Source organism: Cervus canadensis, chromosome 21, assembly GCF_019320065.1.
Source record: "Cervus canadensis isolate Bull #8, Minnesota chromosome 21, ASM1932006v1, whole genome shotgun sequence".
Taxonomy (NCBI): Eukaryota; Metazoa; Chordata; class Mammalia; order Artiodactyla; family Cervidae; genus Cervus; species Cervus canadensis.
In genome coordinates, this window is record NC_057406.1 from 3,439,955 (window position 1) to 3,544,140 (window position 104,186).

The 104,186-nt window shown below is 49.9% G+C and overlaps 2 protein-coding genes across 8 annotated transcripts; one reads left to right on the top strand and one right to left on the bottom strand.

Annotated features, from left to right (window-relative positions):
* Positions 1-3,472: 3,472 nt before the first annotated feature.
* On the top strand, positions 3,473-13,161 carry CDPF1 (cysteine rich DPF motif domain containing 1). Of its 5 annotated transcripts, none has more exons than XM_043441223.1 (5): positions 3,486-3,983; positions 9,550-9,662; positions 10,541-10,656; positions 12,270-12,385; positions 12,582-12,792. In XM_043441223.1, exons 1-4 carry the CDS (start codon positions 3,981-3,983, stop codon positions 12,362-12,364), a joined length of 327 nt encoding a protein of 108 aa, XP_043297158.1. In that variant the 5' UTR covers positions 3,486-3,980; the 3' UTR covers positions 12,365-12,385; positions 12,582-12,792. The 5 variants fall into 5 exon arrangements, with proteins under 5 accessions (XP_043297156.1, XP_043297158.1, XP_043297157.1 ...); XM_043441222.1 differs by having other exon boundaries at positions 10,541-10,652; XM_043441221.1 differs by lacking the exon at positions 12,270-12,385 and having other exon boundaries at positions 3,473-3,549; positions 10,541-10,652; positions 12,582-13,161.
* A 173-nt stretch (positions 13,162-13,334) lies between these two features.
* Positions 13,335-84,953, bottom strand: PPARA (peroxisome proliferator activated receptor alpha). 3 transcript variants are annotated; one of them, XM_043440151.1, is made up of 8 exons: positions 84,730-84,953; positions 83,547-83,672; positions 41,874-42,123; positions 34,770-34,930; positions 33,231-33,369; positions 32,121-32,323; positions 25,350-25,797; positions 13,335-20,596 (listed from the first exon to the last, which is right to left on the bottom strand). In XM_043440151.1, exons 3-8 carry the CDS (start codon positions 42,085-42,087, stop codon positions 20,349-20,351), a joined length of 1,413 nt encoding a protein of 470 aa, XP_043296086.1. In that variant the 5' UTR covers positions 42,088-42,123; positions 83,547-83,672; positions 84,730-84,953; the 3' UTR covers positions 13,335-20,348. The 3 variants fall into 3 exon arrangements, with proteins under 3 accessions (XP_043296086.1, XP_043296087.1, XP_043296088.1); XM_043440152.1 differs by lacking the exon at positions 84,730-84,953 and adding an exon at positions 84,235-84,700; XM_043440153.1 differs by lacking the exon at positions 84,730-84,953 and adding an exon at positions 83,920-84,210.
* Positions 84,954-104,186: the final 19,233 nt, after the last annotated feature.

Here is a 104,186-nt window from a genome sequence, read left to right on the forward strand (position 1 = left end):
AGTGTTCCAGATTTTGGCCACTCTCATAGCTGTGCAGTGATATCTTATTATTGTTTTAATTTGCATTTCAATGATGATACAGGATGTGGAACATCTTTTCATATGCTTACTTGCCATTGTGTACCTTCTTTGGTGAGGCATCTATTTAAAGTCTTTGGCCCATCCTTCACTGGGTTGTTTTTATTACTGTTGTTGAGCTTTAAGAGTTCTTTGTATATTTCAGATAACAGTCCTTTATCATATATGTCTTTTGCAAATACTTTCTCCCATTCTATGGGTTGCCTTTATTATTTTTTAATTGGAGGCTAACTGCTTTACAATGTCGTATTGGTTTCTGCCATACAACGTGAATCAGCTGTAAGTACACACATGTCCCCTCCCTACTGAACCCCCTCCCACGTTCCACCCCACCCCACCCCTCTAGGTTGTCAGCCAGCACTGGGCTGAGCTCCCTGTCCTATACGGGAACTCCCCACTCGCCATTTTACGTACGGTCATGTACATTTTTCAGTGCTACTTTCTCAGTTCCTCCCACCCTCTCCTTCCCTTGCTGTGCCCACAAGACTGTTCTCTACGTCTGTGTCTCTATTCTTGCCTTGCAAATAGGTTCCTCAGTACCATTTTTCTAGATTTTGTGTATATACATTAATATACAACATTTTTTATCTTTCTGACTTACTTCACTCTATGTAACAGGTTCTAAGTTCACCCACCTCACTAAAACTGAGTCAAATTCATTCCTTTTTATACCTGAGTAATATTCCATTGTGTATATGTACCACAACTTCTTTATCCATTCCTCTGTTGATGGACATCTAGGTTGCTTCCATGTCCTAGCTGTTGTAAATGGTGCTGCAATGAATGTTAGGGCACACGTGTCCTTTTGAAATATGGTTTTCTCAGGGTACATACATGGCTTGTCTTTTCATTCTCTTGATTTAATGCCTATTTCACATGCAGTTTCTTTTGGGAAACAATTTTTTTCTAAAGCTTTATTAGATATTTTAAATCCTTTTGGATTTTTTGTAAACTTTTCCTTTTATCAGTAACTGTTGTTGTTCAGTCTGACACTTTGCGACCCCGTGGACTGCAGCACACCAGGCCTCCCTGTCCTTCACTATCTTCTGGAGATTGCTCAAACTCACGACCATCGAGTCAATGATGCCACCCAATCATCTAATTCTCTGTTGCCCTCTTCTCCTCCTGCCCTCAGTCTTTCCCAGCATCAGGGTTTTTGCCAATGAGTTGGCTGTTCACATTAGGTGACCTAAGTACTGGCGTTTTAGCTTCAGCATCAGTCCTTCCAATGAATATTCAGGGTTGATTTCTTTAGGATGGACTGGTTTGATGTCTCTGCTGTCCAAGGGACTCTCAGTAGTCTTCTCCAGCACCACAGTTTGAATGCATCAATTCTTTGGTGCTCAGCCTCCAGCTCTCACATCCATACATGACATGGAAAAACCATAGCTTTGACTATACAGACCTTTGTTAGCAAACTGATGTCTCTGCTTTTTAATACACTAAGTTTGTCATAACTTTTCTTCCAAGGAGCAAGCATCTTTTAATTTCATGGCTGTAGTCACCATCTGCAGTGATTTTGGAGCCCAAGAAATTAAAGTTTGTCACTGTTTCCATTGTTTCCCCATCTATTTGCCATGAAGTGATGGGACCGGATGCCATGATCTTAGTTTCTTGAATGTTGCGTTTTAAGCCAGGTTTTTACCCTCCTTTCATTTTCCTCAAGTGGCTCTTTTAGTTCCTCTTCACTTTCTGCCATAAGGATGGTGTCATCTGCATATCTGAGGTTATTAATATTTCTCCCAGCAATCTTGATTCCAGCTTGTGCTTCATCCAGCCTGACATTTCACATGATGTACTCTGCATGTAAGTTAAATAGGCAGGGTGACAATATACAGCCTTGATGTACTCTTTTCCTAATTTGGAACCAGTCCATTGTCCCATCTGATGCTTCTTGACTGGCATACAGGTTTCTCAGGAGGCAGATAAGGTAGTCTGGTATTCCCATCTCTTGAAGAATTTTCCACAGTTTGTTGTGGTTCACACAGTCAAAGGCTTTAACATAGTCAATGAAGCAGAAGTAGCTGTTTATCTGGAATTCCCTTCCTTTTTCTATGATCCAACAGATGTTGGCAATTTGATCTCTGGTTCTTCTGCCTTTTCTAAATCCAGCCTGAACATGTGGACGTTCTCAGTTCATGTACTGTTGGAGCCTAGCTTGAAGGATTTTGAGCATTACTTGCTAGCATGTGAAATGAGTGCAATCAATAACTGTGGACAGCTCAAATCAAAATTAACATTATTTTCTGCCTAAGACCACATGATTTGCTCTTTGAATATTATTTCACTTAGCTCTTTCAGTGCAGCTAGGAACTTGTCCAAACTAATGGCTTTGACAGCATTCATGGGATAAGCTGTCATATATCTGAGAGTGGATTTAGGTCAAATTGGAAATGCTTCATCAAGATGGTCCATCTATGGCCAGACTCAGAAATAAAAACCAACAGTATATAATCGTTGAATTGACCCCAAAAATGCCATTGCTGTAAGCACACGTCGAGGTCATGTTCTAGTAGTATAATAAAAGTGATTGCTAACTCCTGAGACTCAGGACAGGCGCATTTTTTTGGGTCAATTCAAACATTATATAGTATTGGTTTTTATTTTTGAATCTGTCCAGATGACGAAGGGCATTGCAGGCCACTTAGATCACTTCAAGTCTTTGGAGGAGCACAGCGACAAGCCCCAGGTGCACACAGTTTTTAAGGATAGCAGGAAGGGACAGGACCGATTTTGAACCCATTTTATCTGTTGTCTCAGGGGACACAGTAACCACTGCCTGTAGCGCTCGCCACAGAACCTGGGCTTCCGTCCTAGTGAGGGGACAGGTAACATGAGAACTAAGACCAGAGCATTTCTCTCAGAAGCACAGGGTGAGCGAAACCGCCTGGGGCTACAAACCCCAGGGCGTGGGCGGTCTGTGGGGCTGCACACAGGCAGCACCGACTCTGCGGAGCTCGACGGAAACCGAGAAGGAAGCTGAGAGCCTCCGAGCAGCCAGGACGGCAGGCCAAGTCGGCGTGAACTAGTCAAGGCGCGCCAAGGGCTGCCCAGCCCCTGCCAGACGGCAGATTTTGGGTGTGGGATGCCGCCGCCAAGGCGGAAGCGAAAATGAAAGGCATTCAGTCGTGTCTGACTCTTTGCGACCCCAAGGACTGTAGCCCCACCAGGCTCCTCTGTCCATGGGGATTCTCCAGGCAAGAATACCGGAGTGGGTTACTATGCCCTCCTCCAGGGGAATCTTCCCAACCCAGGATCGACCGCGGGTGTCCCGCATCGCAGGCGCAGTCTTCACCTTCTGAGCCAACGCGGAAGCCAAGCGGAAGGCGAAGAGGAAGTCCGCCACGAAGCCCCGCCCCCGCCGCGCAGCCCCGCCTCCGTCGCGCAGGCGCCCAGGGCAGGCGGGCGGCCGTGGGGGCAGGTCCGCGCACGCGCCCAGGGTCGGGCCTCGCCGCCTCAGAGGCAGCGGAGGTGAGTGGCGCGGCCTGTCGGCCTGGAGGGACTGGGAGGGGACGTGTGCGGCCGTGCGCCGGTCACCTCATCGGCGTCCCGCTCCTGGCCGGGCCTGGGTTCCTCCGCGGAGGACTCGGGGATTCTGAGAGGAGAGGCAGGCGCCTTGGGGCCAGGCCGCGGAACTTGCACCCGGCTTGTTCCCGCGCTGCGCGGCGCTGCGGGCCCGGGAGCCGTCCGAGGGCCGGTTGGCTGACTGGACAGAACCGAGGGAAAAAGTCAGTGAACTTGACGGCAGGGCGGTAAACACGACGCGAACTGAAACTCAAAGAGAGTGACAACATAGGTTCCGAGAACCGCGGGGACACTGCCTGAGCTCAACGTACTTGCGGTTGAGATGTCCGTGGAAGACGAGAGAGAAGGGGGCTGAAGAAGAAATCTATGAAGTGATAATGGTTAAGGATTTTCCTAAACTACAGATATTAAGCCACAGATCAAACTGCTTAGTGCAGCACAAGCAGGATAAGTAGGTTTAAAGGGTGGGGTGGGGGGGGGTGGCGGGAAAGTAGATATATATTCAAACAGCTGAAAGCAGGGAAGCCACAGGGAAGTCCCCTAGGTGGAGACACGAAGGAGACCCTCCAGGCGGCGAGCAGGCCAGGAACGAGGCCGGGAGGTGGGAGAGCGCAGGGAACGCGTGAAGGATGCCGAACCTTCACCGCAGCTCAGCCTGCTGTATGGACAGTGGAGGGTGGAGTCTTTGGGAAAAGATAATTCCTGAGTTAAAGAGGCCTCACATGCCCAGGAAGGTTTGAAACACCACTCAGAGCCTTGAATTTTGTAAAATACTGCTGAATTCTCTCATGCTTATAATTTATGCATCTCCTGAAATGATGGTGCCCTGTTTGTTCCTGTATTGTTACTCTCCTGAGTTGCATTCCCTGGTTTTCGAATGTTGAACCAGGTTTGCGTTCCTGGGTGGAATCCAGTCTGCCCTGATGCTCTAGGCCTCTTATGTATTACTGGATTCAGTTTGCTAATATTTTGCTGAAGAATTTTGTTTGTGAAGGATATTGCTCTGTTGTGTTGTTCAGTCGCTCAGTCGTGTCCATCTCTTTGTGACCCCATGGACTGCAGCACGCCAGGCTTCCCTGACCTTCATTATCTCTGGGAGTTTGCTCAAACTCATGTCCATTGAGTTGGTGGTGCCATCCAACCATTTCATCTTCTGTCACCCCCTTCTCCTGCCCTCAATCTTTCCCAGCATCAGGGTCTTTTCCAGGGAGTTGGCTCTTCACATCAGGCTAAAGTATTGGATCTTCAGCTTCAGCATCAGTCCTTCCAATGAACATTCAGGGTTGCTTTCCTTTTGGATTGACTGGTTTGATCTCCTTGCAGTCCAAGGGACTCTCAAGAGTCTTCTCCAGCACCACAGTTTGAGCGCATCAATTCTTTGGCGCTTAGCCTTCTTTATGGTCCAACTCTCACATCCCTACATGACTACTGGAAAGACCATAGCTTTGACTATACAGAGCTTTGTCGGCAAAGTGACGTCTCTGCTTTTTTAATACACTGTCTAGGTTTGTCATAGCTTTGTAGTTTTCTTTTTTTTTTTAATTAATTAATTAATTTATTTTTTCAGTGGGTTTTGTCATACATTGACACGAACCAGCAATAGATTTACACGTATTCCCCATCCCGATCCCTCCTCCCACCTCCCTTCCACCTGATTCCTCTGGGTCTTCCCAGTGCACCAGGCTCGAGCACTTGTCTCATGCATCCCACCTGGGCTGGTGACCTGTTTCACCATAGATAATATACATGCTGTTCTTTCGCAACATCCCACCCTCACCTTCTCCCACGGAGTTCAAAAGTCTGTTCTGTACTTCTGTGTCTCTTTTTCTGTTTTGCATATAGGGTTATCGTTACCATCTTTCTAAATTCCATATATATGTGTTAGTATGCTGTAATGTTCTTTATCTTTCTGGCTTACTTCACTCTATAATGGGCTCCAGTTTCATCCATCTCATTAGGACTGATTCAAATGCATTCTTTTTAACGGCTGAGTAATATTCCATGGTGTATATGTACCACAGCTTCCTTATCCATTCATCTGCTGATGGGCATCTAGGTTGCTTCCATGTCCTGGCTATTATAAACAGTGCTGCGATGAACATTGGGGTGCACGTGTCTCTTTCAGATCTGGTTTCCTCAGTGTGTATGCCCAGAAGTGGTATTGCTGGGTCATATGGCAGTTCTATTTCCAGTTTTTTTAAGAAATCTCCACACTGTTTTCCATAGTGGCTGTACTAGCTTGCATTCCCACCAACAGTGTAAGAGGGTTCCCTTTTCTCCACACCCTCTCCAGCATTTATTGCTTGTAGACTTTTGGATAGCAGCCATCCTGACTGGCGTGTAATGGTACCTCATTGTGGTTTTGATTTGCATTTCTCTGATAATGAGTGATGTTGAGCATCTTTTCATGTGTTTGTTAGCCATCTGTATGTCTTCTTTGGAGAAATGTCTGTTTAGTTCTTTGGCCCATTTTTTGACTGGGTCATTTATTTTTCTGGAATTGAGCTTCAAGGGTTGCTTGTATATTTTTGAGATTAATTCTTTGTCTGTTTCTTCATTTGCTATTATTTTCTCCCAATCTGAGGGCTGTCTTTTCACCTTACTTATAGTTTCCTTTGTTGTGCAAAAGCTTTTAAGTTTCATTAGGTCCCATTTGTTTAGTTTTGCTTTTATTTCCAATAATATATAATAATATATAATAATATAATCAGTTCAGTTCAGTCTCTGAGTTGTGTACAACTCTTTGCAACCCTGTGGACTGCCGCATGCCAGGCTTCCCAGTCCATCACCAACTCCTGGAACTTGCTCAAGCTCATGTCCATCGAGTTGGTGATGCCGTCCAACCATCTCATCCTTTGTTGTCCCCTTCTTCTCCTGCCTTCAATCTTTCCGAGCATCAGGGTCTTTTCCAAGGAGTCAGTTCTTCGCATCAGGTGGCCGAAATATTGGCATTTTAGCCTCAGCATCAGTCCTTCCAATGAATATTCAGGACTGATTTCCTTTAGGATGGACTGGTTGGATCCCCTTGCAGTCCCAGGGACTCTCAAGAGTCCTCCAACACCATAGTTCAAAAGCATCAGCATTCTTTATAGTTCAAAAGCACTCAGCATTCTTTATAGTCTAACTCTCACATGCATACATGACCACTGGAAAAACCATAGCTTTGACTAGATGGACCTTTGTCAGCAAAGTAATGTCTCTGCTTTTTAATATGCTGTCTAGGTTGGTCATAACTTTTTTTCCAAGGAGCAAGCGTCTTTTAATTTCATGGCTGCAGTCACCTTCTGCAGTGATTCTGGAGCCCAAGAAAATAAAGGCTGTCACTGTTTGCATTGTTTCCCCATCTATTTGCCATGAAGTGATGGGACTGGATGCCATGACCTTAATTTTTTGAATGTTGAGTTTTAAGCCAGCTTTTTCACTCTCCTCTTTCACTTTCATCAAGAGGCTCTTTAGTTCTTCTTCGCTGTCTGCCATAAGGGTGGTGTCATCTGTGTATCTGAGGTTATTGATATTTCTTGATTCCACAATCTTGATTCCACCTGTGCTTCATCCAGCCCACGTTTCACCTGATATACTCTGCATATAAGTTAAATATATGCAACATACAGCCTTGACACACTCCTTTCCCAATTTGGAACCAGTCCATTGTTCCCTGTCTGGTTCTAACTGTTGGCTTCTTGACCTACATATAGATTTCTCAGGAAGCAGGTGAGATAGTGTGGTATTCCCATCTCTTGAAGAATTTTCTACAGTTTGTTGTGATCCACACAGTGAAAGGCTTTGGCATAATCAATAAAGCAGAAGTAGATATTTTTGGGGGGAACTCTCTTGCTTTTTCTGTGATCCAACAGGTGTTGGCCATTTGATCTCTGGTTCTTCTGCCTTTTCTAAATCCAGCGTGAATATCTGGAAGTTCACACTTTACGTACTGTTGAAGTCTGGTTTGGAGAATTTTGAGCATGACTTTGCTAGTGTGTGAGATGAGTGCAGTTGTGCGGTAGTTTGAATATTCTTTGGCATCACCCATCTTTGGAATTGGAGTGAGAACCAACCTTTTCCAATCCTGTGACCAGTGCTGAGTTTTCCAAATTTCCTGGCATGTTGAGTGCAGCACTTTCACAGCATCATCTTTTAGGATTTGAAATAGCTCAGCTGGAATTATGTCACCTCCACTAGCTTTGTTCGTAGTGATGCTTCCTTCCTAAGGCCCACTTGACTTTGCATGCCAGAATGTCTGACTCTAGGTAAGTGATCACACCATCATGGTTATCTGGGTCATGAAGATCTTTTTTGTATAGTTTTTCTGTGTAATCTTGCCACCTCTTCTTAATATCTTCTGCTGCTGTTAGGTCCATACCATTTTTGTCCTTTATTGTGCCCATCTTTGCATGAAACGTTTCCTTGGTATCTAATTCTTTGAAGAGATCTCTGGTCTTTCCAGTTAATGCTGTCAGGAATCAGTTAATCAGGTATAAGGTTTCAGCTGATAGTCTAGTCCAGTTAATGGTATAAAGGTAGTACTGGCAGTTTGGTTGTTCATGTGATAGGCTCAGAATTTCTTTGAAAGTTTTGTTTCTCTGTATTTTCTTGTTTCCTGTGATTTGTTTATTTGCTTCTGGTTGCCCCGGGTCTGTGCTGCGAGCAGGCCTTCTCTGGTTGCGGGGATCAGGGGCTGTCCTCTGGTTGTGGTGTGCGGGCTTCTCACTGCGGTGGTTTTCTTGCTACAGAGCACAGGCTCTGTGGTGCGTGTGCATCGACAGTTGCGGCTCCCGTGCTCTGGTGCATGGGCTTAGTTGCTCCTCCACATGGGGGCTCTTCCTGGTATCAGGGATCCATCCTTTGTATCCTGCACTGGTGGGTGGATTCCTTACCACTGAGCCACCAGGAAAGCCCCCCTGCTCTGTATTCGGATTGTTTCTGTAGGTTGGTGTTACTTCTGTTAATGCTTGACAATTTACAGCCATCTGGGCATGAAGTTTTGCTGGTGCTCTATTTCATTTTAAAGCAAAGTTTAAAATTACAGATTCACTTTTCTTAATAAATATAGGTCTTTTCAGGTTTTCCATTTTGAGTCATTTTTGATAATTGGTGTTTTTTTCAAGAAATGTGTTTGTTTCATCTAAACTGCCAAGTTCATTTAGTAAAAAAGGTCATTGCATTCCCTTATCCTTTTAATGTCTGTAGTCTCAGTGATGTCCCCTATTTTGTTCCTCATTGTGGTAATTTGTATCATTTTTCTATTTTTCTTGATCAGTCTAACTAGAGGTTATCAACTTTATTGATGTTTTGAAGTAACCACCTTTGGTTTTATTGATTTTTTCCCTATTTGTCCATTTTCTATTTCTTTGATTTCTGTTCTTTATTATTTCCTTTTTTCTGTGTATTTTGGGTTTAATTTGCCTTTTTCTAGCTTCTTAAGGTAGAAAGATGACTTAACTTTAAACCTTCATTTCCAGTTTAGGCATTTAAAGCTGTGAATTTCTCTAAAATCAGCTTAAACTGCATTGTGTATATTTTGATATTTTAGTTTTCATTTAGTTCAAGCTATTTTCTAATTTCTCTTGGGATTTCTTTTGTGAATCATGATTTATACAGAAATATATCACTTAATTTCCAAATATTTGGGGATTTTCCATGTATCTCTTTGTTACTGATTTTAATTGAATTATTTCAGGGTTTAGAGAATGTACTTTATGATTTCAGGCTTTTAAAGTTTGAGGCTCATTTTTTGGCCCAGCATGTAGTCTTGTCTTGGTGATTACCTCATGTACACTTGACAAGAACGTGTGACCTTGAGCAGGTCTCGTAGTTGCCCTGAACTGGGGATCCCTTGTCTGTAAGGGTCCCGTCTTCTCTGTGGGTAAGAAGCAGGCAGTGGGGAGCTTTGAGATGTGGGTGGTTCTTGGTTCTGCAGGTGACATGCCCCATCTCTTGACCTTGCAGATGGCGTGTGAGACAGAGCGAAACCCCCTGGGTGTGTTCAAGTGCCAGCTCTGTGCCTTAACAGCTCCATACAGCTACAAGGGGCAGCAGCCCCCTGACAGCCAGTCTGTCGTGTGAGTACCAGTGTCCCAGCCCAGGAGCACCCCCAGAGCTCGCCAGCCTGAATCTGACACAGAGCTTGGGTGTTGTGTCTGGGCCCACCCTGCCCGGGCTCTGGGTGCTTCAGGTGTGACCCACACCTGAAGGGTTCAAGGGCCATCTGGCTCTGTTGGAACCTCCCAGTCCCTCCCTCCATGTTAGGCCCAGGGGCCAGCCTCGGGTGGACTTGCCTGCCCATGGCTCCTGTTCTGGTGGGAGTGAGCCCTGAGGGCCAGCATCTGCCCAGGGAAGGCCTGCAATAGAGCCAGTGGGTCCCAGGCCTTGATTCTTGACCTTCAGCTCGTCCTTCATTAGGCGCCACCTTGTGAGGATCTGACCAGTCCATTACACGGGACAGGTGGTTGGGGCCAGGCCTCTTCCCTCCAGCCGCGGGGATCCTGGGGGTGTCGCCTCAGGACTCTCTTGGTCTCCTTTCTGAGGTGCATGGAGGCCAGCAGGGCACCCACCGGCAGGCTTCACGTGCTCCCTGCATGGAAGCAGGCCGTTTGGGAGTGGGCGTCTTCCTGGGGGCAAGGAGAGGCATCATGCCTGCCCCCAGCCCCGTCCTGTTGAGTCAGATGGGGTCTGGGGTGGAGTTGCCACAGCTCTTCTCTGGGCTGAGGCGGAGCGGCTCTCTGTCTCGGCGGCGGCTGTTGCGGAGCCTGGAGCAGGTCTCATTTCAGTCCCAGCCTGGCCCCTTCACTCCTCTCTGCTCCTGCTTGGCGACACGGGGGGCCCGGCCCCTCCCCGTGATGAGCACCCACAGTGGGCGGCCCCCAGGGAGGTCTGTGCAGCTGCTGAGTCCCTGTCAGCAGAGGTCCGGGCCTTCCCGCCCCCACTTCCTGTCCTGCAGCCTCCTGGAGGAGAGCTACGTGCTGAGGGACCCCTTCACCCCCGACAAGGGCAGGTTCCTGGTCGTCGGCTCGAGGTGCAGCATGTGCAGCAGGCTGGTGTGTGTGGGCCCGGTGGGTAAGCCGCGTGCGCCTGGGGACGCCTTCCCTCTCTCCCCCGTGGCCGGGACCTCACACGCATGGTCTCGGGAGAGGTGACCTTCGTGCCGTTCCCGGGGGCAGTGTGAGCGGCACCCTTTCCTGGCCTTGGTGTTCCTGGGCCCCCTCACGGTCCCTTGGGGGGCAGCTGCTCTGCCTCATCATGGGTGGGTCCCTGCAGTCAACAGAGGGCTTGGGGACAGGGAGGCTGGGGTCAGTGTGAGGGTCTCTGGGGGTTGAGGAGAGAGATTCTTGGAGGCTCCGCACCACCACCCCCACGCCCCTTAGCCCTTAGTTGCCTCCCCTCCCCCACCAGGTGCAGCTGGCGTTGTGCTCTTCCCTCCGTGGGGTCATGGCCTTTCCAGTCGTCCTCCAGGGCCCTCCCAGAGGAAGGGGCGCGCTTTCTGGAGCGTTTGTTGTGTGCTTGGGACGTGTGTTGCCAGCAACGCCTTCTTCAATCCTGTCCCCGCCTGGTTAGGCAGAGCAGTGCTGCACCCATTCTATAGGTGAGGAAACTGAGATTTGGAGAGGTGGAGTTGGCCCAGTTCACTGGGCTAGCTGAGCCTGTTGTTTGAAAGCCCGAGGATGGATGGAAGTGCAGCTGTGTAGACCCTTACCCTGACTCTGCAGTGCAAGCATCCCCTGCCTGCGGGCCAAGGGCCAGCAATGGAGGGGCGGGGGGCTGTGTCACAGAGCAGATTGGGACAGCCAGTCTCCATCCATCAGAAGTCAAGGTGATGAGACTGGCAGGTGGGAGGAAGCCTCAGCTCAGGCAAAGGCCCGGAGGGAGCCACACCACCGTGGGGGTGTGAGGAGATGGGCAGCTGGTGCGGCTGAGGCCCTGTGTGGACGGGAAGCAGCTGGAGTCAGGGGAGTGGGGCCAGGTGGGGGACAGCCAGGACTGCCACCCCGGGAGTTCGGGCCGCACTTGGTGACAGGGGACGGGGCCCCGTGTGGCATCAGATCTCCACGGTTGTCTTGGTTGAGGCACAGCCTAAGCTCCTGGAAGGAAAGGACAGATGAGACGAACAGAGCCTGGCCCAGGTGGTGCTGGCGGGTCACAGCTGTGGTCCTCAGCACGGGACCTGTCAGGGCCCCTGGGGACGTCGCCGCTCCACCGTCATGTCTGCATCCCCGTTGATGGGAAGGGACCGGAGCACACACGCCTGTTCCTTCAGAGGGCATGACCAGGAGGTGGCACACAGCTGTGGTGACGCCGCTGAGCAGACTCAGCCACGTGGCCACACCTGGCTGCAGGGTGGCTGGGAGGCAGGTCTGGGCCCTGCGCCAGATGGAAATCAGTGCAGTGTTAGGGATGCCACGATCGCCACTGTACGTGGTGGAGCAGTTCTGACCTCCTGCCCGGACCAGCCACTCGGCCGTGGCCTCCGGCTCTGTGGGCTGTCCCTCCCGTCCCCGGCTGCTCCCAGCGCCGGTGTCACCGAGCCCCTGTCCCACCGCTGTGATAGCCGGGAGAGGGAGGGACCTCGGGTTTCCAGCCCGTTGGGCCTGGCCTGTGCTCATCCTCTGCCCACGGTGGAGCCCCGCCCTGCAGAAGCCAGGCTGCACCGTCTCTCCTGGCCACCTTTGCAGGTCTCACCCAACCAGTCCCATGGCCTGCGGGCTCTGGCCCTGGCTCATTTGCCCCCACTGCCCTCCTGGAGGCCCACTGGCTCTTCTTCTCTTAGATGAGGACCACCCTCCTGGAGGTGGGCAGCCAGGCCCCTGCGCCCCCCTCTCCCTCTTGCTGTCTGGCTCTGGCCACACCCCCCAGCTCCTCTCTGCTGCTGTGTATCTGGGGGCCTCGCCTTACCCCCCTGCCCTGCCTGCAGTGAAGGGCTGCCCTCTGGGAGATGCTGCACTGGGTTTCTTGTGGCACTCAGCACTCCCTCCTGCTTCTTTTAGGAATGCAGTTTATTCTACTCCAAGAGATTTTGCCTCCCCTGTGTCCAGGACAACATGGATGCTTTCCCTCAGGAAATCCAGCAAGACTTGGAGAAAAGGAAAGTCCCCTCCACGAGGCCTGCCAGCCAGCGCAGTTCTCGACCATGAGTGCAGTCGGGTACCAGGTCCGCAGCGATGCCCACCTGGGGCTCGTGCCCACGCGGGCTTCCATGGCCCATGTCAGAGACGGGGCCGAGATGGAGCCGCTGTGCCGGCCTTCTTCCTGGGCCACTGGGAGCCGTGTCTGCAGCCCGGAGGGGCTGGCGTCTGCCTGCAGCAGCACCAGGGTCAGGAGCTGGCAGAGACGGCACCCATAGCCAGACCCCAGATGCCAGCGCTCAGGGACCGCAGCCGCCCACCCTCATAGCCCCCAGCTTAGCAGCTGGTGAGACGCTGACCATGGGCTCGCCCTGTGCCCCCAGTCCTTAGAGGGCAGAGCTGCTCCTGTCCGAGTCTGTAAGTTCTGCAGGGCCAGCGCACACTGCCTGGGGGTGATAGAGACATGTCTGATGAGGGGACGAATAAAGAGCTTTTACTGACCGATCTTGGTGCTGAGTTTTGTCTTCTGGGGCCACACTGTCCCAGGCCCACTCTGTTACTGAACCCTGACAGGTGGAGACAACCTCAGGCTTGGGTTCAGGGCAGACCCTATAGTTGGGACTTGTTTTTCCACACAAGCAGTTCATCTCACAGCATCACTCAAAACTCCCCAAATAATTTTTAAAAATAGTTTATTTTTTAAAACCATTAAGGCAATACTGTACCCTGAAATTAACTCTTTACATTCATCAGTCTTACAGTAGGACATTCCAAACATATAAGTTCCCATCAATTTAGGATAGAAATTAATATATATGATCAGTTCAATCTCCTAAAGGGAAATGAATAAGATCCTTTTTTTTTAAATTTAAATTAACGTTATTTTATAGCCATTTTCTAATTGCCTGGCACTACCACCAGGAAAGTGACCAAGGAGATCCCACTCGCTGTCCTTTGCATACCCTGGCTTCCCTGACCCCAGGTGCCCCACCGATCACACCCAGGGGGCTGAGCCTCAGAGGTCATTTGGAGCCTACCCAGAAAAGCTCTGCTTTGGAATTGCTTCTGTTTAGTATGAAATACAAGGGGTCTGTCAGCCCCTAAATGCTTTGAGAGCATTAAGGCACCAAGAACAGTAATGGACCAACACACACCAAGGAATCACGCTCAGTCCTGGCTTTGGAAACTGCATGGCTCTGCCGGACGTCTGGCAAAGGCTGCTTCTGTGCTCCATGTGCCCCAGGCACAGACACGTGTCAGGAAGAAGCCCACCCAGGTTTGGAACAGGTCGCCTGGGAGATGCACAGGGTCTGTGGCTTCCACTGGAAGCTGCCAGAGCAGCTGACGAGAGTCCCTGTCTTAGCATCTCTCAGATTGCAGAGCTCTTTGGTCACAACCCCAGGTAGTAATTACCTGAAGAGCGGACAGCTGCTTACTACACAGAAGTTCCTGGTCTCCAGCAGGACCATGGGTCTGCCTTGCTGACAGACAGGCTTGCCTGTGCTGCTCACATGCGAAATGACAAAGAGAACAGATTTACAGGGAAATAAATTCCAGGTGGCTCAGAAAAGAAGGAAAGCTCAGACGTGTGTACGTGTGTGTGTGTGTGTGTGTGTGTGTGTGTGTGCATGTGGGGCGGGGGGAGGGAGGTGTCCGGGAAGGGGCGGGCCTGTGTGCGCACGCAGTTGTATTTCTGTTGTGACGTTTCAGGTTTTTTTGTGTTTCCAACAGGTCCAAGAGCCAGGCTACTAAACAGTATACATCAGTTCACACTGATTTCAGAAAAATCCCAATGTTTGTTGTTAGATGCATGATTGTAGGTTAGTAAAATATTAGGATTTAAAAAAACCCCTCAAATCACAGTATTTAAGATACAGCTATTAACATAATTCCTTTTACCATACAGTGTAGGAAAAAAGAAAAGTGATACTCGAACACAAATACTGTAACTATAGGGCACTGAGTGGTATCCATCTCGTGTGAGGTACGTTGTTTTTTAGGCCTGAAAAAAGGACCAGACCATCTGTGCCTTTAAAAAGAAACTTCCCCAAAGCGAATGATTTTTCCTGGAAAAGAGCAGCTACTCGTCTTCAGGGCCTCTCACCCCGTGGCCCCCACCTTCTGTCCCAGGAGGCAGGGCTAGTGGTGGGGTCTTGTCTGCGCTCCGGCGGGCACGATGCTGCACTGGTCACCACGCCGCTGGGGGCCGGGGCGGGGAAGGCAAGGGAAGAGGAGGCTGCTGCGTTACCTTCTCTGGGGGAAACGGGGACGCTGTTCACATTCGACCCAAACTAGCAAACACATTTTTAAATGAAAAAAACGGACCCAGGTCTCAGTTTGCTGTTTTGCGATGTAAAAAATTGGTATTCGATTTTTTTTTCCCTCAAATAATGCTTTTAACAGCCACGGGGGCCCTGAGGTCCTCGATGTTATGAGTTGCTCAGTCAAGATGTGACCTTGGTGTGGATGCAGTGTGGTCTGTTCTGTGCAGAGGGTTCCAGCTGAACCACATCACGTGGCCCCCTCTTCCTCAGGGGGTTTATACTTCTCCCGCCTCAAACTGAAATTCTGAGAAGCAGACTAGATCTGAGGAGTCTGGGCGCCTCAAGCCAGGAAAAGGCGTGTGGAAGTCAGCCTCGGGCAGCAGCCTCTCTGTTCTAATGAGTGGGCCACGCCCATAGCAGCCCACTCTATGGGAATAAAGTAGGAACCTGCCGCACCCCACAGAAACAGCATCGTGGAAAGCGTTATGTAACTCTTCGAGTGACTTTGAAGACGTGTGGTCTTTTTTTTTTCCATAGAGCACTTCCAGTACCAGTTTAGTTTGTCCGGCAGTTCCCAGAGAAGGAGGGCCTCCTGTGTCCCCAGTCAGACCGAGCTGCTGCCCTTGCTTTCAGTCTGGTGTGTCTCTGGCTGAGGGTTGATAGCCATTTTCCTAATTGTGCTAAAAAATGGTGCCTAAAAATAGATGTAAATCTCAGCCAACACTCAGACTTCAACCTTTGGAGCCTAATCTTGGATCTTCCTGGAGAGAAGTTCCCCAGAGGAAAGCATGCCCCCGGAAAAGTCCTAGCCCTGGGAAGGGGGAACATGCGCAGGTAGAGGGGCACAATTGGCAGCATTCAGGCCGGCTGGTCAGCACTCGCCGCCACGGCCCTCCGTCTGCTCCTCCCCGCGGGGCTGTCCACGGGGCCTCCCTGCTGCAGGCGGGCCATGCCGTCTGGAGAGCCAAGGCAGGAGTCCCCTTAGCTGATCACTCCAGGCAGAGATTTCGTTGCCGAGAATCTGTCACCCCAGGGGACCAGGCAGACCTTCCGAGCCGGGAGCACCTGCGTGTCTTCCTCGCAGGATCCGCGTGGGATCTTGGTCCGCTTGGACCAAGACTTAAGATCAAATACAGATATAGTTCAGTGCCTGCAGCCACAGCACCACGAAAACCCTCCCTGGACACGTCTTGATAGTGAAGCCCTCTGGGTGGCACTGGTCTTAGTTTGTGACATCTAGGGACAGTACAATTTCCTTGCCTCTCTTAAATCGACACCGCTGTTGTGAACTTAGAGAGCAAGCGACCCCCCCAGGAACACGTGCGGCCAGGGGACCAGACTCAACCACAGGGATCACTTTGAAGCACCCTCACCCGCCTTAAATGCAGGGGTGGGAGCGGGGAAGCAAGCCACCCCCGGGTCCAACCCGCACGACCAGGCAGACCTTCCGAGCCCAGTGTTTTCACCTGAAGGTGGGATGACACAGACTGACCCCCTCGAGGGTCTGAGGCCTGGAGGTGACACCAGAGCCTGCGCTGACGATGCAGGTGGGGAGCTGGGAGCACCTGCGTGTCTTCCTCGCAGGATCCGCATTTTGAAAGGCCGTGCAGGTTGAAGAGGCACTTTCAGGTCACTGGTTTTCCAGGGTCCCCGGAAGCCCCTACTGAAGGCCAGGCCAGTGGCCAAGTTGGTCTTAGCTGGAAGCACCTGACTCCCTGGTTGAAACAGTGGACTTATATTTAAACAGGACTTTTAAAGACATTCCAGAGACGAGTGTGGTCATTGGGTCAAGACAAAAGAAGCTCTCTGTCATGCATCCGGCCGCGAGCCGTCAAAACATGTCTGGTGTCACAGTGGCTTGAAAAGGAGTCAGGCAGAGAGGGGCTCAGGTGTGACTTGGGGGCGGAGGCGTGGGGAGCTGCGGCTGCCAAAGGCTTGCATAGAGACATCTCTCTCCGCCCTCGCCTGCCAGCATCTCCCTGTGAACAGGCTCCCCCTCGGCCAGCAGGCGAAGCTTCAGAGGAGGCAGGCCCTGGGTGGGCCAGTCACCCAGGCCCTTGGCAGCGAAGGCACGGAGTCCTAACCCCTGGACCAGTGGGGAATTTCCAAGGCTCCCTTTAAATGATAAAATTTCCTTTAAAAATCCACGTAGGCTTCCATGTCTCGGTGTACACAGCAGAGGTAAGCACACAGTCTCTGAGCCCTGATCACAGACGGTCTGACTAGGGATGCACCGAAGGCCCCAGTGTTCCATGGACCTTAGATTTAACAGAGGCTCGTGACAGCCCTATTGACGTGGCTGTCCAGCTGCAGATTTGGGGAAATAGTAGCTGCTCAATTAATAGCTTTCTCATCATCAATCATCCAAACAAGGGCCCTACCTGTGCCTGGAGCTTCTGGTCAGATCGTAGGCTGCCGCGTTCTGTGCTCTTAAATCGGAAGGAAGGGCTTAACAGGGCCGGCTCTCGGGCATTCTGGAATTCTTTCCCTTCGATTCACAGTCACCGTTGACACCTGTGCGTGAACCCTCTTTGGGAAGATGCTTTGAGCCCCTCTCCCCAGAAAGCTGTGTAGAGGTCACAGGGCTCCCGGAGGCCAGGCGGGCAGCGGGCAGGGCTGCCGTCAAACTGCTCCTCTGACACTGGACGTCAGGGAGGCGGCGTCCTGCGCATGCAGCAGCCCTCAGGCTTCTCGCCGTGTGGCGGGGGCAGAAGTGAGCCTGTGGGACCCCCCATCGGAAATGCCCAGGAGGCAGAGAGGAGGGCCACTGCGGGCAGCAGGGCGGCCCGGAGGCCCCATGGTCCACCTGTCCAGGCAAAGGCCGCCGGAAGTCTGTGGCCTCTGGGGAGTTTGGCACTTGGTGTTAAGTGACGAAACGAAGAACCAGGTTTAAACAGTGGTTTAAGAGCAGATCAAGGTGGTGAAAGGGGGGTCCCACCATGACCTGCATCCAGCACCGCGGGCGGCTGGCTCTACACTGGTCGTCTGAAGTTTCTGGAACCTGCTTCCACTGGACCTTATGCTGATGTCTGCTAAAACCTCACAAGCAAGAAGCGTGCTCCTTCGATAGCTCCTGTTTGAAACACTACCATATACTAAGCTGGTGAATAATTCATCCATAATTTGACTATCAATGCTCGGAGAAATCTCTGATTGTGTGACCCCAGATATTCTGAGTGGCAATGAGTGGCTCTGTTATTTCGTGAATTTCTTCCTATTAACAAGTGAACAATGTCAGGTTGCTTTCAGGCCAAGGTCCTCTGTGGCTTCACCACGGGCTTCCCTGGTGGTCTGGCCGGACCCCAAGAGGACCAAATGCTTGCTGACACCATGGATGCAGAGGTTGGGCCGGCAGTCAGCTTGTTCAGTGGCAAGTGTGAGTTGGGAGCGGTTTCAGATAGGTCCTACGAAAAGCTAAACAGAACCAACAAGTCTTCTGAAAGCCTGAGTCTTGAGCCTCACTTTCCAAAGCCGTGTCTCTGTGCGTAGACCTGTCCCGAAACACCAGAGCGAGAGGCGGTACACACATAGGATCCAGCCCGCGACCCTAAGACTCGCACGAGCCACAGGCCTCCAGGCTGTGGGAGTCAGCCCAGGGAGTTCCCATCTCAGGGAAGAACAGGGACACGGGTGCACCTGTGACTCAAAGCTCACCTCCTTCCTGACTTAGGGTGACCCCTGACTGGCGTCATTCTAAAGAGGAAATGCTTTCATTTGTTTCCAGCAGGTCCTTTGATTGCATCTTAAAAAAAATAAAAGATAAAAGCATCACCGAATGTATAACGTGTACAGAGATGTCCTAATTGTAAGGCTTGCTCTTTTTTAAGCTAAAGTCTTAGTTTTTTTGTACGATAATGCTGACCTTGGGGACTTTTTCAAATTCAATCCTAGCCGTTCTTTAACAGCAGATAATAATGACCTTCTAGAACCAAATGTCCTAAAGACAGAGGGGGAGGGGCATCAAGGGTCAAAAGTGCTGCTGGCCCAGGAGGCGTCCAGGGGCTGAACCGGCCGGGGGGTGGGGGGGGGCGGGGGAGGCACTCTGGCAGCTCTCTGACGGGACAGTTAATCCAAGTGGTGGACAGGACCATGTGCTCTAGACAAAAACCATAATCCACACTGCCTCCAAAGTGGACTGAGGTTGAAAACTTGACCTTTAAGGCTGAATCAGACATTTTAGATTTTGGTAAAACCACCTTATATATGTAGCTGGAAAAGGAGACAACACTTGAAATCCTTGCAAAGACCACCGGCCTGTCGTGAATCCTGAGACCAAATAAACCATTTCATTTCCACCCCCCAACCCTGCCCCCCACCCTGGCCCATTCTCCAGATAAGACCCCTGTCCCCACCCCCGTGCCCCACCCCCACGCTATAAAGTCACAGATGCCTTGTCCTCTCCACCCCAGGGAGCAACTACCACCAACAGGGGTTAGAAAGAAAGAAAGCTGCATATTTAGCAAAGCAACGTAGAAAAAGACCAAGGAGCTGCCTTGACAGAGGGGGGCCTGGAGCAAGATTTACAAATAACTTGTCAGTTTGCCCCTGGAGACACGACCCTGGCCCCCAAACAGCTCGGCTAGGTGGATTCAGATTTGAAAGGGAATCGAGCCGAGAGGAATGGGAAGCGGACTACACTTCAGAGTCCCTCTTGTTCCTGTTGACCACAGGTGCTAGCTTAAAACAGGGAGGGGATCGAGTCCAGAGGGGCCTTGAGACATGGCTTTCTGGAATCTTCTACACACGCCTGGGAACAGGCTTTTCCACATACTACTTACAACCACAAAAACAGCAAACTGAAACGAAACAACTGATGCATTTCGATAAGCTTATTGAAATCATTCTTCGACATTCTAAATCCTGTGATTCAAAAATAGCACGTTGTCTTTCTTCGAATTCAGGAAACAGAACCGAAGTCTTCCAAATAAATATTTCACTGCTTTTAAAATACTTAACCTTTGGAGACGTCTATGTTTACAGGATTATAAAAATTTTAAAGTGCTGATTAGTTTTCAAAATTATAAAAGAGCACAACAGTCAAAAAGCGGTAAAAAGGGAAGACAGACCACGTATTTTGAGGTTAATTCACTGATAAATTCCTAACACGATATAAAGAAATCTGCATTGATTCAAATCAGGCACATTAAAAATCAGACCACTGAACACCATTCCCCATCATTTCCCAAGTCCTGACTAGTAGCTGCTTCTCACCAGCATCTCAAAACTGCACTGCTCTCAGAAGAAGTGGTTACAAAAAAGAAACGCGGAATAGCGTTCCGGTTACCTAGCGAGTATACTTCCGGTGGTTCCAAGGTTTCCATGGTGGACATTTGTGCAAAGCTGCGTTGCTCCCATCTCTCCTCTGTAGTGCCGTCGCCTCTGAAAACCCGCGAGAAGCCCCTTTTCCGCGGGCGCGGCCGGGACGTCAGTACATGTCCCTGTAGATCTCCTGCAGCAGCGGGTGCAGGGCGGCGTCCGACTCCGTCTTCTTGATCACCTGCACCAGCTGCGCGTGCTCCGTGACCAGCTGCCGCAGGTCTGCCATCTTTTGCAGGAGTTTTGGGAAGAGGAAGACGTCGTCAGGATGGTTGTTCTGTAGGTGGAGTTTGAGCACGTGCACAATGCCCTCCTGCATTTTTTCAATGTGTCCTACGTTTAGGAGGCCCGGCCGATCTACCCTCAGGAGAGAGGAGAGAGGTTTGAGTGGCGTAACCAGCACGTTAATGCCTAGTAACAGGCTTCCAGTCTGAGAAACCAAACATCCTGACCGGACTCTGCGTTTCTTACCCAAAGCTCAGCCACCTTTACACACAGTCCACTTGCCTAGAAGACAGAACTGCATTTTCCCCAAATCGCTGGGCCTGGGATAAACAGGAGGAATACTCGTTCCTAAATATTTCTTTTCTTTTTTAAAAAAATGTATTTTATTTATTTGGTTGCAACAGGTCATGGCTGCAACTCATGGGATCTTCTATCTTCACTGGGGCATGTGGGATCTAGTTCCCTGATCAGGGATCGAACCTGGGCCCTCTCCACTGGCCTCGAGGAGCCTTAGCTGCTGGACCACAAGGGAAGTCCCTCTCAGTATTTCTATGACCTTAAAACCACTAGCTAGCTTACAGGGTAACTGCTTCCTTTAGAGTTTATCTGATGCCCACCTGTCAGGGGAAAACCCCCCAAACATTAGGAGTAGCAGCTATACATACAACCTACTTGTGCCTAATATGGAAAATGACATCCTTCTTCCTGCATCTTCTTAGGTACTCCACTTCAACGATGTGTGAGGAGTGTGATTATGTGCAACGTAGGTTTTGTGGTATAAAGCGCCGTCCCAGGCGCCTTCTGATGTGTGTGAATATGTGTGCTCCGTCGCTTCAGTTGTGTCCGACTCTCTGCGACCCCCCAGGCTCCTCCGTCCATGGGATTTCCCAGGCAAGAATACTGGAGTGGGTTGCCATTTCCTTCTCCAGGGAATCTTCCTGACCCAGGGGTTGAACTCATGTCTCTTATGTTTCTTGCATTGGCAGGAAAATTCTTTACTGCTGTGCCATCTGGGAAGCCCACCTTCTAATAAAAATCAGCCAGAAAGTAGGTGGAGCCAGAAAGGAATGAGGGGATGGATACAGGCTGGAGAGGGGGCTGAGGACACCTGGAGAGGGGACATGTGAGGCTTGGAGCAGGAAAAGCGAGGTGGACACCAGGTGACCTCCCCAGGGTGGCTCAGACACGGGCACCCGGCACCTGGGACAGCTCAGACTGCGCATCCTGAAAGATCCAGAAAGATCAGCCCCCGCCATCCATATTCAACAGGCAGCGCTCTCTTTGGAATGCCACACATCACTAGGGTTTTCAAAAGTGTTGTGCAAAATACGGGCTTGTCATTTTTGGCGGGGGTTGTAAAATAAATATTAGGTTTTTAAAGAGAGAAGTTTTAAAAAAATAATAAGTGAATCCCACTTCATAATTGTAGCCCCATCATACAGATTTCATGTATGTCTCACCAGATATTTTTCTGATCTGATTATAATTTCTTTTATAAAACTGTGGTCACACTACTTATATAAAGTCATGCATCACTTTCCCCACCACACCGCATCTTGAGCATGCAAAGGACAGTGACAGATTATGTACGACTGCCTTGCCACTCTGCTTTTTACCTCCACCTGACTGTGCCCAGCTGGAGGCCAGAGGGACAGACCTCGCGGAGCTGGGCCACCCTCACCCAGCTCTGTGTCCCGAGTTGGGGCCACTGCGGCCGGCCTCAATTCCGCGAGTGAGGGATTCACAGGGGGCGCTACAGCTTCAGGCAGCATGGCCCCGTGGGTCTCCCTCGTGGCTGGGTTGGGTCAGCCGAGTTTACAGTAGAGGGATGACCTTCTTAGACCCAGGACAGGGCTATTTAAAGGAACGGGAGGCTGAGCCAAAACTCTGCAGAGCTAGCTCCCCGCACAGAGGCCCAGGTTTTCCTCCACTGGAATCCATTTCCTCTGGCAAAGCATACTGTGCAGTCATACCTGTTAGCTGACTACTGATGTTTTCATTTTGAAATTGCATAAGTACACCAGTACAGACAGCAACTGGGCTAACATCCGTGTGGCACGTTATAGAATACTGTCTGCAACATGGACACAAGACTATAGTAACAGTTATAACACGGTCGTCCCATGGTATCTGTGGGGATTGTTCCAGGACCCCTTGAGAGTCCCTTGGACTGCTGGGAGATCCAACCAGTCCATCCTAAAGGAGATCAGCCCTGGGTGTTCATTGGTAGGACTGACACTGAAGCTGAAACTCCAGTACTTTGGCCACCTGAGGCGAAGAGCTGACTCATTGGAAAAGACCCTGATGCTGGGAAAGATTGAGGGCAGGAGGAGAAGGGGACGACAGAGGATGAGATGGTTGGATGGCATCACCGACTCAATGGACATGGGTTTGGGTAGACTCTGGGAGTTGGTGATGGACAGGGAGGCCTAGGCGTGCTGCGGTTCATGGGGTTGCAAAGAGTCGGACACGACTGAGTGACTGAACTGAACTGAACTGAAACACCTAAATCCATGAAAGCTCAAGCCCCTTACATAAAACGGCCCATAACCCGTGCACATCCTCTCAAACATATTACATCACTTCTCAACCACCTGTAATGCCTCAGTCAGTGTGAACAGTATGTGAACAGTTGCCAGTGTGTGGCAAATTGAAGTTCTGTTTTTTGGAAGCTTCTGGAATTTTTTTTTCTGCATGTTTTCCATCCACAGTTGACTCTTCAGCTGCAGAACCAACAAGTATGGAGGCTGACTGAATATGATAGTGTTATCATAACACATATACATTGTAATATTACTACAATTATAGCTGATATATAATAGTGGGTATGATAGTAATGAAAGTGAAAGTCGCTCAGTTGTGTCTGACTCTGCGACCCCAGGGGCCATACGGTCCGTGGGACTCTCCAGGCCAGAATCCTGGAGTGGGCAGCCTTTCCCTTCTCCAGGGGATCTTCTCACTCAGTCGTGTCTGACTCTGCGACCCCAGGGGCCATACGGTCCATGGAATTCTCCAGGCCAGAATCCTGGAGTGGGCAGCCTTTCCCTTCTCCAGGGGATCTTCTCACTCAGTCGTGTCTGACTCTGCGACCCCAGGGGCCATACGGTCCATGGGACTCTCCAGGCCAGAATCCTGGAGTGGGCAGCCTTTCCCTTCTCCAGGGGATCTTCTCGCTCAGTCGTGTCTGACTCCTTGCGACCCCAGGGGCCATACGGTCCATGGGACTCTCCAGGCCAGAATCCTGGAGTGGGCAGCCTTTCCCTTCTCCAGGGGATCTTCTCACTCAGTCGTGTCTGACTCTGCGACCCCAGGGGCCATACGGTCCATGGGACTCTCCAGGCCAGAATCCTGGAGTGGACAGCCTTTCCCTTCTCCAGGGGATCTTCTCACTCAGTCGTGTCTGACTCCTTGCGACCCCAGGGGCCATACGGTCCGTGGAATTCTCCAGGCCAGAATCCTGGAGTGGGCAGCCTTTCCCTTCTCCAGGGGATCTTCTCACTCAGTCGTGTCTGACTCTGCGACCCCAGGGGCCATACAGTCCATGGGACTCTCCAGGCCAGAATCCTGGAGTGGGCAGCCTTTCCCTTCTCCAGGGGATCTTCTCGTTCAGTCGTGTCTGACTCCTTGCGACCCCAGGGGCCATACGGTCCATGGGACTCTCCAGGCCAGAATCCTGGAGTGGGCAGCCTTTCCCTTCTCCAGGGGATCTTCTCAACCCAGGGATAAAACCTAGGTGTCCCGCATTGCAGGTGGATTCTTTACCAGCTGAGCCACAAGGGAAGCCCATGATAATAATAGATATCAGTAAATTTTAATTATTAATGATACTTAATATATTTTGTTGTCATTTAATCCTTCAGTCATGCCCAACTCTCTGCAACCCCATGGACTGTAGCCCGCCAGGCTCCTCTGTCCTTGGGATTTCCCAGGCAAGAATACTGGAGTGGGTTACCATTTCCTTCTCAAGGGGATCTTCCCAACTGAGGGATCAAACCTGCATCTCCTGCATTGACAAATGGATTCTTTACTGCTGAGCCACCAGGAAAATGCCACCTAATATATTTTATTACTGGAGTGGGTTGCCGTTCCCTTCTCCAGGGGATCTTCCTGACCCAGGGATCGAACCCAGGTCTCCTGCATTACAGGCAGATTCTTGACTGTCTGAGCCACCGAGAAAGCCCTGATATAGTACATCCTGTTACAAATAAAATATGTATTTGTGTGGATCCACGGGGGCACATTCCTGCTTCACAAATGCGTTGCTGTCTTGTCACTCAGTCACGCAGCCGTGCCGACTCTTCTGCGACCCCGTGAGCTGCAGCCCAGGAGGCTCCTCTGGGTTGCCATTTCCTTCTCTGTGGAGCCTTCCTGACCCAGGGACTGAACCCACATATCCTGTTCGGTAGGCGGATAATGTGTTTTATATAAAGTAACACGAAGTTTGGGATTGACATAGACACACTGCCGTACATAAAATAATCAGCAGAGACCTACTGTGTGCCACAGGGACCTACTGCGCTGTAACAACCTAAATGGGAAAATAATCTGAAAAAGAAGAGACGTCCGTGTATGTGGATCTGATTCACTTCGCCGTACACCTGAAACTAACAACACTGTAAACCAACTATACTCCAGTATGAAATAAGAATGGTTAAAAATAAAAAGTGAACGCTCTGAAACAGGAAAAGTTACCTTTGCTACAATATGATCCGACACGGATCTCCTTCTCACTGAATCCCGGTTAGTGTAACTGTGGGAGCTCGGACGCCCTCCTCACCTCCCCCCAGTGGTGGCTCCATCCCACTCACATCGGATTTAGCGCTGCCAGGCCCTGGAGACAGGAGGCCGGAAGCACCGTGGCCCCGACGGGAGATCAGCAACCTACCTCCACAGCAAATGATAGCAGCCACAAACAGGGAGATATCACTGTCGTCCAGCTCCAGTGCATTGAACTTCATCGCGAAGTCGAACTTGGGCTCCATGATATCACAGAAGGGTTTTCTTAGGCTTTTAAGGAATTCACGGGTTATGAAGCCATTCCCATAGGCTACCAACATCCCGTCTTTATTCATCACAGAAGACAGCATGGCAAATATGGCTTCGTAAACACCATACTTCAGCAGAGTGACCTGGTCATTCAAGTCCAAGTTTGCAAATCCCGGGATGGACTTGGCGAACTCCGTGAGCTCAGTGACGGTCTCCACGGACGTGCACTGGCAGCAATGGAAAATGCGGACTTCCGCCTCCTTGTTCTGGATGCCGTTGGCCACCAGCTTGGCCACCAGGGTCTTCTCGGCCATACACAGTGTCTCCATGTCATGGATGACGAAAGGCTGGAAATAAAGACACTGGAATCAGTTGGCTGATTGGCGACAAGCTGTCTTCTTAGTTATCATGAAACTGATGAGTAGTCACTGTATTTCAGCCACCTGAGAATCAAAGTATGTACAAAACACAGTCCTCATTCTTAAACAACCTCAAAATTAGTTGCGGACAAAAAGACTTTTAATAGAGGACAACACACATCAAAAAAGATAGTCATCATCATCGCCTGAAACTGGGTGGGAATTTCATTGCTAAGGAAGTGAAGGACTTCCCTGGCAGTCCAGTCGTTAGGATTCCGTGATTCCACTGCTTTGGGCCTGGGTTCAATCCCTGGTCAGGGAACTAAGATCCCGCATGCCTTGCAGCACGGCCAACAGCAACAAAGTGAAGTACTGATTTTGGCAATAAAGCTCACAAGAAAGAGAATATTAGCTAACCACTCTAAATATTTGATAATTTTCTCTGGATTCCCAAATGCTACTGCAATAGTCAGTCATTACAATAAGTCTTTTTTTCTGTAAACAATGGTGGTGGTGGTTTGGTGGTTTAGTGGTTTAGTTGCTAAGTTGTGCCCGACTCTTGTGACCCCATGGACTGTAGCCTGCCAGGCTCCTGTGTCCATGGGATCCTCCAGGCAAGAATACTGGAGTGGGTAGTCATTTCCTTCTCCAGGGGATCTTCCCACCCAGGAATCGAACCCGCGTCTCCTGCATTGTGGCAGATTCTTTACCGACTTAGCTAAAAGGGAAGCCCTGAGCTACAAGGGCTTCAAGCCTTGAGCTATAAACAATAATGGTTCATTTATTCCAGAGACTCTAAAAAACCAAATCCTAGTGTTTATTTTGGCAAAGTCATATTTAAATCCATGAAAAGTGATAAAACAAATGAAATGATCATAGTCACTGATCACTGGGGAATATGTGCTATTTTAACTATGAACTTTTGGTAAGTTGGGATTTCCTGGTGGTTCAGACAGTAAAGAATCTGCTTGCAATGCAGGAAACCCAGGTTTGATCCCTGGGTCAGGAAGAGCCCCTGGAGAAGGAAATGGCAACCCACTCCAGTATTCGTGCCTGTAAAATCCCATGGATGGAGGAACCTGGCGGGCCACAGTCCATAGGGTTGCAAAGAGTTGAACACGACTGAGCAACTTCACTTTCACTTGGTAAATTGTTCATACGTGCATGCATGTTAAGTCGCTTCAGTCGTATCAGACTCTTTGCGACCCCATGGACCATATCCCTGCCAGGCTCCTCTTGTCCATGGGATTCTCCAGGCAAGAATACTGGAGTGGGTTGCCATGCCCTCCTCCAGGAAAATTATTCATACCAGTAATTTTTAGTTTTTCCATTTTATGAACGTTAGAGATAACTTACCCAACACTGACTATTGAATGAATAAATTTCACATGTAAATAAATGTAACTCAGAAAGTTGGCATCTATGTAGAACTAAACAAACACGCACTGTTAAACTCTTGCTCTCTGGGGATAAACCGGAAAGCCTTGCAGGACCCCCTTTCCTGATGCAGGAGACTGAAATCTCCCCACCACTGCTCCACATTCTGAGACAGTCTCCACAGTCTCCAAATGCTTGTGGCAGCTCCCGAAACATGGCCTTACCATGTACATCTAAACCCACCAGTCCTATCATTTTATAAAGATCTAATGGGCTGCCCCAGTAGCTCAGGTGGGAAAGAATCTGCCTTGAATGCGGGACACCTGGGTTCGATCCCTGGGCCGGGAAGATCCCCTGGAAAAGGGATGGCAACCCACTCCAGTAGTCTTCCCTGGAGAATCCCACGGACAGAGGCTGACGGGCTACAGTCCATGGGGTTGCAAAGAGCCGGACAAGACTGAGCGACTAACGCAGTGGAGGACAGATAAGACGGCGGGCCATGGATTTGGAGCCAGTGTGCTCAGGAGAGACGGTGTGTCTGGTGGGGCTTGGGAAAACGGGCACAGATAAACACTGCAGCCAAGATGCAGCCAGGGCTTAAGCGGAGCAGAAGAAGCGGCCGTCTCCGAGGGAGCACTCTGACTCTTCTACAGGCCGGTGAGGATGCGGGCTGAGGCATTATGTTCAGCCCCCGCTGGACAAACACTGAGTGGACGGGCAGGCCAGTGATTTTAAGAACCACTCTGCAAGTGGGCAGATCACATCACTGACAGTGCCTCCGGGCCCCACGGCATGACGTGTGCCCTTTCTGGGCTCATGAGCATCGGGATGAGCCACCTGCAGGGCACCTGTGGGTACCTGGCACAGAGGCGGAGGTGCTGGGATAATCTGACGCACTGTCTTTGAAATGTCTAAACAGAATTAGAATTCGCAAGATAGTCTTGAACCAAAAAAAAAAAGGATCTGATTTCGCATCTGAGGCAAGGGAGTATTTTTTAAATTATCTGTGAAGGACTGCAAACATCCTGAATACAAAAGTTAAAGCCAAATTTCAAACAATCTCAGGTTTGATGGAGAAAGACTAAAACTATCTTTTTCCAAAGACTTTAAAAGCAGGACAGGTTGACCTTTTGGGGGGAAAGTTTGGGGGCAGTTTCTATGAAATTGGAGCTTAGATTTAAGGTGGACTAGAAAAATGTTTTTAAAGAATAGATGGCAGTATTCCCTCAATTGCAGAAAATACAATATAAGGCCACCTTGACTTTATACAGATCACTGAGTTTTTAAAAGCACATTCAGCAGAAATGAAAATGTTCCATGAATTTTTTAAAAAATGAATTTTGCTGTTAAAAAAAAAAAAAAAACACTGGAAAAATACTGAGCTAAACGAAGTTATGGCCTGCCAGCGTCTTTAACATAATGAGTGTACATCGTCGATCTTTAAGAATGGAGTTAGGGACTTCCCTGGTGGTCCAATGGTTAAGGCCTTGCAATGCAGGGGATGCCAGTTCAATCCCTGGTCGGAAACTAAGATCCCACATCGCATGCTGCTGAGCCCAAACTAGAGAGTCTGTGCGCCACAATGAAAGATCTCACGCCTCAACTAAGACCTGATGCAACCAAATAAATATTTTTTAAAAAAGAAATCACCTGCTAAAAAAATTTATTAAAAAAATAGAACTGGGTTAGCATAAGCAGTGGTTTCCAGTGTTTGACTGCAGAATGCCTATTTATTATTATTATTATTATTGGTAGGACATTTCATAAGACTAGCACAGACTGGCTACATAATTTTCAGGGCCTAGTGCAACATGCCAGTCACTTACTCAGAAGCGATTAAGACTTTCAAGACAGTGACAGAGAGCATGAAACCCCAGTGCAGGGCCCGCTACGCGGGGGGGCGGTGTGAGACAGCACACACGCCCAGGATGCCGGCCCTGGACTAGTTTTACGTGAAACATTCTCTCATAAATGAAGACTTCGATCATAACGAGTATTTCAGTTTTATAAAATTATCAGTTGGGTTTTAGAAGGCAGGCCTCATTAACAGGCAAAATTAGAAACCATTTGGATTCAAAACAAGTGTGAACATTTAAAATCATGTTTGTTACAGCCAAAGAGAAATTGTAGAGTAAGACCCTTGAAAGTTTGCCAAGCTTTTTTGAGAAATATTATCCATTAGACTATTTTAGAAGTCCTGGAAGCTTTCATTTAACTTTGGAATGAGCCTTTTCTACTCAAGCTTGAATATGAATACATCTGATGTTACAGGTGGTCATTTCAAATCAGTGAAGCACATCATAAAAAGTTTAAACAGTACAAGGCAGAAAGCTGTCCACTTTCCCCTCAGAATTGTGCGTGCACGCATGCTAAGTCCCTTTAGTCACCCTCTTTGTGATCCTATGGACTGTAGCCCTCCAGGCTCCTCTGTTCAAGGAACTCCTCAGGCAAGAACCCTGGAGTGGGTTGACATGCCCTCCTCCGGGAGACCTTCCTGACCCAGGGACCTCACCCTCACCTCTTCAGGTCTCCGGCATGGGCAGGTGGCTTCTTTACCACCAGCGCCACCTGGGGAGCACCCACCCCAAATCACTCCAGGCCGAGTCCAGAAGGCTCCCCTCACTGATGACATTTTTTTTGGCTCACACCTGAAGTGTTCTATGTGTATTAACGGTGTTCCCTATAAGAGTTCATTTCCGAAACACATTCAAAGAGCATTTTCTGTGAAAACTTAGGCAGCGCCATCTTTTAGGGGAAATTTAATTGTGAGTTATTTGGTAGAATTGCTTTGGATGACATTATCTAACAAGCTCTTGATGAGGTTTTACTACACATTTCTCGACACAGTATAAAACAGCATGCTTTTCAGCCTACTGACAACTGAAGTTATAGGTGTGATACCCCGGGGCGTGGTGGGAAGGGGTGCTAGTCCAAGACCCACCGTGCGCGGGCAGGTCTGCCTCTGTCTGAGCACAGAGGGAGCAGCCGAGTCTGTGGCCCCAAGTTGGATGCTCCAAGCTCTGGCGTGCCCTGGGCAGGCCAGATAGACAGGAGAAGGGCCACATCTCCATGTATGCAGGGCATGGGGTGGGAAGTGAGCCCACCTGGGAGCAAACAGGGTCATCAAAGGCAGTGACTGTCCCCTGGACACCCCCTTTCCAACTGGTACCCGTGATGCGGTGGTTTGGAGGTGGGGGCAGAAGCTAGAGACAGACACTTAGCGGTACCCTGAACTCCACTTTTGCTATCCAGTGAAGCCCAGTCCTAGACTGCTTGTCTATTATTTATTTCCTTAAGGCCAAAACACAGATTCCTCTCCCCAAGTCACTGTGTGATAGTCCTCAACTGTCCAGGTTTCCACTCTGGCCTTGGGTGACGGGCTCCTCCTTGGAGTACGTGGACCTCAGTGATGTATGGGAAAGATACTGTACGGAAATCAAGTTAATATTAAACAAAAGTGTTTGGCTCAGAGTAAAGATGACTTTTAAGTTTGCTTTACATTCTGAAAACCCAAGGGAGAAGTAGAAGATCTCAGCAACATCTCAAAAGATTCAAAGAGATAAAAAATTTGGACTACAAGATCAAACCAGTCAATCCTAAAGGAAATCAACCCTGACTGTTCATTGGAAGGACTGATGCTGAGGCTGAAGTTAAAATACTCTGGCCACCCGATGGGAAGAGCTGACTCACTGGAAAAGATCCTGATGCTGGGAAAGATTGAAGGTGGGAGGAGAAGGGGACGACAGAGGATGAGATGGTTGGATGGCATCACCGACTCAATGCACATGAGTGAGCAAACTCTGGGAGACGGTGAAGGACAGGGAAGCCTGGCGTGCTGCAGTCCCTGGGGTCGCGAAGAGTCAGACATGATTTAGCAACTGAACAACAGCAACGACTTGGGGCTATACCAGTCATTTCCAGGAAAGAAATTCAAAGGTGAAAGGTTACTTTGCTTTCACCCCTGTGATGTGGAAAGGACTGAGTCTGTGCTGGCCCAGCGTGGGTGCAGCTTTACCAATTTAACGAGAGTTTGCTCAAACCCTTCTAAAGTACCTCAGCCTATTTCATTGGAGAAATCACCGAAGAATGAAAAGACTCAGTAAAAAAGAGGCTGGGTGTGTTCATGAAAGTAAGCAGCTTGTGAAATGCTTTACTTTCCTGTGACTAAAAGTTCCAGCTTGTAATTCCCAACAGGGATGGCTTCAAGCTACTCATTAGTACAAATTAAACCTGTTGCACCACGCTCATAGGGAAGAGGCAGAACGTCTTGATTTGCCAACCTCGGGCCATGCCCTGCTTTGAAGGCCACTCTGAGATCAGTCCTGTAACGGAGACAGAGGCTTGGCTCACTGTGGGGTGGGGGCCAGGTACACCAGGGACATTCTTAGTTGCTCCCAAGAAGGTCCAGAACCGTCCAAAAGACAGGAAAAATAAAGTTAATGAAAACAAGAGGACCTCTTCTAAGCCTGGAGCTGTCATTTGCTTCTCCCTGGAGAAAAAGCAGATGAGGGGTGGGTAGGAAGGGGGAACACGGGAGAGGAGAGAGTATTTTTTTAGGAGCAAGGATACAAGGGCACATTTTGAGTCAGAAGGGAATGGTTTCATTTTCTGAGATTAAAAAAAAAATCACTTACACAGCTCTAGAATCTGGTAAACTATTAAACAGAGTTTTTGGGCACATTAATTACCAGTCAGTATACTAACTTGGTTGCTGGGAGCTTTGAGGTGGATCAAATGGATAGGAATTGCTGTCAGGCTGAGTTTCATAGTCTCTGAACGAAAATGTTTCCATTGCATTGTCTGTCATTTGCCTTGGGGATAAATATTATTTTCTCAACATTCAGAACATACTTCCTCCACCCTCTGCTATGACGCGTGCTGACGGGTGGCCCAGGGAGCCGTCAGACTGTAACAAGCAGAGCAGAGCCACCCACCGGATTGTTGTTGGTCTTCCCGGCAAGGATGACCCGGGCCTTGACCTTGTTCATGTTGAAGTTCTTCAAGTAGGCCTCATAAATCCTCTTGGCCAGAGACTTGAGATCTGCGGTTTCGGAATCTTCTAGGTCATGTTCACAGGTGAGGATTTCTGCTTTCAATTTTGCTTTTTCAGATCTTGGCATTCGTCCAAACCGAATTGCTGGGGGTCGGAGGGGAGATACAGAATCATGGAAAACAGAGAAATGAAGGACATAACGGGGAGTGATGACTAACAGCTGCAGGGAAAGTTCACACCACGGGTTAAACTGTGGCCGAACGTTACCAGGAAGTCAGAACGCACTTCTCCACGACTCAGCTTTCTCCCTCGGAGAGGTGAACGTACTACTCAAACTCCATATATCCCAGACTTTTAAAACCAAAAGGTTAAAATAAAAATTAGCACCATTACTCACTTCACCAATAGGACGGGCTCAAGGTCACTTCATGTCATTAAGTGTATAATTGACCCTTCCAATCAAGGAGATGAAAGTGAGCTTAGAAGGAGTTAACTGTTACCTTTTTCTCCTTCAGAAGGTAGACATGCAACTCTTACGAACATCATTTTAAACTTACTTTCACGTAGTAGTTGGCATGTTTTAAAATAAGAGTAGGGGGCCTTCCCTGGTGGTCCAGTGGTTAGGACTCCACACTTCCAATGCAGGGAGCATGGGTTTGATCCCTGGTTGGAAAAGGATCCCACATACCACATGGCCAAAAAAAAGATATTAACATAAGAGTATGATTGAATGTAATTAAACCTATAATACGGTAAAATGTTTGAAATGGCACACACTTCATATATAAGATATGAACATTATCTCTGTGATTTCCAGTTGGTTGCAAAATCTTATATGCAGGTTTCACCATTTGAAGTTTTTAACCATAATTCCAAGGGCTCTACTGGACCTCTGCTCTTTGAGACTTACTTTCTTAGGCTCTTGTGTTACAAAAAGACCTGAGTATTAAATGCTGCAGCACATTCATCAAAGTGCAGCACATTCCGAGCCCATGAGGGAGGCAGACGGAGGCATATGGGTGGGTAAAGTTTGAGAGACAACCTTACCTACCATTATGGGACATCCCAACCGAAAGGCACTTGTGGAAACGACAGTATTGGCACTTATTCCGATTCTTCTTCTGAATCTTGCAACTACGGTCACATTTGTCATACACCAGCTTCAGCCGAATCGTTCGCCTAAAGAAACCCTGCGGATTAACATACAGTTTGTTAAAGAGTGGGACCACTGATGAATCAATGTCATTCCTTTATTCACGCTTCTTGTTGTTCATTTATTGTCTCTTTTAAGATGAACTAAATGTAGAGAAATGGTTCATCTAAAAAGTCCGATGTCGGGACTTCCCCGGTGGCCCCGTGGTTGAGACTCTGCGCTCCCAGTGGGGGCACAGGTTTGACCCCTGGCTGGGGAACGAGAGCCCACGCGCAGCACAGCACGGGCAAATAAATAAATAAAGTTCTTAATTTTCTTAAAAAAGTCTGATATAATTGAGGCAAGTTGAAAATTTGAAATTTCATTACATGGAAAAGGAAAAGTAAGAAAATGAGGCAAAATTCAAAGTAATACCAATACATCCTCACCTAGGCAAACACACAGTCCCCCAAAGAGTGACTCCACCCAGCTAAGATTTCTACAAATGTGACTTTCTCTTCTCAGAGAACAGGTCCATATGGGTGATGAAAATGTTCTAAGCATTTTTGTGGGAGAACATAAACTGTCTAAAAGATAAAGATTATATAATAAAGGGAGGCCAGCTGGTTGTAAATAACTTTCTTACTTTATAAAAGCATCTTAAACTTTACCCAGTGAGAAACAACTTTAAAAAAACCCAAAGTAAACAAAGGTGACTAAATCATGGCCCAGTGGAAAGACAGCTTTGCAAGGAGCAAGATACACGCTGTGGAGCCCGCGGTTCAGGTGGACGGGCCCCTGGCCCCAAGGGCACACTGCAGGGCGAGCCGCAGCGGCTGCGGAGGGCTCGGCCCTGGGTCTGGCCGTGGGCCGGCATGCGCTGTGGGGTCCTGACGTGGCCGATTCTCGGGAGGACCACCGCCCTCTGCGGCCTTCTGAGGACAATGGAGAGAGAATGTGCGCCAAAGCTCTCTGACCTCGCGTCACCGTGAAGGCAGCAGCCTCGCCGTGGCTCATTCTCTTTCAAACAGCACACTTGCCTCATCACGTATAAGGAGCAGCCCAGCAATACGCCACAGGCTCTCCACAGAGCAAATTGAGCCTGCTCCTGGGATCAGTTTCTGATCGACGGCTTTCACGTGCTTGTACCGAGCCACTTCCGTCGTGTCCGACTCTGGGCCACCCCGTGGACTGTAGCCCGCCAGGCTCTTCTTGTCCATGGCATTTTCCAGGCAAGAATACTGGAGCGGGTATTCCTTCTCCGGGGACCTTCCCCACCCAGGGACTGAGCCCGCGTCTCCTGCGGCTCCTGCATTGCGGGCGGATTCTCTACCACTGAGCCACCAGGGACGCCCTTTGGCAGATCTTTCTCACTAACAACAAACATTTGCGTATAAAATAAAGGGACGCACACGTGGTCCCTGAAGGCCACTTTTCTCCGCACCCAGGGCCCCGTACCTTGCAGCCCTCGCACGCGTGGACGCCGTAGTGGTAGCCGGAGGCTTTGTCCCCACAGATCCTACACTCGATGTTCAGGGCGATACTGGATGACTCCTCAGTGCTGCCAGGGACCGTGGGGCAGGAGACGGACGAGGGGCTCGAGGCCGGGGACAGGGTGTCTAGGAAAAGAAGGGGGAGGTTGATGAACTTCCATGCTCTCACCATCCACCATCTAGGCCAGCTTTCTGAGGCTCTGATCCCCGCCTACCCACCCCCCCAGCTCCCCCACTCCACCGCCCTGGGCTTTCGCTGGGGAGGCTTCAGCGGGTGGGTAGGGCTCCCTTCCTGTGTCAGTCCTGGCCCAGCCCTCCCACAGCGACCCGGGCGGGGACATCTGGAAGCTCCCCCAGCCAGGGACTCCCCAACTAAAAAAAAAAAAAAAACTATACTCTTTACTCCATAAAAATCAAAACAAAATGGACCAAATCTTGGCTCTATAGAAAAGGCCACTTCATGAGCAGCCTATACACACAAATGCTCACAACAGCTTTATTCTTCATTACTAGAAACTGAAGTGTCCCACACAGACTTGCTTTTTTTTGCATCCTCCCTTCCAGCCGTTTCGTACTTGTTAACTCAATAAATTGCACCAGAAAGACAATAAAAATCCATGTGGGTAACCCAGAAGCACAACCCAAGAAAAAAAGAAGTTGGGTTTTCTTAAAATTAAAAACTCCTGCTCTGCAGAAGACACTGTTAAGAAAATGAAAAGACAAGGCACAGACTGGGGGAAGCTATTTGCAAAACACATACCCAGTGATAGACTTGCACCCAAAATACATGAACGAGTCTTACAACTTGGCAGTAATGAAACTAAAAACCTCAATTAAAAACAGGCAAAGGATCTGAGTAGATACCTGGCTGAAGAAGACACACAGATAGCAAGCAAGAACATGAAAACATGCTTCCCATCAACGGTCACTGGGAACCTGTGAATTAAAACGAGACACCACTGTGCAGCTATTAGAATGGCTAAAATAAAAAAAACTGACACCATCAAATGATGGTGAGGAGGTGGAGGAAAAGACACTCTCATTCTAGGGAAGCAGATTGGTGCAGCCACTTTGAAAGACAATTTGGCAGCTTCTTATGAAGCAATACAGTCTTAAAGAATCACACTGCTAGATATTGACACACGGTGATGGAGGAGACTCTTGAGAGCCCCTTGAACATCAAGGAGACCCAACCAGTCCTTCCTAAAGGAAATCAGTCGTGAATATTCATTGGAAGGACTGATGCTGAAGCTGAAACTCCAATACATTGGCTACCTGATGCAAAAAACTGACTCCTTGGAAAAGACCTTGATGCTGGGAAAGACAGAAGGCAAGAGAAGGGGACTGACTCAATGGACATGAGTTTGAGTAAACTCTGGGACTTGGTGATGGACAGGGAGGCCTGGTGTGCTGCAGTCCATGGGGTCGCAAAGAGTTGGACCAGACTTCGCAACTGAACGACAATAATAATGTTGACAAAAGTTATTTGAAAACGTGTGTCCACACAAAAACCTACATGTGAATGTTTTCAGCAGCTTTATTCCTTTTAAAACATTTTACTGAAGTATAGTTGATTTACAATGTTGTGTTTAATAACTGCTGTACAGAAAAGTGACTCAGTTATACACATGTTTGTTTCATCATGGTTCATCACAGGATATTGAACGTGGTTCCTGTGCTACACAGTAGGACCTCGTCGTTTATCCACCCGTCTTTGCTTAGTTTGCATCTGCTAATTCCAACTCCCAATCCTCCCCTCCCTCCCCCTCCTCTCCCTTGGTAACCACAAGTCTGCTCTCTACGTCTGTGTGTCTCTGTTTTGTAAATATGCTCATTTCTTGTCATGTTTTAGATCCCACACATAGGTGATGTCATATGATATTGGTCTCTCTCTTCACGACTTACTTAGTATGATAATCTCCAGTTGCATCCATGTTGCTCCAAATGGCTGAGAAAAATGAAAAAATTACTTCGGTTTTTTTTAAATGGCCGAGTGATATTCCATTGTACGTACATATGTACCACATCTTCCTTATCCATTCCTCTGTCGATGGACGTTTAGGAGGTTTCCATGCCTTGGCTATTGCGGACAGTGCTTTAGCAGTTTTACACTTAATTGCCAAAAATTAAGAGGCCAAGAGGCCCCTCAATAGGTAAAGTCAGTTCCAAAAGGCTACATATGTGGTTCTTAATATCTGACATTTGGAGAAAGGCAGAACTATAGGTGGTAAAAAGATCAGCGGCTGGAGTGGGGATGGGGGAGGCAGGGTTGAATAGGTGAAGCACAGTGGCTTTTTCGAGGTGGTGAAACTATTCATGTGAAATTGTAATGGTGAATACACAACATAATTTGTCAAAATCCACAGAGTTTGACAGTTCAGAGTGAATTTCAAGGTGTGCAAATAAACAAAAATAATTGAGGAGGTCCAGGGGCCCCAGAATGGCACAGAGAATGCAATTATACAACCTAACTATATCACAAACGTGGGGAACATTTGTAGGAAACCTAGATGAAGATGTTGGCCTGCATGACCTTGGAAATGCATGGAGTCTGTGAGTCCAGAGGAAAGGGGAACCGCACCTGGTCACTGTCCTCACTGATAGGGTTGTTTCCGACAGGGCTCTGGGTGAGCAATTCTGATGTCACTGTACTTGCTGTTCTGTCATTCTGTCATGTCCGACTCTTTGTGACCCCATGGACTGCACCACGACAGGCTTCTCTGTCCCTCACCAGAGCTTGCTCAAACTCATGTCCAGCGAGTCGGTGATGCCATCCAACCATGTCATCCTCTGTCGTCCCCTTCTCCTCCCGCCTTCAATCTTTCCCAGCATCAGGGTGTTTTCCAAGCAGTCAGTTCTTCGCATCAGGTGGCCAAAGTATTGGAGCTTCACCTTCAGCATCAGTCCTTCCAATGAATAGTCAGGACTGATTTCCTTTAGGATGGACTGGCTGGATCTCCTTGAAGCCCAAGGGACTCTCAAGAGTCTTCTCCAACACCACAGTTCGAAGGCATCGATTCTTCAGTGCTCAGCCTTTTTTATTGTCCAGCTCTCATATCCGTACATGACTCTTGGAAAAAAACATAACTTTGACGTAGGCAAAGCAATGTCTCTGCTTTTCAATACACTATCTAATTTTGTCAGAGCTTTTCTTCCAAGGAGCAAGCATGTTTCAATTTCATGGCTGCAGTCACCATCTGCAGTGATTTTGGAGCCCAAGAAAATAGTCTGTCACTGTTTCCACTGTTTCCCCATCTATTTGCCATGAAGCAATGGGACCAGATGTTATGGTCTTAGTTTTTTGAATGTTGAGTTTTAAGTCAGCTTTTTCACTCTCCTCTTTCACCTTCATCAAGAGGTTCTTTAGTTCCTCTTTGCTTTCTGCCGTAAGGGTGGTATCATCTGCGTATCTGAGATTATTGATATTTCTCCCAGCCATCTTGATTCCAGCTTGTGCTTCATCCAGCCCGCATTTCACATGATGTACTCTGCATATAAGTTAAATAAGCAGGGTGACAATATACAGCAGCCTTGACCTACTCCTTTACCAATCTGGAACCAATCTGTTGTTCCATGTCCAGTTCTAACTGTTGCTTCTTGATCTGCATGCAGGTTTCTCAGGAGGAAGGTAAGGTGGTCTGATATTCCCATCTCTTGAAGAATTTTCCACAGTTTGTTGTGATCCACATAGTCAAAGGCTTTGGCGTCGTCAGTGAAGCAGAAGTAGAAGGCACTCCACTGGAAATGAAAAACTAAATGTTCACTTAATGATGGTGGATGGATGGATTATGGGTGGATGGTAGATGGACAGATAGTAGATGGATGGATGGATGATGGGTGGATGGTAGGTGGACAGATAGTAGATGGATGGATGGATGATGGATGGATAATTGGATGGTGGATGGATGGATGGATGGTTGGTTAGATGGATGGTGGATACTGTTGGAGTGTGAGCTCACAGATAAGAAGAAGCTAGAGTGACCCATGAGGTGGTGGATTAGAGGTGCAGACATTTGTTTGAACTCATATTACCTTAACATAGAGACAGACAGCTGTATATAGAAATACAGACATGTGTACATATGTGGGTTTGTATGTACACATACATGTCTGTTCCATCATCTGAGAGAGCCTAAGAGGAAAGATACTCCAGGGAATTTCCTGGTGGTCCAGTGGTTAGGACCCCAGGCTTTTACTGCCAAGGGCTCAGGTTCAATCTTTGGTTGGGAAAACTAAGATTTCGCAAGCTGTGGAGTGTGGCCAAAAAAAAAAAAAAGGAAGGTAAAGAAAAGATACTCCAAGAGCAGCCTCAAATGCTTGGAGGGAACAGTGCGGAGTATCTCAGAGTTGTTAGGACCCTGGGTAAAACACTCGAAAGGGTTTTGCCTCAGAACTGGGGCAAATTACCTCTAGATCAGCACTGCTCTGGTCCCGTCTAACAAAGCTTAACCACAGGATCTGAAAGGATCAGCATTTTCCATGTTAAAACTTAACTGCCTCCCAGAACAGGATTTAAGAATATTTATGTAAATACAAAATATCCATCACCAACAAAATCCACAATGTATGGTATCTAAAAATAAACTGTAAAAAAAACATGCAAAGAAGCAGAAGAACGGGATCCATTCCACTCCTATTTACCCAAGAGAAGAGGAAGCACTGTTCACACAGAGGTGTGGACGTGAACCTTCCCAGCAGCTGTATCTGTAACAGCCAAGACCCGGAGACAACCAGACGTTTATCAACAACGTGGACAAACAAACTGCGGTAAACCCAGACAGGGAATTTTAAAAGATGAACTGTTGATACATGCTGTCAATGCAGATGAATCTAAAGATAATTTGGCTGAGTGAAAGGAGTTAGACTAAAAAGAGAGCATGCTGCATGATTCCATTTATATAAAATTCTAGGAAACACAAACTGGCTGATGATGGAAAGCAGACCTGTGGTTACTTTGGGAGGGAGGGAGGTGTGGGGGGGACAGGTAAACTTTGGGGTGACGGGGCTGCCGTTTGATTGTGCTGACGGCTTCACAAGTCTCCGCATGTGCGTGTGTGTGCATCTGATTGCACTGTTTGAATATGTGAAGTTTTTATGTCAATAAAGCTGGCTAAGAAATATTGTGGGTAGGGCGGGAAATACAGACTGGCAGAGCAGTCTCACCCGTCCAATCTCCTAGGTGTACAGTTTACCGTGAACACGTTTTATAGAGGGCCCTCCTGTATCTGCAGTTTACATAACTTAGAAATATCACCATTAGAGACAAGGATGAAAAACCGAATTTACAAATAAGAAATCATTTTCTCTCTCAAATGAAGTGGTAACAATAGCAGTGAAAAATCTAGCAAGGAGATACAGATTTTACGGATTACGAGATGATTCTAAACGATCAAAAGGGTTAATTAACCATGACAAGGAGAACTGGAGTGAAGTAAAAATGGATGAGCACACACCCACCACCTTAGCGGCCAGTGGCCGAGTGTGTCTGGTCACTTTCCGTAAGCTCCCCTTTCTTCCTTTCTGCCACGGTGCACACCCCGTCACAAACGCCACCGCAGTGCAGACCCCTGTGCGTGAGGTGAAGCAGGCTCGCTGGGTTGTGCACGCTCAACCGCGCTCTCCGTGACACGGGTTTACCCGTGAACACGGCTGCCAGCACCGCCAGCCTCCCTCTCCCACCGTCAGCGAAGGTCAGCGCATGGTCTCGGGAACATCTTCCCGGGGTGGGGACATGGGAGAAGACGGTGGGGGAGCAAGCCCTGGACACAAGGGGAGTCGTGGGGGTGAGGGAACACAGAGAAGTCCCACCAGACGCTGCCGGGAGAAACTTCTCGGTTCTCCCAAGAGAGCCGGGCTCATCCACGATCAGAGAGGTAAACTGCAAACACACCTCCTGGGCGGTTCAATCCTGACTCCTCCAGTCCCAACTCAACACCCACTCCTGCCAAGAAGGACCGTGGGGTCAAGTCCTCCCCAAAGGAGCCTCCTTTAAATCAGGGGTGCAGCTGACACCACATTATCCCAGCCCGGCTTTTTTGGGGAGGGGCCATGCTGCAAAGCTTGAAGAGCCTTAGCTCTGCACAGGGACTGAACCCATGTCCCCTGCAGTGGAGGCGTGGAGTCCTAGCCACTGGGTCGCCAGAGAAGTCCCCGGGGTGGCTTACATGTTGCCCAGAGAGATGGACTGTGCCGTGGCCCCCTCTTTCCCAGCGAGGTTACCAGACTAGACCCCACATTTTACTGCTTTGTATCTGCCTTGCCTGATGCCTGATGTAGTTCTTTGTTTTTTTCTACCATAACCATCTTAAAATCCCTTTTTTTTTACAGTTTTAATATTTTTTTTATTGAAGCATAGTTGATATGCCACTTTGTGTTAATTTCCGCTATTCAGCAAAGCGATTCAGTTGTACACATATACATACATTCGTTCTTTTTTAAAATATTCCTTTCCATTACGGTTTACCATATGGAAAAGACCCTGATCCTGGGAAAGACTGAAGGTGAAAGGAGAAGAGGGTGGCAGAGAATGAGATAGTTAGATGACATCATCAACTCAATGGACGTGGATTTGAGCAAACTCCGGGAGACAGTGGAGGACAGAGGAGCCAGGCGTAGTGCAGTCCACGGGGTTGCCAAGAGTCGGACACAACTGAATGACTGAACAACAATGACAAATTTAATACAGTTTTCCATGCTCTGCAGTAGGACTTTGTTGTTTTTCCATCCTAAACATGAAAGTTTACTAAAGAGTAAGGAGATGGTTCATATCCATTTCCAGACAAGAGAGTGATTTTTATTACAATAGGAATCTCTGCTTTAAAGAAACATAAACTCACAGCATTAAAAAAAAAATGCCAGCTGAATTTCAAGCATTATGTGACTTATGTCCAGCTTTTATAAAGAGGACACACCATGAGATGCTGCGAAAGCCCAGTGGCGCTGCATGCCACGCTCTCGTGGCTGAAGATTTCAAGGCAGAAAGACGTGACTTCTCCTCCAGGTGAAGAGAACACTGTTCTCTGCGGAAAAACATTTCTGAGTAAAGCTTTCCAGGAAGTGGTACGCTTACCTGTAATAACAGAGCCATCTGATCCTGGACCACTTCCTAAGTACTGGTATTCTGTAAAACTGAAGCTTCCGGAACTGTCCTCCCCAATAGACTGAGAAATCTCTTGAATGGTTCCCATCTCTTGTAGGAAGTCTGCCGAGAGCGGGCTTTCCAGATCATCAGCCTCCAGTGGGGAGAGGGGACCGATGGGGCTCTCTGTGTCCACCATCTCCATCGGGAGGAGCTGGTCCCACGGCCTAGCTCCGATCTCCTGGGAGGAGAGAGAAGCCATCGGTGAAAACACTGAAGACCCGGAGGACCACTGGCTTTCCTTGAGTGGAAGCATCACTGGCCAGTGGAGACACACCTGAACTCACAATCGAAAGAGTAACGTTGTCGGCCATCCTTCCTCCGCTTGACTCTTGATAAGCTCAGTAAGAAAAGGAACAATTTTATTATTTTTATTTTTTATTTTGGTCAAGCGGCTTGCAGGATCTCAATTCCCCGACCAGGGACTGAACCCAGGTCCTTGGCAGTAACAGAACCGAATCCTAACCACTGCACCACCAAGGAAAAGCAAGGTCGCTCAGTCGTGTCCGACTCTTTGCGACCCCACGGACTGTAGCCTACCAGGTTCCTCCGTCCATGGGGTTTTCCAGGCAAGAACACTGGAGTGGGTTGCCATTTCCTTCTCCAGGGGATCTTCCCGACCCAGGGATTGAACCCGGGTCTCCCGCATTGCAGGCAGACGCTCTACCATCTGAGCCACCAGTGCACCACCAGGGAACTGTTCCTCGTCTCAGGAACTAGAGCTGACCCGGCCAGGAATCCCTCTGCGTTGCTGCGCGCCCTCTGTGTGTCGGAGGAAGACAGAAATGGCAGGAAGACGGACACAAGCTTAGTTCCCGCTGCCCCAGGGCAGCCCTTCTGGTGGGGACACGCCTGGACTGTCTGATGGGCATGCAAGGATGTGGGAGGGGGAGGGAGAGGGCACGGCTGCCAGGGGGGCTTCGCTTAAAAGGGCGCAGACCCATGCAGGAACAAGGGAGAGAGCTGTGCAGACGCCTTGGGGAGAATGTTCCAGTGAAAGGAGTGGCAAGTGTGAAGCCCCCCAGGATGGATGCCTGCGGGGGTACTTGCAGGCACAAGCGGGTCAGTGTGGCTTGGCTGGGGTCCCGGGGGGAGCGGGAGGGGCAGGCAGCTGGCAGGCACGCTGGGCACAATATTATATGTTCTCTGTGCACGTGGGATGCGTCATGCAGGTAGGTGTTCCTAAAGTGACTACACAGTGACAAATACATCTAGTGTTACAAAAATCTAAACAGGTCAGTCCCGGAGAGTGCTAGGCTGTTTCAACTCACACACAGAAGAACGCTCTCTACGTGGGCACTTTCAGGCTGCAGCGTGCCCCCCAGATTCCGGTGTGGGAGTCCTGACGCCTGTGCGTGCCTGCTCAGTCGTGTCTGACTCTTTGCAACCCAGTGGATGGTAGCCCACCTGGCTCCTCTGTCCATGGGACTCTCCAGGCAAGAATACTGGAGTGGGTAGCCATGCCCTCCTCCAGGGATCTTTCCCACCCAGGGATCGAACCCGCGTCTCCTCTGTCTCCTGCACTGGTAGGCGGGTTCTCTGCCACTGAGCCACCTGGGAAGCCCTAGGGCCCTAGAGTGAGGTTGCATTTGGACATGAGAAAGGGGTGATTACATTAAGATGAGGTCTTCAGAGGGGGCCCTAATCCAATCTGGCTGGTGGAAAGAGACATGGGGGTGTACACGGGGGGTGGGGGGGGCAGCCCGTGAGGACGCAGCGGACAGCGGCCCTGTGACCCGAGCAGAGGGGCCTTGAGAAGAACCAAAACCGCCCACACTTCGATCTTGGACTGCAGGCCTCCCAGACGGTGAGAAGCAAACATTGTCGAGGGCCACAGCCCATGACCCGCCCCGGGGGTACAAAGTCAAAGCTCAGGTCCTTCCGTGCAGGCTGGCTTCACGCTGCTGCCCACACCTCGGAAACCACTTCCTGCGACCTTCAGACCAGGGCCCGGCCTCCTGCACAGCGTGGGCCCTGGTGACACACCCTCCCCACCTCGCCCTGGTCACCCGCCCCCACGCCCCCAAGACCAGCGGCACGGGTCATCGCCCCGTCTAGACCCCCCAGTGCCAGTCCCGGCCCCCTGCTTGAACCGCCCTCCCCTCCCCGCCCTCCCAAGGCCCCTCCAAGTTCACCCCCCAGCCCGGCCCGGTCCCTCCTCGCCAACGAGGCTGATGAGGCAACATTCAGCTTCTGAAATGGTCTCAGGGAAGCCCACGCGCACATCGAGAATGGGACCCCGGGGGTGCGTGCCGCCAGTCCTGGCCGGGGCTCAGCGGGGCGAGGGGCTGTGGTCCCTCCACGACCTCGGAAGGCTGGGCTCTTGGGACCGAGGAAGAAAAGAAACGAAAGAAAGGGAAGTTGCTCAGTTGTATCCAACTCTTTGTGACCCCACGGACTGTAGCTTACCAGGGTCCTCTGTCCATGGGATTTCCCAGGCAAGAACACTGGAGCGGGTTGCCATTTCCCTCTCCAGGGGATCTTCCCAACCCAGGGATCGAACCCGGGTCTCCCGTGTTTCAGGCAGATGCTTTACCCTCTGAGCCACCACGACCATGGACGGCTGGGCTCTTGGGACCAAGGGAGAGGACCCTGCCAAAAGCAGACCCGTGGAATATACTTGTGTCAAAGCATTTCACATCTCAGCCCAGCTGCAAGTCAACAGCAGCTTCAAGTGCAAAGATGAAGGGATGGTTTGCTTGCTTTAGAAATGAAAAATGGGTCCAGTCCACATGCTTTTGTGAGATTCACATCTCATGCCAGGATTCTGACAATGAATGATCATAGTCAACGATAATGCCACAACAGAAAAGAAAAGGGAATCATTAAACTTCCATAAGATTAAGAAGATGTTATCATCTTTTAGGGTAAATCAGACTGTGAATCTGCACTTTTTTTATTATATTTTATATTGCATCATATTTGAATTTCTTCAAGTGGCAAGTGAGATAAAGGGATTCCTTAAGATATTATCTGGGAGGTCCCTGGTGGTCCAGTGATTATGACTTCACCCTCCAATATGGGGGGTGCAGATTCCATCCCTGGTTGGGGAGCTAAAATCCCACGTGTCTTGTGGCCAAAAAACCAAAATATAAAAGAGAAGCAATATTACAAATTCAATAAAGACTTTAAAAATGGTCCACATCTAAAATAGATTTTTTTAAAAAAGGTATTTTCCACCATGAACAAAAGGTTCCAAAGTGCAGTCATTAACTTACTACCTCCACCATAAAGTTCAACCTCAAAAATATACGACAGCCAGGCACAGGCCATGTTATCAATGGGGCCGTGACCACCTCCTCCTCTGCGACATCATATTCTCAGAGTTGCAAGGAAAACACACGTGGAAGCAGCTTTGTGTTCCTGCAAACATCCTATGTTTCAACCAGGCGCGCCCAGACCCAGAGGAACTCAACTCCGACTACAAACAATGTCAGTCTCCCTGGCGTTCCAACAGGGCGTTGGAATGCTCTGCCATCTTTTCGTTTTACCTTTCAGTTGCTTTCCAAGGGTACCTGAGATTTATGGAGAGAAACATCAGTGTTTCTGTTAATGAAGAGCTAAAGGATGTGAGAGTTGGACTATAAGGAAAGCTGAGTGCCGAAGAATGTATGCTTTTGAACTGTGGTGTTGGAGAAGACTCTTGAGAGTCTCTTGGACTGCAAGGAGATCCAACCAGTCCATCCTAAAGGAGATCAGTCCTGGGTGTTCATTGGAAGGACTGATGCTGAAGCTGAAACTCCAATACTTTGGCCACTTAGTATGAAGAACTGACTCATTGGAAAAGACCCTGATGCTGGGAAAGAAAGATTGAAGGCAGGAGGAGAAGGGGACGACAGAGGATGAGATGGTTGGATGGCATCACCGACTCAATGGACATGAGTTTGAGTAAACTCCAGGAGTTGGTGATGGACAGGGAGGCCTGGTGTGCTGCAGTCCATGGGGTCGCAAAGAGTCGGACACAACTGAGCGACTGACTGAACTGAAATGAGATCCCTGGAAGTGAGGCAACACCATGACCTCTGGCCAGAGGACCGGCCGCCACACATCACTGGACACACTGGCCCTGCCTGCTTCCAGCCTGAGCAGATAAGGGACACTGCCCTTTGGACGTTTCCAAAGGTAAAGTCAAGGCCGCGTGGCACACGGCCTACCCCGCTGGCCGGCGGTTCCTGGTAGCCTCTGCACATGTTGTCTCCACATCACTGTCACCTCTGGGATCAGGAAGGTCACGGCAAGTCCCTGCCCCTGGAGCCCACAGAACACGGCCGCCGCCTGGTCCATCAAGATGGGCAACAGGCGCCAATTACCATGCCCTGTCCCCGGGGTCCTAGGTCCTCCGGGGCTTCAGGAGGGAGAAAAAGACACCACCAATGATCTCTCAGCAGCTCCCAGTGTAGCCGAGAGGCAAGACATCAGGAGATGATGCGGATGGAAGTCAAACAGGCCTCGGTTTCTGGGCAGGGAGAAGCCAGGGAAGGAGCGGCGGGTGCTGAGGATAGGTGATAAAGCCGAGTTCCAACAGAGACGTGGGGGATGCATACTCCATCCCCCTTCCTGGACAATCCATTCTGAGACTTGCTGGCTTCTAAACGCATTTTTTCCCCTTTCTCATCCAACTTAAGTGTTAGAACTGTATCCTGTATATGAGAAACTCAAATGTAAACTGCTAAAGTTCTACTTTTAGTAGAACATTGATCTGTCAAAATATTGATTGTCCAGTGGTTAAGACTCAGCCTTGCCAACACAGGGGGTGTGGGTTTGATCCCTGGTCAGGGAACAATTATATAACCCGACATGCCGAGCAGTGCAGTGAAAAAAAGATTTAAAACAAAATTAAATGAAAAAAAAAAAAGAGAGAAATGAACAGAGTGAATCATAACCATTAAACTAAGCCTGAGAGACGAAACAAACAAAAATCTAAGCGCCATTGTTTGTTGTCGTTCAGCCGCCAAGTCATGTTGCGTCACGGTGAACATGGTGAACGACAGAGTCCTAGTGGCAGGAAGAGGCAGGCTTCACAGGGGAGGTGGGCGGGCAGGTGCACCTTTATCCTGAGGACGGGACCGTGCCCACGGCCTGGGCAGCCGCCTGGCACACATCACCGACCCCTCAGGGAGGCGTGGACAGAGCACCAGTCTGACTCTACCGGGGAAGGAGCAGGCAGAGAACGCGCAGAACGTTGGGTTGCAAACCAGTGCTTTGAAGAGAGTCGGGAAGTCTCATTATCTGATTGGAATAACGAAGCGGGGACTCACTTGGCTGTTGTCTCCCAAGGGTGTTGCTGTGTCTCACCCATTTTTGCCCTCTCACGTTACTTTTTAAAGTTTTTTTTTTAAAGAATCCATTTATTTAATTAATTAATTTGGCTTATTAAATTCTTTGGCTTAGTGGTAGCATTCGGGATCTAGTTCCCTGACCAGGAAGCAAACCCAGGCCCCCTGCATTGGAAGCGTGGAGTCTTAGCCCCTGGACCACCAGGGAAGTCCCCACACCCCCACACACATTATTAACAGAGTTTCTTGGACCTAGAAGGCCTTTTGTAAATGTTCTCTGAAATAAAGTACTAAATAAAAGTTCACCATCTAAACATATTTCTATGCTGTGACATCAGATACTAAAGAAAAAGAGCAAGTGGAATTAGGCTGGAGTTCTCTCTCAGAACCTGTGTTTGGCTCAAAAGGGTCCGGCTAAATAGCTGAGCAAACGTCAGCCTTTTACTTTGCTGCTCTTTACCTCCCTCTGTTCAGCTCTGACCGTACCATAAAGCCTTTGTAGACGATCCCTTCTCAGGCCTGATGATGCCGCCTTTGAGCGACCTGCTGACCACTGTCTTCACTCAGTTAAGTCTGGCTAGACTTCAGTCAGTGGTTAAGGGTAAAAGAGGGAATTTTTGTCAAAAGAGTACCATTTGTGGAGCAGACAAGCAGCTTTCAGACAAAGAATTTTTCCACTTTTCATCAACTCTAATTTACTACCTTGTCAGATTCTTTATACTTTCCTGTATACTTTATGGAGATTACACAACTATTGAGATGGCTTTTGGCTTAACTTGTTGGGTTAGGACTGGAAACAACATTTCAAAATAAACAAAATAATGCTAAAAAGGCCTCTGCACCTTTACCTTGCACCTGAAGTTCACTGAAATAGATTAATCATTAGTGCCTGCATAATGATTAACAAAGTAAGTGTAGAAAAGGCCTAGGAAACACATTTAAAACAGAAAAGTACCACAGTATAATAAGAAGAAAACAAAGGACTGTGTATTTTAACGAATTAAATCAAACATACCAGGAGTAGTTTGCACAATAGGTTTGACTAGAGCTTTCTAGATCTTTCCCAACAATGCCTAAGGCGTGAAATTTTGTAATCAAGAGTCTGGCAGGCAGAAACGGGAGACAAAAGGGCAGTTGTGAGCCTCTATATCTCTGTCTTTAAAGGTGCAAAGAGAATGTTTCCGATCATTTCCAAGAAATCTCCCTCCAGTTTTATACAAAGGTCACACTCTATCATGTAGGTGTTCCAGCACTTCAAACCCAACTCCTTCCCATATTTCTGAAAATGGAGTTAACTTTCTTCAATATAATCTTACTTTTGTGGATGGTGATACCAAAATAATTGCAGGAAAGTGGCAACTTTGGACACGCGTTGGTGTCAGCTGCAATGGAATTTGAGTGAGAAGCTTGGCACAGGAACCAAAGTCAATGGCTGCAGCCACTATGGAAAACAGCATGAAGTGAAGTGAAGCGAAGTGAAGTCGCTCCATCGTGTCCGACTCTTTGGGACCCCGTGGACTGGAGCCCGCCAGGCTCCTCTGTCCACGGGATTCTCCAGGCAAGAATACTGGAGTGGGTTGCCATTTCCTTCTCCAGGGGATCTTCCCAACCCAGGAATCGAACCCAGGTCTCCTGAATTGCAGGAGACATTGCAGTCTCTGACTGCAACTCAGAGACTTTAACCTCTGAGCCACCAGGGAAAAACAGTATGGAGTCCCTCAAAAAACCAAAAATAGAGTTGCCATGTGATCCAGCAATCCCACTCCTGGATGGATATCCAGACAAAACTATAACGCAAAAAGATACATGCATCCCCGTGTTCACAGCAGCACAATTTACAGCAGAGACATGGACACACCCTAACTGTCCATGGACAGATGAATGGGTAAAGAGAAGTGGTAAAGATATACACATGAATACTACTCAGCCATAAAGAAGAATAAAGCCAACGGCAGCAGCACGGAGGGCCTTGGAGCTTATCATACTAAGTGAAGTAGGTCAGAGAGAGAGAGACAAATACCGTATGATATTGCTTACATGTGGGGTCTAAAATACGACACAATGGAACCTATTTGGGAGACAGAAGCAGACTCACAGACAGAACAGATTTCTGGTTGCCAAGGGGGTGGGGAGCTGGAGAGCAATGGTCTGGGAGTCTGAGGTTAGCAGATCAAAACTATTACACATAGAACGGATGGACAACAAGGTCTTACTGCATAGTAAAGGAACTATATTCAATACCCTGTGACAAGCCATAATGGCAAAGAACATGAAAAAGAATATATATATATATATATATATACATATATATATATATATATGGCTACTATATAGCTCAGTCAGTAAAGAATCTGCCTGCAACGCAGGAGAGCCAGGTTTGATTCCTGGGTTGGGAAGATCCCCTGGAGAAGGAAATGGCAACCTACTTCAGTATTTTTGCCTGGGAAATCCCATGGACAGAGGACCCTGGCAGGCTATAGTCCATGGGGTCGCAGAGTCGGACATGACTGAGCAACTAAACCATCACCATATGTGTATACATATATACATATAATGGAATCACTTTGCAGCAGAAATGAACACAACATTGAAAATCAACTCGACTTCAATTAAAAAATAAATTTTAAAAGTTGTGAGCGAAAGTCCACAGAAATGAAACTCACATTTATGATACGAACACTTTGTCCCAATGAAGATGGAAACGTGGGTAGTGGGGAGGACACTGAACTTCACCACTCAGACGACAGACAAGCAGCAGAGAACCAAGGGCCTGGATGGTCACAAAGCTGAATGGTGACGCTCCAGGCAAGGAGGGCCTAATGGGTGTTGGTAGGGACATCCCACAGATGGCAGGACGCGAGTCAAGCTGGGGCTCACCGCTGGGATGGGAGCCGTGTTTTGTGAACTTGGTGGACCATGTGAGTTCCCCTGAGCTGACGACCATGCTTCTCCTGGAGACATCTTAGAGGGGGACCCACAGCTCCCCACACACAGCTCCAGGGCAGGGGTGTGGGAGCTGAGACAGGGCGGGGAGGGGGTGCAAGGAGCACCCTGGGAACCAGGCCCTCCGTAACAGTTACTGCAGTGCTATGGGTAACAGTTACTATGGGTCCACACTGGGGCAGGGGAGGCAGCCCTGGTCCCACTGACATCGGGGACCAGAGGCTCAGAGAGGTACATGCCTTGTGCGGCCTGGACATGAAGAGAGAGAAATAAATGAGTGACGGCAGAGGCAGTGTGACGAGGGCCATCTGGGGACACCCTGAGGGCCAGGGAGCCTCCACCAAGGAGGGGATGTCCGTGCTGAATCCTAAGAGGTGGCCAGAAAGAAATGCAGCAGGAGAAAAAGGGTGAGGAGGAGTTTCTAAGGAAAGGGCACAGCCCGTGTGCAGAGATGACCTGAAACATCCCTGAGTAGCTGAGAAGGTTGGGGTCATCCACGCGGAGGGCGCTGGGCCCGTGACCCGTGGCTGCACCGCAAACAGCCCCACAGCTGAGCGGCTTGAACTCCATCCACTGTGTTTGTTCACAGTTCTGCGGGTCAGAACTTGGGCTGGGTTGGCTGGGTCTTCCTTGGTCAGCGGGTCGCCATGGTTGGGGGGTCATTGGGGACGGACTCTGGGTGCAGGCTGGGCCCTTCTGACCACGTGGCCTCTATCCTAGGAGGCCAGCCCGGGCTCCTGCAGGTGCCTTCGTCTTCCAAGAGGGAGTGTGGGAGCTTGGCGACCTCACTCGTAAATACTGCATCACTTCTGCCAACTTCTGCAGGTCAAAGCGAGTCAGAGGTGAGCTGAGATCCAAGCGGTGGGGAAATGAGCCCGGTCTCCAAGAGGGCACCCCAGAGAACCTGGGACCCTTTATTGGTGCAGGGTTGGGGTTGGGGGTGGGGGCCTTCCCCAGGGGGAGAGGCCGGCAGTGCAGTCAGGGTGCATCACCGCTCACGGCTCAGGACTCAGCCTGTGGTCTCCACCTTGCAAGCAGGAAGCAGCCACAGAGGCATGCGGGCAGGACGGTGACATGGGAGGAACCGCATCGGGCTTGTCCTGGCAGCAGGTGGAATCCAGGGTTAAAGGAAAGCAGGCAAAGTGAGAAGCCCCAGGACTCCTCCAGAGGATGTGCTAAGTGCCCCCCGTAAGAGGGGACACGCCCCCAGGGCTGATCTGGGGAGGCCTGAGGGAAGAGGACGAAGACCTAACATGGCCAGCGGGCAGGGATGGAGCAGCGAACTGGGACAGAGCCTGGGATACACCTCCTCTCCGGCTCAGGTAACTGGGAGCCACCATGAAACCGGGAACGTGAAGAGAAGAGCCGGTTCCCAGAGCCGAGAGAGTCGTGGAGGGGGAAGGTGGTGAATTCAGGGGTGGGCTGCGGTGTCTGCAGGACACACAGGCTCAGGCTCTGTCAATGCCTCCTCTTCCGGAAAGCTCTGAGGATGTTACCAGCGTTCACCTCCTACAGCTCCTAGCAGCAGCAGCATCGGGCGGGCAGATGAAGCCCCATCCTCCTCTGGGTGACCTTAGATACCTGAAACGCAGTCTCAACAGCTGTGATGGGGTTACTAACATCCACATGCTGGTTGGCCCAAGCATGGTGGCTCGACGGGCCCGTGGTGACTGTCCCTCCTCCTTCCTCAGGTCCCCCCGCCCCACCCCCACCTTTATCCCTTAATCACACCCTTCCTCCTGCCTGGGTGGACTTTAAAGAAGGCTGAGCGTCGAAGAATTGATGCTTTTGAACTGTGGTTCTGGAGAAGGCTCTTGAGAATCCCTTGAACTGCAAAAAGATCAAACCAGTCAATCCTAAAGGAAGTCAACCTTGAATAGTCACTGGAAGGACTGGTGCTGAAGCTGAAGCTCCAATACTTTGGCCACCTGATGTGACCCTGATTCTGGGAAAGATTGAAGGCAGGAGGAGAAGGGGGCGACAGAGGATGAGATGGTTGGGTGGCGTCACCAACTCGATGGACATGAGTTTGAGTAAGCTCTGGGAGCTGGTGATGGACAGGGAGGCCTGGCGTGCTGCAGTCCATGGGGTCGCAAAGAGTCGGACACGACTGAGCGACTGAACAACAACAAAGGCAAGAGCAAGCTGACAGAAACATACAGAGAAAAATACCCCTCGGGTGTGCGGAGCTGAACACCAGGAGGAAGGGGAGACGAGGCAGCATTTGTATTAGATTCTACAAGTACCGGGAAGAAATGCTGGAGACCTATGAGGCCTTCCTGTTGCTGAAACAAAGTGAGACAGTAGGAAGCAGATTACTCAAGGCTGACTGATGGCGTCAGCCCGTGAATGCATTTCCACTTCCTGCCCTGCGGTGTTGAGAGCCTACACAAAGGTTTTATGGGAAAGAGAAAAGTCCCTTTATCTTTAACTTCTCCGGGCCAACTCAATGAAATCTAAGTTTGTTCTAAACCACGAGAAATCAAGTAGAAAGACAATTACTTCCGGTAGTTGTATATCCTGGAGGCTAATTTTGGCTTTATGATTTCAGAAACTTGATAACAGATGTGCCCATTATTTTCTTTTTTTTAAAAACCGTTAAAAAAAATCAAAGTATAGTTAATTTACAATGTTGTGTTAGTTTCAGTGTATAGCAGGGTGGTTCAGTTGTACACAAATATACATATATATGTTCCTTTTCAGATTCTTTTCTATTACAGGTTATTACAAGATACTATATATAGTTTCCTATGCTATACAGTAGGTCATTGTTGTTTATCTCTTTTATACATAGTAGCATATATCTGTTGTGCGTGCGTCCTCAGTCACTTCAATCATGTCTGACTCTTTGCGACCCCGTGGATTGTAGCCCACCAGGCTCCTCTGTCCATGGAATTCTCCGGGCAAGAATACTGGAGTGGGTTGCCATTTCCTCCTCCAGGGGATCTTCCCTACCCAGGGATCGAGTCCACATCTGTCGGTGTCTCCTGCATTGCAGGCAAATTCTTTTTTTTTTTTTTTCATTTATTTTTATTAGTTGGAGGCTAATTAATTACTTTACAATACTGTAGTGGTTTTTGCCGTACATTGACATGAATCAGCCATGGATTTGCATGTGTTCCCCATCCCGATCCCCCCTCCCACCTTCCGCCCTATCCCATCCCTCTGGGTCTTCCCAGTGCAGCAGCCCTGAGCACTTGTCTCATGCATCCAACCTGGGCTGGTGATCTGTTTCACACTTGATACTATACTTGTTTCAATGCTGTTCTCTCAGAACATCCCACCCTCACCTTCTCCCACAGAGTCCAAAAGTCTGTTCTGTACATCTGTGTTTCTTTTTCTGTTTTGCATATAGGGTTATTGTTACCATCTTTCTAAATTCCATATATATGCGTTAGTATACTGTATTGGTCTTTATCTTTCTGGCTTACTTCAGTATGTATAATGGGCTCCAGTTTCATCCATCTCATTAGAACTGATTCAAATGAATTCTTTTTGATGGCTGAGTAATATTCCATGGTGTATACATATACACAGGCAAATTCTTTACCTACTGAGCCACCTGGGAAGCCCACATACCTGTTAATCCCTGCTAATTTATCCCTCCCCAGGACCATCCCCTCGGGAAACCATAAATCTGTTTTCTATGTCTGTGAGTCTGTCTCTGATTCATTAGCAAATTCACGGATATCACTTTTTAGCTTCCACAGGTCCGTGATAGCACACAATCCAAGTCTTCGTCTGACTCGCTTGACTTCATGTGATCACCTCGAGGTCCGAGCCTGCCGCTGCAAATGGCAGAGACGCGGCCGGTCCAAACCGCTCTCCTTCAGCTCCCCCTTTGTGGGCTTCCCTGGTGGCTCAGAGGTTAAAGCGTCTGCCTGCGATTCAGGAGATCTGGGTTTGATCTCTGGGTCTGGAAGATCCACTAGAGAAGGAAATGGCAACCCACTCCAGTATTCTTGCCATGGGGTCACAAAGAGTGGGACACGACTGAGCGACTTGACTTGACTTCACTTCACTTGGCTCTGAATGAGGTCAGAGGCATCGCATTCAACACCGGGCCGCAGCGGGCAAGGTCTGAGCGTCCTCCCGTTTTTCCGGTCTGACACGGAGCAGCAGAGGGTCAGACACAGGGACCTCAGAGTAAAGCGGCCCTCCCTCTAGTGATAACGTTAGGAGAGGCGGGAAGTACTAGAAGTTTCTGGAGAGACAAGCCCCCGCCAGTAATGCTCTGAATGCCCAGAGCCAGCTCGGCCCGCAGAACCGCCTGGGAATTCAGCATCAGCCCTTCCGTAAACGCACTCGGAGGAGCAACTTCATGGACATGGTCCCACTTTCTGGGAGGTGAGCACCACTTCCGGACGTTTTCATAAACCACGCTAAGGTACAAAACGAGTCGGTGTGTCCAGCGTTCAGAGCGGCCTGCCTTCTGCTGCTCTGACTTGACTGGACCATGACGCGTGCTCACTCCGTGTGTTCTGCTCTGCAGCGAATGAGACAACAGTAGGAAAAAAGCCAAAATTGGGGATAGTAATATAATGTTTTCACTGGCTTCATCCTCCTCCATAAGGATAAAGAGATCAGGAAAAAATCCACTTTGTCTCTTCAGCAGTTCTATTTGGACATCTGACACACAATATTACAATTTTATTTCTACGGTCACCGAGGGATGGTTTATCTTCAGCTTTATGGGTCTGTGAGCGTCTGTGATAGGCATATTGGGGAGACCACCGACTAAGACAGCGTTCTCACTCTTGAGTTCCAAGTAATTGTGGGGGGGGTGGAAGATAAAACACGCTCACCAGTAATCACCCCGGAAAACAGAAAACGAGATGGCACTGGGTACTGCAGACAGAGAGTTTCAGGAGAAAAACCCAGTTAGCACACTCAAAACTAACGGGAGCTTATCTTTGCAGAACTTCAAAATTTTTTTATTTCTTTATTGTTTTTATTTTTTGTGATTTTTTTTTTTCAGGGTGCCGTTCAGCCTGTGGAATCTTAGCTCCCTGACCAGGGACCAAACCTGTCCCCTAGGAGTGGAAGTGTGGAGTCTTAACCACTAAACCACCAGGGAAGTCCCAAAACTACTTTTTAAAAAATTCATTTATGTTTAATTGGAGGATAATTGCTTTACAATATTGTGTTGGTGTCTGCCAAACATCAACACGACTCAGCCATAGGTACGCACATGTCCCCTCCCTCTTGAACCTCCCCCGTTCTAGGCTGTCACGGAGCACCGGTTTGAGCTCCCTGCATCTAGAGCAGATTCCCACTGGCTGTCTAGTTTCCATAGCGTAATGCATATGTTTCCACGCTACTCTCTCAGCTCGTCCCACCCTCTCCTTCCCCACTGTGTCCACAAGTCTGTTCGTGTCTGCATTTCCATTGCTGCCCTGGGAACAGGTTCATCAGTACCGTCTTCCTAGATTTCATACACACGCCTTCATACACAATAATTGCAGGACTTCTTTTTTTAAATTCAAGCTTTAATCTTAGCCCAGAGAGTAGGAAGTGTAAGTTCTGGAGTAACCAGAACTGCCACAGCCGCGCAGGAGTTGTGTGACTCTGGAGCTGACTTACCAAGTCCCTGAGGGCAGGAGGATAAAGGCCATCATCTCCCAGAAAGCAAAGCGAAAAGGCAGATGGAAATGGGAGAAGACAGAGGAGAGAGTGGGAGGAGCAGTCCAGGGGCGAGACTCATCCAAGCAAGATGTCCCAGAGGGAGGGAGGTGGGGAGTCGGGGCAGAAGAAACGATCTGGGCGGAGGAAACGATCCGCAAGAACCGCTCTCAGAACTGTAGGCTGAGCGTTCTCAGTTCCCCAGTACAATGGGTGAATGCAGACCTACATCAAGGCAGAGCACGGGGAAATTCTGGAACACATTGGGACCAAGAGAGGCCAGCAGACCCTTCAAGCTTTCAGAGGGAGAAAACGTGCCCCATGCAAAGCGTCAAATGCAGTAAGTCCTCTACGTAGGGATGAACTCCATCCCCACAGCACATCTGTAAGTCCAACAAAGTTAGCCGAGATACCCAACTAGCACAACAGGCTATATAGTGGTCGTTTTAGTCTCGAAGTTGTGTCCAACTCTTTGGACCCCATGGATTGTAGCCTACCAAGCTCCTGTCCATAGACTTTACCAGGGAAAAATACTGGAGTGGGTTGCCATTTCCTTCTCCATCAGCTCTTCCCAAACCAGAGATTGAACCCATGTCTCTTACACCTCCTGCACTGGCAGGCAGACTCTTTACCACTGAGTCCCTAGGGAAGCCTGGGCTATATAGTACTGCACTGCAATAGGCTTGTAACACTTTCACACAACTAACACCTAAACACAAATAAATACAAAAAGTAAGGAAAACACTTTTAACCTTACAGTACAGTACCTTGAAAAGTGCAGTAGTGACTGCAGTAATGAAACTAAAAGACGCTTGCTCCTTGGAAGGAAAGCTATGCCAAACCTAGACAGCATATTAAAAAGCAGAGGCATCACTTTGCCGACAAAGGTCGGTCTAGTCAAAGCTATGGTTTTTCCCGTAGTCATGTATGGATGTGAGAGTTGGACTATAAAGAAAACTGAGGGCCAAAGAATTGATGCTTTTGAACTGTGGTGTTGGAGAAGACTCTAGAGAATCCCTTGGACTGCAAGGAGATCCAACCAGTCCATCCTAAAGGAGATCAGTCCTGGGTGTTCATTGGAAGGACTGATGCTGAAGCTGAAACCCTAATACTTTGGCCACCTGATACGAAGAGCTGACTCCTTGGAAAAGCCCCTGATGCTGGGAAAGATTGAAGGTGGGAAGAGAAGGGGATGACAGAGGATGAGATGGTTGGATGGCATCAGACACAATGGACACGAATTTGAGCAAGCTCTGGGAGATGGTGAAGGACAGGGAGGCCTGACGTGCTGCCGTCCGCGGGGTCGCAAAGAGGCGGACACGACTGAGCAACTGAAGAGCAACAACAGAAGAGCAGCACCAGCTGCATCACCGCCGCTTTCACACTTGCTTCTGGACGTCCGCGACTTGAAATAGAGACACTGTACGACGGTACTCACAAGCACAACCACTTGCAGAGGACGCACGCACACAACCATGTACACCAGATACCTGAACCAGCTGACACGACTGGACACGTCAACGCACGCCCAAATCTTGGAAAGTGTGCAACTTGAAGGCTCATATATAGGCGACTTGACTTGCTGCTTCAGAATGCATTTGAATTTCTCAACAGCAGCACTGGAAGCAGAAGACAGCAGGACAGCACATCTACAGTGGGGAAAGGAAGGGGCTCCCAATCGTAACTCAACATCCAGGTGAACGGGCCATGAGGTGGGAAGGTAGGAAAGCTCCGGTGTATTCTTTTAGCGTGGTAACTGTGCCTCTCTCTGAGACTCTGGGGTCTCTCCCTCCCCTGATAACCCGGTCTTATCTCATCTCACAGGCAATGATGGGGGAGTGTGTTTTTTAAATGGAGTTATAAAATTCAACTCAAGCATCTCTTCTAGCCATCTAACCTGTGGTAAAATGTTGAAAGTTGCTCCTGTCTCATCTGCTGTGGTTTTATAGGCTCTGATGCATCAACTTGACATCATCTTCGGCCACCATGCAGACACTGTGCTGCCCTAAATTAGAGATTTTGTTGCCGTGGATGATGGAGGCTAATGGTCCTTGAATCTTCATCACGTGCCAAGCGTGCGTTAACTCGTTCCATCCTTGCAACAACCCCATGAGGAAGGTCGTGTGGACATGCTTCCTTCAGAGGTAAGGTAACTGCAGTCCAGGGAGGTTACAGTCCCGGGCCCAGGGTCTCAGCACGAGTGGGGCTGGGGTTTGATCCTTGCCAGCCAGCCTCCAGTGTCCGCTCCTAACCCACCACACTGTTATCCTCGGTAGAGTGTATGGTGTAACATCTTCCAGGGCTCATGTTTCACAGCCTTCTGGTCAACTACTATGATTTTTTGAGATTTATCGTCTAGTTTCTGAATTACCCGCAAGCTGTTTTTCCTTCCCAGTTTAATCTATGTTAAGAGCAGACACTCTGTTGTAGGAATGTTATTCTTAACTAGACTGTCTAGTAAAGTTTAGAGCTGAGAAAAAAAAACAGCATCATTTCAATTTGTTTATTAAGTGGACATTGGAGGTTTAAAGTCATGGCAAAGTGAAACATAGATCATTAATGGAATTCCCAGTTCTCATGCCGCTGTTTGCGTATTAAGTGGAGAACTGTCTACTCAGCTTTGCCAGTGGAGTCATTTTTGCCAGTGTCTTTACGTTGGGCCATGTGAGTCTTATGCCATGACTTCAGGGCCAAGCCTACAGTTTTAGTGCCAATTATGAGTAAATCATTTTTTGTTTGTTTTTTAGTGTCGGCTTTACTGATGTATAATTGGCATACAATAAACTGTACATATTAATTTTTTCAATTTGTATTATTTTTTTTTAATGTAATTATTTTTCTGTGTCGAGTCTGAGTTGCTGCCCGCAGGCTCCAAGGAGCTCATTAGTCAAAGCACACAGGCTCAGTTACCCTACAGCATGTGGGACCTTAGATTGCTGATCAGGGAATCGAATCCGTGTCCCCTGCATTGGAAGGTAGAAGCTTAACCACTGGACCACCAGGGAAGTCCTTGTATGTGTTTATAGTATACGGTTGGAGAAGTTTTGATATATGCACACACCTGTGAAACCACCATCGCTATCAGGATAGTAAAAACATCCGTTGCCCCCAGAGTTTCTTCCTGCCCATCTGTAACCTCTCTCTCTCTCTCACCCCTCTGGACCCCACCCTACTGATCTGCTTTCTGTCACTACAAATTATCTGCATTTCCTCGAGTTCTACATAAATAGAATCATTCGGTGTATACTGTTTTTGTCTGTTTCCTTTCACTCAGCGTACTCCTTTGAGATTCATTCATGTTGTTGTACACATCCAGAGTTCATTCCTCTTCATTGCAGAGTAATATTCCATTCACCTGTGGATGGACATTTGGACTGTTTCTAAGTTTGAGTTATTACAAACAAAGCAGCTATAAACATTCATGTATCAGTCTCTATATGGACAGATGCTTTTTTTCCTCTTGGCTAAATACCTGGGTGTGGGATTGCTAGTTCAAATGGTAGGTATTTAAGTTTTTAAGAGATTGCCAAGCTGTTTTCCAAAGCATTTGCATTGTTTTTCATCTCTACTAGCAGTGTATGAGAGGGGTCCAGTTCCTCCATGGTATGGCCAACATTTGGTATGGTCACTCTTTTGAATTTTAGCTCTTCTAATGGGTCTGTAATAGCACCTCATCAGCTCTGTGAAAACTGTGAAACCCTAGTACAGGGATTGTAGGTTTAATTTGCATTGCCCTGGCAACTAATGACGTGGGGAATTTTTCTCACGCTCATTGGCTACCCACGTATCTTCTTTGGTGACGTGTCAGTTCAAATCTCTTGCCCATTTAAAAACTGGGTTATTTTCTTAATGAGTGAATTTCCTAAGTTTTTCCCCTGTGTTCTGGCTACAAGTCCTTTATGAGGCTTATGCTTTATGGAAACTTATTTTCAGTCTGTACCATTTTCATTTTCCCAACACTGACTTTTGAAGAGCAAAAGTTCATTTTGATTAAGTCCAATTCATCAGTTTTTTCCTTTTGTGGATTGTGTTATTGGTGTCATAACTATGAAATTGTTGCCTAACCCAAGGTCACGTAGATATTCTTAATTCTTGCTTTCTCCTAGAAGTTTTATAGTTCTAGATTTTACATTTAGATCTACGATCCATTTTGAGTTCATTTTTGTATATGGTGTGAGGAATGGATCAAAGTTCATTTTGGGCACATGCATAAACAGTTTTGAAAAGATTGTCCTTTCTCCGCTGAACTGCCATTGTACCTCTGTAAAAAAAACAGTGATTTCTCTTAGTAGCAAATATGGAATTTCATCAAAAGCTTCTTCTACATCTATTGAAATGAACATGTAGTTTTTTTTTCATTCTGTTAATTTGGTGAATTAGGCTAATTTTTGATGGTTAAACCATCCTTACATTCCTGGGCTGAACCCATTTGGCTATGATATAACATTTTTTTATACATCATAGATTCAATGACCTAAACTATAAATTGGAATTTTTGTATCTGTGTCCAGAAGGGATTTTGGTATTTAGTTTTCTTTACTTGTAGTGCCTTTGCCTAGTTTTGGTATCAGATTAATGCTAGCCTCCTAGAATGAATTGGAATGTACTTTTGGGGAAGATTTTGTATAGAATGGTATTATTTATTCTTTAGGTATTCGATAGAATCTACCAGTGAAGCCATTTAAGCCTGAGGTTTCTTTGTGGAAAGATTTTTAACTACAAATTCTATTTATTTAATAGATGTAGGGCTAGATAGATGATCAATTTATTCTTGAGTTTAGTTTTGGAAATATGCATATTTCAACTAACTTGTCTTTTTATCTGAGTTGTCAAATTTGTTGACATAAAGTTCATAATGTTTTCTTATTATCCTTTTGATAGCTGTAGAACCTGTAGTGATGTCACCTCTCTCATTGCAGATATTAGTAGCTTGTATCTTTTCTTCTTTTTCTGAATAAAACAAGCTAGAAGTTTATCAATACTATTTATCTTTTCACAAGAACCAGCTTTGTATGACTATTTCATTGGTCTTCTCAGTTATATTTGGCTTTCTATTTTACCCTGATCTTTATTATGTCCCTTTTTCTATTTACATCAGGTTTAATTTGCTCTTCTTTTTCTAGTTCCTTAAGGAGTTCTTTCTTCTTTAGTTAAATTTGCATCTAAGTACTGCTATAGCAGATTCCACAAATTTCAACATGTTGTTTTTAATTTTCATTCACTTCAAAATACTTTCTAATTTCTTCTTTTATTTCTTTTCTGATACATGGCTTATTTGGAAGCACGCAATGTAATTTCCAAATATTTGGTGATTTTTCACTCATGTTTTTGTTAGTGACTTCTAATTTAATTCCATTATGTCAGAGAATCTACTTTATATGACTTAAACCTTTTAAAGTTTATTGGGATATGTTTTATGGCCCAGAATACAATGTATCTGGTAAATGTTCTGCATGCACTTGAAAACGATGCATATTCTGTTGTTGTTTGGTAGATTGTTCTATACAAAAATGTCAGATCAAATTGTTTGATAATATTGTTCAAGTCTTCCATATCCTTGTTGATATTCCCTATATTTAATAAATTATCTGACTATAATTTTGTATTTTTCTGTTTCTCCTTGCAGTTCTATCAGTTTTCACTTCATGTATTTTCAAGCTCTGTTATTAGATACATGAACTTAAAGAACTGTAAATCTTCCCAAAGAACTGATCCCATTATTTCTTCAAATGCTTTCTTTCTGTCCCCGTTTTTCCCTAGGGTCTCCAATTATGCATATATTAGGCAGCTGCTGTTCAACAATAGAGATGGCTCTTTTCATTTTTAAAAATCATAATAACTATTTTACTGCTTATATTTGGCTTTCTAGTCATTGATTTCACCCTGATCTTTATTATGTCCTTTTTTCTACTTAAATCGGGTTTAATTTGCTCTTCTTTTTCTAGTTTCTTAAGGAGTTCTTTCTTTCGTCTTTTCCAGTAAGGTGCTTAACATAAATTTGCATCTAAGTACTGCTATAGCGGTACTTGGAGAAGGAAATGGCAACCCACTCCAGTTCTCTTGCCTGGAAAATCCCGTGGATGGAGGAGCCTGGTGGGCTACAGTCCATGGGGTCGCCAAGAGTCGGACACGACTGAGTGACTTCACTTTCACTTTTCACTTTCATGCATTGGAGAAGGAAATGGCAACCCATTCCAGTGCTCTTGCCTGGAGAATCCCAGGGACGGAGGAGCCTGGTGGGCTGCCGTCTATGGGGTCGCAGAGTCAGACACAACTGAAGCGACTTAGCAGCAGCTTAATCTAACATATATACACATCAGTATATATCAGTCCTGGGTAAGTTTCAACTCATTGATTCCCCCCCCCCCCCTCAATTATGGATCCTCTTTTCTGGCTTTTTCGCTTATCTAGTAATCCTTGATTAGATGTCAGACATTGTAATTTATTTTTTACCTTGTTCAGTGCTGAGTAATTCTGTATTCCTATAAAGATTCTTGAGCTTTCTTCTGGGATGTAGTTAAATTACTCAGAAAAGATCCTTTTGTATATTAATTTTGAGAATCGTCAGATAGGACCACAGCAGCATGTAATCCAGTGCCACTATCCCCCTACTGGGGCAAGATCTTTCTGAGTACTCTGTCCAATTCCTCTTGAAGTATGAGGTTTTCCAGACTGGCAAGTGGAGACAGGCACTGTTCCCAGCCCCATGTGAGTGCCAGGCACTATTCCTGGCCCAGCTTGACTGCTGGGCACTGATCCTTCTAACCCTCCCAGACAGTTCTTTTACTGGTCTCAAGCAGTTTTCCTCACACGCCTGCATCAAGCAGCACTTAGCAGGCATCCATAGCTTTCTCCTCTGGTCCTCTGCCCTGGGAACACTGACACTTCGGTCTCTCCAGACTCTCAGCTCCATCTCCTCAACTTGAAGACCCTGCCAAGCTCTGCCCAGGCTCCTCCTCTGGCACCACGGCCTGGGGACTCACTTACATCATACCTCTCACCTTGTTTGTCTTCAGCGCCATTCATTGTCTGACGTCCAACGTCTTGAAAAACACTGTTTCAAATATTTTTCTGGATTTCTGGTTGTCTCTGGCAGAAGAGTAAATCAGCTCCATTCCATCTTAGACAATGGAGCCAATCACTTTTACACACACAGAATAAGTTGGTTACAAGGTCACAACCACTTTCTCTCAATCTTTTTAACGTGAAATATGAAACTGTTAACATAAAGTTATATGACCCATCAATTGCACTCGGGTATTTACACCGGTGACATGAAAATTTATGTTCACAAAGAAACCTAAACACATACCAAGCGCACAAGTGCCAAAAGGAAAAAACAAATTGGATGTTGAAATTTTTTAAAAAAGTGTGCTATAAACATTATCATCAAGAAAGTGAAGACAACTCACAAAATGGGAGAAAAATGTGAAAATCAAATATCTGACACAAGACTTCTATCCAGAACATATAAAGCACTCTTACAACTCAACAACAAAAAGGCAGATACCCAATTTAAAAATGGGCAAAGGATTTAAGTAGACATTTCTCCAAGGGAGATATACAAATGGCCAACAGATGCATGAAAAGATGCTCAACATCTTTGGTCTGGGAAAAGCAAATCAAAACCACAGTGAGATACCACTTCACATCCACTAGAATGACTATGATACAAAAGACAGACAATAACAAGTTTTGATGAAGATGTGAGGAACCTGGAACCCTCACACATTGCTGCTGAGATTGTAAAATGATGGAGCCATTTGGAACACTGTTAATCATAGTTCTTCAAAAAGGTTAGACATAGAGCAACCACATGACATGACACAGAAATTCCACTTCTAGAAAAACAAAAACATACATCTCCACAAAAACTTGTACCTGAAAGGTTCATAGTAGCATTATTCATCACAGCCAAAAAGTGGAAATTTCTCACAAGTCCACCAACTGATTACTGGATAAATAAAACATACTAGGCCAGCAAGCACGTGTGCTGCTACTTCAGCTGAGTCCGACTCTTTGCAAACCCACGGACTATAGCCCGTCAGGCTGCTCTGTCCGAGGGGATTCTCCAGGCAAGAATACTGGAGCGGGTGGCCATGCCCTCCTTCAGGGGATCTTCCCGACCCAGGGGTCAAACTCACATCTCCTGAATTGGCAGGCAGGTTCTTTACTGCTACCGCCACCTGGGAAGTCCCAAAATGTACTATATCTATACAATATTCTTGGTGACGAAAAGAAGTATTGATTCGTGATACAACATGGATGACCCTTGAAAACATTATGCTAAGTGAAAGAAGCCAGTCACAAAAGACCGTGTATTGGGTAAATCCATTGATATGAAACTGTCCACGATAGGCCAGCTGTAGAGACAAAGTAGGTTAGTGGTTGTCGAGGGCTGGGGGTGGGGTGTGCAGGGAATGAGGCATGATTGTTAGTGGGTATGTTGTTTCTTCCGGGGGTGATGAAGATGTTCTAAAATTAGATTGTGGCCATGGTTGCACAACCCCATAAGTATAATGGAAACCATGGAACTGTGTACTTTAAACCATTGTTTAAACATACCAGTTACATACCAGTGTATGGTATGTAAACTACATCTCAATGGAGCTATTTAAAACCTGCACAGCACCTTTATTCATAATAACTCATAACTGGAAAGAATCCATGTGTCTTCTGATGGTGAATGGTTCCACAAACTTGGTACATCTGTTCCACGGAATACGACTCAGCAAAAAAAGGAATGAACTATTAATATATCCAATAACCTGTATGAATCTCATGAGAGTTACGCTATGTGAAAAAGCTAGCACCAAAAGGTTACATGCCATTTTTTGTTCGTTGTTCAGTCATTAAGTCCCATCTGACTTTTTGTGATCCCATGGACTGTAGTCCTCCATTATCTCCCAGAGTTTACTCAAACTCACGTCCATCGAGTCGGTGATGCCATCCAACCATCTCATCCTCTGTCACCGCATTCTCCTCCTGCCCTCAATCTTTCCCAGTATCAGCGTCTTTTCCAAGAGTCGGCTCTTCGCCTCAGGTGGCCAAAATATTGGAGCTTTAGCATCAGTCCTTCTAATGAATATTCAGGGCTGATGTCCTTTAGGATGGACTGGTTGGATCTTGCTGTCCAAGGGATTCTCAAGAGTCTTCTCCAGCACCACATTTCAAAAGCATCAGTTCTTCGGCGCTCAGCCTTCTATTGGACGCATTATGTACCACTCTCGAAATGACACAGTGATAGAAATGGAGAACAGACCACCAGGGTAAGGAGGAGGCTGGGGTTTGAGAGATCGGTGTGGCTCTGAAGACAACGAGAATGTTCTGGACACAAGACTATATCCTGGCTATGAAGCAGCACTGTGGTCTTATAAGATGTTTCCATGGGGGAATCAGTGTAAACAGTACGGGGATCTCTCTGAATTATTTCCTACAACTGCATGTGAATCTACAATCAGGTCAAATTTCAAAGGTTTTTTTCATTTTAAAAAAGTACTAAAAGGGAGATAAATTAGGAGTGATATTTTCAGAACAGGTGAGCTCAGACTCACATTTCTGATCTGCAGCTTGGTAAATAAACATGGTAATGAAAGTAGCTACAATCCAGATGGGAGAACTTATCCTTTTTTGTTTGTTCACTTTTTTTTTTTCCACTTGGAAGTAATTTCACTTACAGAAAAATTGCACACGCATGCAGAATAGTATAAAGAACACTGTGAACTCTGTACTCTTTATCATATTCACTGATGATTAACATTCTCCCCACTTGCTCTGTCTTTGTAGGTAGGTAGCCATACTGTGTGTGTGGGTGTGCGTGTGTGTGTATTTGAAGCATGACTCTTTCTCCCTCAATAACAAAGTACCTATTTTCTAAGAATCGGGGATATTCTCTTATACACTAGAGTATGTTTATCTACAGGACACTTATCAATTTCAGGAAACTGAATAGAGATACAAGACTTTAAGATTCAAGGTCAGATTTTCATCAGTTGATCCAGTAATATCCTTGACATTATTCCCTCCAGTAGAGGATCTAGCGTGGGGGTCACCTATGGCATTTCGTTGTCACTTCTCTTTTAATGTGAAATGCTTCCGCTGCTTTTGTCTTTTCATGAAAGTGACTTTTCAAAGGCTCACCATTTCTACTCCTGTTTTTAAATAGAATGTAGACACTGCTTTAGGGGAATGGCAACCCACTCCAGTATTCTTGCCTGAAGAACTTCATGGACAGAGGAGCCTGGTGGGCTACCACCCACGGGGTTGCAGAGAGTCAGGCACGACTGAGTAAGCATCGTGCACATAGTGGCTTGTGTTTCGGTAGGTGTCCAGGGAGAAGAGCCAGCACTTCTGCAGAGCCTCTAACTCGAGATATCACAGGGTCCCTTCCGGAGCTGGGTGCTTCAGCTGCCTCGTAGCCTCTCTAGCAACTTTTGTCCGTGTGCCAGCTGGAAATGTTTGCCAGGCCTTCCTATTTGGAACTAGAGGTTCCCAGAGCCACATACCTTCCATTCCTATTCACCATGATGAATAAAGCAAAACTGAAGACACGATTATTCTGTAAATTCCCAAACAAGAAGAGGTTGACCTGACGCTGATTTTCAGCAGCTCTATAATTCCAACATTTAGCAAATGCTGGTAACAAACAATCAAGGGCCCTCTTCCGTAGCGGGCTGTAGATCAATTGCTTTTCTAAAGAAACCAGGATGAATGCGACTTAAAGTGACAAGGACATGACAGGAACAGAAGCAAAATCTGTTTAAGGGAAACTGAACCCACTGCTATCAAGTCAAACTCTGCATGGAAATAAGAGAACCGGGAACTCTACGCAGGGTTTATTCATAAGACCCAGTGCCGGGGCTTACGAGGAGGAGATGGTCCTATATCTGCGGTAACTGGCTATTCGCATCCACTGGACAGAATCTGGGAGGGGAGCGGGCTCAGGTGCCGATTAAAGCACCAACATCTGACGCGCAGGAGGCTCCGCTCAGCCAGGCTGCCAGGGGAGAGCAGGTCTGGGGCAGGAACAGCTGTCCACACGCCTCATAAGCAGCATGCCCTGCCGTGACCGTGGTTTTAGGGCTGACAGAGTTGCAGCCTAGAGTCTTTTGGACAATCTGGTTTGCTTGCTTCTTATTTGTTTTGATAGATTGCTTTCTTTCTAATTACTTGCCTCTGTCCTGTCTCCGCCCAGCCCACGGCATCACTCCCCTCCCCTCCCTGGACTTTGGCTACACCCTCCTAACTGGCCAGCTAGCCAGCCGCTTCCCTCTCCGAGGGTCTCCTGCTGCCAGGTGCATCCTGAAGTCCCGCCCTGATGGCCCCACCCCTGCTTTATGCATCCCTCTGAGGAGCATGGCTTCCAAATCTCTGGACTTACAGGTAAGGAAGGACATGACAACCCACTCCAGTATTCTTGCCTGGGAAGCCCCCCACACACAGCAGCCTCCGGGCTACAGTTCGTGGGGTTGCAAAGAGTCGGACACGACTGAGCACCTGATCATGAGCAGACCGAGGGAAAGCATCACCCAGGGTCACACGGCCGCTCATCCACCAGTGTCTGCCCCACGCGGGGCCGCGTCCACACCACCTGGCTGCCCGAGCTGCTCTCTGCCGGGCCCTCGGTGAGCCCCGAGAGCCTCACGGCCGGCCTGCGGCTTCCGTCCCTAGCCCCGGACGTCAGCAGGGGGAGCCTGGACCAGCTGAAGCGCGGTGTGCGGCAGCCCCCTACTCAGACCCTGCTCCCGGGGGCGCTGTGTTCACAGAGCGCACAGCCAGAGCACTCACAGCCCCCCACGGCCCTCCAGGGGACCTGCTGCCACCTCCCAGCCAGGGCCCCGTGTCCTCCGCGTGCTCCTCCGGCGAGCCTGGCCCCGGCTGCCCTTGGCCCCGGGACGCTCCCCCATGCAATCTGTGCAGCCTCTCACCTTCCAGTCCTTTCTCAGATGTCATTTTCTCGGCGAGGCCGCTTGGCCATCCTTCCAGAGCCCTGGTCCTTCCCTGCATGCACGCCCGCCCGCCTGCCCACACACAGCATCTCTGAACACACCAAGCCGAGCACAGACGTGTCCACTGGGCTGATCGTCCATCTTTCCCCACCAGAGAGCCAGCTCTCCAAGAAAAGAGATTTGTGGATTTTTGCTCCTTTATGTATCCCCCGACCGATGCTTAAGAATGATGCCTAGCACAGAGAAGGAGCTTAATAAACATCTGCGGAAGTTTTATACTAAACTGATCCAAAATCTCTTCATTCCCCTCTGCAACCCTGTGTTCCAAAATAAACTATTCAGGGTCTTGCCAAACCCACCTCCTAATTTCCAGCCTCTATACTTTACCCTAGTAGTCTGCCTGGAATGCCTCCCATTCTCATACATGTTGGGGGAAGTTCAAATACAATTCCTCCCTGAAACTTCCCTGGATTCATCCAGATGGAAGGACCCCAACCCTCACATCACAGGAATTGATTGAAATCTATTGATGTCTATTGTTTGGCCCCCTGATGCACAGAACTGACTCATTGGAAAAGATCCAATGCTGGGAAAGACTGAAGGCAGGAGAAGGGGACGACAGAGGATGAGATGGATGGCATCACCAACTCAATGGACAGGAGTTTGAGTAAACTCTGGGAATTGGTGGCGGACAGGGAGGCCTGGCGTGCTGCAGTTCATGGGGATGCAAAGAGTCAGACACGACTGAGCAACTGAACTGAACTGATTGATGTCTAAATGCCCAGCTGACCTGGGACTCCTTAACGCAGTGTTCACACCCCAAAAGGCAGGTGTTCAATAAATACAGACTGATTCAATCTAACATCAGTGCTACACTCTGGACATTGATCCCTTTCTTACAAAAACGCTCATATCATTTTAAGCAATGAACCAGAGAAAGTTTACGTGGGGAACACAACCAGGGGTCAAAGGGCAGAGGCTGGGCATGGAGTGGGTGCTTTTCTGAAGAAACGGGTTTATGCAACTTCAAGTGACAAGAAAGGTAAGGGAACAGAAATGATCCATTTAAGGGGAAGAAAAGATGGCAAAGCTCCTGAAGCATGTTGGAAGGCATTCTGGGGAGCGGTGCACGCAGGGCTGTCAGGGCTGATTAAACCGTCTGCAACCCGTTTCCAGAGTCCACACCATTCAGCTGAGCACAGTCGAGATGCCCACGTGCACCTGGTGGTGAGCTCAGAGGTCACTTTCCCTTGTTTGGTATGTGAGGCCTTTCCAGAGAGAACTGACCCCTTCCCAAAACTGAGCTGTCTCCTCCAAAAACACCTTACGGCCATCTGTTTATTTGGGCTACATTTAATAGAAACACTCGGTTTTGATCCCTGGGTCGGGAAGATCCCCTGGAGAAGGGCATGGCAACCCACTCCAGCATTCTCTCCTGGAGAGTCCCATGGACAGAGGAGCCTGGCGGGCTACAGTCCTCGGGGTCCCAAAGAGTCAGACACGACTGAGCGACTAAGCATGCATCCATGTTAATGTCAACGGTGGGATCAATTATCTGAGTAGAGGTTTTGTATACCTGTTTTATTAATAGGTTTATTCTTAGGTGTATGACATACGAAGTCTAATTTAATCCTTAATAGAATGGATTTTATTAGAGTAATTTTTTCCAATTTTTAAATTGAAGTATAGTTGATTTATAATGTTGTGTTTATTTCTGTTGCACAGTTCATGATTCAGTTATACATATACATAATCCTGTTTTTAATATTCTTTTCCATATGGTTATCATAAAATATTGAGTATAGGTCTGTGTGATGTGCAGTAGGACCTCATTGTTTATCCGCCCTATATATAAAAGCTTATATCTGTTAACCCCTATGTTCCACTCCATCCCTCCCCCAACCCCCTCCCTCTTGGCAACCACCAGCGTGTTCTATTTAGTGTAGTTCAAAGTTTACAGAAAAACTTAGAAGAAAGTACAAAGAGTTCCCGTGTTCTCCCATTAGTAACATCTTGGTAGGGTCATTACCACTGAAGAGCCAATGTCAATGTACTAATTAAAGTCCATAGTTTACATCAGGGTACACTCTTGGTGCTGTACGTTCTGTGGAACAAACATATAAGGATATAAATAAGCTATGGTTTTTCCAACAGTCATGTACAGATGTGAGAGTTGGACCATAAAGAAGGCTGAGTGCCAAAGCATTAATGCTTTTGAACTATGGTGCTGGAGGAGACACTTGAGAGTCCCTTGGACTGCAAGGAGATCCAACCAGTCCATCCTAAAGGAAATCAACCCTGAATGTTCATTGGAAGGACTGATGCTGAGGCTGAAGCTCCAATACTTTAGCCACCTGATGTGAAGAGCTGACTCACTGGAAAAGACCTTGATGCTGGAAAGACTGAGGGCAGGAGGAGAAGGGGGCAACAGGGGATGAGACGGTTGGATGGCATCACCGACTCGATGAACATGAGTCTGAGCAAACTCCGGGAGATAGTGAAGGACAGGGAAGCCTGGCGTGCTGCAGTCCAAGGGAGGAGCTGGATACAGCTGAGCAACTGAACAACAACACGTGCTTGTTACAGTATCACGCAGAGTAGCTTCACTGACCTAAAAATCCTCTGTGCTCTGACTCATCCTTTCCTCCACCCAACCCCGAGCAACCGCTGATCTTTTTACTGTCTCCGTAGTTTTGCCTTTTCCAGAAAGTCACAGCGTTGGAATCATAGAGTCTGTAACTTCTCAGGTATATGATATTTTCGGTAACAGCGTCAGCGATATCACTTTTGCCAAAATGTTTTACAAAGAGGCGGTGCCACTTCACACTCCCATCATGAGTGTGAGTGCCTGCCACACCGCGTCCTCAGACTTGACACTGGCTCAGTCTTCTTAATTTATCCATTCTGCTTGGGGTTTAACATCTCTCTACTACTAACAGCAGACTTCCCTGCTGGCTCAGACAGGAAAGAATCTGCCTGCAATGCAGGAGACCCGGGTTCAATTCCTGGGTTGGGAAGATCCCCTGGAGAAGAGAATGGCAACCCACTCCAGTATTCTTATCTGGAGAATTCCACGGACAGACGAGCCTGGTGGGCTACAGTCCATGGGGTCACAGAGAGTCGGTCACAACTGGGAGACTAACACTTCACTACTAATAGCAATATCTGCTACTATTAACTTACATTTTCCTAATGACTAACGGTATTGAACACCTTTTCTTATTCTTTTCTGCCATCCAATAACCTTTTGCTGAAGAATTTGTTCAAATATTTTGCCCACGTTTGCTTTCATTCTTAATTGGGTTGTTTGTCATCTTCCTATTGAACTGTGAGAGTTCTTTACAGATACGAGTTCTTGGTCAGAAACATGCTTTGCAAATATTTTCTCCGAGTCTGGGGCTTGTCTTTTATTTTCTTAAGTGCCTTTTGATGAGAAAAAGATTATATTTTTTAAAATTTTATTTATTTATATATGGCCATTGTGGGTCTTCATTGCTGCGTGGGTTTTTCTCTTGTTGTAGCAAGCTGCGGGTGCTCCTTGTTATGGAGGGTGGGTTTCTCGCTGCAGCGGCTTCTCTTGTTGGGGAGCGCAGACTCAGGAGTTGTGGCACACGTGCTTACTTGTTCCACAGCCTGTGGGATCTTCCCGGACCAGGGATCGAACTCGTGTCTCTTGGATTGGCAAGGGGATTTTTTACCACTGAGCCACAAGGGAAACCCAAAAGTTTATAATTTTGATGAAGTCTAATTTATTAAATTTCTTTGGTAGCCTGTAATTTTTTTTTTGTATTTTGTATTTTTTTTTTTTGTATTTTTTAAAATTATAATCTTTACCAACCCTGAATCACTAAGATGTACTCTGTTTCTCCTAGAAGTTTCTATAGTTTTCACACTTAAAGTTAGGTCTATGGCCTATTTCAAGTTCTTCCTTTTTAATATGACATGATATGGGGGCTGAGATTTGTTCTTTTGCAAGTAGCTATCCAATCGTTCCAGCACGAGTTGTTGAAAAAATTATATTTTCCCACTGAAATAATTTGTCACTCTGTTCTAAATCAGTTGACCACATAGTTGGGTCTATTTCTGAACTTGCTAATCTGTGCCATTCCTTTAGTTTTCTATTTTCATAGCAATACTATATTGTCTTGATTACTGTGGCTCTATCATTCTTGAAATCAGGTAGTCTAAGTCCCTCATCTGCATTCTTCTTTTTCAAAGTTGTTTTAGCCACTCCAGGTCCATTGCATTTCCATATAACGTTAGAATCAGTTTGTCTACTTCTACAAACAGGCATGCTGAGATCTGACTTTGATCACTGAACCTGCAGATCATTTGGGAAGAACTGCCATCTTAATGATACTGAGTCTGATAACATAGGAGCATGCTGTGACTCGTCCTTTATTCAGGTCTTTCAAAATTCCTCTTAGCCACGTTTGGTAGATTTCATTGTTCAGATCTTACGCATCTTATCCAGAAGCATTTCATGCTTGTTGATGCTTGATTACTTTAAAAAAATTTTCTAGGTTATTTTAAAAAATTAATTAATCTTTGGTTGTGCTAGATCTTCATTGCTGCGAGGGCTTTTTCCAGTTGCTCCAAAGTATTGGAGCTTTAGCTTCAGCACCAGTCCTTTCAATGAATATTCAGGAAGGTTGGTTGATTTCCTTTAGGATGGACTGGTTTGATCTCCTTGCTGTCCAAGGGACTCTCAAGGGTCTTCTCTAGCACCACAGTTGGAAAGCATCAGTTCTTCGGTGCTCAGCCTTCTTTATGGTCCAGCTCTCACATCCATACATGACTACTGGAAAAACTGTAGCTTTGACTAGATGGATCTTTGTCAGCAAAGTGATGTCTCTGCTTTTTAATATGCTGTCTAGGTTTGTTATAGCTTTCCTTCCAAGGAGCAAGTGTCTTCGAATTTCATGGTTGCAGTCAGGGTCTACAGTGATTTTGGAGCTCAGAAAAATCCTCCTTTCTAAGTTTGAATCTGCATCCAACATTTTATCCTTTGTACTTTCAATGTTGTGAAATACCTTAGAGAGTTCTATTAATGTGATTGGGGGAAGGGCTAGGCTCACTTCCTGTGTGACACTTTCAACCATTTTCCTCAAGCATGTGGATAAATCACTTTCACTAAGCTCCTCTGCCTGCCCCTCTAAAGTCCTAAATAGCAGCCGTGTCCACATCCCCACTTTTGAGCCTTTAAAAAGCAGAGAACCTTCTCTGGCTGAAATGAGGCAGAAGGGGAGGTGAGAGAGGTTCAGGGCATGGAAGGACCACACCCACACAGCAGGTTTGGAAAACCACACGGGGCCACGAGCCGAGGAATGTGGGCACCTCTGGTTGACAATCAGGAAGAAAACCGGCATGGAGGATGCTCAGAATGCACAGAACTGCCCATCCAAAAAGGATGGACTTTACTGCATGTAAATTACACCTCAGTAAACTTGACTTTAAAAAGACCTGAAACCCATTTCCACTGTCTGAATTTTAGAGACAGGTCGCTCAGTGGTAAAGAATCTGCCTGCCAATGCAGAAGACGCAAGAGACGGCGGTTCAATCCCTGGGTCAGGGAGATCCCCTGGAAGAGGAAATGGCAGCCCACTCCAGTATTCTTGCCTGGGAAATCCCATGGACAGAGGAGCCTGGCAGGCTACAGTCCATGGGGTCTCGAAGAGTCGGACACAACTGAGCGACTGAGCAATACAAAGAGGTGAGTCTGGTGTTAGAAGCTGACCCAACACACATCACACCCTTGGAGCAGGGCGGCCAAGGAGGTTCTCCAGCATCTCCAGGTGGCAGCCCTGCTCCCACCTGCTGTAACCAAGCTCCTGACCTCCTGGGCAGGATACAGCCCTCTCTCCCTACCACCCCAGCCACAGGAGCAAGAAGCCAGGGGCCCTGGAGGCATAGACATCAGCCGTCTATGGTCCTAGGAAAGGGGCTTGTGTGTGTCTAAGGAACAGTTCACCTCATTCACTTCTATGACACCAAACAATGGCAGGCTGATGGATACCTGATCTCTGATGCCCCTGCTCCTTCAGGAAGCAACTACCCCGCTTATATGATGAAGACAGAATCACTGCTCGGCGGGCTGTTCCACTCCTCATGCTTAACCATCGGCAGAGACACCAGACCCGCAAGTGTAAGTGCGGCGCTTCCTGGAGATAGGTCATTAGGTGCGGGGTGGGAGTTTCTATGCCTCTAAGGTTTAAATCCGGCTGACCTAAGTGGGGCAGAAGGATTTCAGCTGAGCATGAACTGAAACGGGTGCGACAATGGCTTGGATCACCTATGTTCACTCGTTTCCTTTCTCCCAAGTCAGCTCCTTTAGCTCAGGGGTCCTGAACCCCTGGGCCATGGACACGTACTGCCTTGTGGCCTCTTAGGAACTGAGCCCCAAAGGAGGAGGTGAGCAGTGGGCAAGTAAGTGAAGCCTTCATCTATATTCACAGCTGCTTCCCATGGCCCCCTCATCACCCCCCGATGGGACTGTCTAGTTGCAGGAGAACAAGCCCAGGGTTCCCGCTGACTTTGCATTATGGTGAGTTCTGTAATTATCTCATGACACATCACAATGTAATAAAAACAGAAATGAAGTGCACAATAAATGGAACGTGCTCGAATTCTCCCCAAACCATCCCCCAGCCCCCACCCTGGGCCGTGGAAAAATTGTCCTCCATGAAACCAGAAATTGTCTTCTAACTTGCCCTGCGTCAGAAAGACTGGGGGCTGCTGCTCCAGTTGAAAGGATGTGTTAAAGACAAGTATTTCTTGAGGCGCGTGTGCAGACCCCTATTAAATCACTGCTGTCCCCCTGGCATCCCAGAGGCTCAGAGAAGGCCAGCCTCGCCCATCAGGTCCCCTGGGTTGGCTGTCATCATGCAGCACCGCCTTGCTTGGGTGCATGCAGCACCGGCCTCTCTCCTGAGCCCAGGGGTCCTGCTTGCCATGTGATGCTGTGCTTCCTGACGACAGGGAACGCTGCCTGCCCTCTTCCGCTGCTGCCCCCAGCACTTGGAACACTGCCTGGCCCATAGCAGGGGCTCAGGAAAGGTGTGTTGAATAAACAAATGAGCTCAGGGATGGATGACTGCAATACTCAGTAAACAGCTGCAGAGGTGAACATGTCCAACCAGAGAGACTCAAACTGCGGTACAGTGTCTGAGTGACAAAATTCCTGCCTCTCTCTCGGGTAGGAATCAAGGAAGGCTTCCTGAAGGAGGCGGTATTTGATTAGGCCTGGAAGGAATCTCAAACGGACCGGTAGCCGAGCCGGAGGTCACACAGCTTGTCCTGAGGCTCCTGCTGGCGCACGTTCTGGTGATTAGAGCGTGAGGCATATGTGGTTTCCTGCCCCAGAGGGTCTGCGACCCAGCTGGGGAGGGTGACTTGCACCAGGCCGCCACGACGAACACGTGATGGGCGAGCGCACAGGCAAAAGCGCCGGACGCTGCGCCAGACAGACCTGCCCCGGGCAGGCAGGGCGGGAAGGCTTCCCCAGGAAAGTGATTTGCACTGAGATCTCTGGGGTAGGGGCAGGGGAGGAGGAAGGGTGAGCGGCAGGGTGAGCAAGCTTCCCTGGCACAGATGAGGAGCTGGCCGCAGAGGAAGCACGTGGGCCTCTGGGCGTCAAGGCCCTGCCCTCCCGTCACCACCGGAGCCGATAAACCAGGACGAGTAAGTCCATGTCACAGCTAGAGAGCTAGTGACAAGCGAGGAAACAACAGAGCCCCAACAGCAAGGTCCTACTGCGTAGCCCAGTGCCCATGATAGACCATAATGGGGAAGAACAGGAAAACAAATCTACACGTGTGTGTGTGTGTGTGTTTAACAGTCTTACGTCCTGTACAACAGAAATTAATACAACACTCTAAATAACTATCCTTGAATAACCACTGGAAAAGTCAAAGCTTTGAGTGTATGGACCTGTGTCGGAAAAGAGATGTCTCTGCTTTCTAATACGCTGCTTAGGTTTGTCATAGCTAACCCTGACTGAATTCATTGGAAGCACTGATGCTAAAGCTCCAGTACTCTGGATGCCTGATGTGAACAGCAGACTCACTGGAAAAGACCTTGAGGCTGGGAAAGGCTGAGGGCAGGAGCAGAAGAGGGAGACAGAGGATGAGATGGTTGGATGGCGTCACTGACTCAATGGACTTGAGTCCGCACAAACTCAGGAAGATAGTGAAGGACAGGGAAGCCTGGGGTGCTGCAGTCCATGGGGTCACAGAGAGTCGGATGCGACTTTGGCGACTGAACAACAAATTCTTGAATAAAGTAAAATTTTTTGAAAAAGCCTTCTTGGGAATTCCCTGGTGGTCCAGGGTTTAGGACGCCACTTTCACCGCAAGGGGTCCAGGTTTGAACCCTGGATGGGGAGCTACGATCCCACAAGCTTCAAGGAGTAGCCAAAAGTAGTGATAATGAAAATAAAAGGCCTTCTTCCTCTGCGCCAGGTGACAGCCTCCCACTCAGAGCCCTAGCAGCCCCCACCTGCAGACAAGGGGCACGGGTGGACGGGTGGTGTTGGTGGCCAAGAGCCACTCAGTGGTCAGTGCCGCGCCTGCCTCCATGGCCCCACTGGGAGGCCACTTATTGGACTAGGAGGAGGACCAGGGTCAGGGAGGGGAAACGTGGGGGGCTCAGAACCGACATTCTGAGTCTGAGTCTCAGGGAGGCAGGCTGGGGCGCGCGGGACCCCGAGTCACAACAGCGATGGCAAAGTGCCGCTCTGGGGAACCTCTGCTGCCGTGGTTCAGTCTAACATCATGTCTACAAAGACGAGGGCTTCCCAGGTGGCTGAGTGCTATGGAACCCGCCTGCCAATGCAGGAGCTGTGGGTTCGATCCCTGGGTCGGGAAGATCCCCTGGAGGAGGAAATGGCAACCCACTCCAGTATTCTTGCCTGGAGAATCCCATGGACAGAGGAGCCTGGTGGGCTACAAAGAGTGTAGCCTGGGGTCTGAAAAAGTGGGACATGACTGAGCACGCACACACACACACACACACACACACACAGAGTACAAAGATGAAGGCCTCATCTGGATGGAGGTGTTAATATCTTCGGTTGGAATATCATCTTCTCATCTCTTAAAAGTGATTTCCTTTCTAAATTTTGTTTACTAGTTTTTGTCTCTCAGAGGTCTCATTCTCAAAGAGACCGCACAGGTCTGACATCACAAGCGGCCATGGATCTTTCTGAAACGTCTTTTAGAAAACGACTTACCCCACTACGGAAGCCCACATTTGAACTCATCCATTCCACAGAGTTACTGAGCCCTTCCTCGGATTTGTGCCCTTTCACAGTCCATAAACCAGTCATGGGTTTATCTGCTTTCTTGGCTATTTTTTTCCCTTCTAGAATCTTCTTTCTCTTAAGTCCTGCGCCTCTCTTAGTATTAAAGATTATCAGCCGTCCTTGAACGTGGTTAAATATTCACTTTCACTTAGACTTCTGACCTAGACACTGAAAGCTAACTTTGCTGCCTTCAACTAAGTAAAGAGAAAGCAGCAGGAAAAAGGTCGATAATTTTTGGTTTCCAGAGTGAAAGAAAATATCCTATTTTTTTTTTGTATTGATAACCTGCTAGGTACTCTTGTTTAAAATTTTTGTTTTACTGAAGTATTGACCGACAGTGCTGTGTTCTGTTAGGTCCTGACATCCACACACAAGCTGGACTTGGAAAGAATCAGTCCCGTTCTTCATGGGACCCTTCCTCTCATCACCGGCCACTGTCACCCTCGGCCAGGATGGGGGCCTTCCTCTTTCCGTTCAACACACCAGCCCTGGAGGGGGGCTTCCTGCCCCCGGGCTTGGGGGGTTACAATCTTCGGTTCCCAAGCTGCGCGGGTGGAGGGTGGCAGAGCCCCCCACTATTGCAGAGCCAGCATCTAGACCCACCCTTCCTCTCCCCTCCCCAGGCATGCGGGCACCCTGCCTTTTCCTCCTTGCCCAGGTCCAGAACCTTCCAGCTCTGGCTCAGACACCAGTATTTCCACCCCCACAACCTTCTGTCATCGCTGGTCCAACACATTCTTTTAACCCTGTTTGTGCTGGTTTTTTTTTCTCTCAAGCAACATCTGCCCCCAGGGCATGTGGATACTCTGATGCCTTTCTCTGCACGCCTCTTCTTCTTCGAAGCCTTCTTGGTCGAGCGTCAACCCCCACAAGCTCCTGCCATGGTTTTTGCACAACTGAACTTTGTGAGTTTTTTCCCAACCGCTCCTCTCTGTCGGGACCCCTGCTGAAGGTGGTGGATGAGCTTTACTTTTGTGGCTTGAGAAGCACTGCTCCGGAGTGCCTTTCTTCCTGGAAACGGCTCTCGAAAAGTGAGAATTCGAAGGAAAGGAGAGAAAGAAAGAGGCTGTTTCCTGAACCTGCGTGTGCTCTGGACCGATTGCTGTTAAGGGTCAGGGGGACACTGCAGAGATGGGGCTGGAGTCCCCTTGCCTAGAGGTGGGGATAGATTCTGCAACAGGTTTCAAGGTGGGGAAGAAAAGGTGATCATAATATTGAGGCAAGATATACCCCCCACAAGTCCTAAAGTCCAGGGATATTGTTAACGCATCTAATACTACCTTTTTGTTTGGACTATAAATAACTTCAGTACACCAAGAGATGCTTCTATTTAAACCAAATTTCAAATTGCTCTGAACCATTTTCCTTTTATACGTCACTCCTGTTAATCCCATCCCCAATACACAGATAGAAAATCAGAAATAAAGTGAGTGGATAGAGAATAAGACAATAACCCACTTGTCAAACTGTCCCAAAAAAAGAGCCAAAATGAGATTACCAATTAGAATTTATCAAATTGATTCACAATCCTTGACAGAGGGAACATACGTTCTTCATGCTGGCAGCCTAATAGATGTCAACTTGTCCAAGGAGGAACACTGCCTGAAAATGCTTCTGAAATTTTTTTTGGTTAAAAAAAATCCCATTTAACATACAGGTAATAGAAGAAAACTTGATTTCAGATCATCAAGATCTGATTGTCACTTGAGTCCTCTGTTTAGCCACATTGCTTCACTGTAAATATGTACTTAAATACACAGCAGGCTAACAATTTCTTAGAACATTTCAGAAAGGGCCATGGCCATGTGTCAGCCTCTAAATGACTTGGTCTGTGTTACTAGAACTTGGCAACCTGTCACCTCAGGGTGGTTATCACACGACCACAGATGCACGCAGTTGCAAATAGCCTCAGGGGACTTGGTGGCTTACTCGCTCTTAAAAATTGGGGGGGGGGGGGGAGGAACTCCAGTATACTGTTTACTTAACTGTATTATCATTTCCAACCTTTTCTGTGAAGCTTCATAACCTTTGAGACAACTCATTCTGTCTTTGCTTTCCAAACTCCTCCTGTTTCAAGGGGATCCTTTTTCAAAGTTTACTTGTGGTCTCTGAATTAAAAGTATAAAAGAAAGTAGATCAGAAGAGAACTCACCACTCTTTTTTATTTGCAAATCTCTTTGTGTATGTGTGTGTGTGCTCAGTCGTGTCCGACTCCTTGTGGCCCCATGGACTACACACTGCCAGCCTCCACTGCCCATGGAATTTTCCAGGCAAGAATACTGGAGTGGGTTGCCATTGCCTCCTCCAGGGGATCTTCCCCACCTAGGGACCAAACCCCTGTCTCTTGTGTCTCCTGCATTGGCAGATGGATTCTTAACCACTGTGCCACCTGGGAAGCTCCACAAATCTCTTTAAATAAAGCAAAGTAAAAGCAGTCAGATGGGAACTATATTCAATCTCCTGTGATAAAACATGATGGAAAAAAATATTAAAAAAAAAATATATATATATGTATGTGTATATATGTGTGTGTATATATATATATATATTTATATATAAAATTGAGTCACTCTGCGGTACAGCAGAAATTAACACAACACTAAATGAACTCTACTGCAATAAACATTTTTTAAAAATTAAAAGCCAAGCAATGAGTGTGGCATCTGAACACAGAAGACAAACCTCTGCAACGCTTTCTCTAACTTCTCCTGTGTGTCTTATCTTCACAACTGGAGAGCCAACAGGATCCTTGCCCTGTTAAATAATAGCACATATCCCAACTCACAAAGATTTAGAACACAACTCTTTCCTTCTGAGTCCGTTGTTTAGAATGAGAACGCATGATCTTGCAGAAAGAAAGAGCGTTTCATTTAATGAGCTGCTCGGGGCATCCCGTAGAAACCCTATTTCATGCTTAATATACCCCAAATCTGGGCTTCCCAGGTGGCACTAGTGGTAAAGAACTCTTCTGCCAATGCAGGGGACATAAGAGCCGGGGATTCAGTCCCTGGGTCAGGAAGGTCCTCTGGAGGAGGAAATGGCAATTCACTCCAGTATTCTTGCCTTGAGAATCCCGAGGACGATGAGCCTGGAGAGCTGTGGACCACAGAGTCGCAGAGTCGGACACGACTGAAGCAACTCTGCCCCAGATGGAGTGATGTCATGAACAGAGTCGTCTGAATGGCGGCCGCCACCTTTGTAACACCTACCCCGCGGGAGCCACGAGTGGGAGTCCAGCAGGCGTGCAGGAGCACGCCCGGCTAGCGCGGGTGGAAGGAGGGGTTCTGGCCATCTGGGTGTGAGGGACGTTGCAAAATGCCAAGGGGAAGTCCTCCAGCAGGGGTGGGGAGGCCCCTGCTGGACTTCTGAGTCCCCCCCCAACTAGCTCCCAACCAAATCTGAGCACTGTGAAAGAAATCAACAAATACTCTCTGAATTCAATTCTGTTCATGTCTTAGCGGTCCAGGGAACAGGCACAATCCTCCATCGGAGTCCTCAAGGATGGTCCCAGGCCCCCCAGGGGGCAACACCTGCCAACCGTGCTCAAGTGCCTTAAATAGCACACTGTAGCATTTGCATACAGCCTACACATGTCCTTCATAGACTTTAAATCACCTCGAGATTACCTGCAATGCCTAATACCACATGCATGCCATGTAAACAGTTGCGATACAATGTAAATGCTATGTAAATAGCCATTGGCAGGTGGCAAATTCAAGTCTTGGTTTTTGGAACTTTCTGGAATTTTTTTCCCCTCGAATATTTTCAATCCATGGTTGGTTGAATCTGGGGATACAGAATCTGTGGATGTCGAGGTCCTACTCAGGATACAGGGCGAGCCGGGCAAAACTGTCTGTTCTCATTGAGTTAGACTCAGTGGAAGAAGACTTCATTCAGCCTGCATTTCCGGAGACCCTCCAAGGAAGAGGAACAACTGTTTTCAGGGTCTGGGGATACCAGAGTAAGGACAAATGCTAAATACATCACCATCAAAACCTGAGCACATGGATTTCCCTGGTGGTCCGGTGGTTAAGACCCCACGCTCCCAGTGCAGGGGGCCCAGGTTTGATCCCTGGTTGGGCAACTACTGAGCCCGCGTGCCGTAACTGCTGAGGCCAACGCACCTAAGAGTGTGCTGCGCAAGAGAAGGCACCGGAAGGAGAAGCCTCCATGCTCCGCATCGAGAGAAAAGCCTTCACAGCAACTAAGACCCAGCTCAGCCAGGGATGAATACATAAATAAACAAAAGTTTCAAAAAAGAATAAGTAAAGAAAAAATTGTTTTAATAAAAGTGTATATGCAGGGTGGGGGACGTGCTTCTTTCCAAAAGCCTTTGAAAAATCATCCAGTGGTCAGAGCCAAAATAACACAGGTACCAGATCCGGGTAGGTGGTACAGGCGTGCTTCTTTAGACCCTGGCTGGGCGAGAGTGGCTTCTTACATGCCACAAAGAATCTTCACCTGCACTTCTTTGCCACCACTTTTGAACCTCCCAACCCTTCAAAGAGGTGGAGCGGAGCGGAGCCCCATTTTGTGATGAAAAATCAGCGTCTAGAGAGGGGGACAGAGATCCCCTGGCCCAGCGGGTGTCCCTGAAGGGACACAAGTCAAACCTCGTGATGACCTAGCACCTCCTCCACTCTGTCAGACTGCTTCTCTGACACGACCACAAAACAAAGGCAGCTCAGTGACCAAAATAACGTATACTAGGTCTGACTTAGTAAGGAGTACACTCTCCATCTTTTGAAGCACATAAACCCTTCCCCAATACTGCTACGAGAAGATGCCAGTTAAATGTTCTAGAAGCAAAGAACGAACACCACTCCAAATAACAAGCCACCCAGACTGGGTGAGGTCTGTTCCCCACTGGACAGGTCACTGCGTGTAAGTGACAGAAATACTGGGAAGAAAAAACAGGTTCTGTGAAATCTGGCCCGCTGGGACATCAAGGGCTTTCCCTGTTTGGTTCCTAACCTTAAAACTATCTTCACACCAAGTTGGAAATTAAAATTCTTTGCCTAATTTTCCCCAACCACATGGCCTTAGAAGTGAGCTAGCCTGTTCTATGTAATTACTAACATGTAACAGACACAGCACATGTCTATCCTACAAACAGAAACTATGGCATTACTTGAAGTGTCTATGAAGCCTACACCAAGCCACCAAAACCAGAAATAAAAACAGAGGCCTTCAAATTCCCAAAAAGCCACATCCTCTAACTGCAGTGGAACAAAATTAGTACAAACATTCACCCCAAACGCCGGTCACTTGGAAGTTAAGACATTCTGCCGTTAAGGATATATTCATTCACACACAGACAGAAAGAGGAAATGTGGCATGTTTAAAATCTGTTTACAGTAAGCAAAGAAATGTTTTAATAGAAGTTTTTAAAGATGATTCCTTAATCCTTATAAAAACAGATGCTCACAGACAACACATCCGAAAAAAATCATTTAACCACAACCATTTAACCACAAGGTGTATGGCAAAAATAGATTCCCTTTCTGCACCCCAATTTCACCTTCTTTCAGCTCATTTTTTATATTCTGGTATAAAAATCAGCTTCATGAGCAGATTCACAGTTGCCTTCCCCAATACTAAACACAATACCCCAGGGCAGCTAAAAACTCAGTAAATATTTATAGAATATATGAATTTCAAAATGTACATCTATTAAAGAATTGGCTTAATAACTATTCTAAGCATGATGAAATATATGATATAGACACAAACACATTTATTCACATGAAAAGATTTTCCATAACCCAATGCTTAATAAAGAAGCTTATACAATCGTTTTTATAGATGAAACACACTTTTTTCTCCCCTCTCTCATGCTCTCTCCCACACACACACACCATGTTTAAAAATCTGGGTACAAGTTGGACAAACAAGAGCTAGTAACAAGAATTACTTTATGATTACAAAATAACTTTTACACATCCAAGGTGTGAGGAGGGGGAAAACGTTGCTTTCTGTGATCAATTAATTTGCTGTTGCTTCCAAGTTGTGTAGAAGTTTGTCAAGCTCCCCGCCTGGCCCCTCAGTGACCAGTGAACCACTCAACCTGAACCATCTCCTCCAGGGTATCACTGTCCTGGCTGATGGCAGTTCTAGACCTGGCCTACCAGCTCTGCGAGCATCTGCTTGATATTCAAATTGGAATTAAAACAGCTAAGAGGTAGCATGACTCCTGACTTGTCAGCGTCTGTATCTTAAGTGCCTGTTAAGTGAAAACATTTCTCACAGTCATATTATCTAGTTTTAAATTACGTGGAACCAGCCTGCCGTAAAGAAAGGAATTTCCTAAAGGACACTGACACAATCCAGTTTTCAGAACTTAAAAGTGAACGTTATCCACATTTAGCTTACTTTCAGAGACATGAACATAGATATAACTGTGGCATTGCAAGGTAATAATTAACCCTCAAATTGCTAGTCTGTAGGGCAATAGAAGTAAAGACTTCAATATTTCAGTCTGGAAAAAAATGAGTAAATCAAACCTCTTATTTACCTGTGATGACAACGTCTTGGTCCTGGGCTGCTCCGGCTACAGACTGTTACTTCCCAGAGGAGGCAGGGCCCTCCTCCTCCGGCCTTGGCGGCAAGAAAGTAAAGGTTCTCCCCAACTCTCCACCACCTTGAAAGAGGAAAGTCACCGTGACCCTGCGTCTTCAACCGCTATGGTGTGGCAGGGTCCTCCCAGAAAAGCCCAGCCCCGCCTCCCTGCTCCACGCACCCCTTCCCAAGCAGCCCGGGGGAGGAGGGGACGCCCGGGTTTGGGGAGGGGCGGCGGGGACTAGGGGTGGGCAGGCGGCCGCGAACTGCCCAGGGCGCTCCGCGAAATCCAAGGCAGTATACAAGCCCGGACTTTTCTTAGAAAGAACCTTGACGTTTGCGGCGCAGCCACCAGCCTTCAAACTTCACAAGGCAGGACAGCACGGGTGTGCCGTTGTTCCCGGTTAGGCTGCGGAGCGCGTAGGGGCAGAACCAGCGCTCCGGACTTCCGCCAGGACAGCCGCGCGCAGCCGGGAACCCGGGGACACCCGGGCGCGGGCGCCCAGCGCCAGACCCGCGGGCCCCGGGCTTGGGAGGGCCGTCCCGCGGCGGAGGCTGCCCTGGGCTCGCCCGGCTCGGCCCGTCCAGGTCTCCCGATGGCCCTTAGGCGCAAAGTGGGGGCAATTCCTCAAAGCTGAACTAACCCGCGCGTGTCTCTCCCATCAGAGCTTAGCCGCCGGGCGCACGAGGGTCAGTCTGCCGGACCTCGGGCCACCTGACCTAGGGGATCCTCGGAGGTCTCGGAAACGCCCCCAGTCGGGGACAACCAAACTCGACCGTGTAGAAGGAAGGGCGAGCCTGGTGCTCCCGCCTGGAGGGCCTTCTCTCCGGGGTTGGGGACAACCTGAGCACCTAGTGTCTCTGAGATCCCAGACCTCGACCCCTGCCCAGGCCCCAGTCACAACCGACAGCTGCGGACGCCGGGGCTCCAGGCAGGCCCCGGGCGCTCGGAGGGAGGCCGACCAACGGGAGGCCCCCTGGGCCCCGGGATCCCCAGTACTAGCCAGCTGCGAGAGCCTTCACCCCGCGCCCCGGGGCCCCGCGCATGCGCCACCCGGCCCCTCCCCGTCCGCAGCCGCTCAGAGGGGGAGCCCGGCCCCCGGACCCCCGCGCGCGCCCGCCCGCCCGCCGCCTGGCACCTGGGGCCGCGCGGTCCGCCGCCTGCCGGTCCGCCGGGCGAGCGCGCCTAGGGAGGCGGCGCCGGGCAGGGCGCTAGCGGCCGCCTCCGCCCCTGCCGCCCGCTGCCCCCGCCGTGGGGCCGTCGCGTCCCCTGCCCCTGCCCAGCGCCGCCTCCCGGCTCCCGTGCCAGCCGCGCCCCCGCGGCACGCGCCGCCCCTCTGCCCCCCGCCCCGGGCCGGGAAGCTCGGGCGGCTAGCGAGGGGGGGCTCCTCCAGGAAGCCCCGCCCCCGGCCCCACCCCGCGCGGGGACACAGCCCCCGGACGGCGGGGCCCGATTGGCTGCCCGCGGGGGCGGGGGTGGGGCCGCTCTCGGCTGGGGGCTGCCCACCTCCTGTCCCACGGCGGCAGCGCCAGCGGGGAAACTGAGGCCGGGGCGGGGGTGCGCGGAGGTTCAAGGTCACCCGGGTGGGCGCAGCGCCCATGAGAGCACTCCGCGTGTGGCTGGACCTGGGCGCGCGTCCGGCCCCGCTTACTGGGGGAGGGCCGAAGCCTAGGAGGGGCGGGCGCGAGGCTGCGGGCCGGGTGGGGGTTCCCGCCCGCGGCCCGGGCCACGCTGGCGAGGCCCCGCCTTCCCTCCCGGAGCCCAGCTCTGCCCGGCCCGCGCGAGGAGCTTGGTCTAGACCCGGGACCGAGGCGCGGGTTGCCCTCGAGTCTGGGGAGAGCGCGGGGCCACGGGCAGACGGGGAAGGACCTTGTCCCGGGGACCCCGGATTGCAGAGGGTGGGGGAACGGGAACGCTGGCTGGGAGGGCGCGTCAACAGGTGGCAGAGTTGCCCGGGGCGGCGGGCGGGGGACGGAGAAGAGTGAAGGGCAGCGGGCCCAGGCGCCCGGAGGCGCTGTGGAGTCTGACCAGCCGCCCCCCGCCGCCCCCCGCCGCCCCCGGCTGTCCGATGAGCCTGCCCTCCCCCAGTGAATGTGAATCGGGGGTGAGGGGCTGACTCTGTGCTCAGCCGAGGAGCTGGGCTTCTGCCAGCGTGGGGGGGGTGGGCGGGGAGGTCGCGGCCCGGGAGCCAATGGCGAGCAGCAAGAGCGGGAGCTGCAAAGCGGCTTTGTTTGCGCGGTGACGCCCGAACTCCCCGCGCGGAAGGCACGACGCCCGAGGTGCCAGCGCACCGGGACGCCCCTCCTTTGGGAACGAAATGTGTGCTATGTCGGCCCTGCTCCTTGCCCTCCCGCGACTCCGTCCACTGTTCTATTTGTGGCGGCGAGCGCACAGAAGGACCTACTGGGGCGGGAAGCAGCTCCAAGCAAATTCCCGCATGTCACGCAGACATGCTGGAGACTCGGGGGACATGGCCGCTTATACGGATGTCTTAGGCTCACCCTTGTTGATTGGCTGCATACCTGTGGCGAACTTTGCTCCACCCAGCAGACACCCTCAACACCTTCACACCAACACACACGAACAAGCCCAACTTTTATTGCGCATGCTATATAGCGATGGGCAGTTTTTGTATTACGTTTCAGAGTTTACGAAGTGATCCGTGTACATTACATCCTGGATATCTCACAGGCTGAGCAGGTAACAGTATTGTTTATTTATGGAGCTAGAGGGCCCATAACTGGGCTCCTGTCCTCCTGAGGGCATCCAGCTCGGAGATGTCACCTGACATACTGCAGGTCAAGAATGGAAGAGTCAGAATAGAGGGGTGCCAGCTTCTCTCCCCAGACACACCCGTGATTGTCTGCTGTAAACCCAGTTAAACCAGGCAGTTAGAGAGACCTGGTAAAAACTGTTCTGAATTAGGGCGAAGGAAGCTGCCTTGGGCTCAACAGAGTCGTGTGTACACCCACAGACATACAGAAATGATGTTCTTGGGGCTCCCAAGATTTTCGGGAGAGAAAGCTTGTTTTCCCTGCATGTAATGTAATCAAAGCTATCACCTTTGAACAAATGCTCTCAGCCGGCCCCTTGCCTCCCCTTCCCCAGGAAAAAGTAGAAGGATGCTCAGGACTTTTCTCATGGGAGTAGTCAAGCGCAGTTTCCATACACGCAGCCCCCAGGGGACTGTGGGTTCCTGTTTACCTTGAGCAGACTTCTGTTAGCCATGAAAAACCCGTCAGAGCCAGAATAGGAGATACTGTCACAAAGGACATCCCTCTCCCTCCCGCCCCCACCCCCCTCCCAACTTCTGTGTTGATGACAAAGCTTGGGCAACACAACAACATAGACAGCCTCCTACACTGGGCCGGAGCAGCACCTTGTAACTTCAGGGGCATGTTAGTGCTCCTAAATACGCCTCTGAGCATTGCCCCAGTTCCTCTCTGCAGCCTTGGTAAATACCGGGAGCGGTGGGGGATGTGTATCTTCGTTCACAGCTTCCATTTATTTGGTGCTGATCTCTTTCAGATCCTGTTTCACATTTTCTAATCGTGGAGACGTTTGGAGAAATAATTATTCTTGTGCCCACATTACAGTAGGCGGACTGAGGCAACACCCCCCTCTTCTCCACCAGGTCATACTGACCAGTCGCAGAGCCCAGGATAGGAAGCCTGTCTGTGGTGCCCACACCTGGATGGACCTAATCCCACGGGGGCAGACAAGGGTTTCCCAAGGCCTCTGGGGAGAAATCAGCTGGGGACGTTCAGAGGACAGGAAGGGAGTAGCTGGCGGAGGCTCCCGTCACCAGATACCAGGCGGCAGGTTAGACCCTGAATGTGTAAGCAGGTGAGGTCACCACCTGTTTTCAGAAACTGGCCCTGACCCCTGCAGGGGTGAGGCGTCTGCCATGAGTTGGGTCCAGGCCCCAGACAGAAGTCTGTCTGTTTGCCGTCCAGTCGAGCGAAGCCCTTTTCCGGGATCTGTCCAAGCCTCTGCGGGTCACTTGCTTGCCCTTTGCTGATGTGCAAAGCCTCCCAGTGAGATGGAGTTTGTGCTTCTGGGGTGTCATCAACCAGGACAGTGGCCTCTGGTCTCCTGGACACGTGACCTCCAGTGAGATGGTGGAAGTCAGCAGGGGCAAGGGACATGGGCTGAGAAAGGGCGAGTTCACTGTTGGCCGGTTCAGAGCCACCCTATGGTCCGGACTGGGGTCAGCGGGGACCAACCCTGAGTGTGTGTGCGGCTGCTCTCCTGGTAGTGATGGCGAAACCTCAGGGGTCCAGGTAGCCAAGTCTTGTCACCCGAAAGCTGGAACTCACAAAGGTCCCGAAGAACAGCTGGGTTCGTCTCATTCTGCAGAGGTGGAGACAAAGGGAGTGACAGCCCTTGGCCGAGGTCTGAGAGAATGAGCGGACACCTGGCTCTCCGAGTCCAAACCCACTCTACCGTGGGTGCAGACGAGGGCGCCAGCCTCGAGGAACCCCAGGGTGCAGCTGCCTGGTCCCCAAGCCTGTACTCTCCTGGCCCGACGCCCCAGCTGTCTCCGGCGGGCCCAGGAGCCGAGTGTGAAGGACCAGTCTGGGCCCAGTGCTTCAGCAGGGGCACAGCACACGCACAAGCTTGTGGCTGTAGAAAGAGGCTGTGTTCAAGGGGACAGTGGGCAAGGCACAGTACAGGCGGAGGTGGGCAGTGACCTGTGACCCGGCGGGGAGGGGGAGGTCGGCTTGGCTCCATCACATCAGTAACAAATTACAAGTGATACATGTCACCCAGTTGTTATCATGGAAGTGAGGGTGGGTGGGGTGGGTGGAGGGTGCAGTGCTGTACCCGCTTGAGGGATGCAGGGTCTGGAACCTTCTGCAGGTCCAACAACGTCTTCCATCATAGATGCCAGGCCCTTTGATTACTCACCTGTCCCCAGCCAAAGTCCCCAGACTGGCTTTCCTATAGTCTCCACCTGGGCATGGGCCTCTGTCTCCAATCTCTGTCTCTGTTGTTCTTGAGAACCCCAAGGCAGCCCACCCACAGCCGTGCTCCTCCAGCCCCCACCATCCCTCCCTAGAGTCAGATTCCCTCATCATCATCACGGACTCCTCCGTCCCAGGTGGCTTAAGCTCCTTGGGATAGGCTGGGTCACAGATGTCGTTTGCTGGGTTCTGAGCTTGGGCTTGGAGCTTCAGAACCTGAGTGATGCAAAAGGGGAGAATCTCAAAGTATGATGGATGGATGCTGTATGATGTATAAAGCATCATCCATATAAAGCACGGTATATCATATACATCATCATACATATAAAGCACAGTAAAGTATGATGTATACAGAAAGCTGAGCACCAAAGAATTGATACTTCTGAACTGTGGTGTTGGAGAAGACCCTTGAGAGTCCCTCGGACTGCAAGGAGATCCAACCAGTCCACCCTAAAGGAAATCAGTCCTGAATATTCACTGGAAAGACTGATACTGAAGCTGAAACTCCAGTACTTTGGCCACCTGATGTGAAGAACTGACTCATTTGAAAAGACCCTGATGTTGGGAAAGACTGAAGGCGGGAGGAGAAGGGGACAACAGAGGATGAGACAGTTGGATGGCATCACTGACTCAATGGACATGAGTTTGAGTAAACTCCGGGAGTTGGTGATGGACAGGGAGGCCTGGCCTGCTGCAGTCCATTGGGTCGCAAAGAGTCGGACACGACTGAGCGACTGAACTGACTGATAGATGTTGTGCCATGAGTGCGTGCTCAGTCGTGTCTGACTTTGCAACTCCATGGACTGCAGCCTGCCAGGCTCCTCTGTCCATGGGATTTCCCAGGCAAGAATACTGGAGTGGGATACCATTTCCTTCTCCAGGGGATCTTCCTGACCCAGGGATTGAACTCACAGCTCCTGCTTTGGCAGGCAGATTCTTTACCACTGAGCCACCTGGGAGGCCTGATGTATGGATGAATTTGGTCAGTAAAGGACATTCTGCCCTGCTGGAGTTCCCAGTTATCTGACTTGGGGGGGTCCTGAGTGTGAAGCGCACTGTTGTGGGTGGGCAAGGTCTGGGGCGAGGGGATGCAGAGATAAGACAGGTGTTGACCCACAAATGCAAAATAGATTCATGTATATGTGGACATCACTGCCTCTCTCTGAAGCACCCCCAATTCCCTCATGAAATTAATAAACAGAACCTGGGATTTGGAGTCATACAGACCTGGATTCAAAACCTTGCTCTGCCTTTTACTCATACCATATTCCTAGACAAATGGCTTGAACTCCTATCTGAACTTTTTCCTCGAGAACTTTTTCCTGGGGTGAGAATTAGGAAGGAGGAGAGAGGACGTGCAGGGACAGGGCCTGATAGGTGGGTCACATTTGGGGCCTGGTGACCACCTGCCTGAGGGCTCTGCCAAGGGCCACCTCCTCCAGGAAACCCGTCTGGCATCCATCCCACCCACAAAGCTGCCCTCTTCCCTGTGTTGCCACCCGCCCCCACATGGCTCTTGTCTGGTTCAGCACTGTCTTTACAGTGCCTCTCCCCTGCCTGCCTCGCCACGCGGAATGGCCGACACGATCTAGTCCTTGCAACTTTCTGACACCAGGCGAAGTACCTGTTCCTTGTTCCCTCTCGTGATCCTCAGATCTACACCGGGGCCCGCCTTTAGGGCTTTCTGGGTAGCTCAGCCATAAAGAATCCTCCTGCCATGCAAGAGACTCCGGTTCGATCCCTAGGTTGGGAAGATCCCCTGGAGAAGGAAATGGCAACCCATTCCAGTATTCTTGCCTGAAAAGTCCCATGGACAGAGGAGCCTGGCGGACTACAGTCCCTGGGGTCGTGAAGAGTTGGATGCGACAGAGCACGCACCCACCTTTTATAGAAGCGTTCTGCCAGCCGGTCAAGGCAGCGTGACCTCCAGCCTAGGCGGCCTGCGGGTTCCCACCCCAGCAGCCAGCTGCCCTTACCCAGGTCGTCATCCCCGAGTGCTCAGGGCCTGGAATCCACCCCACCAGCCCCCATAACGTGACAGGGAGCGGCCGGCATGTCTGCCAGCATCTCCAGGCCTCGGTGTTCACTGACATGACCAAGCGGCCCATGGTCCCCAGGCCCCTGAGGGGACAGCCCATGTTTAACGAAATGTTCCCAGTCTGTGGCAAAATGGACAAAAGAGCTTTTGGCGAGTTTTCTGTAAAGCTAGTTGATCTAAAGAAGGGTCCCCTTTGTCCCTGGGTGTGTCCTTGACATTTCCCTGGTTTCTTGTCGAAAATGCCTTTTCTTACTAAAAAGGTGCTGATAATAACTGATAATAGCTGTGTTTTGACTCGGCGGACCCACAGCCGTCCCCCAAACCGGATCAAACGTGGATCTGCGAGCCCAGGGTCTGCGCCCCGCTGGCCCCGGTGAGCTCTGTTTGCCGATAAACACGCAGCACGTTCGAAGGCCTCCTGATTCTCCCGGCCTTCTGGCCCGGCTCTCTCCTCCAGATTGCCTTCTGATATTTATTTTCCCATCAACACTTTGGCTTGTGTTGCGACTTGCAGCTAGGAGTATAAAGTCCTACATGAGGGCCTGATTTTGATCTCTGATACAGTGTGGGCAGCGGCCTCGGGAGTCTGCTGGGATCACACCCACTCGGGGCCCCAGCTCACATGCCATCCACTACCCTCGGGTGGGGGCCAGGCCTGGAGAAGAGCACTCTGCCTGGGAGCCTGAGGTGTGCAGGGCCGGACTTTCATGGGAGGCGGGAGGGAAACTGAAATCTACACTCTGGAACACTCTAGAAGGTGCCGGGGGCATGCAGCAGAGAATGCGGGACCAGCATCCTGGCAGATGGGGTCCTTTGGTGGCTGGTGGGAGAGACACTGGGGACTGTAGACCCATCATTTCTTTTCTCTAAGTTGAAGCACATTAGATTAAACCAACTTTCCAGGCAAGCATTGGTGCTGAGTTTAATTTCAAAATGGTCCCTCCCTGCAGGGAGATCTAGTGATCGTTAAGTAGATGCCAAGGACCGAGATGGCCCCTTCCAAGAATGATGCCAGTTTCACCACCCAGGGACCCCAGCCCTGACTTCCTCTAGGAAAGCAAGGTGGACTGAACCCCCTTGTTCCTGACTCCCTGGCTTCCAGCTTAAAACAAAGAAGAATCCCTCAATTAGGTGCCTCTGATCTTGACTTCTGTCCTTACATGTGCATCCCACCACCCCAAGGTCAAGGCCCAGCCTTTCCAGATTGGCAAAGGCCCTCAGGGCAAAATGGCTGCAGCGCCATCTCCCTGTTCTTGCTCCCTGCACCCGCCCCCCCCAGACTTAGCCTCTAGTGGTTCTCCGCTACCTCGGCCACACTTTCAGGCCTGTAACATAATTTTTAAATAACTCCTTTATCCAAAATGTTTACTTGCTTTCAGAGAGAGTCAGTGCAAAAAATCTGGCCTGCCATTACTAGACACAGAGGCTTAAATCACTGTTTCAGTCCTCGATGATATTTACTTATCTTCTGGGTCAGCTGTTAAGCAGCTTGAAAACTGGGCCTTGGGCTCCTCGTGTTCCCAGCTCATCTGGCACAGGGAAGGTGGCAACCATTCGGGGATTTTTGAGCTTGTCCCTGAAGGGTGCTGTTGGTCCAAAGGAAAGCTGGTGGGTAACTGCCCTCTTCTACCCCTCCTGGTTCGGCTGCCTGGAGAGGGCGTTGGCGAGGTCACCCATCTCTCTGAGCCTCATACCTGGGAACTGCAGGCCTGGGCCCGGTGCCTGTCGGTCGGGCTCACGTGTGCTCACTTTTTCCACTGTGCCTACCCCTCCCCTCCAGGGCTCTGTGACCTTGGGCAGCCACGACTGCCCTGCGTCTGTCCCGTAAACTGAGAGGCCGGGCTGGCTGATCTCAGACGTCCCCTGCCAGCTTGAGACTCTGCGTTGTGCTCGGGGGGGTGTGGCCGTGACGTACCCCAGAAGCCAGCTGCCAGGGCCCACGAGGGAGGCATTTTTTCCTGCCTCACTGGGGGAAAAGCAGACACATGACTCTTCCAGCTGATCTCTTGCGTGAATTAAGATCAGCGTCTCGTGCTCTGTGCTTTGGAAAGGCGATCGGGACCAGCCTCCCAGGTCTGCGGCCTGGGGGAAATCGGCTCCTTCTTTGGGCTGGAACCTTCCAGACCAAGGCTGGTCCACTGAAAGTCACGCACCCCTGCTCCTGCAAATGCCCAGCAGACAGACTGTGCCAAGTCCCGTCCCAAGGCCACATCAGGGAGGGGACGGGCCCTGGGCTTCTGCTTCCTCTTCCGGGGACTTCTCCTCTGCTGCCTGCTGCTTCGGTCTAAAAATATGCTCTGCCTTCTTGTTACAACCCAGTAGGAGTGATAGATCCTCTTGACAAGAGGAAGAAGTTATGGGATGGGGCACACTTTGGTAAATTCCCAGGACGGCGGGAACCTGGGCTGGCTGCCCCGTGCGTCCTCCACTCACGTTAGGGAAACAGAAGGCTGCTGCCCAGAGGGACCCAGGCCTCCCCACCCCGTCACTCCTGCCCCGCTTTGGAAGGGAGCCCCAGAAGCTGGCTGGGGCAGGGCTGCTTGGCAGTACCAGAGATCCACTTGGAAGTTTCTGGACTGGGGGGGCGGGTTCCTTCAGGGCAGGACCCCGTGGAGTCCTTGCTGAGTCTCCTGGGGCCAGGTCCAGGCCCTGAAAGGGAGGCTCAGGCAGCCCTGGGGGGCTCTCCCTGTCGCCATCACCCATTTTGTTCAGGAGAGTCTGAGCTCTAATCCCAGCTCTGCTGGGTGAACCTGGCCAGTTGTCTCACCTCTCAGCTCCTCAGTTTCCTCGTGGGGGGATTTAAGGCTGCCCTTGGAGGTCACTGTCAAGGTCGGCCTAACAAAGGGCCTCACAGCCCCTCACTCCACCCCCAATCCTGCAGGTCACCCTTTCCTCGGGGCCCTCACGGCTCACCTTCCCTACCCTCCAGCGCCAGGCTCCGCCCTGCCGGCACCGCCGCTCCCCAGCCCGTATTCCTGCCCTGCTGGCAGCTGGACAGGCCTGGGCAGAGCCCTTGGGACAGATACCCAGGGTCAGCCAAGGTCACACTCCCACCTCTTTCTCCAGCCTCTCTGCTTGCAGTCCACGACGTCCCATGCGCTTTTGTTCCTGCAGGGCATCTCCTTTTCCCTCTTCTGTTTTTCCTGGCATCGCCTCTTCCAGGAAGACCTCCCGGCTCTCCCGTCTCTGGGCTGTGTGCCTCTGCTGAGCCCTCTGTGTTATTGTACTTGTCCCTTTACTAGTCCATCTCCCTCACTAGATTGGAAGCTTCCTGGGGATTAGGAGCTTATCTGAGATTATGACTAACAGTAAGACAGAAATGACAAACTTTTTTAAAAAGTCCCTTTTAAAAAAGATTTTACATCGTGCATGTTCAGATTTAACAATACCCAGCTACTTTGTGCAGAAAATTTTCACTAGTGAATGCTTTTTTTCATACTGCAGTTATAGTGAAGTTTGGCACATGTCTTATAATTTTGCTTGTTTTTATTATGACACATATGATATTCCTTATGCTTAAATAAACAACTTCCTTTTAACACAGTAATTTTTAATTGTGATAAAATATACATTACATGGGTTTGCCAGGGGGCTCAGCCCACTCCAATATTCTTACCTGGGAAATCCCATGGACAGAGGAGCTTGGCAGTCCATGGGGTTGCAAAAGAGTCAGATATGACTTAGCAACTAAACAATAAAATGCATAACACAGGGAATTCCCTGGTGGTCCAGTGGCTAAGACTCAGAGCTCCAAATGCAGGGGGCCTGCGTTCAATCCCTGGTCAGGAAATTAGATCCCACGTGGCGCGACTAACACCCAGCGCAGCCAAATAAATAAAGATTAAAAAATACATGCGTAACATAAAATGTACCATTTTTAAGCGTATGGTTCACTGGCATAAAGGACATTCACCTGTTTGCTTCCATGACCAGCATCCAGAACTTTTTCATCTTTCAAAACTGAAACTTTGTTCATCCCGTGCAACTATGACACCCCATTTCTCATTCCAGATTTTTAGCTGCTGTAAAGGAGATTTGGGGAACATTTAGTGAAATCAGAATGAGGTCTGTCCCATAGATAGTGTTGACTTCCTGATTTTAATCATTATATGGTGGTTGTGTAAGATAGTGATTTTTAAACATTTTGGTTTTATGATTCCTTTATCTTCTTAAAAGCTATTGAGAGCCCCAAAACATTTTGTCTCTGAGGGTTATATTTGTCAATATTTCTGGTGTTAGAAAATAAAACTGAAAAAACTTTAAGTATTTACTAATTCATATAAAAATAACAATAATAAGCCTGTTGTATCTTAACATATAGAAAATGATTAAAAGTTTCAAAACCTTACCCCCAAATGATTAAATGTTTCAAAATGATTATGAAATGATTAAGTTTCAAAACCTTACCCCCCAGTTTTGAGAAACATTTTTTCAAATCTTCTTAATGTCTGGTTTAATAGAAGGTAGCTAGATTCTCACCCACTCCAGGGTTCTTGCCTGGAGAATACCCGGGACGGGGGAGCCTGGTGGGCTGCCATCTATGGGATCACACAGAGTCAGACACAACTGAAGTGATTTAGCAGCAGCGGCGGCAGCAGCTAGATTCTCACGTCTGCTTCTTCTTCTTTGTTTTTCTGGATGGTCCCTAGTTTCAAAAAATTAACTTTAAGTATAGTTGATTTATAATGTTGTGTAAATTTCTGTTGTACAGCAAGATGACTCAGCTATATATATATACACACACATGTCCCTCTTATCACTCTTCCATTTTGGTTCATCACAAAGTATTGAATCTAGTTCCCTGTGCTCTATGGGACGACCTTGTTGCTTATCCTCACTCTGCTTCTGCAACCAGTCTCTTGCAATCTGTCATTTTTGTCGACCTCAGTGAAAAAAATCCAGCAGGTAGAAGGAGCGTAATTTAACAGTTACTGTGGATATTCTTTGCCACCGCCCACAGAATTCAACAAACGGATGTTTCCCTTTCTCTCCTTTTCCGAAGGCACGCTTTACTGCGATCTAATCCACACGCCATAAAATCCACGCCCTTAGGGGGCGCAGCACTCACGGCTTTAGTGCCTCCTCGCTCCCAGCTCTTCCGGGAAGAGAGGGCATTTGAAGGAGTGTGCTCAGCCCAGGAGAAAATCAGGGCCCTCCCCACCACGCACACACCTGAAGGAAGACAGCGTGGAGGGGGGGAGTGCCGCCAGGAAGACAGGGGCGTCTAGGAGCGCCCTCCAGACTGCAGCGGACTGCAGTCCAGAGGACTCTGAGTCCTCCCCCCTCTCCCGCCGGAGACCACACAGGACGAGGAGTTTCAGCAGCTTTGACCCTGCCCGTGGCAGAGAAAGCCTCCCCACACCTGGCGTGGTAGGGCTGATTTTGGGTCTACCAGGAGTGGCATAGACAAAGTCTCTAAGAAAGGGGGGAAGAATTCATGAACTGCTGTTAAGTGAGACGACAGAAGCCCGTGGAGGTCAAGAGTCCAGCCATCGTACAAGTGTCCTGAGGCCGCTGAAACAAGTGACCACCAGAGTAATGGCTGAATAACCACCAGTGGGACTTCCAGGATGCCTAGTGGTTAGGGCTCTGTGCTCCCCATGTAGGGGGCCTGGGTTCGATCCCTGGTTAGGGAACTAGAGCCTGCACACTGCATCGAAGACCAGATACAGCCAAATAAATCCAACTAAATAAACAAATAAAACAACCCAAGTCTCTTCTCTGGCAAGTCTTGAAGTCAGAGTCTCACGTGGGCTCAGGACATGTGTGGGCAGGGCTCAGCTTCCCCTGGAGGCTCCAAGAGAGAATCCATCTCCTGGCCTTTGCCAGCTTCCAGAGGCGTCCACGTGCCTTGGCCCACGGACCCTTTCCCCACATCCAAGCCAGCAGCTCCTCATCTCCTGGTCTCTCTGTGATGCTGACCTCCTTCTTCCTCTCATGACCCTTGTGATGATGTTGGACCTTTGGAGAAAATCGAGGACCATCTCCCCGTCTCAAGGTTCTTAACTAATCCCATCTGCAAAGTCCCTTTTGCCGAAGAAGGCAGCATATCGGGACTTCCCTGGTGGTCCAGTGACTAAGACACTGCACTCCCGGTGCAGGGGGCCCAGGTTCGAGTCCCTGGTCAGGGAAATAGAGTCCACACGCCTCAACTGAGAGTTCGCACGCTGTGACTGAAGATCCCTCGCGCCGCAACTAAGATACGGAGCAACCGAACACATGAGTAAAGACATTTAAGAAAACAGAGGGAAGAAGTTCACAGGTTCTGGGTATCAGGACGTGACCATCCTAGAGTGGCGTTACTATGTCCGCACGGAGCTCCAGGGCCTCGGACAAGTCATTTCACCTCTGCATGCCTCAGTTTCCACATCTGTAGAGAGAAGACAGTGATAGTCCTACCCCGTTAGGCCCAATGCTACTTCCACAAGCCCTTCTGGCAGATGCAGAGGGCTGTGGGCAGTGGCCGCATTTCCGGAAACTTCCCTGGCCATGGCCCAGGTAGCTGGGGAGGGGCTGCTCACTGATCTCACCATCTGTCTGTCCATCGCCCCCTGCGAAAGGCAGTTGCGGTGGCACCCCTCCCCCAACCCGAAAGCCCCCCAGACATGCCCTGGGAGGGGCCAGGAGGGCAGGGAGGTGGTGGTGGGGGCCGTCACGGCCACACACGGCTTTTTCCTGCATTTAACCGGATTACAGGACTTGAGCTTCCTTCCGTGTGAGGTCCTCCCAAGCCCCTGGGAAGTCACGGGCGCTGAGCCTACACTTGTTGGGTCATGAGTCACCCATTGGCTGAGGGGTAGAGAAGAGATGGAATCAGGATTTCGGCCCTGGCCCGCTCAAAGCCTTCATTTTTCTGTGAACGTATAGTGTAGAGGGTACTTATTTCAGAACAATAAAGGGATCGTGACCTCGACAGCGAATCCCTCCCCATGGCCTGGGGGAAGCACAGCCAGCCCCCAGCCTGGGGTGAGGGTCCGCCCCCTGAGCCCCTCCTGGAAGCCACCCTTGGAAGTCGGGAACTGCACAGAGAGAGCAAATCTGACCTTGAGCCGAGTGTGTTCTGCCCACAGGGGAACACCGGGGAGCTCCCCGAGCCCAGGACGCCGCCTCCTCATCACCCAGCAGAGGAGAAAGGTGAGGGTGTGCCCACCCCCAGGCTCTGCACAGCTGAGTCACTGGAGGTGTGGAATCACCCGCCTGCCATCTTGAGCTCACACACATGTGCAAGACCAAGTGTGCGCGTATGTGTATATGTGCTTGTGTATGGGTGTGCGCACCAGCAGGTTTGCAACTATGTCTGCGTGTGTGTACACGTGCACATGTATGTACATGTATGCACGCGTATGTACATGAATGCACGCGTGCACGCACACCTGTGTACAAACATGGGTACACGCTCGTGTGTGTACACACGTGCATCGGGGTACCCAGGTCTCTGTGTGCATGCTTGCCTATGCGCATGTGTGCCTGCGTGGGCAAGCATATACATGTCTCTATGTGTGCTCACATCTGTGTACAAGTGTGCATCCACTTCGGCGTGTGGGGGCCCGTTTGTGTGTGTTCGTGTCTCTGTGTGCACACACACATGAGTGTTGCCTTTTCTCTCTCCGGCAATCCAGATGGCTGTGGCAATTTGACACAGCGGTGAAGGTGGACGCCAAGACAGGTCCAGGGGAAGGTGCCGGCCCGGCCCCGCCTGACGCCTAGCCACCGTGGGCTCGGCCAAGCCAAGAGTGTGGGCAGGAGGCCCCCAGGACCGAACTGCCAGCACCTTCGACCAGCTGCGTTGCTTACTTCTCAACCTCTCCCACTTGAGGGCATCTTGCCATGTATTTTGGTTTCAAGCCCAATGCGAGGGCCAGCTGCCGCCCATCCTGAGGGAATATCATCTTGCTTTGGCACGTGCCCACCTGCTCCAGGCCAGCCTCTGGGGACCCCTCCCCGGGCTCTGGGGGGCTGCTTTTTAAGACCCCCACCACTGTATGAACAGGGTTGGTCTCTCGATCATCGGCTTCATGGGGAACAAAGGCAGAATTGTGACGGCTGTGGGAAAGGGCAGCAGTTTCGCGGCACAAAGAATTTATTTTTTCTTTCCCTGATCTGAGCCCTATCGGGGGCCCGCGGGCTGCCTGGGAATTCGGAAGCAGCTTCTGGGAGAAGGCTGGGCAGGCAGTGTGGGTGGCCGGCCACTCAGGGTGCCCACTGGCCCCCCAGTGCCTCCAGGGCGTCTGTTCCATCCCTGGAGCCCCGCCCACTGCCCACCAGCATGTTGGGGACACACTTGGGCTCTCCTGCCCCTCTCTGACGCCGCGGCCCCTCCAGCCCTCCTTGGCTTTGCTCACACCCAAAGCATGTCACCCGCTGCTCCCGGCTCTGCCCATGCAGTCCTCCCCCTCCTCCTCCCAGTAGATCACCCTCCACCCCATCCTCATCCCACCCCCACCACCGTCTGGCTCCATGGACCCCACAAGAGGCAATGCTTCCTGGTCTGTCTCCAACTGGGTCTGCCTCCCAGGTGTCTCGCAGGAACCCCCAAATTGCCCTGAAGTCTGACCCCCTCCATGGTCCCTGTCTTGACCGACGGGGCTACTGGACAGCCAGTCTGTCTGAGCCAGCTGTCAGGGCTGGTGTGCACACCACATGACCCGCCACCCCTCCAACCCATCACCAGCTCCAGCCAAGGCTCCTGAGAGCTCTCTCCTGTCTCCCCCACTGCCATCTCCCCCACTTTCCTCACCTCCCCCACCTCCCTCACTCACCCACTGAAACCATCTATGGCTCCCTGTGGCCTTCGAGGACCCAAGGGTCCCCAGGCCCTTTGCAGCACACCCACCCACCTCTTGCCTCCAGGTTCTGCTCCCTCTAGTGGCTCGGTCCCCTGTGAACACCACACTTCCCTTCCCAGCCCCACGCCTACCCCTTCCCTTGACGGGCTCCTCATCCCTGAAGACTTGGGTTAGCGGTCACGTCACCTCCTCCCAGAAGCCTTCCCAACGCTGGTGAGTGCATGCCTCCCACAGCCCTTGCTCTTGATCTGCCCTTGATGGAGGAACCCCCTTTGTGAGGTGGGGTGGACTGGTTTATGGAGACATCCCTGCAGCCCGGTGGGAGGGTGTGTAGGTGGGGGATGTCGCCTTTGCACCCGCAGACCTGTACCTGACCTTCCCAATGGGGGCATGACCTCAGGGATGGTCTGTGAGACAGGGCCCCGGGCCCCCAGTAGGGGCAGTGGGGTGTGAGTGATGGGAGTGTCGGCAGGGCCAGCAGACACTCCCAGCCGGGTGACCTTGGGTTGACCTTGCCCAGCCTCTGTCTCCTGCCTGTAGACTGGGGACCACAGAAGAATCTGACGTTAGAGCCAGACCTGCAGGAAGGTCTGGGGCCCTGAGCGCCCAGGAGCTCAGCTGGGCGGTCAGAAGCCTGGCCCGAGGAGGGGTTCCAGGGACAGAGGGAACGCGGGGTCAGGCAATATGGCCGCCGCCTGGCGGTCTGCCCTTGGGAAGGTCGCCAGCCTCCCGATCAGACCGCCCTTCGGAGGCCCCACATCTCGCCTGGGTCCTGCCTGTGTTCCCAGGCCCTGGGTCATGGCCAGGCCGCCCAACTGCCTTGGGAGCTGACCTGGGCTGACTGCGGTGCTTGGCCAAGTCGTGTCTCTGCATTTAGCACCGGAACCAAGTCGTACAAAGCGGGGTGGGGGAGCGGGCACCTCCTTGTCCTCTGCCTGCAATGATGGAGGAGCCAGGGGGCACCTCCCCACCGCCAGGGCCCCTCCGGTTGCTGACCACTGGCCCCCAGCCTGGCCAAGAGCCCTTCCAGCTCTGACAGGCTCTGCTCAGGAGTCTGTTCTCCTTCTTTTAAATTTTATTCATTCATCTCTGGCTGTGCTGGGTCTTCGTTGATGTGCAGCCCTTTCTCGAGTTGCAGGAGCTTCTCCTGTTGGGGATCCCCAGCTCTAGGGTGCGTGGGCTTCAGTAGGTGCAGCTCCCGGGGTCAGTAGTCGTGGGGCAGGGGCTTAGTCGCTCTGTAGCACGTGGGATCTTCCCAGATCACAAATCGAACCCGTGTCTCTGGTATCGGCTGGCAGATTCATTACCACTGAGCCACCAGGAAAGCCCCGATCAGGAGTCTTGGGGCTGGCGCCAGCTCGGGCTGAAAAGACGGCCGTCAGGGATCACGTGGGTGGCTGGGGGCAGCCGGGCCTGGACTGGCTACTTCGCTCCCAGTCCTTGGTTTCCCCACCCGGCCCCACAGGAGGATGGAGGCCGTGCCGCAGTGAGCGCCCCGTGGGGGGTGAGCAGGTGGGCGCCCCGGGCCTCTGCCCAGCCTGATTTGTGCATCAAGGCTGAACCTTCTGCGGCCCACCCTGCCCCCCTCCCCAGACAGGGCACTCACTCGGCCGTGGCCTGGTGGGTGGCTGTGCCACGCTGCCCCTGGGTCCCTGGGGGACACTGGTGAAGGTTCCCGTCTGCAGCAAACTGCTCGCCCCAGCCAGGAGCAGGCTGGGCGGTGGGCCCAGGGCCCAGGTCATGCAGGGCAGCTCAGGTTGTGGGTGAGACAGGCTGCCAGGCCCCCATGGGCCGCAGGACTCTCAGTTCCTGGCCCGAAGAACGGGCAGACATGAGCAGTGCCCACCTGGCAGCTGCTGGAAATATCCCGAGGGTCCCGTGCAGCCCTGAGTGGCCAGAGAGAAGCAGGACGACCAACACCATGCCTCCCCTGACCTCCTGGAGGTTATGGCCAGGGCCACACCGGCCCGGTCTCCAGGGCGCTGCTCCCGGGCCCCTGGCCACTGCGCGGGGCTGAGTACTCCGACCAGCGCAGGGCCACAGCCGTGGACGCCGCCACGGGGCCCCCGCCATCCTCCGCAGGTCAAGGTCACTCCCTGCAAGGGCCCTCACGAAGCCCGCGTCCTGGCACTGGTCTCAGCCTGGGCTCCGGGAGCAGCAGCTCGGCTCTGCCCACCCAGCCACTGCTGCCCCCCCACCCCGGGGCCCCCCACTCCACCTGGGCCAGGGCGCACACACAGCCAGGCGCTCGCTGAGCCTTTGTGACTCACTGCTGGGGAAGGGGAGACAGCTTCCCGTGGCGCGGGGACAGGGCGGGCAAGGCCTGGCCTTCTCCACCTTTGCGGTGGAGCCGGCTGGAGAAGCAGGGTACACGGAGGAAAGCAGTCCGCAGAAACGGGGACCGAGCCCTGGGGGTGCCCTTTGAACCAGCCCTGCCTGACGCTGGTCCAGTTCTCAGATTTTTTTCTTACATAAGGCGGTAAGTCCCTCTCTGGGCCTAAGCTGATTTGGCGTGGGTTTCTGTCACCTGCAACTAAATCTTCCGGATTAATTCTGAGACCGACTCTAGGAAGGACCTGCCCTTTTGGACATGCGGGGCCCGGGCTCCCATGGGGAGTCCCCGGCCCTTCCACCCCAGCAGCATATCCCAGGGCAACTCCCACAGCCCCCCACAACACACACGCAGTGAGTCCCCGACTACGGGCCTTCCAAGTGTGCACGTGTGTCTGCGTGCCCAGTCCCGGCCGGCGTGAGGGAGACAGCAGCTCGCCCTCAGGCTCCTGTGGCTGACGGCCCTTCAGCTCCCCCATCTCCCGCCTCCTCTCGCGGCTCTGGCCAATAACGCCTTCTGCCTGTTCACTCGAGGCCAGGCCCTGTGTGCCAGCTCTTGCACTGGACTACTGTATTTTCAGGGTGCTGTCCTAGGAGATTAAAGGCGTTTTTTTGTTTTTTTTGTTTTTATGTCTCATTTGTGTGAAAAGCATTATAAACCTGCTGCAGTATAGTACTCTGGAGCAGGAAGGGGAACCTCACTTCAGCGTTCTTGCTGGGATGATCCCACGGACAGAGGAGCCTGGTGGGCTACAGGTCACGGGATCTCAGAGAGTCGTTCATGACTGAGTGAGGGCACACACGTGGGACCGTCCTGTGTACCTTATTGTGTTAGTCGGGTGCCTAAGCTAACTGTGCCGGACTTTCAAGCCAGCTGGACTCAGAACGGGGATGAGCGCAATCAGGCTGCGAACGTGGGGGCTTCTCATTTCTTTCCCTACTTTGTGGCTGGCAAACTCCTACTCACCCCACAGAACCCCACTCAGGACTTCTCTGAACCAGGAAGCTCCCAGTGAATTCCCCCCGCACGTCTGCTCTGTGGCCCTCCCTCCTCCCCTGGGCCCCCAAGGCCCTCGGCATCGTTCCCCTAATCCTTGGGCGCAGTGAGTCCCTGTTCCGAGTCTGTCTCCCAGCCGGAAAGGACTGAATGAAGGACAGTTTGGAGGGCTGCACCGTTAGGTGGATCCCTCAAGGTGATGAACATTCCGTCCTGGCTGCTCTGCAACTGAAGCTGCCCTGGCCCCTGAACCTCTCCCCCTCCACCGTCAGCCATCCACAGCTGCTCAGGGATGTCTGGTTCAAGCATAGGGGAAAGACGGCTGCCAGGAAGGTTCCCTGGAGGGGAAAGAGGCTGGACTCCTGCCTCCTGGACTGGCTGGTGGAGGCAAGGCTGGGCATGCCGGGGTTTGTGCAAGTCTGCCTGGGCCCGGGGTGCTCCTGAATGGGTGTCCTCCAGACCCTGGGGGTCTCGGGCAGGCTTCTCACTGAGATGGATGGAAAAAAATAACACCTACAGGAGGGTCAGATGACAAGACGGTGCCAGGTATACATGGTGGGTGATTAACAGAAGCTGGGGTGGTGGCCACGATGGAGGCCCAGGGAAGGTACTGGGGACAAGCGGCAGCAGCAGGGGCGTCCCAGGCCGAGGCCCACCGTGAGAAGGGCTGTGCCATGCGCTCTGGGGGGCAATGGCCTCCTGCGGCTGGAGGGAAGCTGGTGGGGGAGGGTTGCTCCCGCCGGGAGTGAGCCTTCCACCGCAGGGGGAGATCAAGTCAAGGCTGTGAACCAGGCCCGGGAGGACTGGGGACTGTCTGCAGTTTGCTGCCTCTGGGTGGCTGCTCCTGTGCTGGGTGTGACAGTGGCCTGACCTTCGCCTGTTCAAGACCAACTTGTTCAGATCCAACGAGACTATAGCCTCCCAGACAAGGCTGCCCATTAAGCACCAGTCTCAACTGGAATGGCTGAGCCCACTGGGACTGGCCCAACTCCCAGCCTGCTCCCTTGGGGCCAGGCCAGCAGTTGCCCACGTCCACTGCCAATGGGGCAATCTCACCCGCTGGGCCGCCTGCCTCTCACTGGGCTGTGGGTCAGCCAGACTAAAGAGCCCGTGGCTCCCATGCCCACATGTGCCCGGCTCCTGTCAGCTGCCAGGGGTGGCGCCTGCCCACAGCCCAGGGGTGGTACCTGCCTACTTGTCAGCGCTGTTCCCACACTCCCTGCCCACCTGGCCAGGAGTCTATCCTGTGAGCCCTGAGCTTCAGGCGGGGAAAGTCCCTGTGGCTGAGTGATACCCCCAGGTCTCTCTTGGGGGTGGGACTCCCCGAGGGTCTGGGAGGGCGGTGACTGCGCAGGGCCACTGAGCAGGAACCACGCTGATAAAACAGCGCTGACGGTCTGCCATCCCTGACTGGGCTCACAGGGTGCAGAGGGGATTGAGGAAGGCCCCCGTCCTCGGGGGACAAGCTGCGTGACC

Coding starts and splice junctions, on each gene's coding strand:
- CDPF1 (XM_043441219.1), top strand. Junction 9,663..10,540: donor CCTGACAGCCAGTCTGTCGT/GTGAGTACCAGT, acceptor CCTGTCCTGCAG/CCTCCTGGAGGAGAGCTACG. Junction 10,653..12,581: donor GGCTGGTGTGTGTGGGCCCG/GTGGGTAAGCCG, acceptor TGCTTCTTTTAG/GAATGCAGTTTATTCTACTC.
- PPARA (XM_043440151.1), bottom strand. CDS start 42,087: ATGGAGATGGTGGACACAGAGAGCCCCATCGGTCCCCTCTCCCCACTG. Junction 34,931..41,873: donor AGATGGCTCTGTTATTACAG/GTAAGCGTACCA, acceptor TTCTTTTCCTAG/ACACCCTGTCCCCGGCCTCG. Junction 25,798..32,120: donor GGAAGACCAACAACAATCCG/GTGGGTGGCTCT, acceptor CTTTATTTCCAG/CCTTTCGTCATCCATGACAT.